A 144,179-nucleotide genomic window follows, 5' to 3' on the forward strand; every position below is an offset into this window, starting at 1 on the left:
AACACTCTAATATCGGCAGGGAAAATGATGAGCTGACCTGTTGGTTCTTTCCCATCTCTTATTTCTAGAATTCCATGAGAATTCATATAAATAACACACAAGAGAAGAAAACAAGAACAACATAACATGTGAACTACATGGGATATTTCTGTTTCAGCAGAATTTAATACAATAGGCTAAATCCTGAAGACCTTAGTCCCATTTTACTCAGTGCTTACCAGCAAAAACTCCCACTGGCTTCAGGTGGTTACATATTTTCTTATTTCTCCTAATGTGAAGGTTATATGTGCCTCTTCATATCGTGATTCTCCAGCAGGCTCAGGTGCTTCAATGTTTGGCCTGCCACAAAAGCTACCTTGCTGCCCTTTGCTGCATCTTGTGCTTGAATTTAGTGCACTTTCTCAGATCATGTCTAGCACAATATCATTCTTAAGTCAAACACAAGAGGCAGCAGAGGGAAGTTATGCCAATTCTGTTCTACCTCCTTCCACATCATAGAATCATGGATATGTAGAACGGGAGGGGACCTTGATAGCTCATCTAGTCCAGTCCCCAGCACTGAGGCAGAATTGAGTATTTAGCCTCCAATGATGGAGATTCCACAACCTTCCTAGCCAATTTGTTCCAGTGCTGAAATACCCTGACAGTTAGGAAGATTTTCCTAATGTCTAACCTTAATTTCCATGGCAGCAATTTAAACCCATGGCTTCTTGTCTAGTCCTCCATGTTCTTCTTATCCAATTTATCACATACTCACCCCCTGTTCTTACTCTTCTGTGGAGTTGCCCTCTTCACCTAACCTAGGTGTGGATCAAAGTTTTGTTGGGACATCTTAGGGCTTTCAGCCACAGATCAGTGGGTCTGTGGTTAACCTGTCAATGATTACAGGAGTTTCAAAGGGTCTTCAAGTCCTGGCCCCCTGTTGGAAATTTCCCTGTTGCCTCTGAACTTGGTGACATTCCATCTGAACACATATACTCAAGGCATAATTTGGCCAGCTATCATATGTCTACATAAAACTGGCCTGTGATCTATTGCGATGTCTGATCCTGCAGTCCTTTCACGTACAAAACTCCCATTTTTATTTGCTGGAAGAACTGCATGACCAGACCAAAAATTAATTACTATACAAAATGCAGACACTTTACACAGAGGTTTTACAAAAGCAAGACAGCAGCAGCAGACTAAGTTACTGAGCTCATCTTGAGTTATACAGTCATGGAGCTCAATTCAACAGGAATATACAACCATACATTTTTTAAAACATAAATCACAGCAAAGGAAATAGGAGAGGCACAGCACTGATACACATACAATTTCAGACCAGAAGAAATTGCTGTTATTATACCTTTGATTAAAAATAATTTAAGGATTATATTTGTTTTTCTCATTGCACAGGGACACCACATGTCATGGCTGTTAAAACTGTACCCATGTGACTATTTTATATATACAGAAATGGTGCACTGATATTTTAATAAAAACATTTACAGTACACAATGAATATTTACATGGGATGTTCCATGCACTCAGGCAATGCCTGCAACACAGTGTACTCCAAAGTGATTTTATTTGAAAGGTAACATATTTTAGGGCTGGATTTCTTTTGGACTCCTGTCCAAGCTGATCTACGATGGAAACAACCAAAAATAAAAAGAAATCTATTCCAACCAATAAATCAAATCAGCAGCTGGAAAGAGGAAAGCGGATACTGGGGTTTCTTAAAAAATCTTGCAGTATAGGTTTTTAAAGCACTATTACATTCAAGTAACAATGGTTGTTGGTGGAAAACATGGCTCAAGGCACCAGTTTCATTTCTCTAGATACCAATAGGAGAAAAATTAATCATTCACATATTTGTATTCAGCCTGTCATGAAAAGGGGTATACTATAAATATATTTCAAATACCAAGACAAATCAGATGTATTCTGACAAACAGTCCTGTAAAGAGAACAGGAGGACTTGTGGCATCTTAGAGACTAACAAATTTATTTCAACATAAGCTTTCGTGGGCTACAGCTCAGTTCTTCAGATGCATAGTCCTGTAAAGGTAGGTAATATGTCCCGTTTGTTATATGTTACACAGTACTGGACTAGTAACTCATAGTACGTGCTTAGCTATTACTTTTAAATGTGAATACCTAGAACCTGTATGGTAGGTACTGTATTTGCAGGCTGGTACAGCTGTTTTTGTTTTGTTTTGTTTTGTTTTTGTTTTAAAGTATATAAATATAAATCCCCCTGTCTCTGTCTTAGGACCAAATCATGTAGTCCTCACTCACATGAAACTATCAAACTCTATCATAACTTTATTCTGAAGGCCAAGGGCCAGATTTACCATTTAGGTGTCTAAAAATACAGATAGGTGTCTAGTGGGACGAGTTAGGTGCCTAACTCCTATTGAAAATTTTGAAGTCCCATTGAGACTCAGCTGGAGCTAGGCATCTAACTTGCTTAGGCACACTTGAAAATCCAAATTGGTGCTATCTGAACCTTTTGGGGCCTAAATACCTCTGTAAATCTGGCCCTAAATTTCAGGATTTACCATAAAAGTTAAGGGAATTCTGCCTGAATGAGGAATTTAGGATTTCATACTTAAATGGGCCAGAGAGTAAATCAGTACAGCTCCATTGATTTAAGTGTAGTTTTTAGATACTCCCCTCTAAAAAATAATATCTAAGCATATTCTGTAAGCTAAGAGATATAGGGTGTAAAATACAAAGGACTGTGGATGTATTACCTACCTTTACAGGACTATAGGTAAGAATATATCTAATTTGTCTTAACTTCAAGTCAATGGACCTATGATTAGGGCCCTACCAAATTCATGGTCCACTTTGATCAATTTCACAATCATAGGATTTTAAAAATTTTAAATGTTATGATTTCAGCTATTTAAATCTGAAATTTCACAGTGTTGTAATTGTAGGGGTCCTGACCCAAAAAGGAGTTGTGGGGGGATTGCGGTTCTACTACGCTTATTTCTGCACTGCTGGTGGTGGTGGTGGCACTACTTTCAGAGCTGGATGGCCAGAGAGTGGCAGCTGCTGGCCAGGAGTCCAGCTTGGAAGGCAGACCCAGAGCTAGCAGCAGCGCAGAAGTAGGAATGGCATGAAATAGTATGGTATTGCCACCCTTACTTCTGTGCTGCTGCCTGCAGAGCTGGGCCGTCAGTCAGCAGCTGCCATCTTCAGCCACCCAGCTATGAAGGCAACAGTGCAGAATAAGGGTGGCATGGGATGGTATTGCTATCTTTACTTCTGCGCTGCAGCTGGTGGGGCGCTGCTTTTAGAGCTGGGTGCCCGGCCAACTGTCACCGCCCTCTGGCTGCCCAGATCTGAAAGCAGTGCAGAAGTAAGGGTGGTAATACCGCAACCCCCTAAAATAACCTTGCAACCCCCCTGCAATCTCCTTTTGGGTCAGGACCCCCAGTTTGAGGAATACTGGTCTCACCTTGTCAAATCTGTATGGCAGAGGGTAAAAGCACACAAAAGACCAGATTTCACGGGGGAGACAAGATTTCACGGTCTGTGATGTGTTTTTCATGCTCTGAATTTGGTAGGGCCCTACCTATGATGTTTTAAATGAGCTGAGTATCTGGCCCCAAAAATTCTTAAACCTGGTCTAACTGCTTAGGTCTTAACCATTACACTTAAAAGAAAATACTCTAATTCCAATATTTGTTTTCTGGGGCTCATATGATTCTAAGTTTAATGTAGAAATCCTTGTAGTAACATCCAGTTCCCAGGAAAGTGGCTTGGAAGGATTTTTTCCCCTTAGTCAGAGAAGAACTTAGAAGTAAACCCAGCTAAGCTATGGTACTAATGTGGTCTAACTTGTCTAAAACGGAAAAAGAAAAGAGTCACTCCATGGTCTCTTCTGCCTGCCTGTTGCAGAAGCAACAAACTCAAACCAAAACTTGATTACCGAGCTAAGTGAAGGGAGAGGAATGCAGTCCTGATTAAAAATAAAAAAGAAACCCCTGGTCTGAAAAGCCCTTACACTATATTTGGGGAGGGAGGGGTAAAAAAAAAGTTTCCCTCATTTAATGTAATGAGTTTTTATTATTGATTTCCATGAAAACAAGATCAGGCTCAAAATGTCTACTGCATTGTAAGTAGCATAAATGGTACCAGGCAAGTGTGTGACAATGGAGACATCTTAATATAACAGTCCTACACTCCATGCCTCCTTTCTATCCAGGACACGTACCCACTTGTATACTGGATGCCTTGACAAACTGCCAATAAAAATCAGCAGGCCATCAGCAATCAAAAGGGATGGAAAATGTGAGCACTTCTAGTGATTCAGATGATGATGATAACAATTATACAAAGTGACTTCTAAAAATGTTAAAGAAAAGCCAAGAAAAAAGTGCAGAAAGATGGTGTAAGTGTAACCCACACACCTTCTGGCTGTGGCGTTCTGTCGCATCTAGTGGCACTGAGACCACTTACAGAGAGAGAGAGAGAGACTAATGAGGCTGTTCTACAGCCTTAGCTAACAGCCAGTTGCCTTTTAGCCAGAGTGAAAGTAACTTAAAAGACTTACTGGTATGCTGGAGTCCTGAGCAGGGGGGCCTGGGCTCAACTGGGAGAGGCGTGGTCTCAACTGGAAGAGGCAGGCCCTTTAAATCAAGATTTAAAGGCCCAAGGGCTTCAGCTGTGGCTGGGAGCCCAAGGTCCTTTAAATCACCCCCAGAGCTAACAGCTGCAGAGGCGGATGGGAGCCCTGGGGCTCAGGGGTGATTTAAAGGGCCCAGGGCTCCCCACAGCAGCTGGAGCCCCGGGCCCTTTAAATCACCATCAGAACCCTGCCATTGCTACCCCAGGGATCCCAGCTGCCTCTGCCTCCCCTATTCTTCAAATAGCCGCTGGAGCCCCGCTGCTTTACCAGGGCTCTGGGGGCTATTTAAAGGGCACAGGGCTCCCCTGCTTCTACTGCTCTGGTCCTTTAAATAGTCGCCAGAGCCCTGGGGTATTGGCGGGGCTCCAGCGGCTATTTAAAGAACCGGGGAAGCAGAGGCAACTGGAGCCCCCCGCTACCTCAGGGGTCTGGGGGCTATTTAAAGTGCCCAAGACTCCCACTGCTTCTACCGCTCTGGCCCTGTAAATAGCCGCCGGAGCCCTGGAGTAATGGCAGCAGGGCTCTGGCAGCTATTTAAAAGGCCAAGGTGGTAGAAGCAGTGGGAGCCCTGGACTTTTTAAATAGCCCCCAGAGCCCTGCTGCTGCTACCCCATGGCTCTGGCAGTGGGGCTTTCATGGCAATTTAAAAGGCCTGGGGCTCTAGTCCCTGCTGGGAGACCGAGGCCCTTTAAATTGCCCCCTAGGGAATCCAGGTCACCCCAGTATGGCACACCGGCTCTTGCCAGTACGCCCGGTTTACTTTCACCTCTGGGTAAGGGGATGGGGCTGCAAGTTCGAGTGGCTGTGCGGAATCCTTACACAGCAGCATGGTAAGGGGGCCAGCCAGGGCTGAGAGGAGGGGTTGGATAAGGGGTAGAAAGTGGTGGCGGGGGGCGGAGGTTATGGAGGGGTGGTCAGGGGACCAGGAACAGAGGGCTTGGATAGGCGTGGGAGTCCTGGGGGGTCTGTCGGGGTGGTGGTGGATGGGGTTGGGGCAGTTGGGACAGGGAGTGGGGCAAGTTGGGTGGTGTTCTGGGGGGCAGTTAGGATGGGAGGTCTTGGGAGAGGGTGGTCAGGGGACAAGGTGTGGGGGGTTGATAGGTTGCGGGTTCTGAGGGGGGCAGTCAGGGCAGGATGTGGGTTGCGGTTGGACAGATGGGTGGCGGGAGGGAGACATGGGGCTTGTACTCACCACATGGTTCCCTACCGGGTCTTTGGTGGCACTTCAGCAGTGGTCCTTCATTCGCTCTGGGTGAAGGACCTGCCACCGAAAACCCAGAGCGAGTGAAGACCCCCCCTGCCGTCGAACCACCGAGGACCCGGTAAGGAACCAGTTCTTAGGATTTTGGAAGCTCATCACTGGTGTCTCTGATACAAGAGACTGCCCAGTGTGCACCAGCAGTGAGGCTCCTCTGGCACGAACAGCTGAAATCACTGAGATCTGTGTTAAGTGGTGAGACTTGAAGACAACCTGGCAGATCAGTGATTGGCTGGCAGGGTGGCTGGCAAGGTGGCCAGTGGAGAGGACCAGAGTGGAGCCCGGCAGAGAGCTGCAGCGATCAGCCAGCAGGACGGCTGGCAGACAGGCATGGTGGTTGGCCGGCAGAAAACTGGTGAAGAGGAGCGGAGTGTCGATTAGCCATCAGAGCAGCTGGCAGAGAGAAACAGCGAGTGAGTGCCTGGGCTGTGGAGCGAGTAAGATTTCATCTTATGCCCCTCCACCCAGGGTGAAAGGTGAACTCTGCAGATGCACCTCTGAACTCTGGGTCTGCCCTGACCAAGGACAACAACTGTGAGTGGGGTGCAGAGAAGGGACAGGAACATTAAAGGGACTTTTGGCTACTGGACTTAAGAACCTGAGGGAAAAGGACGAGCCCAACTTACTTGGAGGTAGGTCTTTTGCTTATGGTTTATGTTTATGAACCCTGTTTGTGGTGTCTTCCAAATGTAATGCCTGGTTACTTCCCTCCTTTTTATTAAACATTTCTTTGCTACACTCAGGGTATGTCTACACTATGGGATAATTCCGATTTTACATAAACTGGTTTTATAAAACAGATTGTGTAAAGTGGAGTGCACATGGCCACACTAAGCACATTAATTCGGCAGTGTGTGTCCATGGTCCGAGGCTAGCGTCGATTTCCGGAGAGTTGCACTGTGGGTAGCTATTCCGTAGCTATCCCATAGTTCCCGCAGTCTCCCCCGTCCCTTAGAATTCTGGGTTGAGAGCCCAGTGGCTGATGGGGCAAAAATCATTGTCGCGGGTGGTTCTGGGTAAATGTCGTCAGTCATTCCTTCCTCTGGGAAAGCAACGGCAGGCAATCATTTCGAGCCCTTTTTCCCTGGATTGCCCTGGCAGATGCCATAGCACGGCAACCATGGAGCCCGTTCAGCTTTTTTTTTTACAGTCACCGTATGTGTACTGGATGCCGTGGACAGAGGCAATACTCCAGCGCTACACAGCAGCATTCATTTGCTTTTGCATGATAGCAGAGATGGTTACCAGTCGTTCTGTACTATCTGCTGCCAGTGTAATTTGGCAATGAGATGACGGTTATCTGTCCTTCTGTGCTGTCTGCTGCTATCATGGGTGCCCCTGGCTGAGATCGACCGGGGGCGCAAAAGCAAAACTGGGAATGATTCCCCGAGTCAATCCCTCCTTTATGGTTTCTAAAAATAGTCAGTGCTGCCTAGAATATGGGGGAAGTGTACTAGAGAACCAGTGTATTAGAGAGCACAGCCACTCCATGTCAGATCCCAGAGAAATGATGAGCTACATGCCATTCACGGGGGGTGCCCCTGCAACAGCCCCACCCGTTGCTTCCCTCCTCCCCCAACCTTCCTGGGCTACCGTGGCAGTGGCAGTGTGCCCCCCATTTGTGTCATGAAGTTATACAGAATGCAGGAATAACAAACAGTGACTTGTTAGTGAGATAAAATGAGGGGGAGGCAGCCTCCCGGTGCTATGACAGTCCAGGCAGGACATTAAGCGGTGCTGGGGAGAGGAGCCCAGCATGCCGCTGCTATGATAGTCCAGGCAGTACAGAATCTTTTCTTTACACAGGAAAGGGAGGGGGCTGATGGAGTTCAGCCCCCAGTTGCTTTGATGAGGACAGTTACCAGCCGTTCTGTCCCATCTACTGGGAATGACCAGGAATCATTCCTATTTTTACCCACGCACCCCTGAGGCCAGCCAGGGATATTCAGCAGTTATCAAGCATGGGCTGATGGTGACGACGGATAGCAGTCATATTGCACCGTTTGCCACCGGGGAGGAGAGAAGAGCGGATACTGCTCTTCACTGCTGCACCATCGCGTCTACCAGCAGCATTCAGTAGACATAGGGTGACATTGAAAAAAGTCAAGAAACGATTTCTTTCCCTTTTCTTTCATGTGGTCGGGGGAGGGAGTAAATTGATGAGCTATACCCTGAACCACGCTGGACAATGTGTTTGAACCTACAGGCATTGGGAGCTCAGCCAAGAATGCAAATACTTTTGGAGACTTTAGGGACTGTGGGATAGCTGGAGTCCTCAGTACCCCCTCCTTCCCTCCATGAGCGTCCCTTTGAGTCTCTGGCTTCCCGTTACGCTTGTCACGCAGCACTGTGTAGCCTGTAGATTTTTTTTTCAAACGCTTTGGCATTTCGTCTTCTGTAACGGAGCACTGATAGAACAGATTTGTTTCCCCATACAGCGATCAGATCCAGTATCTCCCATACGGTCCATGCTGGAGCTCTTTTTGGATTTGGGACCGCATTGCCATCCGTGCTGATCAGAGCTCCACGCTGGGCAAACAGGAAATGAAAATCAAAATTTCGCGGGGCTTTTCCTGTTTACCTGGCCACTGCATCTGAGTTGAGATTGCTGTCCAGAGCGGTCACAGTGGTGCACTGTGGGATACTGCCCGGAGGCCAATACCGTCAATTTTCGGCCACACTAACCCTAATCCGATATGGTAATACCGATTTTAGCGCTACTCCTCTTGTCGGGGAGGAGTACAGAAACCGATTTAAAGAGCCCTTTATATCGATATAAAGGGCCTCGTAGTGTGGACGGGTACAGTGTTAAATCGGTTTAACGCTGCTAAAATCGGTTTAAACGCATAGTGTAGACCAGGCCTCAGACTCTGTGTTTGTGAGAGGGGCAGTATTGCCTCTTAGGGGCACCAAGGGGATGGTGTGTAATTGTCCCAGGTCACTGGGTGGGGGTCTGCAGCTGGTTTTTTGTTGTATCGTTGAAAAGGAACCCCTAGATTCTTAACCTGGGCCTTGTTGCTGCCAACTGTAACTGGCAGAAGGCTTACAATGGCAACAGACAAGAATAGGTTATCCTGCCTCTGATAGAAAGGAATTGGTAGTTCCAACACCACACAAATAATATGTACTCCTTAATTTCCTTTTAATCAAACCATGATGAAAAGCCCATCTAACAATTCATTAACCTAATCAATTATCAATATTATTCCAGCAAAGGATATTGCTCTTTGTTTTAGTGTACATATTCTAAACACCACATAATCATCTGATGGCATTTAATAAGTCCACTTATAGCTGACATTTCTTTTTCCAGATGCAAATCTGTATATTTAGTTTCATAAACAAACATAACTGACAATTAATCAAGAACATCCAAACATCCGTATCCACAGTCTGGTTCCTTTGATGAATGATTCTTTCAGACGTGGCAGTGAGATACAATTACTCTGGAAAAACAGCATGCTAATCAAAGAAGCCAAGACATTGCTAACCTAATTGCACTGGAAATTCTGAACTTGTGAAAGACATAGAAATACTGGTATCTGTTGAAAGAATTCCTTTTAATATCTAATCTGCCATGACAAGAGAATTTTCTAGTGCTTTTCAGCTCCTGTTCATGGGAAATTCCTCTTACAGCATTGGTACTCCAGCAGGGACCATTGAAACAGAGCCAGATCATGCCCTCCTATGTAAAAACATTCAGCAGGATAGGTCAAAAACTCAGCAACTTTCCATTCACAGGGCCAAATTCAGAAGTTATATATAAGCCAGACACAATTGCCTTCAGTTAGGTCTAAACTAAACTGGTGTAATTTATGATATGATGTGCTTGAAGAAAGTATAAGAATCTGTAAGCCGGAGACTCTTCACACCATGCTGGGCAGTGGATTCTCGCCATTGTGCTGTCAATATATTTAATCTTAACTAGAAAAAAACTTTCAAAACATAGCTATGATGAAATGAATATAGCTACTACTCAACTATGTGACTAATGATGCAATAAGGCAGCAGTTTTAAGTCCTACTGTTGGGAGAAACCTTCTTTCCTTTGGTGTTTTCCATTTGGACTCCCACGAGAAGTCATATGCAATATCTAAATAAAAGTTTTGCTTTTTTCAGCCAGTATTTATTAATATCTCACTTTTTTTCATTTGCTAAAAGATCAGGACTTACCACAGGTACCACAATAGAGACAATCATCCTTTTCCATGGTGACATTAAAAACATTTACTCTCATCATTCTCTGAATTCGTAGAGCTTTTCACAGGAGCATTAATTTAAAGTGCTGTTTCCAGAATTCTTCAGGAGAGTTTAGAGGCTTAAATTAATGATGTTTAGATTAATTAAAGAGAATGGTCTGTGAATTTTCCCAACTGAATTAAGATCCAGGATTATTATTTTTTTAAAACATTTCCAGCAACAGCAAACTTGAAAAATATTCAGACTTAAACCTAGACTGCTGCAGAACAGGTTATATTAAGCCTGCAATTAAAAATAACAGAGGCAGCCGTTGGTTTTTCTGCCAATTGCGTAGCTCCCAGCTCTTGTAAATCACCAATACTCAGCTGAAGTCACTGGAGCTATGGTGATTTATAGTAGTTTAGGTTCTGACCCAGCATGTTTAGCAGTTAGAGGAGAAAATGTGAACGTTAGGACACCTTGGTTCTGTTCCCAGCACTGTCATCAACTCACTGTGTGTCTGTATCGGTCTTAGCACTAAAGAATGGAGTAAATGCAGCAGTGCTGATCTACTGACAGTTTGTAAGCGATTTGAGGCAGGAACTGTCTTTTTGTTCTGTGGTTGTACAGCAACTAGGACAGTGAGTCCCTGGTCCAGGATGGGGGCTCCTAGGTGCTACAGTAATACAAATAATAACAGTTTTGCTGCCCTAAGAGATATGTGAGGCCATTTGGAGACATGGGGCCAAGCCAGCTCCCATTGATGTCAGTTGGATGGGTTACTGCAGGCTGTTTCTATAATCAATATTTCATCTACTTTGAAGTATTTTCCTGAAGCTGGCCTGGAAACGTTTGTCTCAGAACTGTTCAGGAGAACAATGCAAACCTAATTTCTAGCTCTGATTGGACAGGATGTCCTATGGGGGAAATGGACAAAGACTCATAAAGCCAGATAATCCACTGAGCTGTAGTCACCATGTGTCATACTGCCAGCTTGATCTGACCCTAAGGCTAGTGTAACTCGCTCAGGGAGGATCACCCTAGTCAGTGTAAGGGCAATCCTCTGTTAACATATATGTTAATACCATTGGTGTGGAGGGGTTGGTGTCCTGTGGCTAGTTAATTGTCCCAGAGGATCATTGTGCTTTATTCTGAAAATGCCATTCTCTGATTCCTTTGGGATAACCATGTTGGACGGATTGACTGTTAGGCACAAGGTGCTTTTTCTACACATAATTAGTGGATAGCAAATGTGACACTGATTTTTTTAAAGAGGATCCAGAGCTGATCCTGGCAATCACAGGCCTGTAAGCTTAACTTCAGTCCCAAGCAAACTGGCTGAAACTATAGTAAAGAACAGAATTCTCAGACATGATACACTGGAGAGGAGTCTATGGCTTTTGTAAAGGTAAATCATGCTCACCAATCTACTAGAATTCTTTGAGGGAGTCAACAAACATATAGACAAGGGTGATCTAGTACAGTAACTCTTCACTTAACATTGTAGTTATGTTCCTGAAAAATGCAACTTTAAGTGAAACAATGTTAAACGCATCCAATTTTCCCGTAAGATTTAATGTAAATGTGGGGGGTTAGGTTCCAAGGAAATTTTGGAGAGGGCAGACAAAAGGCATTATATACTGTACTGTACTGTAGTGTGGTTGGGAAGTGCCCCTGGCTTACCTCACATAGACACAGCCTGCTGCAGGCAGGGATGCGAGGAAGCACCTTCACAGCAGCAACAGCAGCAGCTTCCCCGGAGAACAGGTGCTGACTTTGCTGGGGGATGCTCCAGGCCCCCTTCTTCCCATCACTGCTCCACTCCAGGCCTACTTCTTCCCAGCCCGACTCCACTGCCTCTCCGGAGCACACTGCATCCCCGCTCCTCCCCACTTCCTCCCAGCACTGCCCTGCTGCCAAACAGCAGTTTGGCAACAAGGAACAGCTGTTTGGCAGCGCTTAGGACTCTCTGGGAGGGAGTGGGAGGAGGAGAAGAGGAACTTGTGCAATGCTCCTTTGTAAAGTCACTGCTCTTCCACAGAATCTTACAAGCAGTGGACAGAGCAGGCAGCCAAATGATGTTATAAGGAGCATTGCATAACTTTAAATGAGCATGTTCCCTAATTGAGCAGCGACGTTAACTTTAAAACAATGTTAAGAGGGAGGACATTAAGTGAGGAGTTACTGTACAGAAGCTCCCCGACTTACGCAAGCATTCTGTTCTGGAACGCCTTGCGTAAGTCAAATTTTGGGTAAGTCGGGAACGTTATCTCTGACAATTATGCAAAAAAAAATTAAAAAAAAAAAAAAAAGCTTATAGAACTTTTTCCGTAAGTCCGGATTTCCAGAAGTCGGGTTTGCATAACCCGGGAAGCGTCTATATATGTAGTGTATTTGCACTTTCAGAAAGTCTTTTACAAGGTCTCTCACCCAAGGCTTTTAAGCAAAGTAAGGAGCCATGGGATGCAAAGGAAGATCCTCTCATGGATCAGCAACTAGTTAAAAGATAGGAAAGAAAGGGTAGGAATAAATGGTCAGTTTTCACAGTAGATAGAGGTAAATAGCAGAGTCCTCCAAGGACCAGTGGTGTTCAACATATTCATAAATGATCTAGAAAAAGGGATAAACAGTGAGGTGGCAAAGTTTGCAGATGATATAAAATCACTCAAGATAGTTAAGATCAAAGCAGACTGCAAAGAGCTACAAAGGGATCGCACAAAATTTGTGACTGAGCAACAAAATGGCATCTGAAATTCAGTGTTGATAAATGTAAATAAATGCACAGTGAAAACCATAATTTCAACTTTACATACAAAATGATGGGGTTTAATTTAGTTGTTACCACTTAAAGAGATCTTGAGTAATTATGGGTAGTTCTCTGAAAACATCTGCTCAATGTGCAGTGGCATTCAAAAAAGCTAGCAGAATGTTAGGAGTTATTAGGAAAGAGTTAGATAATAAGACACTATCTAAATCCATGGTACATCCACACCTTGAATACTGCATGCAATTATGGTCACTTAATCTCAAAAAAGATATAGTAGACTTGGAAAAAGTACAGAGAAAGGCCACAAAAATGATTAGGGTTGTGGAACAGTTTTCATGTGAGGAGAGATTAAAAAGACGGGAACTGTTCAGCTTGGAAAAGGAGACAACTGAGGGGGCATATGAGAGAGGTCTTGTAGCAGGGTGGACCTGCTCCCGCCCTGAAGGGCTTAAAACAGCCCTGGGGAAAGGTTGTGGCTGGGAGCTACTAAGCTGGGCTGATTGGGAAGTGGCTGCAGCTGGGTCACACCCCAATCAGGCCACAGCTGGCCTGTATAAAGAGGCTGGGAGCCAGGAGCTCGGAGGTCTCTCTCTAGCTATAGAGGGAGATGGGCCTGGCTGCAGGGAGCTGGATACAGGGCTGACTTTAGGTCAATTCAGCTGATTCCCAGGAATTGGACCCCCCACCTAAGAGGGCCCCGTGCCTTAGGCACCTTTTTAATTTTTTTTACTTACCTGCGGTCTGCTCTGGGGTCTTCCATGACCCCACTCCCCTGACCAAAGTGTTGGTGGGAGCATGGCTGCCCCACAGCCCCGCTCTCCCAGCTGGAGCTCTGGCTGGAGCGCAGCAAGCCCTACCCTGCAGCCCCGCTCTCCCAGCTGGAACTCCAGGCCCTTTAAATAGCCCCCAGAGCCCTGGAGTAGTGGGGGTTCTGGGGGGCTATTTAAAGGGCCAGGGCTCCAGCTGCCTCTGCTACCCTGATCCTTTAAATAGCTGCCGGTGCCCTGCTGCCCCTATGCATTCCCCAGGGCTCCCGTGGCTATTTAAAAGGTCTGGGGTGGGGTAGAAGCAGGGGAGCCCCGGGCCCTTTAAATAACCCCAGAGCCCTGGGATAGCAGGGGGCTTGGGGGCTATTTAAAGGGCCAGGGCTCCAGCTGCCTCTGCTGCACCCCCTGCCCTGCCCGCACCAGCCCCGCCCCTCCTGCCTGCAGCCAGCTGTGCACCCCCTGCCCACAGCCAGCCCCTGCCAACCCCCCTGCAGCCCTGCCCAAAGCCAGCCACCCCCACACACACCCCTGCCCACACCCAGCCCCGCACCCCCTGCCCTGTCTCCAGCCAACCCCTGCTGCACTCTCCTGCCTGAAGCCAGCCAGTCCCGCAGTCCTCTGTCTCCAGCCCTGCCAACCCCTGCTGCACCCCTCTGTGTCCCTGCCTGAAGCCAGCCCACCCCACACACCCCTGTCTCCAGCCAGCCCCGCACCCATTGCCCTGCCTGCAGCCAGAGCCTACCTCCAGTCAGCCCCTGCCCTGCCTCCAACCAGCCCCATGTCCACTGCTGCCCTGCAGTTCCCAGGGCAGTAACCCTGCACACCTGATTCAATGAGAGGGGGCAGGGAGCAGCTGGGACCCACATATGTGCACACCCCCAGGGAGTGGCGGGGACCCACACGAGTGAAACGGCGGTCATTAATAACCAATCAACACATATATGATGCAATGTACATAATATATAATTGTATTATTTATATAGTTATGGAAAGTAAATAATATATGGAAGAAATGAAAGGCCTTTTTTTTTTAAGTCATCCCTGCCAGGGCCCTGCTGAAAATGTTCGAATTGGGCCCCGCACTTCCTAAAGCTGGCCCTGGCTGGACATAAGGTACCTGAGTGAAGCAGGGCTGGGAAAAGGCAGAGGAGCTGGGGAGCTCTAGCCCAGAAAGCCCCCGGCTGTGGCCTAGCATTGAGCTAAAAGGTACTGGGGGGTGCAGAGGGCAGCCCAGGGGTAGGCCAAGGCAGCAGGTCCAAACCCCACCTTGCCAGTGATGAGTAGGCTGATACTGCAGTCTGCCCCAGAGTGTGGGGCTAGACAATGACTGGCAGTAGCCATATACTGAGGCAAGGTGGGGATAGAGGGTGAATGTTCCCTGGGGAGGAGAGAGGGGGTTCCCAGGGGGCAGCACCTCATGTAAAAGGGCACTGGGTCCAGGGAGGGACATGGGGGCCAGAGGACAGGTGGATCACCAGCCTGCAGAGGGCGCTCCAGAGCTGAATTGAGCTAATTCCCAGAAGTCACCAGCAGGAGGTGCTGCAGGGGTGAGTCTGCCCATCTACAGGTCTATAAAATCATGAATGTTGTGGAGAAAGTGAATAAGGAAGTGTTATTTATCCCTTCACATAACACACAAACCAGTGGTCACCTGATGAAATTAATAGGCAGCAGGTTTAAAGCAAACATAATGAAATACTTCTTCACAAGATGCACAGGGGGAACTCGATGCTAGGGGATATTGTGAAGGTCAAAAATATAATTGGGATCAAAAAAAGACTTAAATAAGTTCCTGGAGGATAGGTCTATCAATGGCTGTTAGCCAAGACAGTCAAGGATGTGACCCCATGCTCTGGGAATCCCTAAAGCTCTGACTGCTAAAAGCTGGGAGTGGACAACAGGGAGTGGATCACTCAATAAATTGCCCTGTTCCTTTGACTCCCTCTGAAGCATGTGGAACCAGCCACTGTTGAAAGATAGGATGTTGGGCTAGATGGATCATTGGTCTGACCCAGTGTGGGTATTCTTATATTCTTATTTAAATTGTCCTTGACCATGCTGGATCTCGACACAGCAGTACTTGATAAATTAGCAGCTGTCCATTCTATAGATTATCTCAAAGAAGGAATCTATGAGGGACAAATCGACCTTCCTCAGCTGCTGGAAAGCACCACACATGGTTTATTGCTCTCTGAAGGGTGAGCGGTATGTGTGCCGGTGTAATTTTTTTTATGTTGTTACTCCAGTGTGTGGTCACTCAAGTTTGGACCAGCTAAATGAGCCTGGTGAGTTAGCTGCTACCATCTCATGTCCTGTAAAGTTAACCCAATGGAGAATACCTGCTAAGAGGGTAACCTATAATATGAATGGTCAATCCTGTGTGGTTACTAATAGAACAACCCATACATATGGGGACTGTGTATGTAACGTCATCGTTTAAAACTTTCGTTTTACGTGACAAAAAGCCATAGTTTGATTGGACAAACAATAAGTACTCTCATTCCAGTGTTTAGAGAGACATCTGTGATTAACAGCAAGCCAGGTTCTCAAGATACTTCTGAAGCTTTTGGTCCAAAGTTTGATGTGCACATTCCCCTTCTAACATTATTGTTATTAATAAAGGCAATCAAGCTTTATTACTATTTAATTGCTACCAGCTAAGATCAGACCACTAATCCGTTTTAGGATGGAAGGTAACAGATCATACGCAGGAACCACAGGTCACACAGTGCAATGTTGTATCAATCATAGCACACATCATAACACACATAATGAGTCTGCATAAGGAATACAGTAGGTATCACAGTGATAAGTGCCTTAGAATCACCAATAGATAGAATATTATTGTATTTATTTCTGTAGGACCTAGGAGTCTTAGTCAGGGACCAGGACCCCCATGTGCTAGGTATTATACAAACACAGAACAAAAAGAATTACCTAGTCAATCTCTTCCACCTGTTGCTGTCCCCTTAGTATCCAGAGGTAGTAGGCTGTTTCCTAGCCCCAGTCCCATAAATCTTTAGGCCAAAATTTTCAAAGCTGGCTGTTTAAAATTAGCCTCCTAAAATCATCTGATTTGCAGAAGAACAGAGCACCCCCAAATTTCATTAAAGTTAATGCAAGCTGCAGATGCTCTGAACCTTTGAAAACCGGGCCACTCATGTTCAGATACCTAGATATATTGATTTAGGAGCCTATGCTTAGGCATCCAGACCTGAAACTTTTGGCCTATCAGATTTAGTCTCTAATATTTAACCTCTTAATAAGTGAAATTATATTTGCAATTTACAGCACGGCAAGCAGAGTAATGAGTTATGTAGTTATGGCAGTAAAATTCCTGTCTTTCCCAAGCTAAATAGCAGTATCAAGACACCACTTCTTCCTTGCTTTCTCCAGCAACAGGAGTTTGAAATGCAGGTATATAAATGGAAGCATTTCTATTCATTTCCAATGGCCTCTGCTTCTGACAAAGTGGAACGCTAGCGTCTTTCATTCCTAAAGAATTAAACTGAAAATATGAATGGCCTTGCTGCTATTAAAATTAGTCTTGTTCATTTATTTCAATGGCAGTAACTGCCATCCCTTTTCTCTTTGATTTTCATATAATCAAATCAACTTGACAGAAAGAGAGAGAGTGAAACATTGGACCTGTAAGCGCATTATTGGATTGACAGAGACCCTCATTTAATCAAGATTCCAGATGCTTTGAAACAATTAAACAAATTTCCTAAATGAAACAAATTACAAACACATAGACACCCCACACCGAGAAAAGTTGCTGTGCCACAGAAATATGTATATGAAAAGGATTCTCCCCTGATTATTTTTGTTTTGTTTTCTACTTGTCTGTTACTATATAATACTTGTTTTTTTATTACATATGCTATAACCAGATAGAGAACGATGCAGAAACAAATTTGGAGTTTGAATGGACTGCTGAGTTTGGCTGCTGACAATCCCTCAATGTTGAGCTGCAGTATTCTCAGGGATGAACTATAAATGGAAATACCTTGTAATATAAATTTCAATGGCCTAGCAATTTTCTGGAAAGCAGCTGGGATCTTGATTGAAATAGTTTTAATAGGCAGATTCTGTCAATCCTACAAGCCCAGTTTTTTCCCCAGCTCACTCTCAAGTAGATTTGGTAATAAGAAAATCAAAGTGAAAGGGGTTTATTTATATAAAATGCAGCTGCTGCAAGATAGCCCAAGGCACAAATGTTCCATCTAACTTTATTTCTGTGATTTTGCATCTCTAATTTAATAAGTGATATTTTAACATAGATGCCCAACTTCCCCCCCCACACACTAGTCGTTATAATTCACTGAAACTATTACATCTTTTTGCTGGTACTTCTGAGAGCCTTAACGACATTGTCAGAAGTCTGAGAAAGGAGCGTGCAAAACAGAGCCAGTGCATTTCTTCCATAACATTTTAGCTCCAGCAGCAGTCAAATAGTATTTAAGAAAAAAACAGAAGAACCTACAGCTCTTCCTCACTGATCTATAGAATACAAATTAGTATGTAAAAACTCAGTGCAGCAGGGCTCCCTGGGAAGTTGTTATAATGAAAGTGAAGCCCAGTGATCCCTGCTCCTGATGTTGGCGATACTTCTAACCTTCATTCTGTGCAGTCATTCTTTGGGAGGGAGGAGAAAGCCTGAGGGATCCTCTCCTGGGTAGGGGAGTTGGGCAAGAGATCAGGAGAGACAAAGCAGCCACTGGGACTAAGTGGCAGAGGCAGCAGGCTCCAATGGTAAGCCTGGATAAATGGCCAGATCTAGACTTCCAGGTAGGGAGCCCTGAGAAGTGTTCAGTTAAGGAAAAAAGCAGGGGAAACAGAGCAGATAAATGGTGTGAAAGGTTAAATTAGAGGGGGTGGGGTACCTTGGTTTGAATGTATAACTTTCATTTGGGTTTGTTAAGGGGAATCTAGGAGAGGGACCTGGGAGAGGGGTGAACCTAGAGAGATTGTGGGAGAGAAGGCCTGAGACAAAGCACAGTAGGAAGAAGCCCAGGGAGCCAGTACCAAGGAGTTAGATGGACCAGACTCTGGCTCCCGGTGATTGGGTCCCTCATCTAGAACATGATGTAGTGGGAGGGCTTGTTCCCCAATAGCTAACAGAGAAGGTGGCATGAAGCCCTTCTGCTATAAGGGGATAAAGACAATAGAAAGCCCTTGGAGAAGTGTGAGAATGATGGGGCTTGGAATTGGTGCTAAAGACTTTTTGTGGGGACTTTTGGACTTTGTTACCCGAAAAGGGGTGGACTAAATCATGATCTGGTTGGGTCATGGGAAGGAGCAGACCACCGGAGGAACAGAGCAGCTGTCAGAAGGCGATGCCAGATGAAGAGAGAACTGCTATGCCACTCCCAGCCACAAGGAGGCATTCTATCCAATGAATTCATCACACAAATTTGCAAGATTTTCAAGTATCAAAACAAATCAAGTTTGAAGACTGTCAGTTCAGTAGTTTGAAGTTATGAGCAGGTGAAGGAAGCAAATGTATCCTGGATTATGAGTAAACTTTAACTCTGAATGAAAAAGTTTCAAGTTGCAAAATTCAAAATGTTTTGTATTAAATTTTAAAACTATAGAATGTACTTTTTTCCAGCTTGACATTTTTGTAGATCTTACTGAGTCTTAAACAAATCAAGCCAAGTAGGAAGAAAATCCAGGATCTTGATATTGACTATCCCATCTGAGAAAGCATTTGCCAAATCTAGATGTCTTCTCTCTTTAAAATTGCTGAACTAATTTCTTTCAAATCTAGCCTGAAGTTTAAGCAATAAGATCTTTAAAAAGAAGAAGAAAAAGAAAGGATAACTGGTTATAATTTAAAAAATTATCAATGCTTGTGAACAAATGTTCAGCGGATTAAAGGCCTGCTGCATCTGCAGAAATATATATACTACTATGTAATTATATTTTTTGCATGCAGTTACTGCAGTTTGCATTTACTGATGGATATCCTACATCTATGTCTGAATTCTCTGCAATATGCCACTGATTAACAGTCTTTGGAAAACAGATATTAATGAACATCACCAACAGTCCTGCTGGCCTTCTCTTCTGAGGGAACTGTAAAATGACTAAGGGCTGTTCATTTATTTGATTGTTATGTCTGTATTTGCTGTGTTTGTTGTTATTTCAAAATAAGTAGGACATCTCATACAATCTTCACAATAAAAGCATGATAATAAAAAGGAGGGAAGCTGCAAAGACAAGCCCTAAAGAAAGTAGCAGCTCTCCATTGTGAAGCAGCATCAAGCTTTATGGTGTCACCTGTTTCTGCCCAAATCCAGCCAAAACAATCTCCTACCCTGTCTGTGGAAAGGCATATGGAACACAATGGTGCCTCAAGTATCGGGGTAGCCATGTTAGTCTGTATCCACAAAAACCACCAGGAGTCCAGTGGCACCTTAAAGACGAACAGATTTATTTGGGCATAAACTTTTGTGTGTAAAAATGAAATGAAGAAGTGGGGGTGTTTTACCCACGAAAGCTTATGCCCAAATAAATCTGTTAGTCTTTAAGTTGCCACTGGACTCCTTGTTGTTTTAATGGTGTCTCAGTCAGAGAAGAAAAGAGAGCATTGTTTCTCTGTTGCACGCACTTGGGTCTACTGTTGAGGGAGGTTAGTTGCAACTAGACTACTTTCTTTCCATGCAAAATTTCTGAGTTAGCCTCCCCAACCTTTTACCAAAAAAATCTGGCTGATGCTGGCTAACAAGTATAGTTGCTAACAAACAACTAATCAAGTACTTGTGCACCAGCTATGTTGCTATATGGCTGTGAGTGCCATTGCAGATCTATTTGCCGTATAGGCGGTATACCAGTTGTTTCAGGATTGGTGAGAGGGAGATAAGGAATCCATCTTGCTACTAACAAGGTTTTTCCTTCCATTGTTCTTCTATTATGTCTTCTGTATGAAAAGCAGAAGAGAGAAACAAACAGGCTATTTCTGCAAATCTCTAGCTGCCCCTCCCTAGTTCTAGGCTCCTACTGGATACATTAAAAATTGCAACACAAACATAGAAAAAAGGGCTGCCCAGAAATATAGCCTACCATTTCCTTAACAGCCTTACCAACACAGAGGTGTGGGGAAAGAAGGCTTTACAGCATTTTCAGAAGGTTAACAAATGTGTGCTCTGGCAAACCAAGCTGAAGATTGAGTGCCACAGCCAAGGACCCCTCATAGATCTCCCTGCCAGCAGCCCCCTCTTGTTGATAATGAGAGGGTGCTCCAGCTGTAGCACCTCTACTGATTTCCTCTGTGGAAGTATGTCACAGGGAGAGATGCTCTCTCTCAGGTAGCCAGATCCCCAAGCCTTTTAGGGCTCTACAGATTAAAACCAACACCTTGAATTCCACCTGAAAGTTTCTTAAAAGCCAGCACAGATGTGCAGCTCCATTCACTAAATGGGCTGCAGCATTGCAACAAATATGGCTAGAGCTTCTGACACTGGTGAGTAGGGTTAACTACTAATAGTTCATGACTATTCTAAAAGCTATGTTGTCAAGAAAATGGACCTCCTGAATTTATAGCTCTTGGTTGCTCTTAACAGCCCACTCTTATGATTGGCAGATGGTGAATTAGTATTCCAGGCATGATATTTGATTTTCATTTATTCCCAAACTGGTAATATGATTAATTAATGACAAATAGACTTATTGATTTGTTTCTCCTTCCAGACCAATTAGATAAAGTTTAGAATGCCATGGGATACTAAATCATGACACCCAAACTGATGTTGAATAACAAAGGCTAAACTTTGTCCATTAAAGTTTCCAGGTGTTACTGCAAAATGGCAAAATCCTGTTACAGTCTAGCATACTATTAATAGTAATGATCATCTTCCAACTATCTGTTTTGCAGTGGAGATCCACATTAGTGGATCTGACTAGGTTGCAGATCTGCTTTGATATGAATAATTAGAGAAGGGGGAGGCCTCATTTCTTGGGAGACAGGGAGGTAAGTGGATCAGCAGGTTGGAAACAGAATATCTGTGCTAACTAAGATAGATAAATGGTCAGTAAGTAAGACAGAATGTCTGTACTAGCTACAATACACCCAGAGAACCATTTACATTGGACATGTAAGATGAGGTAAAGAGTAAGTTGTGCATGGCTAGAGGATGTTGTACAGGGATTGGTTCCTACCAAGTAACCAAGCCAGTCCCAAAACATGTCATGCAATGTATAGTAATGCTATGTGTCTGTGTAAATGTATATAAATGTATACAGTTTCTCTGTAACTTTGGATTTGTGATGTATCCTGCATCCACCCCCTAGGCTGGAGTCTGATCAACTCAGTGTAGCTTTGCTGTATGCCACATTGAGATACCTGAGACACAAAATCTGAACTCAAACTGAGTACTTGAGAACCAGAGTAAAAGGAGGTCTCCAAGGAAATCCCAACAGGGGTTCCCACTTCTTTCTCCTGCTCCATATGATCAGTACTCCATCATACTTGCCCTAGATATGCGACAAGAAGTTAAAGTTTGTGGTTTCATTTCAGTGCTCTGTACATAGTTTCCTGAGTCTTCCATTATCCCCCTGCCTAAATTTGCACAGAAGACCATATCCTAATTGGGACTAAGTATATAAAGCCCTTTTTTTGTTTGTGCAGAAGAACTGGTGTCACAATAGATCATTGTAAAAGTCACTCCACTAGGGATTATAGTGAACACGGTTTTACAAAAAACAGCACATAGAAAAACAAAACTGAAGATCACATAACTCCACTACCTGGGCTCTCCATGGAGTCATGTTTATAACAGCCATGGTGGGATCTGCAAAGCTCTCTCTTAGCTACCATCTAATCCTGTAAGCTCCTAAAGTTGCTTACCAACTAAGTTTTTACAGTGAAACTTCCCTGGGCACCAAAGTTTCTACCTCAGAGCTTGAGATGCTGAATTTTAAATTGTCCAAATAAACCATTACTCCTGTACCAGTGACAGAGTATGCCAAATAATAGCCTGAAGCAACTGTGCTTGGCTGTTAAAGCCTTGAGTTAATTGGTTTATAATAAAAGCAACAATTCAAACTTAACTGTAATAAACATGATTGTGCCTATACAACACTGATAAAAGAGGATGTGTTGTTGCATTACAGTTCTCCTGTGGTAATCTGGACCAAACTGTCAGCTGGCTTCCTTTAAAGCACCTGTAATATTTGTGCATGCATCCACTTGTGTGTGCAAAACCCTGCATTTGCGCACACAGATCTCGTGGAAATTGCCCTACATCCACTTGCATGTAAAAATACAAAGCTGTATATACATAGGGCCACCACAAGGTCTCTGTATTAAGTCCTATCTTGAGGGCTTAAGTGGGACATAAGTGTGGCTTTGCTGTCCCTCTGGCCCTGTGCTGGTTCTCTGCACAGGGGTGGATTTCACCCTTACAGAGGACATGTACATCTTTGCAGACACAACAGTGACACTTGGCTGTGAAAATTTGTCTCTGTGCATGTCCGACATGCATAATCTAACCCCTTGCCTCAGTGATGATTGATATCAACTCCTCACTGGCTGTTCCTGCACTGGACTCAGTATATAGTTCTATTTGTATTAATGTATTTCTTCCTGCCCTAATTTTTTCCTTGCAGATTTTTTTTTCATTACATTCTTCCTAGGATCATGACCTTCTGGAGATTTTTGGTGAGTTCATCATCCTAATATTCTCAAACTCTCAAATCTCTCCTAATCGTGAATATGACCTGTGTCTTTTCATAGTGCCTTGGTTTTAATTAGCATGAATTAATGATAACACTTACCAAAATGGAAAATTTCAATGCAATTGACTTTGTAATTTCATCTACCTGCTTTTCTTGACCTCTCAATTAGAGATGCCTTGGCTTTCAGGCAAATAACATTATTTCAGAAAAGTCTCATTAATATAACAATTCTGTATTTTGTTTTTCTTCTAACACTATATTGTCCAAATGTATGATCTATTGTTACTGTGCTCATGTTGAGTTACTGTAGGCACATATAGTGCATCATCACTGGACCATTATTTTGCCAGATCAAGGCTGCTAGCTTGCCATCTGAGAGCAGTCTGTAAGCGGATAACACTTTTGAAGTAGACAAAGGGATTTATGCTGAACCTCATTTTAATTATCACACATAACTTTAGGGATCTTTTCAAAATGGTCCTTCATTAAGTAATTTTAATACATTGTCTCATCAGATGAAAGATTTAAAGTTGAATATGTCCAGAGGCAGAAAAAAATTTATTACTATTGTTTAAGTATTTGTATAAAACCCCAGTTGTACTACTTGATTTGTATTCATTTTATTAATCAGATCTAGTTTTAATGCATTCCTTTCTTGTTTTCTCTTCTTCCCCCCAACCTCCAAATCTCTCCTCGGCTGCTTCTCTGGGACCATTTTAAAATTTAACTTAGCTATCTTAGGCCCAGAGCCTCAAAGGTGTTTAGGTGCCTAACTTCCATTGATTTCAATGGATCTTTGAGGCTCTGGGCTCAAATATCGTTAATGTGAGAATCATGATAGTACTGTAGTCCCTTTGGCCCAAGCAGTTAGCCAGTATTCCAGGCGGGAGTAGGCTCAGGGCTGGGACAGGGGGTTGAGGTGCAGGAGGGGGTGCAGCCTCTGGCTGGAAGTGCGGGCTCTGGGGTAGGGTCAGGGATTTGGGGTGTGGGAGGGGCCTCAGAGCTGGGGTAGGGAGGGTTGGTGTAGGAGAAGATGCAGAATGCAGGCTCTAGGAGGGAGTTAGGGTGCAGGAGAGGGTTCTGCCTTGGGACAGGGGGTTAGGATGCAGGGGAAGGTTCAGGGTGTGGGCCCCGGCCGGTTGGTGCTTATCTCAGGCGGCTCCTGGTTGGTGGCAAAGCAGAGCTAAGGCAGGCTCCGTGTCTGTCCTGGCTCCGCGCTGCTCCCAGAAGCAGCTGGTATGTCCAGCCCCTAGGCGGATGTATGGCTAGGCAGCTCTGTGTGATGCCTGCATCTGCAGGCACCATCCCCATAGCTCCCATTGGCTGCAGTGGCCTGCCAATTGGAACTGCGGAGTGGAGGCTGGGGGCAGGACATGGAGCTTCCTTGATGACCCTTGTGCCTAGCGGCTGCAAGGACATGCTGGCTGCTTCTGGGGAGCTGCATAGAGGGCTAATAAGCAGAATCTACTGTATTTCTCTGGTCTTAAACTTTCTTCTTTTCTTTTAGTTCATGATCAGTTCTCATGAATCACAATGAATGTAGCAAAAGCATCGGTATTCCAGCTTCAGAAATCAGGCTTACATACTATTATTTATTATTTACAGTGTCTTAATGTGTTCAATGACCAATACAATTCTGCAATGTTTACACTTATATACTATTATACTATTCAGAAATAATGAGTCATTTAGGTGTCCCACTGTATTGGTGTTCATTGTAGCTGTTTTTTCTGCATCATTTCACAAGTCAGAGCTGTTTTTCCCCTCCTCTAATCCTGTAGATAGGCTTTTAGAAATAGCATTCACTAACCGTATAAATACAAGGACAGAGCTTAATTGTTACGTTGTAATGTGCTCTATTTGGGGCTGCCATTTACTTGTAGATTGCAGCCACAGCAAAACACAAGATCCTCTATTCAAATGCCTTCTCCAAGAGGGTGTCAGTAATGTCATCAAGAGATGCTGAACTGTTGAGCACGCTCAGCTGTCATTGACTGTAATGAAGACACCCAGCATCTCACAGCAGGCACTCAACATCTCATAGTATTGGGCCCTTAATTCTTCTTCAGCAGGAGGTTTAAGTGAGATTTAAGTGTTGTAGATGATTTGTGCTGGCCTTCTGCAAGGGTGGATTTTGTTCAAAATTAGTCTTACTGGGGCAGAGCCTCAGTTGGTGTTAATTATCGTTGCTCCATTAGGATTTACATCATCTGAGGATCAGCCCCCACTAACATCAATAGGATTAATATCACTCACTTGAGTAAAGCTGGTCAGAAAATGGACAATATTACAAGGCAATTTTTATTGCTCCTTTATGGAAAAACTTGAATTGGATGAATCTTTTCTGACCATCTCCACGTGAGAGGAAGCATTTTGAAAGTTGGTGCGCAATGGCTTGGTCCTGAGAAGTCCGGAGCACTTGTAGCTCCCAGGGAAATGAATGTTCAGATACCATAATTATGGTTGTAAGTTAAGAGCCTAGTTAGAGAGCAGCTCGCAGGAGCAGACACACAAGTAATTTTATTTGGGAAAATGGCTACAATGCAGGCACCACAACTACTCGTCATTAGAAGCGTTAGAAGGAGTTTTAGCATTCCAGTATTACAACATTCTGTGGTTCTTACTCTAATGGCTTGGCATGTTATTCTGTTATTCTTGTAGGCCAGGGCCCTAGGAAATGGAGCAGCACCTAGGGATATTGGCTGGGATCCATGAAACGACTTAGGAGTTACAATGCTGAACATCATAGCACTTAACTTTTAGGGACCTACACAATCACAGGTACAACACTGTGATCCACAAAGCCTGGTTAGGCTCCATATACAGTGAATGGGAAGAGATGGATGCCTTAGAATAGGAGCCATAAAAACCATCATGCTAGCCATGAAGCCACTAAGCTAGCTAATGAGAGATGCTGATGACTGAGGTACATGCTAAGCCCACATTCATGGAGATAGATGCTTAAGTCCAGGCTGCAAGGAGCTGTCTATGTCTGCTTGCGATCCATGAATGGGAACCTGCTATTTGGAGAACTGGCAAAGCTGCTTCCTGCAGGAACGACTTAGGTGCCTGACTTGCTCTACACAAAATGACTGGAGGACAAGGAGGTGGTTGTGCCATAATCCACATTATTAGACGCATGGTGAGACCTCTTGCCTGGGATGTGAGACACCAAGGTTCAATTCCACTCTCTCTGCCAGAGTGGGAGAAGGGATATATTAAAAGGCTAAAAGTTATGTGGGCAGCATCAGCTTCTCCTTTGGACAGATGTTGACTGGGGCCTTATCATGTAGGCCTACCAGCTTGGCCCTACAAATGACTTAGGCAGTTGAATGCCTATCTTCTCCCAGTTGGTGAATCAATCTGGGGCTTAGGCAGGAAACAGGAGTCAGGACATCTAGAGTGAGGCAGCACTGCCTGTGCCCCAGGGCCTAAAATTTTTTTTACAATGGAACATTAGGTGCTGAGTGAGTTTAGGTACCTACAGGGTTAGGCAGCAGCCAAGTGGCAATTTAATGGATTGCAGTGGCACCATGCTTCATGATTTAGGCACCTAATGCTGGAGTGTAGGATCAAACCCTTTTTTGCCCATCTTAGGCAAAATCTCTGTGGTGCTCCTCCTGGAATACCATGGCTTTGCACTGCTACCTGTACAGGATTGTGGCATAAGAGCTCCAATCTTGGCCTTAAGCAGAAGAGATATTACTACCAAGTTCTTGAGAACATGTTTCTAGAGGTGAGCCAGTTAGAAGTTTCAGTTCATTAATGCATCAGCTAGAATACGATTTTTATGCCATTGTTTGAAGTGAAAGGATTAAGCTTCTGTTATAAATGAACAAAAATTAATGAATAAAGAGAAGGTCATTTGGCTTCTCAGCACAGGAAAAAGCTGTATTATTTGCTGACTTTCGCACCCATAGCTATGAATATTTGGGAGGCTAATAGAATAGATTGTATTAGATAGTTCCTTAATTTACCCTGTGAAATAATTTTAGTTAATATTTATAAAATGTTAAGGACCAATCCAGCAAACCCATATTCATATGAAAAATCCTTACTTACATGTAGCCTTGTTGATGTGAACTATTTACATGAGCAAAGCTTACTCATCAGAGTAAGGGTTTGCAGGATTGGACCCTTGAATATTTATAAACAGCAATCACAATTATTTTATGAGGCAAGTTAAAGAACCATCTGATACTATCTATTATTTTATCCTCTCTAATTTTCATAGTTATGTGTGCAGAAGTCAACATGTATTAAGCTTCTTCCTGTGCTGAGAGAAGCCAAATGACCTTCTCCTGATCCATTAAACTTATATTCTTTTTAATAGAGGATTAATCCTTTCACCTCTAACAATGGCATACAATTAACATACTAGCTGATGCGCTAATGAACTAAATCTTCCAAGAGGCTCAACTCAGGGATCATGTTCTTAAAAATTAAGTATTTTCTTCTGCCTAAAAGAACAGCATATTCCATCTACTCCATACAGAGCCAAAGGAGGGATCATGACATGGGCCATATTTAACTACTAAAAATCCATATGATATTTTTAGCACTGCAGCAGCTAGCTCTGGTGCTTACACTTAGTAATATCCCCAAATTACTTTTTTCTCTAGAGGTGCTGAATGCTCATCAACTTCAATTCAAGTTAAAATGCTCAGCTCCTATCATGAGCAGTCCTGGAGTGCAACCCTGAGAAACCTACACTCATGTAGAGATGGTCAGAATATTTTCACTGAATTGAAATTTCCACAATAGAAGCAGAAATAATTAATTTAGTTTTGACTATTTCTACTCATGTGAAAAGACCTTACTCATGCACATAAAATCAATTCAAGTGACTGGATTAATTGCATGAATTAATTGTATGAGTGCTAATCTGGTGAGTCAAATTTTGCAGGATCTGGTGTGTCACCACTTAATTTTTATTTATTTTTTACAAAATCATAAAAGTTGATTAGATCGCAGCATACTGGCAGAATTGCCCTTTCAAAGGGACACTGCCACATTGGTAAATTATATTTTTACCATTCAAAGAAACTATTTCTTTTCAACCAGCAAAGAGCATAGATGATTTGTTTCTTCACAGTGAAGGGCTTCCACTTAAAATATTCAACAGTAAGTAGGCTTGGAAGGATTAGCTTTTTATTGGTAAATGTCAAACATCAGTTTCATTATAAACACAGGAACCAACTGACAAATATTTTATTGATGATCAAAATTTACAGATAGGCAGAGTAAGAAAAATGCTACTTGAGAACTTATTAGAGTTTGATTTAAGGCTAAAATTTGACCTAGGATGTTGACAGTTTGTGTTTTAATGGTTATGAAGCTTTAAAATTTTTGAATCTCAATGTCTATCATTAAATGATGTCTGACCCCCCCCCATTTTTCACAACTGTGAAAATTTAAATTGATAAAAATAAAAATTAAACCCCATAATTTTGTGCTACTGTGAACATTAAAATTGATAAAAATTGATTAAAAACTAAATATGAACATTGATATTATGTCAAAATTATTTTAAAAAATACACATTGAATTCTGCCAAGCCTATCACTAAGCCACACTAAAATAGAGTTTTGAAATGTTTGATAGCGGTTTTCAACATTTTTCTTCCTGAGAAAACACACACACACACAAACTCCACAGCCCACCTGTGCCACAACAACTATTTTTCTGCAAATAAAAGGCAGGGCCAGCGTTAAGAGGGTAGCAAGCAGGGCAATTGCCCAAGGCCCCCTTTAGTGTGGGGCCCCTGGCAATTGCCCTGCTTGCTAAGTTGCGCAGGCTTTGACTTCAGCCCTGGGTGGTGGGGCTTGGAACCCCAGGCTTCAGTCCCATGCGGTGGGGCTTCAGCTTTCTGCCTTGGGCCACAGCAATTCTAATGCTGGCCCTGCGTGGTGGACCGCCTGAAACCTGCTCAGGGCCCCCAGTGAGCTCCAAGCCACTGGTTGAGAACCACTGGTCTATGATATGAATACCAGGGACATGAGCATGAACAGGCATTCCAACTGAATACATACATACATAATGGGTGTGGTGCACATTTGTCCAGTGCCCATATCCTGGAGACTGAAAACATAAACACAAGCTGGATTTTGCTGCAAGTGTCCCAGTATGCTAGCTTCTGGTTTGTTGTTCTCAATTTTGATTAATATTTCTATACTTGCAAGATTGTCTTAAAACTGATTCAAAATCAGTGAGTGTCAGTCCAAATGAATGCAACTTGGCAGGTCTGAAAATCATTTAACATTTAGTCACCTAAACCTTTTTTTTTCAATCAAATGATGACCACTTTTGGTCACTACCTGCCTAGAACAAGGACTGAAGAGGTGAATTGAAGGTTGAAAGGATCTATAGCCCTTTGTGAATAGGCATTCCCCAAAGCATTTTAGTTTTAATTATAGCAAAGCACATCAGCTAGGCAAAATCTAACAGAGTTCTAAATGAGAATGCATATTCATGTATTTTTATACTGGGCAAGTTTTTTGGGATAAATGAAGGCAAGGAGTATGAAGACCTAAGAATTTATTTCTTATTTCTCATGCAAGCTGACAAAAGTTATATCAATGCCCCTCTTATTTATCATTTAGTTTTAGTGTACATAAGAGAGGACACATGGCCAGTTTGGACTTCATTAGGACTCTTCACAAGAGTCAAGTATGTATCCCACAGTTTTTGACAGAAAGAATTTACAGTCTAGAGACTTGATCCTGCAAACCATTGCTCAGATAACTCAGAAGGACTACTCACATGATAACTTGTGTAAAGATTGGCAGTAGTGACGTCTAAATTATACAATAACCAGATGAAGGAAGAGAGAAGATCCAGTTCATATGGTCTAACATCTGCGATACCTTGTCCTCTAGTCAGCAGGAACATAGGAATTTGGCATAGCAGCGGTCTATCTACTCCAGCATCTTCTGTCACAACAGTGGCCTAGGTATATTTAATACAATTATTATATAATTAGACTAGAGGAAATCAACTGTATGTATCCAAACCAATAAATTTTTCCATTTACTTTATTTCACATTTTGTGAAGAGCACACTTAAAAACAAACAAAAAAAGCATCTTCCTCAGCCCTTTCTAGGCAGATGCAATAAACTAGCGTCAGACAACAAAATTTCCAACCAGGCTGTGCAAAACATGGCAAATATGAGGTTTATATTGCACGGTACAGAGTAATAATTTGAAGAAGTCAGGGAGAAATAAAGTGTTTATTGGGGACAGTGAACACAAGAGAAAAAATGTCCAGTGTTTTGGTAAGCCACGCCATGTGATGGGCCATGGATGGTGCACTTCAAAGGGAAAAAAATGCCCTTCAAAGTATTTTCAGGAGCTAGGGCTGCAAATCATCCCAGGCGGGAATGGACTCAGGAAGCGGGACGAACAGCAGGGCTCGGGTTCACCTGCACCGCTTTTACACCGGTGCCGTGAGGTTAGCGGGGAAACCCTTCCCCTCCCCCGGGGGAACCGGAGGAGGTGATTCCCGGAGCAGGCTGCGGTGGAGGCTGGCACGGTCCTAGGGAGCCGCAGGGGGCGCTCCTGGCACCCCGATCACCTCCGGAGCCTGGACCAGCAAACCCCACCCCCAAAGCCAGCCGGGCGCTGGCATGTGGCAGGCGGGGGGCAAGCAGTGCGTGCCGCCCGCAGCCTCTGAGGAAGGCTCCTCTCCATCGCCGCCGCCGGGTCCGGGCTCTGCAGCAGCGCTCGCTTCCTCCCTCGCTTGCAGGCGGCGGCAGCTCCCCGCCCTCCAAGATGCCAGCGCGGCTGCTGCTGCCCGCATTGCCACGCTCGTCGGCCGGCTGAGGGGGCCGCGCCCCGGGGGCAGTCCGTGCGCGGCCCTTGCATCCCGGCTCCCCGCCGCCCCGATGGAGCCGCGGCTGGGCAGGCACCGGACGCGCCAGGCGAGGTAAGGCGCCGCTGCCGCCGCCGCCTGTTGCATTGCCCCGCGTGGCTGCCCGCTTGCTCCCGAGCGTCCTTTGCCCTGTCCCGGGCACGCAGCGCGCGCTGGGGGGCGCTCGCAATGCAACTCCGGGAACTTTTGCAGGCAGGCTCGGCTCGCTGCGCCCGCTGGCCCCGGGGCGCCGCTTCTCCCCCTCTGCTGCTTTCCGTTTATTTCTTAATTGGAGGTGGCGGAGCCCTGCCCCAACTCCGGGGGGCGGGCGAGCTCTTGGGGAAGGCTGGATGCTCAGGGCTGGGCGGGGTAGGGGGACGATGCAAGGAAATGGAGCTGGCCTCGCCAAGGGCTAGCAGGGCTTGATCGGTCCCCACCAGTAGCAGCCAGGCGAGCCCGGCGGAGGCTGCACCCTCTGTGCCTGGGCTGCTCCCGTGTGAGCCGGGGAGGATGCGGGGGGCTGCGTCGGGGGAAGGGGGCAATAGCAGGGAGTAGGGCTCTGTGACCTGCAGGCTTGGGCGGGGGGGGGGCGCGAAGAGCAACTCCGGGAGTTGGGCTGGAGGGGAGAAGAGCGAAGCCCGGGGCTGTGGGAGTGGGTGGGCTGCTGCCCCCTCCCCCCAGCTCTAGCAGCGGCCAGGGGGGAAGGGAAGGGGGCAGGAGAGCGTGTCCTGGGAGGGGTGATGAGGGCACATCCCCCCACCTGGAGTGAAAGGCTCAGGGGAGAGGAGCAGGTGGAGTCAGACACCCACTGGCCGACTAGTGCAGCTTGCAGCTCTGCGGGCCACCTAACTAGCCATCCGCGCGTTTCCAGCGGGAACCCCGGCCAGCCCTGCTGCTTCCCAGAGCTAGCTGGAGCTGCGGGTAGAATCTCCCCGGAAGGGCCCGAAGGCGGTAGGTGGGCTGAAAGGGTGGGGTGGGGCTGAATAAAGGAGCAGAGGCTGCAGGAACTAGGGGTACCCCGCATCACCGGCCCTGGAGCAAGAAGAGATTATCCGCCCCCCCCCCCGAACATTTTCAAGGCGTGTCTTGTTACATTTTTTGCAAGCTGGTGGCACGCACGGGTTGCAGAGTGTCAAGCTGATCAGCATTCAAGTGGCGATGAGTGAGCAAAGTGAAGTGAGAGGGGCGCGTGCAACTGGCAGTGGAAGCTGAGGATGGTGCATGGGGAGAGAGAGAGAGATGAGAAGAAGCTGTTTGTGTTGCCTTGGGATTTTTCCACGTTGAAACCTACCAGGACCAGTTGCTACGAAGCATGAAGCAGGCGGTGATGGTTGTGATGATGAGGAAAGGCTGTTTCTAAATGATCGGGCTGCAGTTCTCTCAGAATACAAGCAACAAATGGCAGCGGGCTGTGGCCGGGCTGCAGCAGCAGCAGCAGCTGCAACTCCCAGGTGAGCTGCAAAGGCTCCAGGCTGCAAGCTGCAGCTTTCCATGGGTGCGCCTCGCATTCTGCTCCTGATTCACCCCCAGCCCCGTACCCCCTAAGGCACTTGAGCTGGGAGCCCTTTTCCTAACATATGGGGTTAGTCTGTGTCTAGTAGTGAGTGACCAAGGGATTTGTGGGTGCTGCTGCTTTTGCTCTTTGCATATTGCACTGTACCCCCTTGTACAGGAAAGCCAAGGAAGAGAGTGGAGTTAGTGCTAATGTGTACCCTATCTCTGTGATGCAGTAAAATAATAGGGCAGGGCAGTACCCTGAGCAGGACACTGTCATGACCTTAAAGCTTATTGTTTAGATAGAAAATTCATGGTTATTTGTATTAAGCAGGTATAGAGATGGTCAGTATGTGGAAAATTGTGGGAGTATGTTTAAAATTTGATAACATCATTCTGTATGTTGTTGCTTTAATTACAGTGTCCATATCCAAAAACTGTTTCTTTAAAATTTGGAACTCAATACTAAGTCAAATGCAATGGTATTTTTCTTTCCTTTTTTTTTTGGCATCTTGCCATAAAAAATAAAACATTTTTAGAATTATTTCTTTAAAATACCCAGGCAGTTTGGACTCCAAGTTAACAGTCAGTATTTGCCAAATAGTCCCTTTTGCTAGACAGAAGATATGGCGTGATTACAAAATAAAAATAACCGTGTACAAAAATACATCAATTTACCAAATATTTGCACAACTGAATTGAAATTGGTCAAATAGCATATGAGGCTGGTATCCAGGAATTAAGCATACAGCAATTCATAGATCTGTAAAAATGACAACTGGGTTATTGCTTTTAAAAAGATGTTGTTTTTTAAAGTAATAGTCTTGGAAAAGTGCTCCAAATACTTGCACCAGAAGAGAAAACAATACCTTTGAGTATAAAACTTTGGATGGGACAAATCTCATCTCAGTACCGAAAAATTATTGGCTACAATAATTCCTTGGTGCTAAACCATTTAATGATTTATAAATTCAGATTGCAAGATGCCTGTTACGCCTTGTTGGGAGTGGTTCTTTGATACAGAGTACAAGAGTGTTCACATAGCTTATATTTTGCTATCTTAAATAATGTCACCCAAGAAAGAAACATGCAAAATGAGTTTATAGTTTGATTTGGAGACAGAGGCTAGAGCATAAACTATGGTATAAACTAACTCACAAAAACCTTCATTCTCAAAGTGACTTGGTTTCTTAATTTTCTTTTGTAGGATCTAATTTAGAAGTAATCTTATTCAGAGTCTCAGTAATATTGAAGGAATTATTAGAACAACTCTGTAACCCTTATTCACACAGGTAGTCCTGGGTATCAGTGGGATTACTCACATGAGTAAGGGTTACTCACTTGACTAAGGATTGGACCTATTGTCAACTAGTTATGATGTGGTGTTAAATAGGGACCTGATTTTGTTGAAACTATTGAGAAGTCTCTCATTTGACTTTAAGTAGAAGCAGAAGTGAGGCTGAGTCCTTACCTTCTCTTCTTTGTCCATATATTGCTGATGGAGAATTGAGACCCAGTCCTGCTCCCAGTGTAGTCAGATGCAAAACTTTCATTGACTTTAATGTGAGCAGGATGTGATCCTTAGGGTGCTAATTTCCATTGATTTTTAGTGGCATTGAGGCTTGCAGGAGGTGTTCAGTGCCTGATAAGATTGAGCTTTTGTTTACTAGCAGAAATATCCTATCTGTAGCTTTCTTGACAGTGAGAAATATTTACTCTTAAGCCACATGATTTGCCTCAAGTGGGAGACTAATGGAAAAACAAGACATTTCATTAGCAAGAAATAAGAATGTATTCATAGGGAGGGCCCAGTCCTAAACCACAGAAGTCAGTGGGAGCTTTGTCATTGATATTAATGGGAGCAAGATCAAGGCTTGTATGTACTTACTTTGGTTTTGTTATACATATATTGCCTTGGTTGTGTAATGTAAAAATGAAAAAAGGACATAGCTCTAGACTTTGAGCTATTCCAACTGTACTGTTCTGCTTCCACTGAAGTCATAATAGATTGCCAGTGACTTCAGGGCAATCAGGAGCAAGTTCAAATAGCTTATCAATTCAAGAAACAACCTCAAAACTGTAGAATTGAAATCTAGACATTAAAGATGACTGTGGTATCAACATTGGTGTTTGAACCAAGAGAAATGTAATATAAAATGGTCTTACTGGATTTAATAATGAAGGCACCAAATTCTGCTTGTGTTACTTACGTAGTGGGTCCCATTAACTTAAGGGGGTCACTTGTGTAAACAAAGCATGCATGATATAGCTCACTATAGGTAAATTTGGGAAGATTCTAAACCTAACTGAGAATGAAAGGAAGATGCAAAATGTTTGTAAACATTAGTTATCACTAACTGCCTAATGTAGTGAGAGGAACAACTGTTGGTGGTACCTTTTTAGAATCAGTTAAAGGTATGTACATGATTTTAAATATGATTTATCTATTTATTATGGGCTGATCTGTAGCCAATTGAAGTCAGCTTAATTGACTTCAGTGGACTTCAGATCAGTTCCCATTTGAGAGAAACTTCATTTGTGTTCCACTGTTTATATACATGTATACTTTATACATTTCGTTTTTCCCAGTATAATCAGTTAGTAAATGTAAAGCAAATGTCTTGCTGTGCAATTCATATTTGTCTGTAGCTATAAAATTCCTAAAACAAATGTCAAAAGGAAGAAAGAAATCTGATTTTTAAAATGATAGTATGATTCTCAAACACCATGATTAAACATTTTGCTTTGAACCAAGAATGAATTAGCAGAGTTCATGGAGTTTGTAGTCACTTATTCTGGCCTTCTTGAACAGTTTTACCAAACAAGCTCTGATATTTTAAAAAAAAGTTACTTGTGGAACATACAGCTTTGGTAGGACATTTGTGCTCTTGTGTGAACCAAAAGTCAGCATGTCCACAGATACTACATGCAAGAAATTAAGAAACCTGCTAACTAATTTAATAAACTTTTTTTTTAAAATTATGGCTAACTTTGTAAATACATACATGAATGTTTGTATGGTAGTATTTAAACATAATACATCATAGGTAGAACACTATTGAATTTGGAGGTCTTTTTTTCTGGTGATTCTGTGTCTCTGTTTTGTTGGCTTTAGTCCAGTTCATTTGATAAAGTAAATTATTTCTTCTTCTTTCTCCATTTTTGTGGCCACTTTGTGAAGGTTGTTCTGGATGTTCAGCACATATATGAACTCATCCAAAACAAAACATATGTTCAATCAGATGCAGTATCACTTTTCCCTTAACGCTTTTTCATCTCTTCATTTACACAAGTAGTAATTGCCAAACCCAGCATAGGGGAGGCTCTCCTTTTTTAACAATGATTAAGACACATGGTGTTGATTCATTAGGATTTGTGAATGTAATAGTTGTCTATAAGTATAGTTGGTGATTTGCATTGTAGACTTCTGTACAGTATCGATTGACTTGGACCACAAGCATATTTTATGTAGGGACTTCGGTTGAACTTGAAAGGTATTATGCACAGCATTTGCTGCTAGTTCACATACATTATTCCAGTCTCTACCAGCTTTTTTCTTGTGCTCTCTTTTGAGTATTTACATCACATAGAGATTATAGCTTGGTTTATTTTCACACTGATTTTAAAAGTGGACATGGGAAAAATCTTTCACCATAAGAGTGGGCACAACTCCAAAGTTCTGTATTCTGTTGCCAAGGGAAAGACTGTAGCCAAAGTAAAATGCCTGTTCTGTCTCTGTATAGTATCCTCTTGTTAGGATGAAAGAAGGAAAGATAAGAGAGACTGGGAGAGGAATGGGGAAGGGATGTGGCAATAGAAGACGAAGAAAAGGGGAAAGTGAGAGATCACAGGAGTTGTCTAGTTTGGGAAAAGAGGTTATGAACTTATTACGCTATTATCTAATCCTTAGAGAAGAACGATGGTCCAGTACAAGGGTACAAGCCGTGAGTTCTGGCTTCAGTTTCCTGCCCCACCACAGACTTCTTTTGTGACCTTGGGCCTTGGGCAAGTTAGTTCATCTTTGTATGCCTCAGATCACTGTCTGTAATAGTACTTCTCTACCTCATGGTAGTGTTGTGAGGCTAAAATACGTTAAAGATTGCAATGTGCTTGAGTGCTATTGTAATGGGGGCCATATAAGTTCCAGAGATATAGATATAGCATGTCCTTTTCCTTAGTATAGGTTTGTGTTAACAGTTTTTACCTCAGTTATCTGGCCAGGTCCACTTTAGGCTCCCATTTCAACTAGCTAACACATGTGGCCAGGGCAAGTTGTATTTTAAACATGAATTTTTAAAAAATGTGTTAACTAACATTAAACAAACAAAATACACCATTTATTTTAGTGTAGACAAGGCCTTAGGGGAAACATAGAGTCCACCTCAGCCAGCTAAATTGATGTGAAAGGTATAGATGCAAGGGATAAGGTCGTGGCTGGGTCAGGGAGAAGTGGAGCAGGAAGGAGATAGAGAAAACAGAGGAAAGTGAGAGACATCATGAAAATGGGATGCTACTTGGTCTGAAAACAGCCAATAAAACAAAAAGTATTAATTAAGGAAAGATAAACGAAGAACCAGAATGAAAGAGACCCAACAGCAAGAGGCCAGAGAATATAAAAAAGTTGAAAAAGAAAAAAGTAGTAGAAAGAAAGTGTGTGGAAAAAGATGGGTGGAGATAAAAAAAGAAAAGTAAGAAAAGATGCATAGAAGTTTTAATCTGGAGAATGTTGCCTTATTTACTCACATTGCAGTACTTCCATAGTAACAGATGGCCCACATTTCAGTCATGTTGTGGAAGGCTGACAGACTGTTCTGCTGTCAGGGGTCGAGTCACATTTCTGCTTATAGTTACTGTTGGTCACATAAGTCAGTTAGTGGGATATGTATTTTTTAAAGTGACATGCCCTAGTAGCCGGCCATCTTAAAGAAATATTTTTGTGGATATTGTTAAAACTATCTTCATCAGCACTTACAATGAATATAATGTAAAACAGTTCACAATATTATGTCAAGGTTGCAGTGAAGTTGCATTCAAGTAGTTCCATTGTCTTCTGTGGAAATACTTTAATCAAAAAGGATTTGGTTCAATTTGGGTAAATTTTTGAAAGTGACTGAAAATGGTTTTGTGTGTAAACATAGTGGGAGTTGAGAGCACTCAGTGCTTCACAGCTGTGCTTGTGGGATTGAGCCATTAATGTGTTTTTATTGGGGGCTAATGGGACACATGAAAGAGTCTTAATTTTTTAAACTGGAGAGTACATATATGCAGATTGCTTGGGCATATTGCAGTCTTTCCCCCTCAAAATTATTTTAATTAAGTTTTATGCATAAATTGAAAAGAATTACTTAAAGCCCAAGTATGACATTTAGCAAAGAGTAAAGATATTTGACATTTGAATGAATTCATATGGTTGAGCTTGATAGGGGACATTATGTTAAAAAGAAACAGAATCATCATTGCTTTTATGAATTATCCTATACTTGGATTCTTCAGGAAGGTTACAGACTAGTTATTGTATATTGGAAAGAGAACTCTAACATAAGATTTTTTTAATCATTTAGGTTACTATGAAACTAAAAATCATATATTAGTATATATTACATTAGATGAATAAAAGATAAAATTGAAATGCAGTTTACTGGTCACTGTTTTTTTTTATTATTTCCTTTTTTATTTCTCTGTTGGGACACTGAAAATCAGGACAGTCAGTTTCACTTTTGTTTATAATCAGTTTCAGATTCTTAATACTGTAATATTTGGGTATCAAATACTCCAAAGTGGTGTACATTTAAAAACTAAATTTTAATGGAATTTTTAAAAACAAATTGTGAAAACGTTTCTGTTGGCCCATTAATTTTAATAGGATTACTCATAGTAGTAAAATTAAGCATGTGCATAAATGTCTGCAGAATTGGAGACCTAGCGTCTGCTCTACACCTTACTTCCTGTGTGAATTCACTTAACTCTTGTGCACCTCAGTTTCCCCATTTAAAATGAGAATATTGGTAACACCTTTCTTTTACAAGCATCTCAGGATATATAGCTGAAGATCGTTGTTGATATTATTGTTATTATTATTACTGTTCATTAATAAACACCTCTTTTGTGATAGGAGCTATATATTCTTTCTGATATAGAATGCATGCTAGATATTAATTTAAAATGCAAAAATGATAGTCATGTGAAAGAACCAAGACAACTTTTAGCAGCCTACTAATTTCAGTTTGTCTGTTTTTGTACTTTCCAGTTTGGAGCCTTTGGTTGCTCGTTTGTTACAATAATAGTAATCTGTGGAATGACAGAGAGACTTTTCAGTCTGTCAGTGGTTCAGCATTTCATTTCCATGTACCCATTTTCCGGGATACTCCACAGTTTCCCTGTCTTTGCCATCACACTATCAAGAGGTAACACACATTTGATGTAATCATTGATGCTGGGTTTGCTTGATTTAAAAAACAAAAACAAAGCCTTAGTCAATATTAGTAACTTGGGTTGACTACTGTGATAGAAATCTCTCTTTACCATGAATGGTAGGTGGTTACTTGGAGAAGAAATTTGATGGCTATGATCAGGTGGGCTTTAGTAGTGGTATTGTTGTATCAACTTTGCTATTCTCAGATACAAACCTTATTATTATATTGTAGTTCTCTCTTTATGAGCCCAGTCATACAAATATCATTCAACAAAGAGCTTGCTACTGTAAGTAGCTCCATTAAAGTCGGAGAGATTGGCCCCCGTATTTCCATTTTATTTAGTATTCTTTAGATTTGGTTTGTTTTTTTTTAGTATGGCAAACACTTCAGTAAATGTGTCTAAACTGGTTTTGAAAATAATTGGCTTGATTTGAATAAGTCAGGAGAAAATACAATAATTTAGTAAAGACCTATAAAAAGGTGTTTTGGAAGAAAGAATTTTCCTGGAATAAGGAAATTAATAGTGAGCATATCCAGTATTACATTCATATTTTTAAAAATGAAGTGTAAAATAAATGTACTTACTTGGCTTTTTTTCCCCTTTTAGATGCCAGATTGGCAACACACTTTAAAAGAAAACCTGAAACCTTTCTTTATTTTTCAATCTTCACTTTGTGAAAATTGGAGAATACTGTATAATATGCTCCTTATTGTACTATAAAGATATGGGAAATAGTGTGGTGACTAAAAAACATTGTCACCTTAGATTGAAAGATCGATACCCTGACTGTACACAAGTAGCATAGGTGTTGCATTGCTGTGCTGGAGATTCCAGTGGCTAAGGATGTCAGGATGTGGATCCTAGTTCTGGAATGTGTGCCCAAGATTCCAGTGTGTTCATGGTGGTGGCGGCAGTGTGCCTTGATGTTGGTACTGTGACGTAGTTGGATATGTGTGTATCAGCTTACGAAACTCCGTTTGGTTTTAGAGTGCTGTTTTGTTTCAGGAGCTCCGCTATGTATTGTAACCTTCATGTTGGAGTGTGACCCTTATGTTGTATTGCAGCCTCCCTTGTGGGTTAGTGCATTCATTTTGTAGTGGGGTATTGGTAGCCTTTTCCCTGGGTATGTGTTAGAAGCTGTGACAGAGCAATCTAGGGCCATCAGCTGTGATTGTCTGTTAACTGGCAGCCCATACACAAGAACAGTGAACTGTGTACAGAAACCTGGCTGTGGGAAAGGGGCAGGTGTTCTTCAGCCTGGTTATGCAGCCTAAAGGATCAAAGACTATGTTTAAAGGAAAAACAAGGAGGAGTCCTTGTGGCATCTTAAAAACTAACACATTTATTTGGGCATAAGCTTTCATGGGCTATAATTCACTTCATCAGATGCATGGAGTGAAAAATACAGTAGGCAGGTATAAATATACAGCACATGAAAAGAGGGGGTCAAATGAGGGGGTCAGTGCTAATGAGGCCAATTCCATCAGGGTGGATGTGGCCCATTCCCAACAGTTGAAAAGAAGGAGTGAATATCAACAGAGAGAAATTACTTTTTGTAAGGGGAATGCTCTCTGTGAAAGGGAGCCAGATCACCACCCCATGCAAAAAGGCCAAGCTAAGGAGAGAGAAGGCAGAATGGCTGCCTAGCCGATGGGTGCTGGCCACACCCACAACTCAAAGGAGGGTGAGATCTGACGTGTGGGGAGTGTGTTGTCTTCCCAAAGATCTATAACTCTCTTGTGCTATTTAAAAGAAAAGTGCCTGTGGTTAAGAAATTCCTTTAAGCTTTCCTTGCCTTCCATGCTGTCCCTGAAGGGGTTAATCAAGAAACTCATAATGCAACAAGATAGAACTCTAACAGAACATATATAAGCAACTGGGGGCTCAGGAGGGTTAAGGAGCTGAGAAGTTCTGCATGCCAAAGAAGGGGCATAGACACAGGTCTGCACTTGGGACTGTGCCTGAGAGACCCAGAGTGAGGAAGAGTGATGCTCTCACCATACCACATAGGGAATCCAGCAGTTCGGTCCAATCAACTGAGTGGCATCCTTCCAGAGAGGGGAACTGAGCTAGGTTGTGAGAAACACGTTGATTAGTTTTCAGCCCAACATGCCGGCAACATTTCATAATTAAAATTAAGTTTATTACACAATTAAGATATCATTTGAATTTTCAGCCTCAGTGTTGTCATTGTGGGTTAAAGTTATTTCCAATGACCATAGTTGCTATGAATATGAAGTTTGAAAGTTTTGATGCAAGATTGCTGAAGGCTTTGGAGAAGTCCCTGGAAGCATGGTAAGAAAAAAAATATTGATCTTTTCCCCACATAGCTATACAGCTTTTGAACTTCCTCTCCTCTTCCATCTGAAGCTCTGTTAGGTGCCTTTGGCGGGTCGGAAGGCGTTGCTGAAATGTCCACCAGTACCTCATGGAAACTCTGCCCGTTTTCCGACACAGGAATGAAAGTGCAAGCAAGAGAACTTGAAAAGGGGCTTCCTCCGTGTGGCTCGACAGGATGTGTTGGCAGGCTGTTCAAAATTGCTGTAATGTGCCGGGTGGTTGGTAAAGTTTTCCCACAGTGCATGCAGGTCAAAGGGCTAGAGCAGCCATGTTTTGGGAGGGAGCTAGGAAGTCTTGAATATGGTGGTTTGACTCGGGTCTTAGTGCTGCAGTGTGGCATCCAGAGCCCCAGGTTCTAGCCTGGGTTAAAAAATTCTCAGTGTAGAGTTAAGAATCAGCATCGAGGCTCGAGCCCTGGGTTCTAGAATGCAGATCGGCTGACCTGAGAGGTAGCGCAAGCATCAGTAGTAATATAGCCATGGTAGCACTGACCGCAGCAAGACCTAGCCATGCTGAGTACCTACCTACTGGTTTCAGGGGGTTTGTACTTGGCATCAAGGGTGAAGAATTGGAGCTGTATTTGTGCAGCTTATGAATTCTGATTGATATTGTGAAATTGTAATATGAAAATCTGCAGTGTCATGAGTACAAAGAACAGGAGTACTTGTGGCACCTTAGAGACTAACACATTTATTTGAGCATAAGCTTTCCTGGGCTACAGCCCACTTCATTGGATGCATAGAATGGAACATATAGTAAGAAGATATTTGTACATACAGAGAACGTGAAAAGGTGGAAGTACCCATACCAACTGTAAGAGGATAATTATTTAAGAGAAGCTATTATGAGCAGGGGAGAAAAACTTTTGAAGTGATAATCAAGATGGCCCATTTTGGACAGTTGACACGAAGGTGTGAGGATACTTTAACGTGGGGAAATAGATTCAATTAGTGTAATGACCGAGCCATTCCCAGTCTCTGTTCAAACCTGAGTTAATGGTATATAGTTTGCATATTAATTCAAGTTCAGCAGCTTCTCCTTGGAGTCTGTTTTTGAAGCTTTTCTGTTGCAAAATTGCCACCTTCAGGTCTGTTACTGAGTGATTAGAGAGGTTGAAGTGTTCTCCTACTGGTTTTTTGAATGTTATGATTCCTGATGTCAGATTTGTATCCATTTATTTTTTTGTGTAGAGATTGTCCGGTCTGGCCAATGTACATGGCAGAGGGGCATTGCTGGCACATGATGGCATATATCACATTGCTAGATGTGTAGATGAACGAGCCCCTGATGTCGTGGCTGATGTGATTAGGTCCAGTGATGGTGTCACTTGAATAGATATGTGGACGAAGTTGGCATCGGGCTTTGTTGCAAGGATACGTTCCTGGGTTAGTGTTTTGTTGTATGGTGTGTGGTTGCTGGTGAGTATTGGCTTCAGGTTAGAGGGCTGTCTGTAAGCAAGGACAGGTCTGTCTCCCAAGATCTGTGAGAGTGAGGGATCATCTTTCAGGACAGATTGTAAATCTTTGATGATGCGCTGGAGAGGTTTTAGTGGGGGGGTGAAGGTGACGGCTAGTGGCGTTCTGTTATTTTGTTTGTTGGGCCTGTCTTGTAGGAGGTGAGTTCTGGGTACTCGTCTGGCTCTGTCAATCTGTTTTTTCACTTCAGCAGGTGGGTATTGTAGTTTTAAGAATGCTTGATAGAAATCTTGTAGGTGCTGTCTCTTATCTGAGGGATTGGAGCAAATGCGGTTGTATCTTAGAGCTTAGCTGTAGACCATGGATCGTGTGGTGTGTCCTGGATGGAAGCTGGAGGCATGTAGGTAAGTATAATGGTCAGTAGGTTTCCGGTATTGGGTGGTGGTTATGTGACCATCGCTTATTAGCACAGTAGTGTCTAGGAAATGGACCACTTGTGTGGACTGGTCCAGGCTGAGGTTGATGGTGGGATGGAAATTGTTGAAATCATGATGGAATTCCTCAAGGGCTTCTTTTCCATGGGTCCAGATGATGAAGATGTCGTCAATGTAGCGTGAGTAAAGTAGGGGCGTTAGGGAACAAGAGCTAAGGAAACGTTGTTCTAAGTCAGCCATAAAAATGTTGGCATACTGTGGGGCCATGTGGGTACCCATAGCAGTGCCACTGACTTGAAGGTGTATATTGTCCCCAAATGTGAAATAGTTGTGGGTGAGGACAAAATCACAAAGTTCAGCCACCAGGTTTGCTGTGACATTATCGGGGATGCTGTTCATGATGGCTTGTAGTCCATCTTTGTGTGGAATGTTGGTGTAGAGGGCTTCTACATCCATAGTGGCCAGGATGGTGTTTTGTGGAAGATCACTGATGGATTGTAGTTTCCTGAGGAAGTCAGTGGTGTCTCGAAGATAGCTGGGAGTGCTGGTAGCATAGGGCCTGAGAAGAGAGTCCACATAGTCAGACAATCCTGCTGTTAGGGTGCCAATGCCTGAGATGATGAGGTGTCCAGGATTTCCAGGTTTATGGATCTTAGGTAGCAAATAGAATACCCCTGGTCGGGGTTCTAGGCATGTATCTGTACAGATCTCTTCCTGTGCTTTTTCAGGGAGTTTCTGGAGCAGATGGTGTGGTTTCATTTGGTAATCCTCGGTGAGATCAGAGGATAATGGCCAGTAGAATGTGGAGTTAGAGAGCTGCCTAGCAGCCTCTTGTTCATATTCCAGCTTATTCATGATGACAACAGCACCTCCTTTGTCAGCCTTTTCGATTATGACGTCAGAGTTGTTCTGGAGGGTGTTGATGGCGTTGTCTTCAGCACGGCTGAGGTTATGGGGCAAGTGATGCTGCTTTTCATGAGTGTGTGATGGTCTTTGCTTGTGGGAAGTTTTGCCTAATAGGCAGGACTTAAGCCCTTTGATGTGTAGGGGAGCCTGGGCCCCCACACTCCACTGGGCTCCTGCTCACTGCCCTGTGAGGGTGACACACGGGCCTGACGCCCATTTGAGAGGGCTCCCAACCCAGGGAATTTGAGTGGGTGGTACTGTGATCTAGCACCCGGGATCGCAACACCACTCAAATTTGGCTGTGGATGAGTGGTGAGCAGGCTCGATTTCCAAGACACCCTCCCCTGTCCCATTGAGGCCTCTTTGGTCTCCATCAGTGTTCCCTCTAATTTTTTACCTCCATGTGTGGAATGAATTTTATTATTTGGACCAATATAGAGTTGATGTGTGACGCATCACCTCCATATTGGTGCACATAACAAAATCCATGTGGTGAATGTAGGGCTGAGGCGTTCGGGTTTGGGTTCTGGGGAGGGGCTGGGGATGAGGGGTTCAGGGTGTGGGGGCGGGACAGAGGGTTGGAGTGCAGGAGAGTGCAGGCTCTGGTTGGGGGTGGGGCCAAGGATGAAGGGTTTGAGGTGCAGGCTGACCCTGGGCTGCGGTGGGGAGTGAGAACTCCCCCCTAGCCCTCTCTCGCCACAGCAGCTCAGGGAGATGCCTCTCCCCAGCCGCAGCAGCTTTGGTGGAACTGGGCTGGCCTGAAGGAGGGACTTCTCTCCCCGGCAGCTCCGCTGGGCCTGGGCTGGGCCTAGGCTGTTGTGGCAGGTCCATGCTAGTGTCAGTTGGGAGAGGCGCCTCTCCCGACCATGGCAAGTCCGTACTGGGGAAGAGGCATCTCTCCCGCTGCAGCCCTGAGCGCCTGCTTGGGGCTTAATACGCAGCTGCACAACCACACAGCTTAGAGGGACTTAGGTCTCCATGATGGTTTGTTTGTTTTTTTTTTTTTAAAGAGTGGAGGGATTCAGTTTCAGATTTTCCCCCAGGACCCGCAAACCTCTGTGCACACTAGTAACGTCCCAAGTGGCCAGGGTGGATTTGATTTAAATCAAATTGATTTAAATCACTAGTCAGGAAGACTTGATATAATCATAGATTTCTATATAAAAGTGCATTCTTTTTGGTTGTTATAACCTTAATACATATTCTTCACAACTCATGGATAGATGTAGGTTTTATTTTTAGAAGGTACACGCTATACGTTTTTAAGTGATTTATTTTGAAAAAAATTTCAGATTAGTTTTACAGATATATCAGAAAATGAATGATTGTTTGGTTATTTTATTTACCAAAGGTAATTGAGGCAGATAGTTCACCTCCCAATGACTTCATAAATATCTCCAATTCAACAGGTTAATCATTAATATTTGTCTTGCCATGCTGTATTAGGTGGAGAACATCACCAGACAGACATTAAATTGTTTTATTTAACTAAAACAACAACGTTACGTATTCTGGATTTTTTTTCTTCTACAGAAAACATAATATTTTAACAAAATTAAGCATATGAATTTTTGAATTTAGTTAAATATTCAAGTTTTTTAAAATCAGATTTGTTTTTTAAAATCGTTTTTAACTAAAATAGTTAAATGAAATATTTTTTAAAAAACAGCAAAAATTAAATCGACTGTCAGCCAGGTCAACATGAGAAACTTAAAATATTGGTTTCTGCAGCTAACTCAGTAGTCTTCACCTTCATTTTCCTGTTTGTTCATAGTCTGGAAAAGAAAAACAAGCTTTCCTGCTTCTTCAGGTCCCAAACTATTTCTCAGTTTGGAATGAATTAGTCCAAAGGAAGAAAATATTCTTTCTACACTGGCAGAAGAAGTTACTCTCACTTTTAACAGCAGGATCACTTCAACAGTCTCTGAATCCAAGTGCTTAAGTGACTTACACCAGTTCACCGGTGTTACTTTCTTTAAAACATCACCAGCAAACATATATGTCTTAAATGGTTCACCCTTAGCTCTGAAATTTATTATAGTTGGCATTATGGAGGGATAATGCTGGATGTCCATGTCATAGCCAACTCCTCTTCTTCAGCAGTTAAGGTTTGACCCTGGGACCGAGTTTGGAGAATATTTGCAAGAAAATGAGCTGGAGATAGTGCTTGTCCCATTTGGTTTTTTAATGCTTGTAATTTAACTCTGTTGTTGCATATTTCTCTTTTTAAGCTCTCACTCAGTTCCTTTCAAATTTCAACATCATCAGCAATAAAAGAGCTATTTCACTGCATTTTGTTCAAGGCTACAGAATTAGGCTTCAGAGTACTCAGCATGTGTTCAACATTTCTCTTAAGGCCAATGTTGAGAACTTTGGCTATGACAGTACCATCCATTTTTTCACAGTTTTGTTCACAAACTGTCATCAGATTAGGCCAGTTCTTGATATAGTGCTCAAAACAGTCCACTACTGAGTTCCATAGCACATCTTGTGGGGGAGTCAGCTTGGTCCGCCCCGCCCGCCCGCCCCCCAACACACACAGTTTTTTCGGAGTAGCTGCTGCACAGTGGTTGCTATGGAAGTATTTTGCAAGTTCTAAAACATTAGCCTTTATTTATGGAACACTGAAATCTTTGGGTAGGAGGTGCATCAATTTAGCAGTTCAACCATGTGTTATTAGCTTGGGATTCTCTTCTCTCTCTTTTAAATAATTTCTTCACATCTTGGACACATTTGCAGCATTGTCTGTGACCAAGCTGCGTACTAGACATTTGATTTTGTTATAGCTTTTACTGCTACTTCTTGTCAGTATTCTGCTGTGTGTGCATCTCCTGAGGTATCAATTGTTTCTGTAAGGAAGACATTCTCTTCTTCTGTTACACAAGCACATACAGCAGGATCATTGTGGACATTGCTCCACTGATCAAGACTCAGGTTAACAATTTTACCCTCTAGAGCTTTTGCACACTGCTCAACTTCTTTCATACACTTTATCCAGCAATTTGCCTGCGACATCTGCTCTGTTGGGTGGACTGTATCCTGGTCTTAATGACTGAATGAACTATGTTAATGAAGTATGGGAGAGTGTGTTGCATAAACACACCAAGCAATTTTTTCATCAATTACCTCTTTTTGTAATCTGCTGGTTCTTGTCACAAACTTATCTATGGTTATTTCTGGATGATGGAGATTTTTTTTCTCTTTTTGCTACAGGTGATATACTGTGGCGATGTGACTGAAACACTATCATTGGCAGATAACTCTGAAACTATAAAAAATTCTGGTGATCTTAAAGGTGGATAATCTTGGGATTCCTGTATGTTGAGGATGGATCCTCCTAAACAAAATAAGTCAATGCAGTTATTTAATTATTATTACCATACTGCTCATTTAGTATTACTCATTGCGTTCACTGACACTCAGTACTACTTTAAAGGTGAAATTGTAAAAGGAAGATCTGCCTCTTTCACCTATTTATTTTTTATCACAACTGCATCTAAAATGATAGTACCATAGAGTCACAACTATATTTTTTGCTCATACATGAGAATTCAAGAATAGTCCAGAGTCAAGGCAGTCCTTAAGAAAGATGTGTGAAATAAAAAAGTTTACAAGCCTGAAGATCCTGCATGTTCTTTTCATCATCTTCAATGCAGCTTCCTCCTGAGAAGGAACACTTCTAATGATGTTGTTTCATTCGGGAAACCAGGCCTTGCATTTCTTTGTTGCACTGTTTGCATTTTGCACGCATGCCTGTCTTACCCACCAATAGAGGAACTTCATTAAAATATTCCAAACTGGGTCTCTTTTACAGCCTGCTGCCATGAGAGGTTTTCCCTTCTAGTGAGAGAATGATACGGTAGATCTCAAATCAATTAAGGCTACACTCAGAAAGACCTCAAGACTTCTGGAATATGCTGCTTAAAGTTTCACTTTTGTTACTAATATATGTCCCTCTCTTCTTACATTGATCTCCAGACTTCTTCTTGTCCAGATCTGTTCTGCTCCCAACATTTGCACTTTTAGAGAGAGGTAAGGAGTTGACTCTGTGTACACAAATTTGCAGAGGGACAATAGTGTTGAGATCTGTTATTTCTCACCTCTATTTATTTATGTATTTATTTATTTATTTGCTGTTAATAAGTTTGCTGTTAATAGGCATGTTATCTCTGGAGACACAAATCCACAGTTTGAGAACTGCAAAACTAAACATCTCTGGTATCTTCTAGACTTAGCACTGAGTCCCATTGAGTAGATAAAAAGATTAACCTAAATAATCTATACAGAAGCCCCTGGAACCCCATAAGATTGGGTCCCTAATCCATGAACGATTGGAACTCGTTTACAAAACTTTTCTTAAACATTACATGAATATATTGTCTCATACTGTAGAATTAGAATTTATAATCCGTATTCCATAATGAGATATCTTTGAGCTATAATGTATCTTAATTAAAACTATCGTTTAGATAATTTTTTCCTCAAAAAGCATCTTATCAAAAAAATCCGATTTAAATACAAAAAATCCATTTGTTTTATTAAAAAAAATTATTTGTCCACCCTGCATGTGACCATTCAATGTCCACAGTGAAGCAAAGTCCCAGAGTGCAGTTGGGCTTACTATGCTTTTAAGTAGCCACATTCTGGGGCTGTGAGTGAACAATAGCAATGTCCACATGAGACATAGCTCTGCGGCAGATTGGTATGCTGTAGATTCACACCCTGGCTTTCTGCACAATAACTTAAAAGCCCTGTATTAAATGGTGGTGTAGCTGTGTAGGTTCCAGCATATTAAAGAGACAAGGTGGGTGAGGTAATATCTATTATTGAACTAACTTGGTGAGAGGGACAAGCTTTCAAGTTTACACAGAGCTCTTCCTCAGATCTAGGAAACACAGAGTGTCACAGCTAAACAATGCTATGCTAAATAATCTCTTCCATCTTGTATTTAACTGTGACACTCTGAGTACAGTTCCCAGACCTGAAGAAGTCTCTGGAAGCTTAAAAGCTTGTCTCTCTCCAACAGAAGTTGGTCCCCTTGTCTCTATCCAAGGATTTCTCTGCACTGCGCACCTTTTAACGACACAGCTGTACCACTAAAGCCATGCCACTAAAAAGTGTAGCCGCTGTTTGTTGGCGGGAGAAAAAACTTCCACCTCCAATGAGCAGCAGAAGCTTTGTCCGCAGAAGAGTGCTTCTGCGGACAAAGCGCTGTTCACACCATTGCTTTTTGTCAGCAAAACTTTTGTCATTCAGGGGAGTGGTTTTTTTTCCACACCCCTGAACGACAAAAGATTTGTCATTCAGTTTCCAGTGTAGACAAAGCCTTAATCTAAACCCTGTATTAAGTATTTAAGGCCCAATCCTTTGAGACACTTAGCACCCTCAGCTCCTATTGAGTTCAACAGAAATTGGGAAATACTCATCACCTCCCACAGTGAGGCTCATGAACAACTATAAACTATTATTTGTTTGAATATCTTGTATCTTTGCAGGTTGTTGCTTTTTTCTCAGTGAGTTATATATTCATAAGTTTGAACAGATTAAAAATATGTTCAAAGAACCCAGCTCTGAGCCAAATTTGGATTCCTTCTCAGTTTTCATCCATTGTGATCCTACTGAGACAACAGCGCTTATGATGAAAAGCGATTAAGTGGAGCAAAGGCTGTAATGAGTTGCAGCATACATTACTCAAGTATCCAGGATAAGTAATAGTTATCTGTCTTTATTTTTGGAAAATGTGCAAAATTTGTTCCTTGTGTATTTTTTTTCAGGTTGAATCAACTGAGAGTATGTGACTTTTTACAAGCACTTAATTGGGACTGTGAAGTGGGCAAATGAAATGTAGAAATTAGAAATGAATTATTTATTTTTCCAATTTGTTGTTGTAAATGCTGGAGAAAGGATATGAAAAGCTCTACTGACTAGGAACTTTACTATGCTGTGATTATGGTTCCAATTATGAGTTATGTAAACGCTGGACTTCAGCTTTGTGCCATCCAGTTGTAAAAACAAACAAACAAAAAACTGCTCAGAGAGGTAGGTAGCTAGTAGCAAGTGCAAAGTTTTCATAAGCATATGGTCAGATCTAGAAGTATGGGAACTCTTACACACATTTACTCTGACCTTCAGTCCCAGAGATGAAAAAACTGCTTTAAACTATTCTACTCTGAAGTCTGTATGTAGAAGAATAAAAGAAGACATCTAATGCCTTAGTACAAAGAGAGTTCCTAAATTTTTAATTATTTTCCCCATATTCAAGGGATTTGCTAGTAAGAATAGAAACATCTACAGAATCAATTTTTATTTATATTAATATCTTATGGTCAGCATGTAGTCTGAAATAATTACAGTGATTATACTCTTTTCTTCAAGCACTCAGAACTTGCATTCATTCCAGGATTTTTACTATACAATCCTGAAAAGATAATCCCTCAATGTATTATGCTTCATTTTTTTGAATTTATCCAACAGTGTCTTTTGTGAGCTTCATTAGCAATTATTTTAGTATAATAAGTTACCAGTTTGACAAAAGATGACACACATGTTGAAGAATAATAAATTTAAACTTAATTTACTAGATAGTATTTTGTTACAATTATATATATAAAATGATATTTTGTTGTAAAGTTTGACCTCAAAAGTTAAACATTATTTCCCTGACTCTTTCTTTATATAGAAAAGCAACTTCTAACTCAAAGTTTTTGATAGAGGCTAATGGATTCAGCATACACCTCTGCCCCGATATAACGCGACCCGATATAACATGAATTCGGATATAACGTGGTAAAGCAGCACTCCAGGAGGGCAGGGCTGCGCACTCCATTGGATAAAAGCAAATTCAATATAACGCCATTTCAGCTATAATGCGGTAAGATTTTTTTTAGCTCCCTAGGACAGCGTTATATCAGGGTAGAGGTGTATTTATTTTGTATTTAAATGTTTTAAGAGATTTTAATAAATTTAAGCCTTGACATATGTTATGTTTAAATTCAGATTTCATTTTAAGCAGATTTATTTTTAAAAAGAAAAATGTTTATTATTGAAATTAAGAAAATCAAAAAAATCCTATTTTAAAATTTGTTTTTTCAAATAAATCACTATTTTTTTTTTATATGTATGTGACAGAGTCAGGCCAGATGGCTACAGGAGAGTGTTAGAAGGCAGATATATTAGTCCCAGATTAAGTAGATCCCTTTTCCCCAGGTAAGGTAATGGAGCAGTTCCAGAACAAACAGGAACTTGCTAGAACCAGCTAAGGCAGGCAGGGTAATTAGGACACCTGGAGCCAATTAAGAAGAAACTGCTAGAATCAATTAGGACAGGCTGGCTAATCAGGGCACCTGAATTAAGAAGTACCTCATTTCAGTTTGTAGTGTGCATGCGAGGAGCTGGGAGCAAGAGGCACTAGGAGCTGAGAGTGAGAAGGCATATTACTGGAAGACTGAGGAGTGCAAGCATATTTCAGACACCAGGAGAAAGGTCCTATGGTGAGGATAAAGAAGATGTTGGGAGGAGGCCATGGGGAAGTAGCCCAGGGAGTTGTAGCTGTCGCGTAGCTGTACCAGGAGGCATTCTAGACAGCTGCAGTCCACAGGGCCTTGGGCTGGAACCTGGAGTAGAGGGCAGGCTTGGGTTGCCCCCCAAACCTCCCAACTTCTGATCAGACACAGGAAGAATTGACCTGGACTGTGGCTTCTACCAGAGGGGAAGGTCTCTAGGCTGTTTCCTGACCCACATGGTTAATCTCTGAGGTGAGCAAATTCTCCAATAAGCGCAGGACCCACCAAGGTAGGGGAGGAACTTTGTCACAATATATATAATGTAATATCACACACGCACGCACGCACGCATGCAAAAATATAGATATAGACAGATATATCTATTCTGGGCCTGGCTATGAAGGAGTTCATCACTCAGCCTCATTTAAGCTCCCAGGTAACACTTTGAACCTATCCCATCCTTTGGGTCACATGGCTTTATTGACCTATGTGACACCTTTCACAAAACTTCATCTTGGAAGTCTATAGGCTTGGTTATGGACAGTTTACTTACCAAGCAAGCACAATGTGGACAAACTGATCTCACTTCACCTCATAGTTCTGTCAACTTTCTCTTGGTGAGAGAAAAAGGAGACTGTGGTGGGGGGAGGGCATTCATTCCTCACCCCGCACAAAAAGATTGATTAGAGCAGGGGTAGGCAACCTATGGCATGCGTGGAAAATTGAACAAAATGGAGGGTTGGTGATCCTGATTGCTCCTAGGTGACCCAGGCAGTTCTGGTTCTTGAGCAGTCCTCATGTTTGTGCATCAATATTCACCTCTTACAGACATATTGACTCAGATCAGACATTTCAGTCCAGCATTCTTCCATTTAACAGTTTGGTATTTGAATGTGACCTGGAAGAGTCATGCTCAGAGCTACTACAATCCATCATTAGCAATAGTAGGAAAGATTCTACGAGGAAATGCAAAATGGAAAGGATTTTCTACCTTGTGCCAGCATCTTTGAATAAACTCAAGAGGAGTGCCATTGATCCCTACTGTTGGGACTACCTCCTCTTTCTAAAAACATCGGGACTATCAACTCCTTGTGTGTGCACTTGCCAGCTGTTAGCGCCTTTCCGCCTGTGTTGGAGGGCCACTTGATCTTTGCCCGTCGTATTGCAGTATGGATTCTGAAGGGATTTGTCAGTACCTTTCGTTTGATACTAAAAGCTACCCCAATTTGCGACTTAAAGCTAGTGTTGTCGGTATTAATGAAGGGTCAGTTTGAACTGTTAACCTAATGTTCCTTTGCCCAAGGTTACCTTTCTTGATGCTATCCTCTCAGCCAGAAGAGTAGGAGAGCTGGAGGCCCTTATTGCTGATCTGCCTGATAGTGTCTTCCATAAGGACAAAGTTCCCCTGAGCTTATACCCCAAATTCATCTCCAAAGTAATTTTAGAATTTAATCTGAACCAGGTCATCCCCTTCCCTGTCTTCTATTCAAAGCTGCACGCCATCAAAAAAGCACAAGAAATTACTCTCTGGATGTCCATCAAGCCTTGGCATTCTACCTGCAGAGAACAAAACCTTTTAGGGAATCTCCTAAATTGTCTCCTTTGCAGAACAAATAAGAGGGAAAGTGATCTCCTCACAGAGACTTTCCAGATGGATTTTGGGCTGCATCCTGCTTTCTTATGAGTTAATGGTGACCCCCCCCCCCCCATAAGGTGTGAGGGCCCACTTGACCAGAAACTAGGCTGCATCAGTAGCTTTGCTTCAAGTTGTACCTCTTCTGGTGATATGTAGAGCAGCAGTATGGGGCTCTGTTCCCACTTTTTCAAAATATTATGTCCTGGTACAAGCTTCTACAGCAGACACGTTCTTTGGCAGTTCTGCAGTAGGTGATACAGTAGGGTTCCTTGCACCATCCTCCTCAATGAATACTGCTTTGTCACCTCAAATGGAGTACACATAGGGGTCATTACTCAAAGAAGAAAGAGAGGTTATCTATCTTTAAGATGTGTGGTCCCTGTCTATATTCCGCTACCCACCCTCCTTCCCCTCTGCTGCAAAGCATATCCTCGGGCTGTTTGTGGTAGAAAGGCAACTGAGGAAGGGGGTGGTTCACATTGTCTCTTATGCACTCGGGTTTGAGCCCAAGAAGGAGAAGCGCACAGGTGCAGACCAAAATACATTGATAGAAAAAAAAATGATTTCAGGCTCATGGAGTGCACGTGCACCACTCGAGTGAAATGTAGATAGGAATCACACACCTTGACAAACTCCATTTACTGTATAGGTAAATAACCTTTCTTTTGTGAAGATTAAGTAGTTAGCACTTGTAAAGTGCTACATAAATCCTAAAATTACCCTGAAATGTACTGAACCATTCAATGGTTGAAGCACTAGTAGACTTCTATTTATTTGGACAGCTGTCCCATAGAAAACTTTGTAAAGCACTTGCAACAATGCTTGGATCCCAACAAAAGAAATAGGAATCCACTTCTCTAGCAGGAGACCAGGTGAAATGTAAAGATCATACATATACACATTTTACATGAAGTATGCCATTTAAGTTTTCTCCATCTACCTAAGCAGTTTGGGTGTGCTCAGCAATATTTGCGTATCTCAATTTGAGGTGTATCATAAAGAACCATCTCAGTGCTCTGCCTCAAAATTCTTAAGCCAGCCATGTGCGTAGGGGAATGATCATTGGTGTAGATTGGATCGATGGCAGAAATGAGAGGATGGGGGAGATTCACTAGACACTCTCAGAAAAGAAAGGGAAGAAACTGAGACAAAAGTGGGACAAATTGAAAGGAAGGAAGATTGAAATGCCAAGTAAAAGGGGGAAATAACTGGCCGTAAGAAGGATTTGATGGATGAAGAGAGATCCTTAAAATCCAAAAGGAATCGACGAGAGAAGGACAAGAAGAATATTAAGTTCTTCTTCGAGTGATTGCTCATATCCATTCCAGGTAGGTGTACGCGCCGCGTGTGCACGTCTGCCGGAAACTTTTTACCCTAGCAACTCCAGTGGGCTGGCAGGTCGCCCCCTAGAGTGGCGCCAGTATGGCACCAGATATATACCCCTGCCGGCCCGCCCGCTCCTCATTTCCTTCTTACCGCTGTGTCGGTTGCTGGAACTGTGGAGTGCTGCTTGCTGACCTCCACGTCCCTAGCTCTCCTGTACTTGTTCGTCGTTTTTAGTTGTAAATAGTTCATAGTTAAGTAGTAGATAGTTAGAATCTTGTATATAGTTGTCTAACATCGCTTGCGGGTGGGCTGTTGCCCTCCCCGGCACCCGGCACCGGGCCCATGCCTGGCTCGCCAGGCTTCAAGCAGTGCTCGGCATGCAAGAAGCCGATGCCTACGAGCGATCCCCACGACGCGTGCCTTAAGTGCCTGGGGGAATCGCACATCAGCGAGAAGTGCCGCATTTGCAAGGCTTTTAAGCCTCGCACAAAGAAGGAGAGAGACCAAAGACTCCGCGCTCTCCTTATGGAAGCGGCTCTGTCTCCGGCACTGGTGTCGCAGTCAGCCAGTTCTACTCCGGCACCGGACCGCGCCGGCACCGGCAAGACTCCCCGGCACCGACCATCTCCGGCACCGGGAGCAGACTCGCGTCCCTCGGCGTCTGCAACACCATCCAGGCAGGCCCGAGTGGAGCGCCCGGCACCTACCCTGGCCGCGGCACCGCCTGCAGGGCTGCTGTAGACTCCAGGCCCGGAAGGTCCGTCGAGTCCAGCCCCTCCTAGCTCCCCCTTAAGATCAGGGGTCGAGCTACGGGTACCGTCTACGCCGGAGACCTTTGCCTCGGCTCGGGACTTGATCGCAATGACGGAGTCATCGCAGCCTCAGCCGACACCCCCGGGACGGGTAATCTCCAGAGGTAAACCGATGCTTCGAGCGCTGTCTCCCGAGTCCCGGCACCGATCACCCCGGAGGCGTGAACGCTCGCGCTCGGGGTGCCGCTCAGAGTCCTGGCACTGTTCTCCCAGGCGGTACCGGTCGTACTCGCGGCACCGATCGCCATCTGCACGGTCCCGGTCGGGCTCGTCTCACTGCTGGCACCGAGACTCCAGGAGCCATTCACCTCGGCGTTCGGCTCCTCGGTCGACCTCCCGGCACCGAACCGGTGGTAGGTCCCGATCCTAGTCGACCTCCCGGCTCCGCGCCGGTGGCAGGTCCCGGTCTCCGCTGCCGTCCCGGCACCGCGCTCATCGAAGGTCACGGTCCTGCTCCCGGCACCGACATCGCTCCCGATCCGGATCCCGGCACCGGTCATCACGCCGTTCCCGATCCCGGCACCGATGTGGGTTGCGGCACCGAGCCTCGGCACCGAGGCGAGCGTCGGTCTCGGCGCACAGAGTCGCATACCAATCAGGCTCAGCGCCTCCGTGGCCTTCTAGGGAGCCATCGGTCTCTTCCCAGACTGACAGCGCCTATGCCATGGGCCAGGACAGACACTCGGCCCTGTTCCAGGACCCTCCACCACAAGAGCGAGGGCCTCAACAGTGGGGGTTTTGGACCCCATGGGCGTATTCCCAAGCCTAGGGTCTGCAACACATTACACCCGCCCTACGGGGAAACGCAGACCACCGGAGGCGACGGTATCTAGACCCCCTCACTCCCTGGAAGCAGACGGCAGGTCCAGTCACCGGGACCCAGAACTCCCTCCAGAGACCGAGGTGCAGCCCCACACGGAACCCCCCGTGGACACTTTGTTGCCGGGGGTTTCCTCATCCTTTTCTCCGGATGAGGCAGTGGCGGGTACCTCGTCCTCCAGTCCTCCCCCGCTGGATCTTAGGGCACACCAAGACCTCCTCCGCCGGGTGGCACAAAACCTGGACTTGCAAGCGGAGGAGGTGTCTGAAATTGAGGACCCGGTGATGAGCATCCTTTCCGCCGATGCGCCCACCAGCGTGGCCCTGCCCTTTATAAAGACAATCCAGGCCAACGCCACTAACATCTGGCAGTCACCGGCCTCCATCCCTCCGACCGCTCGAGGGGTGGAACGAAAGTACATGGCCCCCTCGAAGGGCTATGAATACCTATACGTTCACCCGACACCCTGCTCGTTGGTGGTCCAGTCGGTGAACGACAGGGAGCGCCACGGGCAAGAGGCCCCCGCGCCCAAGTCGAAGGAGGTGAGACGAATGGACCTCCTGGGCCGCAAGGTCTATTTGGCGGGGGCGCTACAGCTCCGGGTCTCAAACCAGCAGGCCCTCCTCAGCCGCTACTCCTTCAACTCGTGGGTAGCGGCGGGGAAGTTCGCGGAGCTCTTGCCTCAGGACGCCCGCCAGGAGTTTTCCACCATCCTGGACGAGGGCAAGAAAGTAGCAAGAACATCGCTGCAGGCCTCTCTTGATGCTGCCGACTCGGCCGCTCGGACCCTGGCCTTGGGGCTCACGATGCACCGAATTTCTTGGCTGCAGGTCTCTGGCCTTCCACCAGAGCTCCAACATACAATCCAGGACCTCCCCTTTGAAGGCCAGGGCCTGTTTTCTGATAAAACAGACCCTAGACTAAAAGACCTCAAGGACAACAGGGTCATAATACGGTCGCTGGGAATGCATACGCGTGCGACACAGCGCAGGCCATTCCGGCAGCAGAACCAGGAGCAGCAGCGGTGGCCGTACCCTCAGTTCCGCCCGCGGCAGGACCTCTCTAGGCGCCGCGGCAGGACCTCTCTAGGCGCCGCGGCAGGAACAACCGCCGCAGGCAGTCCAGTGGCCAAACGGGGCAGAACCAAGGCTCCGCCAAGGCCCCTCCAGGGCCTAAGCCTTCATTTTGAAGGTGCGCCCGAGGGCGCAGTACCAGTTTCCCCTCCAGATCCCTCCCCGCAGTTTTCCAACTGCCTTCCTTTTTTCCTCCCGGCGTGGACCCGAATAACGTCGGACCGTTGGGTCTTGCGTACGGTGCAGGCCGGTTATCGCCTGCAGTTTTCTTCGCCCCCCCCACCCACCCACCATCCCCGTCCCTCTTCAGGGACCCCTCTCACGAGCAATTCCTCCGTCAGGAGGTGCACGCGCTCCTTGTCAAGGGAGCCATAGAGGCGGTTCCGGAAAACGAGAAGGGCAAGGGGTTTTATTCCCGTTACTTTCTAATCCCCAAATCCAAGGGCGGCCTCAGGCCCATCCTCGACCTGCGGGAACTCAACAAGTATATCATGAAGTTGAAGTTCTGCATGGTATCCCTTGGAACCATCATCCCATCCCTGGATCCCGGAGACTGGTACGCCGCCCTCGACATGCATGACGCTTACTTTCACATCTCCATTGCCCCCCAACACAGGCGTTTCCTCCGCTTTGTGGTCGACCGCCAACATTATCAATTTGCGGTCCTTCCGTTTGGCCTCTCTACGGCCCCAAGGGTGTTTACAAAATGCATGGCAGTCGTCTTCGCACACCTTCGACGTTGCCGCATTCACGTCTTCCCCTACCTGGACGACTGGCTGATCCGAGGCACATCGGAGCTGCAGGTCCGCGACCATGTCGACAGGATCAGCACCCTCTTTGCTGCCTTGGGCCTCGTCATCAATGTGACAAGTCTACTCTGCTCCCCACGCAGCAGATAGAGTTCATCGGGGCCATTCTGGACTCTACCCTGGCCAGGGCCTTGCTACCCTTGCCCAGGTTCCAGTTGCTGTCGGCCATCATTCTGCGCTTGCAGGCGGCCCCGCTGACCTCTCTACGAACATGTCTGGCCCTTCTAGGCCACATGGCAGCCTGTACGTTCGTAACGGCATATGCCCGACTCCGCATGAGGCGTCTTCAATCATGGCTCATTATGCAGTATCAGCCGGCCAGACATTCGTTGGACGCAGTCGTCACCGTTCCTCAGAGGGTGCTGGACTCCCTTCGCTGGTGGCTGGACCAGTCCGTAGTCTGTGCGGGGCTCCCGTTCCATCCACCCCAACCCTCGGCATCCCTGACCACGGACGCCTCAGATCTGGGCTGGGGGGCACACTGCGGCACCCAGAGAACTCAGGGCTTGTGGACACCTCAAGAGATCAACCTCCATATCAACATACGAGAGTTGAGAGCGGTCCACCATGCTTGTCAAGCGTTTGTCCAGCTCCTTCAAGGTCGTTGTGTCGCGGTGTTCACCGACAACACGACAACCATGTTTTACATCAACAAGCAGGGCGGCACCAGGTCCTCTCCCCTGTGTCTCGAGGCAATGCGCCTCTGGGAGTTTTGCATAGCCCATTCGGTTCACCTTTCCGCCTCCTATCTCCCGGGAGTGCGGAACACTCTAGCGGATCGGCTGAGCAGATCCTTCCGTTCGCACGAGTGGTCCCTCCGTCCGGACGTCGCCCTCTCACTCTTCCAGAGGTGGGGTCGTCCCCGGATGGACCTCTTCGCGTCCAGGCAGAACAGGAAGTGTCGAGCATTCTGCTCCTTCCAGGGTCGGGAACCAGGGTCTCTAGCAGATGCATTCCTGATCCCATGGACAGCCCACCTGTGTTACGCATTCCCTCCAGTTCCACTGATACACAGGGTTCTCCTCAAGGTGCACAGAGACAGAGCCCGGGTGATTCTCATAGCTCCAGCATGGGCCAGACAGCATTGGTACCCCATGTTGCTGGACCTCTCAGTAGCCAACCCAGTTACCCTGCCCCTACATTGGGACCTGATCACCCAGGACCACGGCAGGCTCTGTCACCCGGACCTTCCGTCTCTGCACCTTACGGCATGGCTCCTGCGTGGTTGACAGGCTCCGAGTTGCGCTGTTCTACCCCGGTTCGGGAGGTTCTCATGGGCAGTAGAAAGCCTTCCACCAGGGCGACTTACTCAGCTAAGTGGAAGCGTTTCTCCTGCTGGTGTTCAGAGAAAGCTCTTCGCCCTATGGAGACTCCCGTCACCACTATTTTAGACTACATCTGGTCCCTCAAGACCCAGGGTCTGGCGTTGTCATCCCTCTGGGTCCACCTAGCGGCCATCTCCACGTTTCATCCTGGAATGGACGGATGTTCTGTCTTCTCCCACCCTATGGTGGCGAGATTCCTGAAGGGACTGGAGCGGCTCTATCCACAAATCCGCCCTCCGGCCCCTTCATGGGACCTCAACCTGGTCCTAACTCGGCTCATGGGCCCTCCATTCGAGCCATTAGCTACTTGCTCCCTGCTCTACCTCTCGTGGAAGACCGCCTTCCTAGTGGCCATTACCTCAGCTAGACGAGTGTCAGAGCTGAGGACCCTCACAGTGGACCCACCGTATACCATCTTCCATAAAGACAAGGTACAGCTGAGGCCTCACCCTGCCTTTCTTCCCAAGGTGGTCTCAGTTTTCCATGTTAACCAAGAGATTTTCCTCCCAGTCTTTTTCCCAAAGCCCCATTCGTCCCGCAGGGAGCAACAGCTCCACTCACTAGATGTCCGTCGGGCGCTAGCATTTTATGTGGACAGGACCAAACCCTTCCGCAAGTCCCCCCAGTTATTTGTGGCGGTAGCAGACCGGGTCAAGGGGCTGCCGATTTCCTCCCAGAGGTTATCTTCCTGGGTTACCTCCTGCATCAGGACCTGCTACGACCTGGCCCACGTTCCGACGGGCCGTGTGACTGCTCACTCCACCAGAGCACAGGCATCATCGCTGGCTTTCGTTGCCCGCATGCGAATCCAAGAGATTTGTAGGGCGGCGACCTGGTCATCGGTCCACACATTCGCTTCCCATTACGCCCTGGTTCAGCAGTCCAGAGATGATGCGGCCTTTGGCTCTGCAGTACTCCAGGCCGCGACCTCTCACTCCGACCCCACCGCCTAGGTAAGGCTTGGGAATCACCTACCTGGAATGGATATGAGCAATCACTCGAAGAAGAAAAGACGGTTACTCACCTTTGTAACTGTTGTTCTTCGAGATGTGTTGCTCATATCCATTCCACACCCGCCCTCCTCCCCACTGTCGGAGTAGCCGGCAAGAAGGAACTGAGGAGCGGGCGGGCCGGCAGGGGTATATATCTGGTGCCATACTGGCGCCACTCTAGGGGGCGACCTGCCGGCCCACTGGAGTTGCTAGGGTAAAAAGTTTCCGGCAGACGTGTACGCGCGGCGCGTACACCTACCTGGAATGGATATGAGCAACACATCTCGAAGAACAACAGTTACAAAGGTGAGTAACCGTCTTTTTTAAGGAGGAGATTATATATTTAATTGCATCCAACAAGAAACTCAGAAACAAATCCTTTTTCCTAAAATTTAGGAATCCCTTATTTGAAAGAGCTTATAGGTAAGTGGGTGGGATATCTTTCTCTAAAATGACATAAACTATACCCTGGCAGCTGAAAAGCTTTTTACCATGTGATCCTGAAAATTTTAAATCGTATATAGAAAAGGAACTATTAGAATAAAAGAAAATAAAATTTAAGTTCTTAATGACAGGAATATTATTATTAAATTAATACATTTGTGTCTACTTGAATTTGTCAGTTTGTCATTAACAAACTTTGTTCCAGGGGAAGTGTGACATCTTGTTCCAAATGAAGTGAATTTTCAAAAGGCTGAAGAAGCAGGCAAAATATAAAGCAAAAAAGAGATGTTGTCAAAGAAGAGAGTTTGCAGAGGAAGTAATTGACAGTACCCTCTAGACTGTAAAAATTACCTGCAGACTGCCCTAGATTTCAAGCTCTTTTGATAACACTGTGCATTTGTAGGTGGCTAAATCTGTTTTCCATTTTCTGTCTGTCAAGGGAATAAATTTATTGAGAGTTGTAAAACTAATCATATCATTTTACATAGCACTGATTTCCAGGAGAACAGGAACATAAACTTGCATTGTTGTATCATTGTGTGCTTGGTGGTAGATCAGTCATTAACTCACAAGAAAGTATACAAGAGGGTATTATTGATTTACAGATAGTAATTCTGATATGTTCTACTTTTGCACTTTGATATCTTTTTTTGTTTTTGTTTTTGGTTACATAATACAGATACTGTGAAAAGAGAATTTACAGCTAATATCAGGGTGTACTGATTTAAATCGCCAATTTGAATCACAATATGAATCAGGAAGAAGGTCACCTTGATTTAAATTACCTATTTTAATCCTGTTTTCCATTTGTACTTTTTAGTTTATTTTCCTAAAGAAAGGTTGAGTCTCATTGGTTGCTAACCCTTAAAACATGTTGATTTGCAACTAAATACAGCCTTTTTACTAAAATTGAAACTTTTTTGCTTACCAAGAAGATACACTGTATATATGCACATTTATTTAAGCTTAACATACTTATTCAGATTCTTAATTTTTACATTTTTATTAAGTTAGAAAATGGTGATTTTCAAATTTCTTGTTTACTAGATGACTAATTTTTTACTCAGAATTTGTGTCAAGCTGCATTTGGATGTAAATTGGAATCCAATTAAAATGCACAAAAATAGCACTTTCAGATTGTTTATAAATTAAATAAAACTATCTTAAATGTGCTGGTTACATAAGGAGAAAACCCTGAGTCTATCAAAACATGCATTTAAAACTAAATTATTTTTTTAAACAAAGGAGGTACTTTCTGTAGTTAATTAATTGAACTGGTTGTATCTGGTCATCACGTCCATCAAGATTTATGAACTAGTAGAGCTCATTCTCTTAGCCTTGTTTTTATTAATAGATTGGAAGAGGAAAACTAACTTTCCTGCTTCTTAACTTTGAATGAACTTGTCATTAAATTGATCTAATTGAATAAACTGAAATGAAGAAATATTCTCTTGGCACCCACCGAAGAGGCTACTGCTGTCAAAAGCAGGTTTAGCACTTTTCACAAATTCTGGCTGTGCATGCTTTGTCTGTGACTTCTCCAGTTGTGTGGTTTGACTTTCCTTAAAACTTTAGCAGCAAAAATGTACTGGTAGAATATTTTTTTAAAAATTAATTTAAATGAGCTGGATAGATTACAGTAAGTTGAGACCTAGATGTGGGTTGTCATAATTTGAAATTTGATTTTAAATAAATTTGTTATAAAAGAAAAATGTATTTAAAGAAAAAAATCCAAATTTTATTTTTTAAAAATCATTATTTTTTTTATCCACTCTGGCGAATATGCTTTGTGATCCTAGATATCTATTCTATTCTATTGTAGAATTGGAAATGTCCTTACAAGGCAATTTATTCAAGTATGTAAGTGGTCACAAGGGCTGGACAATTAGTAATTGTTGCTAAGTGTTGTGAAAACTTATGAAATCTGTACTAACAATATTACAATCTGGTCTGGAAGCAGCTGTATTAAATGAAGTAGACATCAGAAATCTGGAGGCAGTAGAGATGAGAGTTCTTTGAAAGATGGCAGGTATAAAGTGAAATTAATTCAAGACCAATGAAGTTAGGAGAGTAGAAAATGAAATCAGGGAACAGGGTTGGCTATAATCAAAAAGAGGACTATGATGAAGACATTCCCGAAGACAGACAGATATGATGGCATGCCAGAGAAGATAATGCAAAGATAACCAACATCAGTCCGAGAAATAGGCCAGGCATTGTTCACAAGAACATGACCAGGCCGGGCTTAATGGAGGAGCAAGCCATGGACAGGAATGAATGGTAACCTTGTATTGTTCCCTGTGTCTTTAAAGATCCTTTGGTATAAAAAGAAGAAAGACGCTTACTGTTGCAGGTTCTTCACTTCTGATCTAGTGAACTGTAGGTATTCCGAAATGCCAAATTAAAGCCTGCCATGTGCTCTGTACTGAAGATGGTTAGTAGTAGTTTGGTAGAATTTAACTGTGTGTGGCAGGGATGATATAAGTCTCTGTATGATAAATGTGCTGTGATCATAAGTTAGCAGAAAACCAGGGCATGGATCCAGTGTTCCACAATTCTCTGGTGGTGCTCTCAGAGTATCATAAAAGGGTGTGAACAAGGAGAAACGTGCTATATACTGGTGTGAAGAATGTGGGAGATATCTGTATTAATTTTCGGAAGGGTCTCTATCTCTGGGGTTTGGTTGTTGTGTTGTTGGCTGACAAGTAACAAAAATCTAAACCAGTCTTAACTTTGGTCTTCAGAACATCCAGTCTAAAAAGGGATTCCACTTTGAGAAAATTACAGGTGTGGACCTGTCACTTGGAAATGGTGCCCATTCGGGGGGAGAGTGATTGGGTTGAAGGTACAGCTAACTTTGGAATTGTAACAAACTGGTAAAGTCAAATGAGTTATTTCTTCATGGGAAAAGTAAGAGGTCAGAGGAAAGGTGTGGCATTTGTGTGTAAAGTAAAGGATTTTGGGATGGGTGGTGTGGTTGGGAGAGATAGCTCAGTGGTTTGAGCATTGGCCTGTTAAGCACTGGGTTGTAAGTTCAACCCTTGAGGGGGCCACTTAGGGAACTAGGGAAAAAAAATCTGTCTGGGGATTGGTTCTGCTTTGAGCAGGGGGTTGGACTAGATGCTCTCCTAAGGCTTTTTCCAACCCTGATATTCTATGGTTTGTTAGATGTTGAAAGGACAGACGAATTTGTTGTGGCAGTGAGGAGTCTGAGTGCATTTGGTTATGTAAGGTTTATATATTTAGGGAATGTATTGATGGTGTTCTGTTGATTTATTTAGTAATCATGCTTGTGGGATTTACATTTTAAGCAGCTTTAACTCCTAAGCAAATTAATAAAGATTCATGCTTTAGGGGAGGAGAGGTAAATTCTAAATAGCTGTGAAACCAGCATGCACTGTCTCTTCTGAAATTGTCCATTCTACTCCTCCATGTGTCATTGAAATATTGAGCTGAATTATCTAAATCTACCAACAGTGACCAAAATAAGAACCTGTTGGTCTAAGTTTTGCATGGTGTGGCAAGGCACCTTCTTGGTTTCATCAGCCTCTGCTGCTTTTAGCCTTGGTGAGACAGACTTGGGTAAAACAGTCCCTCTTGGTTGCACAGGGTTAGTCTGTTCCTTCTCTCCACTAGTGCTTTGGCCTTGTTTTTTTCCCTTATGGGAGGGAATGCATCCTCCCCTCCTGGTGAGACTCGCCGTCTCACTGCTCCAAACCTATTGGCAGCATGACTCCTCCTCTCTCTCTCCCCCTCCTCTCCCAACAGGGGAAGGTTTAAAAAGGTCTCAGGCAGCCCTTAGTTGGAAGAGCTGATCCTAATTGACCTCAGGTAACTCCCTTTCAGCTGATCCTAATTGATTCTCTTGTAACCGTAACCCCTTCTCAGCTGAACCTGATTGACCTATAGTTACCCCTCCTCAGTTGATAGGGAGGAGGACCTTTTAACCTTCTGGGACTGTTTCCCCCCCCCCCACATCCCCAGCAGCTGTCTGTCCTGAGATTATCACAACAGTTACATTGATAAATCTGGAGTAATAAACTGAAATAATGGAAGTACTCAATATTTAGACCACTGAAATTAAAGCAGAATTTGAGCCTTTTTCTGTCAGTGTGGTTAGTCAGAAATATTCTGGTGTCATTAGTTATCATAATAGATTCTGTTACTACTTTCAATCAAAGAACAATAATTTTTTCTTAACTCCAGAATTGGAGAGGATATTTGAGTTATTTTCCTTCTTTAGTTTTTCTCTTTTGTGGAAAAATTTTACAGATGTTAATAGGGATGAAATTTATTGAATTCCATAAAAATTACACCTCTACTCTGATATAACACGGTCCTTGGGAGCCAAAAAATCTCACCGCCTTATAGGTGAGACCGCGTTATATCAGATTTGGTCCAGTGCAGCGTACTGGCAAGAGCCCCGGGTCCTTTAAATCACCACTGGAGCTCTGGCAGTGGGGCTCGGGTGGTGATTTAAAGGGCCCAGGGCTCCCCGCTGCTTTACCATGTTATATCCAAATTCGTGTTATATCGGGTCGCGTTCTATCAGAGTAGAGGTGTACTTACTAAACTGAATACAGAATGATGCATTCTTTCTGTAGAATTTGTAAACCAGCCTATAGTAGGTAATAGAGAATTATATTGCTGCTATAGAATTCTATTGGCTCGTTTAAGAAAGATTATCCTTTTTATTCCTTAGGGCTTTTCTGTAAGTGCCTCTCCCCTGACCTCCGCACACTGGAGTCCCTTTAAACTGCTTAATTCTAGGCTAGATAGGTATATTTGAGTTACCTTCCTAGATGCTTTCTCAGAGGTGTAATTTTATGAACTGCGTTTTCATTCATTACTATGCTAACCTCCATCTGAATTTACAGTGTGGCCTATTATTCAACTTGCAGACTGATGACTCATCCTTTTTTGCTTCACTGGATTGCTGTAGGTAATTCTGTCTGTACCTTACCAAAGCTTTAATATGTAGCTAATAAGAAATGTTTACAGCATTCAATGTAGTTCTTGTAATCCCACAAAGAGGTTTGTCTTGCTTTAAAAATTGTGTTATTGAAACAAAATAAACTATATAGACTTTTGATCCACTTTAATCTCTTCTACTGTACATACTCTGGAATTCAGTGTATGGGAAGGAGCTTAAGGGGCAGATGTGCCCCTTCGCTTGCTGTATGCATGGGGAAGGGTGACAGTGTATGTGGAATTGGAGTGGGGAACTCAGAAGATAGCCCTAGTTGCAGTGCAGTCCAAAGCATGCTACCCCATAACTTGTGCAAGTCACTCTGAAGGAAGACCTCTTGGTTCAGTTTCCATCCACAGTTTGGGAGGGGTAGAAACCAAGGAGCTGCTTCTCATTGTTACATGTCCAACAGGAGTTAATGCCCATTTTCTATACATTTTCTGCCCTCATTAGAAGTAAAAGGTAAACTGACAAGGTGTGGGTGGAGAGCTTCCCTGCCCGGCTGTTCATGGAGGTGTAATACCGGCAGGAAGGGTAAGGTTAAGAAGCACCAGAGAGGGCTTTGCTCCCTGCATCATTTTCCTGGGATTTTGCTTGCTTTTCCTGTGGCTTCTGGGACTCTGCAGAATTTTCAGGCAGCATCCCCTCCTGGGCAGAATCCCTCCATCCTCAAGTGAAAAGCCATTTGCTGCAACCACTGAGCATATCTGCAGGTGCTGTGGTCACACTCCTTCACAAACCACGGACATCCATTTCTGGAGCTGTGGTACCCTCTCCCTTCAGCATACAGGAGATTACAGGTGGCTTGCATTGCCACAGCCCTCCCCTGAGGAAACCTTTCTTCATCTTGTGTCCAGTCTTGGGTATAGAAGCTGGAGGAAATCAAGGTCTGAATCTACTGTAGATTTTAAAAAGGAATATTTTATAATCCTGTAACCAAAATAAAAATGATATAAATATGTGACTTGGAAAAATGTTTTATTTTTGCTACCAACATGTTTCTCTCTGTGTTACTTACTAGTCAGGCTTTTAGTTAGGTTTTGTAACCATGAAGTTATAGGATTGTTGTGTAGCTATGATATTCTACTGAAAAAGTTTTGTTGACCTATGGTGCCTGTCATAAAAGCAGAGTGTGGACTAATCCTGTTTATCAGCTTGTGCATACTGTATGTGGGAGTGTAAAGAAAGAAATTGTCACTATTGAATTTCAGGAGGAATCTGTATAGGAAAAATGTTCAGAATATTTGGAAAGGAAAAAAATGGAGAGTGCACAAATTGAACATGAGGCATAACATTCAAGTTTCTGTACAAGTGACTGAGAAGCATCCAAGTATTCTTTGGAAAACTGAAATATTAAAATGTGTACATACAGAATAATAGTGTCATACCATGCTGCAAGTTGGTAGGGCTAACTATTAAAAAACCTCCAGCATGTTTAATCTTATTATATAATACCACTGAAATTTGATTGTACTAGTTGCATACAATGGATGAATATTCTGATGAAAGACACAAATATGTTGTCTGATTCTACTCAGTCTCTTGCAGTTGAGATATATTTTAAAATATTAGTTAAAAACAACATAAATAAGAAAGCAAAATGCAGTCCTGTTGTCTGAATGAAAGTTTCTAATGGAGTGACCCTTCTGCATTAAAGTCTGCTTTAATGTTAAATAAAGATCTTTAGAAAGACAAAGTGGAGAAAAATGTCTTCAAAGACAGCAAACTGGCTAACAAATAGAGTAGGCCTTGTACTTGTCATTCTAAAGGGAAGTGATTTTTCACTTCATTACTTTTCTTTACCAAAAATTGAATCTCATTTACTTTATAAAGTCATGCATGGATAAACCATGTTAAGTAATGTTTTTGCAAATTGCTAGCTAAACTCTTGAATTTTTTATGCATGGACTTATGGGCTAAAAAATGCTCCTGTAGAAGTATTTTAGCTAGAACTTAATTGAAGGGTCAAAATAATTCATATTACTTGTTCCATCTTTAAATTAATTATATTTCCTTTGCTTTCCCTCTCATTTTTTATTTAATAGTATAAACATTTTTTCTTTTTCTGTAATATTGTTAGTAACCAGGTTTTTTTATTGTTTTAAGTGAAATAAAGAAATGTTTATATGACAGAAAAAGTAAGCATATGGGTTAAGTGAAACAAACTAAGAGAAATAGAATAGGGTCAATTAAAGAAACAAATACATTACATCCAGAAAAACAGATTGTGGACAGACTCAATTCATTTAGCTTGGTTAAGAAGACTGACCAGAAATTAATTATTATAATGTCAATTTCTAAATGGTAGTGATAAGTAGTATTTCACAGCCCTGGAAGGGAAGATGCTGTGAAAATTGGAAGAATTTTATTATGTATTTTTCTTGAAGGATGACTTTAACTTACTAAATACGTATAGTGACTATTGAAGAGCAAACATACAAATGAAACATGAAAAAACATGTCTGCTCTTGTGCATGGGGGGAGCTCCTTATGGAGCATCTATATTGTCTTCTTCAAATCTCTCCTCTCCTTACGACTCACCTCTGCTGTGTTGCTTCCAAAGCACACAACAGTGGCTGGGTAATGGATGAGATGAGACTGCTGCTTATTACATCAAACATAGTTGGCTTAATTGTTACCTTGTCATACACCCTTCCCCATTTTGTTTTTTTCTCCACCTGTTGTTTCACATCAGATGCTGAGATTGTAAACTGTTTGTTTGAGGCAGGAACTTTTGGTGAGATATTTAAAGATAGTTAGGTCCTTAAAGAGTCAGATAAGCACCTACTGGGATTTTTTAAAGTCCTAGGTACCTAACTCTCATTGATTGCCATGGGAGTTAGGTGCCTATGCACTCCTGAAAATTGCAGTAGGTACCTAACTGCATCATTAGGTGCCTAGAATCTGTCCTTATATGTTTGTACAACATACAGCACAGTGGGGCCTGATTGGGGCCTCAGTGCTACTGCAGTGCAAATAATAACCTTAATAATAATACCCCCCAGACCAAACCCGTATCAGGCTTATCTCAGCCAAAGGTGGCTGAGGAACAATGAGCCCTAAATATCTTGGTAAACGTTTTCAAACTTGGTGTCTAAAGTATGGCACCTAAATCTAACTACATGACCTTATTTCTAGGGGTGCTTAGCATCCATGGCTCTTTAACTTTAGGAACCCAGCATTGTTTTCAGGCTCTTGTTTTGTTGTCTAATAATGTAAAAACCATTAAACAATTCTGTATCATCAGAAATTTCTGTTTCCTTTCTAGACAAAATGTAAAGTTTAAAGATATCTGTTTTGCGATTAGCTGTAAAATTGGGAAGATTTTGATGTATTTCTTCTGGGCAGGAATTTCAGGTTGAATTGCATTGGTTTGTACACAGAGATAATCCTCCATGCATGTAACTGTGCAGAAGGGGATGGTCAGCCACTTCCATACACCGTCCCCACCCTAATCCAAATAATCTGAACCTGTAGAGTGCAAGAAGAATGGAGTAGCGGGTAATTTGCATTGTCTCCTTAGCAGCCTGTGGCTGAATTAACCTTCCTGCATAGACCATTCCATGTTGGGGATTCCAGAAGCTGCCATGTGCAGCAAGAGTTCTAACATGGCTCCATCTGAGCTGTGCTGGAAGATAGGGAGAGAAAACAATTGTGAACCCTTGAACTATACAATGCATAACGCCTCCGACAAATCCCAGAGCTCTGGATGGCTCTCAGGGACTAGCAGGTTTGGGATGGGCAGAACCCTTGCTTCTTCATAAGGAGACAAAACCTGACAGAAGAATTTAAAGGAAACTCCATGAGTTTTTATCCATCTTGGTCTCCTCTTTTTTTTCTCTTCTGTGATGGGTTTTCTGTAGGAGGGCATGAATGTTCTGTTTTCTACAGCAATGTTATCGGGGCGGCTCTAGCTTTTTTGCCACACCAAGCATGGCAGTCAGGCAGCCTTCAGTGGCGTGCCTGCGGGAGGTCCCCCCCGGTCCCATGGCTTCAGTGTACCTGCCACCAAATCCGCTGAACAGGCGGACCTCCCACAGGCATGCCACCGAAGGCTGCCTGACTGCTACCCTCGCAGGGACCGGCAGGGCACCCCCTGCGGCTTGCCGCCCCAGGCACGCACTTGGAGCACTGGTGCCTGGAGCTGCCGCTGAGTGTTATAAACAAGCAGGAGTAAAACAGCAAACTTGAAAATGGAAATGAATATTTGGACTCTTGTTATTTTTAAGGTTTTGTTTAATTTAAGTCTTTAAAAATAATACACTTCAAGGAAAAGGTCAAGGTTGGGACTTTCAAAAGTTCTCCGTAATGGCCTAACTCAGCTCCCACTGAAATCAATGGCAGTTTTAGAACTGACTTCAGTCAGAGCAGACTTAGGCGAATGCTACTCTTCGTGGACCCCGACTCTCTTTTATTTGGACACAACAAGTACAAATGAAAGCTGTAATCTTTTAGGCACATCTAAGTAACCATTTTGTTGCAGAATGATTTTCAAACATGTATGGCCTAACATTTTCCAAACAAGATGCCTTAAATTAGGCACCTAAATCCATATTTATTAGGCACCAAAATAAGAGTTTGGTGCTCAGCACTTTTGAAAACCAGACCACTTATTTAGCTGCTTAAATATGGATTTGTTTGCTCAACCTGTTTTTGAAAAATGTGGCCATAATTACATATTAGTGATTCTTATCCAAATAGTAATTGTAATTTTTAAAATAATGTAGGTCTTTAAATAGTTTCTTGATGCTTTTTGATACCTGTTTATGAGGGGTTGTTTGTTATTGCTTGGCCAAATCCACAAGTCCTTACTTAATTTTTAGGTAAAACTTTCATTGACATACTTGAATAAAGAGTTCCAGGCTTTGTCCCAAGTGTTTAAGTTTATATTTTAAAACCCATTTCATTAGTGTATTTTGAGTAGTGTTATGAGTGGTGAAGTCTTAATATTCTTTAGTAATGTAATAGTTTTTCAGAGAGCAGTTTTGTGGTAACTGGTCTTTCTTATATTTAGTCTTAATCACATTTGGCCAGTTATCTCTCTGGGACAATATGCTGAAGTTTGCAGACAAGTTGCCAGAGGATGTCAGACAGGAATTCCAGGTCGTGTTAGATGAGAACAAGTTGGGGGCTCTAGATCTCTGCAGTCATCTATAGATGGTGTAAAATTAGCATCCAGAGCCATGACATCTGCAGTATCTAGATGCAGATGTTCACACCTTTCAGTCAGAGGTCCAGGAGATGGTCCAGGATTTCCCTTTCAGAGGTCCTACCCTCTTCTCTCAGAAAATGGATGAGATGTTCTACAATCTCAACAATTTGAAAGCCATGTTGAAATTGTTGGGAATTTACACACCTTTTCCCTAAAAGAAGGCAATTCTGCCTTCAGTCTCTACAGAGATACCTGTTTTTCTCAACTAATCATACTGACCAATCTAGGAAATGAGAGAAAAACCACAGAAGAAGGTTCTTCAAAACAGTTGAGAAATCCCAAGCAGTCACCCTGGCCTCCATCATCCCCTCCTTAGATCCTGGTGACTGGTATGCTGTATGCAACTTAAAGGATGCAAATATCTGTGTGGCTATCCATCAAAGCCCTTGGAGATTCCTAAGATTTCTGTCAATAACACCCATTATCAGTCTGCTGTCCTATCCTGAGGCTTGTCTGCTGCCCTGTTAGTATTTACAAAATGCTTCAAGACATTCGTGTTCGATTAAGGCTAGTTTCATTTCCATTTAGAAATACCAACTTTTTTTCTTTAGATGACTGTTACACCTACCAGTTCGCAACTGTTGTCAAATTCCTTCTGTTTTAGCCTACCAAACATTTTAAGGACCACTCCTCACAAAGCTGCTAAATTATAATCAGGGTAGATATTTTGCTGAATAAGAATTGAAGAACAAAATTGTAGTGAGTATCAATCCCATAGATATTCAAATACGTGTTAGTAGGATAATGTGTAGTAAGTTACAACTATATACAGTGAAGGACAGACTATTATTTTAATAATAGTCAGTAGCCACTAGGTTTAACTACCATTTCAGTATGTTTCTATAGGAAGAAACTGAAGACTCTTTTTCAACACTCCAAGCGTGTTAACACATTATGATTATGAGGATTATGGGATTACAACTTTATCTGGCACATGGTGTTACACACAGGTTGTCTCCATTGCTAGTATATTCCACAGCAAAAGAATGGATGTTGCCTGTGGCTACTGTTTCCCGCTTACCTCCTATTTTATCATTTACAGTCTGGAAAAAAAGCAGCCTGAGAACAGGCCATAACTCCTACACCATAAAACCGACTTGCTTTGGACAAATGTAATCAAATGCAAAATGCACTTCAGAGGCCGGGCGGGGGGGCCCGCTCCAGGTCTTACGCGGCACCAAAGGACCCCTTGCCACTGAAATGCCGCCGAAGCCCCGGAGCGGACACTCTCCCCCCCCCCCAGCTGCCAAAATGCCCCCAAGGACCCAGAGCGGACCCCCCTCCTGCCTCCAGGTGAGTTTAAAAAAAATTATAAGACTCCTAAGGTGCGGGGCCCAATTCTGGGGAGTCAGGGGAATGGGCTTAAAGCCGGCCCTGCCTGTGGCACACAACAGTGTAGTCTTCCAAGAACTTAAATGCTTTAGTCTAAACCAGGGGTTCCCAAACTTGGTTCGTGGCTTGTTCAGTGTAAGCCCCTGGCAGGCCACAAGATACTTTGTTTACCTGTGTATCAGCAGTTCGCTGGTCCTGGCCAATGGGAACTGCAGGGAGTGGTGACCTGGCCTGCGCCGCTTCATGCAGCTCCCATTGGCCGGGAGCGGTGAACTGCAGCCACTGGGAGCTGCCAACGCCTATACCTGCAGACACTCAGGTAAACAAAGCATCTCGCAGCCCACCAGGGGCTTACCCTGAAAAAGCTGCTAACCAAGTTTAGGAACCCCTGGTCTAAACCAATGCTGATTAATACAGGGGTGTGGCAGGGCGCTGCTAGGAAAGCCCCTAATCTACTTCTGCCATCCAGCCCTCAATCAGGGGAAATGGACTGGAGCTGGATAAATAGCCAGTGATTGCCTGGGAACTGCCCACAGCTGCCGGCCTCATTAGCAGGAGCTAAAAGGCTGGGAGGCAGTGGAGAGGGTAAAGACCAGGAGGGGAAGGTCAGGCTGGGCTCAGGGAGGAAGGAGCCTACTAGTCTGTTGCTGGTCAGGCCATGCCGTGTAAATAGCTGTAAATAGTGGGAAACTGATGATGGGAAATGGACACAAAATAAAGATCACGGGAGTTGCACTAGCTGGGAGCATCCCTGAGTCTTTAAGGAGTGGGGCCAAGGGGCCAAATCCAACAGGGTGCAGCGTGCAACCTATTACAAGGGGGAACTGGGTAAAATTAAATGTTCTGTATTATACAGGCTATCAGACTAGACAATCTAATGGTCCCCCCGGCCTTAAAATCTAGTAATCTGTGAAGCACTGCCAGCACGAAGTGATATTAAAGCCATCTTGTCTGGTGACTGGTAGATTCTCACTTCATTATGAGAGCCTCAGGTGAAACAGAGCAACAGCACTATTGCAGCTCTATCCTTCATTTTGGCCACCTGTGCAGAAAGCAGGGCTGGGGAAAGGGGAACATGGTCTGTGCTCCAGTGATCTTCAGCTGCAGCAATCACTTCTTGGTGCCATTGGTAGCTGCAGTTTTACAGCAACCTTCAGAGCTAGAAGTGAGTGTGGGGGTCAGACTGTGCATCCTCTCATTTCTAACCCTGCAAGGCTATCAGGTATTCAACTTTAAAGCCGTGACATATTTAGATAAAGAAAAAACTGCTACTGGCCCAGGGTTGAATCTTGCTGGCCCTCGCACTCTGAGATAATTTCAGAGGAAAAAGAATCATTTCTTTGGCATGCTGATTTTAAAGAAGTAGCAGCTATTTGAAGCTGCTCAGGAGATTGGAATGGTAGGGTAAATCCATGGGAGATGGTGTGAACAGAGGTATATAACAAATTGTACAGATGTGTGATACCTTTTCTTATCACAAGCATGTGCAAATTATGGTGTGTGTGTGTGTGTGTGTGTGTGAGAGAGAGAAGATGGATGCTTTTTGTTCTCTTAATTGCTCATTCCATGACAGTGGAAGTAACTTCAGAACAGTTAACAGAGAAACATCGGCAATACCAATCTGCTCAAGTTTACTTGGCACAGTATCTTCTAAGGTTTTCATTTAACACATTGTGTTGTGTTTTTTTATTTTGGAAGGTCATTAGAATGTCATCTTAAAATTGCTGAATTGCTTATTGATCTCATAATCTGTGCTCATGGTTACTTTTTTAAATCCACATGATTTTATATTGCTTTCAAGAATTTTAAAGGCAAAAATAATTTTTTTAAAAATGGAAATTTGAGGGCTCTGATTATCCAGAAACCAAGCCTTTAAGTAAATTTTAGGGGTATCATTTGGAAATTTTCTAATTCTCCAGTTTAATTTCTTGCTATTATTTACTGGTTGATTCTAGTCTGATAGCCTTTTGGTTCTTTGAGACCCTCATCATACAGCTAACATAGCCTTCAATGTAGGGCTATGTTGCTGCCTGCTATTGTCTTGTTCTGAGGGTATGTCTACACTACGGTATAATTCCGATTTTACATAAACCGGTTTTGTAAAACAGATTATATGAAGTTGAGTGCACGTGGCCACACTAAGCACATTATTTCGGTGGTGTGCATCCATGTACCGAGGCTAGCGTCGATTTCTGGAGCGTTGCACTGTGGGTAGCTATCCTGTAGCCAGGGCTGGCTTTAGGCCGATGCAGCCAATTCCCTGCAATCGGGCCCCACGCCTAAGAGAGCTCCGCGCCGTAAGCGCCTTTAAAATTTTTTTTTACTTACCCCGGCTGCAGTCTGCTCCGGGGTCTTCCATGGCCCCGCTCCCCTGACCAAAGCGCCGGCTGGAGCGTGGCTGCCCCACAGCCCGGCTCTCCCAGCTGGAGCCCACGCCTTAGCACGGCAAGCCCCGCAGCACCGCAGTCCCTGCTGGAGCCCTGGCTGAAGCGGGGCAAGCCCCGCCACCCTGGCTGGAGCCCCAGCCAGAGCGGGGCAAGCCGACGCGCAACCCTGCTCTCCCGGCTGGAGCCCCGGACGGAGCAGGGCAAGCCGCCCCGCAACCCCACTGGAGCCCCGGCTGGAGTGGGGCAAGCCGCCCTGCAGCCCCGCTCTCCCGGCTGGAGCCCTGGTCGGAGCGGGGCAAACCGCCCCGCAGCTCCGCTCTCCCAGCTGGAGCTCTGGGCCCTTTAAATAGCCCCCAAAGCCCTGGGATAGTGGGGGGCTCTGGGGGTTATTTAAAGGGCTGGGGCTCCAGCTGCCTCTGCCACCCCGTCCTTTAAATAGCTACCAGAGCCCCCCCCCCCCGACCCCATATATTCTCCAAGGCTCCCACAGCTATTAAAAGGTCCAGGGGAAGGGTAGAAGTAGGGGAGCCCCAGGCCCTTTAAATAATCCCCAGAGCCCTGGGATAGCAGGAGCCTTGGGGGCTATTTAAAGGGCGGGGGCTCCAGCTGCCTCTGCTGCACCCCCTGCCCTGCCTGCACCAGCCCTGTCCCCCCTGCCTGCAGCCAGCTCTGCACCCCATGCCCACAGCCAGCCCCTGCCAAACCCCCTGCCCTGTCTCCAGCCAACTCCTGCCACACACCTCTGTGGCCCTGCTCAAAGCCAGCCAGCCCCACACACAGCCCTACCCGCACCAGCCCTGCACACCCTGCCCACACACAGCCCCACACCCCCTGCCTTGTCTCCAGCCAACCCCTGCCACACACCTCTGTGGCCCTGCTCAAAGCCAGCCAGCCAGCCCCACACACAGCCCTGCCTGCACCAGCCCTGCACACCCTGCCTGCCCTGCCTGCACCCACTGCCCTGTCTCCAGCCAATCCCTGCTGCACTCCCCTGCCTGAAGCCAGCCAGTTCCGCACTCCTCTGTCTCCAGCCCTCTCAACCCCTGCTGCACCCCTCTGCGGCCCTGCCTGAAGCCAGCCCACCCCACACCCCCCTGTCTCTAGCCAGCCCTGCACCCCTTGCCCTTCCTGCAGCCAGACCCTACCTCCAGTCAGCCCCATGTCCACTGCTGCCCTGCAGTTCCCAGGGCAGTAACCCTGCACACCTGCTTCAATGAGAGGGGCAGGGAGCAGCTGAGACCCACACATACACACCCGCAGGGAGTGGCAGGGACCCACACATGTGAAATGGCGGTCATTAATAAGCAATCAACAGCATATATGATGCAATGTACATAATATATAATTGTATTATTTATATAGTTATGGAAAGTAAATAATACATGGAAGAAATAAAAGGCTTTTTCTTTTTTAAACTTTTTTTTTTTTTTAGTCATCCCTGCCAGGACCCCGCCGAAAATGTTCGAATTGGGCCCCGCACTTCCTAAAGCCGGCCCTGCCTGTAGCTATCCCATAGTTCCCACAGTCTCTCCCGCCCATTGGAATTCTGGATTGAGATCCCAATGCAAAAACAGTGTCGCGGGTGATTCTGGGTAAATGTCATCACTCAATCCTTCCTCCGTGACAGCAATGGCAGACAATCATTTTGTGCCCTTTTGCCATGGATTGCCCTGGCAGACGCCATAGCATGGCAAACGTGGAGCCCATTTAGCCTTTTGTCACTGTCACCGTATGTGTACTGGATGCCGCTGACAGACGCGGTACTGCAGTGCTACACAGCAGCATTCATTTGCCTTTGCAAGGTTGCAGAGACGGTTACCAGCTATAGCACCATCTGCAATTGGAAATTGGCAATGATGTTTATCAATCCATTTTGCACCATTTGCAATTGGAAATTGACGATGACGGTTATCAGTCCTTTTGTACCGTCTGCTCCTGTGATGGGTGCTCCTGGATGACCTCGCTGAGGTTGGCCGGGGGCTCATGGACAAAAATGGGAATGACTCCCCAGGTCTCTCGCTTCTTTATGCTTTGTCTAAAAAATAGAGTCAGTCCTGCCTAGAATATGAGGCAAGTGTACTAGAGAACCAGAGAGCACAGCCGCTCCGGGTCAGAGCCCCAGAGATCCCGCAGAAATGATGATGCCATTCTAGGGGGTGCCCCTGCAACAACCCCACCCGTTGTTTCCCTCCTTCCCCAATCCTCCAGGGCTACCGTGGCAGTGTCCCCCCCATTTGTGTGATGAAGTAATAACGCAGGAATAAGAAACACTGACTTTTTAATGAGATAAAATGAGGGGGAGGCAGCCTCCTGCTGCTGTGATAGTCCGGTCAGTACAGATTCTTCATTAGACTTGAAAGGGGTGGGGGCTGATGGAGCTCAGCCCCCAGTTGCTATGATGAGGATGGTTTTAATCCTTTTGCCCTGTCGGCCGGGAATGACCAGGAGTCATTCCCATTGTTGCCCAGGCGCCCCCAGCCAACCTCACCGAGGCCAGCCAGGAGCACTCATGGGATGATGATGGTTTTCCACCATTTTGTACCATCTGCCATTGGGAAAGGAAGGGAAGGGGATGCTGCTGTTTAGCGCCGCAGCACCGCGTCTACCAGCAACATGCAGTAGACATACGGTGACATTGAAAAAAGGCGAGAAACTTTTTTTTCCCCCTTTTCTTTCACGGGGGGGGGGGGTGGTAAATTGACAAGATATACCCTGAACCACCTGGGACAATGTTTTTGACCCTTCAGGCATTGAGAGCTCAGCCAAGAATGCAAATGCTTTTCGGAGACTGTGGGATAGCTGGAGTCCTCAGTCCTCCCTCCTTCCCTCCCTCCGTGAGCGTCCATTTGATTCTTTGGCTTTCCGTTACGCTTGTCACGCAGCACTGTGTGGAGTCCCTGCTGTGGCCTCTCTCTGGAGATTTTTTTCAAATGCTTTGGCATTTTGTCTTCTGTAACGGAGCTCAGATAGAACAGATTTGTCTCCCCATAAAGCAATCAGATCCAGTATCTCCCATACAGTCCATGCTGATCAGCGCTCCACGCTGGGTAAACCGGAAATGAAATTCAAAAGTTCGTGTGGCTTTTCCTGTCTACTTGGCCAGTGCATCCGAGTTCAGATGGCTTTCCAGAGTGGTCACAATGGTGCAGGGATACCGCCCGGAGGCCAATACCGTCGAATTGCGGCCACACTAACCCTAATCTGACATGGCAATACTGATTTCAGCGCTACTCCCCTCGTCTGGGAGGAGTACAGAAATCGGTTTTAAGAGCCCTTTAAATTGATATAAAGGGCTTCGTTGTGTGGATGGGTGCAGCATTAAATCAGTTTAACGCTGCTAAATTTGGTGTAAACACGTAGTGTAGACCAGGCCTGAAGTGCTGCCCCCTTTTATACTTGTAGAATTGGCAACGGCTTCTCTTTCTTTCATATTTCTTCAGATTGGCAGAAGATCATACACAGGGACTGCCAAGGGAATTTATTCATTTTTTAATATTTGGTTTATGGCCTGATCTTCTTCCTGGGTGTAATCCCCGTGTTTGTTTAGTTACAGTTTCTGCTCTCCTGGTTTCTTTACTTCTAGATTCCTTATTTCAAAGATTATCATTATATACCTTGAGTTTGTTCATTCTTTTCTTATGCTTTAGCCTTCTTTTAATTAACATAATGATCTGACTATGATATAGGATCAGATCAGAAGGGGGGGAAGTACAAAGATGGCTTTAAGCCACCTTTTTGGCCCTTCCTCTTCATCCAAAACTGTGAGGGGACTGGTCCTGAGGTGCAATTAGCCTAGAGGCTATGTCAGCTCTGCACATGGGAGCGAGCCACCCAGCCCGAGGAGACAGACTTGCGTTAGCGTGCTCAAAATAGCAATGTGGATGTGCTGTGGCGGAGACTAGCCACCCCAGTTCAGACTCATGGGATTAGGTGAACTTGAGAGTCTGAGCTGCAGTGTCTGTACTGCTATCACTAAGTGGACTCTTTCTACTGGTGCTGGGAGACTCACTCCCAGAGCAGTGTAGACATACCCTGTTGTACTAATGTAGATGGAATATATGGGCTAAAGGTGTTAACATAACCCAGTCACTGTCCAACATTAAATAATATTAAACAAGGTCTGTGGTTGGTATACAGAGACCTCGACCTGATTAGCGCCATGGCAAACACACCATTAAAAATCCTTTTAACCTTTTATTAAAGACACAGAAAAGAAGGAAAAAAGAGTTAAAGGATTTGAAAAGTAAAGTATTAAGTAAGTCTTTCATTTTAACAACATTTCTCGTTCCCTTTCCCTTTAGTTGTACACAGTTTTTAAAAGGAAAAGCTCTCTTGTTTGACAGTGTCTTTGATGGTATCAAAAATGATAATAGCTTTTCATCCCACTGCCACTTGAGACCATTACTCCTTGTTCTGTCATCTGCTACCACTGAGAACAGTCTAGATCCAGCCTCCTTGGAACCTCCTTGCAGGTACAGCTCTACCTCAATATAACATTGTCCTTGGGAGCCAAAAAATCTTCCCACTTTATAGGTGAAACTGCGTTACATTGAACTTGCTTTGATCTGCCGGAGCGTGCAGCCCCGTCTCCTGGAACACTGCTTTACTGCATTATATCCAAATTCGTGTTATATTGGTTCGTGTTATATCTGGGTAGAGATGTAGTTGAAAGCAGCTATTAAATCCCCCCTCATTCTTCTCTTCTGCAGACTAAACAAACCCAGTTCCCTCAGCCTCTCCTCATAAGTCATGTGCTGCAACCCTCTAGTCATTTTTGTTGCCCTCCGCTGGACTCTTTCCAATTTTTCCACACCCTTCTTGTAATGTGGGGCCCAAAACTGGACACAGTACTCCCCACCAATGCAGAATAGAGGGGAATGATCACGTCCCTCAATCTGCTGGCAATGCCCCTACTTATACAGCTCAAAATGCCATTAGCCTTCTTGGCAACATGAGCACACTGTTGACTCATATCCAGCTTCTCATCCACTGTAACCCCTAGGTCCTTTTCTGCAGAACTGCTGCCTAGCCATTTGGTCCCTAGTCTGTAGCAGTGCATGGGATTCTTCCGTCCTAAGTGCAGGAATCTGCACTTGTCCTTGTTGAACCTCATCATATTTCTTTTGGCCCAATCCTCTAATTCAGTGGTTCTCAAACTGGAGTTTGTGAACCCCTGGGGGTTCATGAAATATTACAGGGTGCTCTTGGGGGGAAAAAATCCCTAATGGCGGACAGAGCTGTCCCTAGGGACCCCAGGCAGCACGGGGCCAGCGGCCCGGAGCCCCTGGACTTCCAAGAGCTAAGCATATCAAAGCAAGCAGATCTATCACACCGAGGAGATTTAAGCTTTGACTCCTTATAAGAAATGAAAACGGAGGTGGATATTTTTTGCTGTTTTTAAAATTAAATAGGCAGCTAGTATTGTTTTTAAAATTATGATGAAGAACACATTTAAGCTTTGTTGTAACGTGCGTTGTTTGCCTGGACTACTCAAGACCTGAATGCTTGTGTAGGAGAAACTCTTTGAGTTGATTTCTTAAATACCTTCATGCTGTTTCACATCTGATACTTCTTGATGAAACATAGGAGCGTTGCCTTGTAACAGGGTTATTCAAAGTGATACAAGGTACGAAAGTGAAATCTTGGAAGAATGTTGCTGTTTTCATAATGTAATAAAAATACGGTAATGATTAATAATAAAATGTAATAAGCATATCATAAAAACAAATTTTATTTTTCCAAGATCACTGCTTTTATAATTTATACTCAGGTAAAGGAGAAAATCCCTGGAAATACTCATTTTTAGGAGGGAGTTTGTGAGACTTGACATTTTAGTGAAAGGGGTTCACAGGTTGTTAAAGTTTCGGAACACTGCTCTAATTTGTCTGGGTCCCTCTGTATCCTGTCTCTACCCTCCAGCGTATCTACCACTCCTTCCAGTTTAGTGTTATCTGCAAACTTGCTGAGAGTGCAGTCCACGCCATCCTCCAGATCATTAATGAAGCTATTGAACAAAACCGGCCCCAGGACCGACCCTTGGGGCACTCCGCTTGATATCGGCTGCCAACTAGACATTGACCCGTTGATCACTACGTGTTGAGCCCAACAATTTGTAGCCTCCATTTGTTCTTCCTTTTGTTCTTATGTATTTTCTCCATAAAAACTGTTATCTTTAAGGCCCCAAAAAGGGAGTGATGGGTGGAGTAGCTCGTCCCCTCATTATTTTGATTTTCAGTTAGGGCTAATATCTATCTGACATACTAATTTTGGCTCATTAACTTCTCGCTTCACTTTTTAACAAGCATAATTAACAAGCAATTATTTAATAGGATCAACTAATTCAGTTATTCTGCCTCCCTTTTGTTCTTTTTCCCATCAATATTTGTAGTTATAGGTTATTATAACATCTTATGAACTTTTACATTCTTTTTACAGCTGAGTTCACAGTTGGGGTAAATTTGTAGGCCCAATTGTCACAACAACCCTTATTTGCTTTCAGTTGCACTGACTGGTATCAGTCGCCGTCATGGTGGCCAGGGATTGGGCTGATGTTACAGCTCCTGACCATGCTTCCTTTTCCCTCAGTCACGCTTTCTACAGTGGGGTCTATTACACTGGGCCTATGCCAATTCCCCCATGTTTGGAAATCGAAGTAGACTGTTCGATCTGCTTTCTGGAAGCTTTGTTATGCAATAGTCAGTTTTATATAGTCACTACTGTGTTCCTTGCTGAATATTCCCTTCAGGTTGGCGGGCTGATGGCTGCCTTACTGACTTTATCAGCACAGCTTCCCCAGGCTAATTATAATGATGCTTTTTCTGATTTTCTTCTCCTGTCAGTGAAGTAACTGATACGTGCTGTTCATTGCTTTTTTCAAATAGTCCCACTTTATAAATATTGTGCTAACTAGGCTTGTCATAACCTTAGTCCCAGATTTGGACCTTAGCGTCCAAAATATGGGGGTTAGCATGAAACCCTCCAAGCTTAGTTACCAGCTTGGACCTGGTACCTGCTGCCACCACCCAAAAAATTAGAGTGTTTTGGGGCACTCTGGTCCCTCTGAAAAACCTTCCCTGGGGACCCCAAGACCCAAATCCCTTGAGTCTCACAACAAAGGGAAATAATCCTTTTTCCCTTCCCCCCTCCAGATGCTCCTGGAGAGATACACAGACATAAGCTCTGTGAAACTACACAGAGTGACTCCCCCTCTCTGTTTCCAGTCCTGGAAGCAAAAAGTACTTTCCTATTCCCCCAGAGGGAATGCAAAGTCAGGCTAGCAATCCAACACACAGATCTCCCCTTGACTTCTTCCTCCCACCAATTCCCTGGTGAGTACAGACTCAATTTCCCTGAAGTAAAGAAAAACTCCAACAGGTCTTAAAAGAAAGCTTTATATAAAAAGAAAGAAAAATACATACAAATGTTCTCTCTGTATTAGATGATACAACACAGGGTCAATTGCTTAAAAGAATATTGAATAAACAGCCTTATTCAAAAAGAATACAAATCAAAGCACTCCAGCACTTATATTCATGCAAATACCAAAGAAAAGAAACCATATAACTTACTATCTGATCTCTTTGTCCTTACACTTAAAAACAGAAGATTAGAAAGTAGAACTACTTCTCCAAAGCTCAGAGAAAGCAGGCAGCCAGAAAAACAAAGACTCAGACACACAATTCCCTCCACCCAAAGTTGAAAAAATCCGGTTTCCTGATTGGTCCTCTGGTCAGGTGCTTCAGGTGAAAGAGACATTAACCCTTAGCTATCTGTTTATGACAAGGCTAGCAAGTGCTTAAACATAGACTGTACCTCATTATTCTTCCTGTCTCATTTTACTCGTATATGTTTTACCTTGTTTGCCTTCCTTCAAGAGAAGAGACCATGGCATGCATAGGTGAAATTTATCAATAACAGCTTTAAATGCATTCTTAAAAGATGGTCATGCCGAGTCCCCTAGTTTAACCAGACATGGAACTGTACAAGTCTTTACTGTAGCCTGTTCACTGTCTAATAAGATTCTGTAGCATTTGGAAGGGGCTTAGGTAGGCCTGAACATGACAGGATGAAGAAGGGAATGAGTGCCTTTCAAAATGAGATAATGCTCTCTAGACAAACTAGTTCTCATTTCTCTTCAGAGGGAAATATACTTACATAGTCATCAGTTTGGGACAATGCCTTTCTCACCACATATTCTGGAAAAAGTTAGATATTTATATGAACAAGAACAGCATCTGCAGTCACTAGCTAGGATGAAATTGCAAGGACTTTCCATAATTATGCATACACAGATCACCATCTGAAGTCAAGAAGACATTTTTCATGGTATGGTTTTGCAGACTTAAGTGCATTATGGGAGAACTTACGCATTTCCTGAAGCATCCACCATTGACCAGTATAAGAACTAGGTATTGATTAAGTGAACCGTTTGTTTCTTTCAGTTTGGTGTTTGTTCCTGTATCATGTAGGAGAAGTAGCTAAGCAAATATGTGAAATTGACCTTTTATGTCTAAAATGTATATTGGATCCTTCTGAAACCTGCTTCAGTGGCTAGCTATCACAGATACTTCCAGCTCAGAACCAGTCTTGAGAGTGGAACTGGCATTTGGGTTCATCTACCCTAGAAAAAAATTGTTTCAGGAGTTTGTCATTTTTCTAGGGTAGATGGACCTAAAGAATGCTGCTGAAAAGGGTTTAATTGCTGGGACAAAATCTTTTTCCACATTGTTACACAAAATGTGATTGAGACTGTGATGTTGCATTCCATATGTTTTATGGAAATATGTTTAATAAGGATGAATACGATGTAACTGGAATATGCTTCATGCAAAAGGTCTCTTGTAAGGTATTACAAATCTTATAATCTACTGAGTGTGTTCATCCTATGTATGAATGTGTCATTCTTATTTCTAGTTTTAAATACATGAAGTATTACTCTCAGGTACTATTGTAATTATGCAAAGTGTGGGCCATTATTGGTGGCTTAGGATTTTAATAGTTCTCATTAACGAGAATAATTAGTTGTAAATGACTCTGTTTACTTGTAAGCCTTCCTGTGTCCCTGTGAGTCAGGCCGGAAAGAATAGAGGCTTGTGGTCTCACAGGACATGTGACCATGTCACCTGGTACTCGAATCCATCTTAAATCTGGTGCTTTTCCTTTTAAAAGGAAGGGTGGGGACCTAGAGAGACAAAAGATTCCCGCCTTGTGCCAAAGCTATAAAAGGGGGTGGAACAAAACAAAGTGGAGGTGCAGTCATGAGAAAACCCCTAGTTACCACTTAAGCTGGAACTAACAAGAACTGTACCAAGGGAAAGGCTTGTGCCCAGACTAAGAAGGAATCTAGTCTGTGAAAGAAAGTTATTGGAACATCTCTGAGGGTGAGCTTTACCTGTATTCAGTTTCTTAAATGTATTAGGCTGAGACTTCAGTGTTTTTTGTTTTATTTAGCTTGGTAAGTTACTTTGTTCTGTCTGTTATTACTTGAAACCACTTAAATCCTACTTTTTATACTTAATAAAATCACTTTTGTTTATTAGTAAACCCAGAGTAAGTGATTAATTCCTGGGGGAGCAGACAGCTGTGTGTATCTCTCTATCAGTGTTATAGAAGGTGGACAATTTATGAGGTTGCCCTGTAGAATCATTATACAGAGTAAAACAGATTTATTTGGGGTTTGGATCCCAGTGGAAACTCGGTGTCTGGGCATAGGTGCTGACTTCTGCTACCGCTAGTGGGTGCTTGACCCCCCCCCTTTGTCCCCGGCCCTGCCCTGACTCCACCCCTTCCATGAGGCCCCACCCCTGCCATGCCCCGATTCCTACCCCTTCCTCAAAGTCTCCACCCCTCCCTGCCCCTAGTCTGACTCCTTTCCCATATCCCCGACCCCGCCTCTTCCCCTCCTCCTCCCGTGAGTGTGCCATGTTCCTGCTTCTCCCCCTCCCTCTTGGAGCCCCCAAACAGCTGTTTGGTGGTGGCAGGAAGAACTGGGAGGTAGGTGGAGGAGCAGGGATGCAGTGTGCTCAGATGTGGGGGGGGAGCGGAGGCAGCGAAGGACGTGGTCGAGGAGGGAGGGCAGCTTGGCTGCCTGTGGATACAGAACACCCACTAATTTTTCCCCCATGGGTGCTCCAGCCCCAGAGCACCCACAGAGTCAGGGCATATGTGTTTGGGTGCTGGAGGTAGGTGACTTTCTGAGTGGTTTTCAGTTAAAGCCTGTAGCTTTGAGGGCGTGGACCAGACCTGGGTCTCTGTTGTTGAGCCAGACACGCTAGTCTGCTGCAAGGCGGGGTTCTGGAGTCCCAGGCTGGCAGTGGAAAACGGGCTCAGAGAGAATCTCAGCACGTCAGGTGACAGCCTCAAGGGGGTCTCTGTGACCGAACCTGTCACAGAGACCTCATAGTCTCGACTTCTGTAGTGGTACTGAAAATGTTTGTCTCATCTACACTACAGTAATGAAACTGTCCTCTGAAGCAGTTGAGATGGGAACAGAAAACTCACTTATAATCACTGTTAATAATGGGCCATTTCTCCAGCACCTGAAAGAACCCTACTGATGTGACTGAACACAGTGAAAACCTGTTTTTAGAGTCTGTTTCATGAGTAATTGCTGAAGTGTCTGAAAATTTATCCTGGTAATTAGAGTTACACTTGTAAAACCTAGTTAGTGAGAGTTCAATTTGTATTAAAAGTTTACCTTGCTTAATATTTCTGCTCTTATGTCAAATTGCATATGAAATCTTGCTTATGTTTATTTATCTATTGAATATATTGCTTGTGGAAGATATGAGAGAGATGATTAGCCTATTATGGTCCACCTAAACCAGGGGTGGCCAACCTGTGGCTCTGGAGCCACATGCGATTCTTCTGAAGTTATTTTGCGTCTCCTTGTATAGGCACCGACTCCGGGCCTGGAGTTACAGCTTTCCAGTGTGACGGGAGGTGCTCACTACTCAACCCCTGGCTGTGCCACGGGCCCTACCCCCACTCCACTTGTTCCTGCCCCCTCCCCTGAGCCTTCGCTCCTCTTCCCCCCCCCCATGCCTCTTGCACCCCATGAAACAGCTGATTGGGAGGGAGAGGGAGGTGCTGATTGGTGGGTGGGAGGCGCTGGGAGCATGGTGGGAGATCTGGTGTTGGGGCTGCTCATGTATTACTGTGGCTCTTTGGCAACGTACATTGGTAAATTCGGGCACCTTCGTAGGCTCAGGTTGGTCACCCCTGATCTAAACCATAAGAAAGGGATACAGGAGAGAATCCGGAAAAGGTAGATATCACTGAATAGCTTACAAAGTAAAGGATGGTGGCAGCAAAACAATCAATTAAGCTCTTTTTGATCTTTGCCAGGATTCAAAGATCCCTAACAGCAAACCTGGGCAGCTGTTTTGGTTGGTTGGTGGGTTTTTTGTTCGTTTGTTTTTTATTGTGCTTCTCCCATTAAAACCAATTCTCATTCTGACCTATGTATTTTCTACTTCCAAGATTAGAAGCAACATACAAAGCCTGGAAGAAAGAGGTAATTGCTTTTTTCCCCATACTGAGCTCTTCTTGTATTTGCTTCACACAATTTTTTGTCAGGTCAGAGTTATAAAATTAATTTTTGACTTCAAGAGGAAAAAGAAGAGAAGTCAAATACGTTTTTAACATGAACCCAACCTATAAGTCTAAAAGTGCTGATTCACTTGCCCACACAGTATAATTAAGTAAGTTGTTAATCTGTTCAGGAGCAATACATTCAGTGATCTTGCTATCAGAAAGTAATGTATAGCTTAAAATGTTCATGCAGGCTCTCCTTAACTATTTTATTACTACGTAATTGTTAAGAAATAGTATTCATACTCAATGATCTATTAACTGTTTCTTATAACAGATACATCTATAACCAAAAATGTTTAGTGGACAGGTATGTTGTGTTAAAAAGATATTTGTAATGGAAGTCTTGAAGAGCTGAGAACGTCCATTCACATTTCAAGTCCTGTATTAAGAGAATATTACGGTGTGGGTATATTAGGCATATCATTAGATAATGAATCTGTTATGTAATTAAGTTCAGGCTCACACTGATTAATCATGACATTTCTATTATTCATTGAATCAGTGATCTCTCCGGAACTTTATCTCTCCTACCTCATTTGCTGTTGGCGTTTATTCATGATTTTTCTAACTGCCTAAGGGCTTAGTTCTGTAAGCTGCTGAAAATACTCCACTGTCATAGACTTTCATTTGGAAGCTTAGGGCACTTAGCACCTTCTAAGCATCTTTTGACATCTCTCTCAAGATTGCACTATGTAGTAGTGCTACTGATCACCTGCTTCCAAGGCAGACATGCACTTGTGCCATCAGCTAGGTAGGGTGGGGATTGACCACAACTGTCATCTCTCTCCTTTGCTGTTGATGCTCATCTAGAAACAGCCCGTGATGTCAGACTCCATTGCCCACTTGCTAAATTTTCAAAGAAGTACCTTTGTGCTTTCTCCCATGCTGCCCCATATCTTTGGGAGGTGCTCCCTGCAAACATCTGCAAAATGATCTCATTATCCACCTTCAGATCCTTCCTTAAATCTCTCCTTTGCCTAAATGCCTACAAAATCTTGACAACGGTGAGGCTGCTGGTGTACTGAGATCACTGGCTATTATGTTGATTACTTGTATCCCCCTCTCCATCTATATCTATCTGTTGTCTCTTGTGTTATATTTAGATTGTAAGCTCCTGAGGGCAGGGACCGCCACTTTGTTCTGTTAGTACAGTGCATAGCACAATGGGAACCTGGTACATGACTAGGGCTTCTAGACACTACGATAATACAAATAAATAATAATATGATGATTAGTGAACCCACCAGTGAAACCTGCACCCAAAGCTAAGGTTGCCAGTACCCTCCATGCAGAGACTGAAGGCCAGATTCTAATTTCTTGCACTGTGTTCTTGCTTCAGAAATGTACCCTGAATGTGTTACCCAGGCACTTTAAGAATTGTACAGCTCAGATAGTAAACCTTTTTTTTTTCTTTTAAGTGAATGTATAGCTTGTGAAAGCAGCCAGATTGATATATATGGAGACTACAGTCTGCTGGGCATAGAACTGGTAAAGCACAAACACATAGTGATGCAGACTTTTCTCTACTCTCTTGCCAGTTATCCTCAACTCCATTTTGAGGGCATCATCCCTAACCATAGGGGAAATGCAGTCTCTGTACCCACTCAGTCTTCTGCCTCTTCTAAGACTTTCAAAACATAATGATGGGTTTTGTGATATGCACCTCTGTCTGCAAGGAACTGAACTAAAATCATTAACTTATTTCATGTACACTAACCTCTGAACAGTCAGTTGGTAATGACATTTGCACACTACTAGCCTGAACTAGATTCCGACCTGTACTTGGAGGCTCAATATCTCCTCACCAATATTTTTAAACATCTGTGGATGGCTTCTAGCTATTCCCAAGCAGAGTGGGGAGAAAGTTCATGGAAATGTTCCCTCTCTGTGTGCACAGGCTCAGAGGGCAGCTAGAATCCAGATGTTTGTGCCCTCAAACCTGGAGTATAGGAGAGTTACAGAGTTACACAAAGCACCACACACACTGGAGGGATTGTGGTTGGACAGGGACATGGCTAGGGCCTTGGCGCTGTGTATCAGCTTGGGGTCTGAGTCTGGTGAAGGATGGAGTGTAAGCTTCACCCTTTGTCAGTAGAGTCCCTCCGCAGACATTCTGCCTGTGCTAGCTCTTCATAAGCACAATGTCTGTGGTCACTACAACTGTTGCAATAAAATCTGTACTGCTCCCGCCAATGCACCTGAGGGCCTAAAAGCCACAATCGTTTAAGAAGGATAAATTCCCCTTCCCTTTTGTCCTATTTTCCTTGCTCTTTTTGATTAAAGTAAATATCTCACTTTGTGGGGGGACAGTGAACTCTGTTTGCTCTTCCCTACTGAATTCAGGTTCTGAGTTTTAGCTACATGTGGTGGTTCTCTCACCAGTACTACTCACAAGATAGAATTTGTAAAGATGTGATAGTATATATAGTTTATAAGAATATTAATGACAGAAAAGAAAAGTGAAGCCACAAAATCTGTCTTTGGATATGGATAATATGAGTATACGGTGTGTTTGCTATAAAATACTCACATCATGAGGCTGGAACTGTGTTCAATAAAACTTTTCTCCATTGAGCTAACTTTAAAAAAAAAATATGGCAATTTTAGAACAATGGTAAATATCCATTTTTGTCAGTGGGGAAAATAGGCCAGATTCATTAATGAACATATCTTTTCTATCTACCAATATATCTAATTTTCTGCCTTTTTTTTGGAAACTCATAATGTATCTTTTAAAATGGGAAGAGCATTTCAGTTATCACTTGGAAATCCGGTAAAAAAATAAGCTTATTAACTATGCTACCTTCTTAATGGATTCTCTCAGACCTTTTTTTGTTGCTTTATTTTAAGTTCTAGTCTTCTCTGAAAAATGACTGTAAAAATCGCATTGTGGGATTCTTTGTTTTTGTGCAGCATTAATTTACACATAAAAGGATAGTTTTTCTAAATGTCAGCTGCAGACTCGGACTGGACTAAAAAGTCAAGCTGGGTCCTTTAGGTTTTATTGAAGGCTAATAGGCTGCACAGCTGTAACTGAAGGTCTATTTAGAAGACAGTAGAGTTGTCCAAGCAAAACTGAAGGCATAATTTGGTCTTCAACATCTCTATTACTGGTGGTGGTAATGTGTGAGGAGGAAAGAACCTGGCTTGACATTTGGAGCACAAGGCTGTTCTTTCAGGGCTATCAGTTATAGGAGGAAACCCACTCTCTCTCTTTTTTTTTTTTTTAAAAACTAGAGAAATTGGATATGGAATCAGTGAGCCATGATAAACATGGAACTTCATGTAGAACTTTTTAGAGTACCATGTCTAAAATTAGCAACAGCAAAGCATCTGGTTGTTTTTCAAGTTTTTTTAAAGTGTGTCTAGAATCAAATGGTTTAATTTTTTAAACCACTAAATCAGTGATTAAACCAATTCTTTCTAAATCAGGTGAGTTAGTAGGGCATTGTGAATTTCATGAAGATTTTATGGAAACAAACGTATTGTCAGTAATTGAGCATATAAGCTTCAGCAATAAGAAACTCCACTCATATCTGAGTAACAATCTAACAATCTCCACATCAGTAAGAACAAATAAAAGCGGTGGGCCAGATCCTTTGAAGTCAGTGGTGCTACACCAGTTTACATCAGCTTAGGATCCACCTCTTCAGTAAAAACAGGTTGGGGGGAGGAGAGTATTCTAGTCATTCCTGAAAAGGAAAAAAAAAAAACAGAACTGATGGAGAGAAGTCCCATGATCCTCATGTAAGTATGATCCATATAAATTCTATGTCTATCACATGTATAGTATCAAGTATCCTTTGCATGTGGCATGACTTAAGTACAATACATCTTAGACTTAGTGCTTTGTGTTTTAACGTTTTCATCTCTAATAACCTTGTGGGTATCTTTCTAGTATTGGGTGAAAGGGCCCTGAATAAGTTCATAATCTGAATTGTCTTACCTTGGATATCACTATGTTTATGCTTTTCACCTATGTGCAACATCTGCTGAAAGGTTTCTGAGATTGAAGTGGATGCTGCCATCTTCCATTTCCTTGGAGAGAATATTGGGGGCAGGATAAGAAGATACGCTAGCTTTTCCTGTGACCTCATTCAACTTGTTCCTTTAGGTGGAAAATATTTTGGTTTATTTGGAACAAAAAGAGCCTTAATTTTCATAATTACGACTGCTCTTAAGGCCAAATTCTGCACTCACTGAGGTCAGTGGCGAGTAATTTGCATTTCATGGATAAAACAAAGGCAAAATCAGACCCAGGGGGCTAGGTTTGTCCCAGAACACCAGCACAGCACCTGGCGCAGTTCCCTGCTGGTAGAGGACCCATCAGAAGATGTGAAAGTGGTCAAAAGATCCCTTATATCATGGCAGACAGTGAAACGGGTTAGCCAGGAAAGGTGTGGGGTTAGGGAGTGCACTTTGTTTGGCACCTCCCAACTGTGACTTTCACCTTCAGAGCTCCTCTGGAGCTCCAGTAGAAGATAAAGCTGCTTCTTCAGGCCAGCCCACCGGAAGCCTACTTTTTTTTTACTCCTCTCTTTCAATTAATTTTAATTAACCTTGCCCCAGCAATTTAGGTGCTCATCACCTAAGGAACTAGCAAGTTTGAGACAAGACCAAAATGAGTGTTTCAGTACACTCCTGATTCTAGGCTGCCTCTAATGTACGCTGTGAATTTTCATTTGTGATTGTTCTAGTTTATCAGTTGTTAGATTTAACTACTTATTACTTTGTAGAGGATCTCAACTAGGGTGACCAGATGTCCCGATTTTATAGGGACAATCCTGATTTTTGGGTCTTTTTCTTATATAGGCTCCTATTACCTGCCCACCCCGTCCCAGTTTTTCACACATGCTGTCTGGTCACCCTAATCTCAACAGATTTGAGATGATCATTGGTAATTTTTGAAATCACAGCTATGTTACCAGTTCACATTGTAGTTTTGGCCTGTACAACCTATCCCCTGGCAACAAGTTCCACAAGTTGACACTGCATTGTGTGAAGAAGTGCTTTCTTTTGTTTGTTTTAAACCTGCTGCCTATTAATTTCATAGTGACCTCTAGTTCTTCTGTTATATGCAGAGATCACTTTCTTATTCACTTTCACTTTTGCCATACCATTCATTACTTTATAGATCTCTTTCATATTCCCTCCCGGTTGTCTGTTTTCTAAACTGAACAGTCTCAGTCTTTTTAATCTCTCCTCAGATGAAAGCTGTTCCATACCCCTAACCATTTTCATTGCCCTTCTTTGTCTTTTTTCCAATTCTAATGTTCTTTTCTGAGATGGGGAGACCAGAACAGCATGCAGTGTTCAAGGTGTGAGCATACCATAGATGTATATGGAGGTATTATGATGTTTTCTGTTTTATTATCTATCTTTTTCCTGGTTTTTAACATTCTGTCAGCTTTTTTGACTGCCACGGCGCATTTAGCAAATGTTTTCAGAGAACTATCCACAATGACTCCAAGATCTCTTTCTTGAGTGGTAATAGCTAATTTAGACCTCCATCAATTTGTATATATGGTTGGGATTATTTTTTTCAATGTGCATTGCTTTGCACTTAATATCCTGTGTAGCTTGCAAGACGTTGTGGATACAGGCAGTAAAAGCAATTGGAGGCTCACCTGGGCTTTGCAGAAAGGGTGCAGGTGGGTTCAGAGGCAGAAGATCCATCCTCGTCACCAAAATGTTGTATCAACCAGGCAAGGTACGAACAAACTTCAACAGGACTTTATTTTTAAAGTGAAAACCTCTTTACCAAGCTGCTGCTGCACCCTCTTAACTCTCACTCTGCCTCCTCAACTCCTCCCCCCCTCCTTCCTGTTTCTGGTCCTTTCAGACTCCCAACAGCCAGTGCTCCCAGTTCTAGTAATCACAAGCAACTTCTCAACACCACACTCTGGTCTGGGAATCGCTCTCAGATCCTGTGCAGTGAAGACTGATGTATATAATCCATTTAGCTTTTCTGCAATGGCCTGGTCTTCTTTGAGTGCTCTTTTAGCACCTCAAAATGACTAGTGCCCCAACGATCATTTGTCAGGCTTCTTGCTTCTGATGTATTTTAACAATTTTTTGCTGTTAGTTTTTGTGTTCGGAGCTAGTTGTTCTTTAAATGATTTATTGGTCTGCCATATTATACTTTTCTTATTATACTTGAGTTTATATTCCCTTCTATTTTTCTTACTAGGATTTGAATTCCAACCTTTAAAGGATGCCTTTTTCCCCTAATTGCCCCTTTTACTCTTATGTTTAGCCATGGTTGCATTTTTTGATCCTTGTACTGTTTTTCTTTTTTATTGCAGGTATTCATTTAGTTTAAGCCTTTATTATGGTGTTTTAAAATGGTCTGCCTTCAATTTGCAGGCATTTCACCCTTGTAACTGTTCCTTTTAATTTCTATTTAACTACTTTCCTTGTTTTTGTTTAGTTCCCCTTTTGAAATTAAATGCTGCTTTGACATTTTTCCCCCAACAAGGATGATAAATTTAATTACCTTATGGTTGCTCTTCCGGAGTGGTTCCACTATATTCGCCTCTTGGACTACATTTTGTGTGCTTCACTTAGGACTAAATAAAGAATTGTTTCTCCCCTTGGGTGCCAGGACTAGCTGCTCCAGGAAGCAGTCATTAATGGTGGCTAGAAATGTTATCTATGCATCCCTTCCTGAGATGACATGTTCCCAGCTAATATGAGGATAGCTGATATCCCCCATTATTATGTTTTCTGCCTTTGTAGCCTCTATAATGTCCCTGAGCACTTAACAGTCAGTCACCATCCTGGTCAGGTGGTCAGAAGTATATTCCTACAGCTCTACTCTTATTGTTTAAGCATAGAAATTCTGTGGTATAGTTTGATTCATATAAGATTTTTACTTTATTTGACTCTATGCTTTTGTTCACATTTTTTCACAGTGCCACTCCCCCAGCAATGTGACCTGCTCTGTCATTCATATATATTTTGTACCCTGGTATTACTGGTCCCATTGATTATCCTCATACCACCAAGTTTCTGTGATGGACCTATTATGTCAATGTCCTCATTTAATGCCAGGCTGTTTAGTTCACCCATCTTAGTATTTAGACTTGTAGCATTTGTATAGAAGAGAATGGAGAGAAAAAGGTACAGCTGAGTACTGTCATCCCTAGCTAGTCATTAAATCTTAAAAAATACCATTCACTGAGATTGTTGATTGTTGCTTTTATTAGCTGATAATGAATAAAACAAATATGTGGAAAATTCTTTGTATGAATAAAGTAATAAGAATTAATAAGTTTAGGACATTTCTAAGGCATTCATGTCCTTTACATCAGTCAGCTACTTGGATTAAATGCTTTCTCTTTATTATTATTTGTTTATTTGTATTTCTGTAGCACCAATAGGCTCCAATCAGAGATCATCACTCCATAATGCTAGACGCTGTGCAGAATACTTAAAAAGTCAGGACGTGTACAAAGTAGGTTACAAAAGAACATAACTGGTGGATGAAATGGGCTAATGAGGGGTTAAGCGGTGAGGGAAGAGGTGTGGAGGATGTAAAGTTAAAAACAAGCATATCTTAGCACAGAGGTGGGCAAACTACGGGTCCTCCTTGGACCTTGAGCTCCCGGCGGAGGAGGCTAGCCCCCTCTCCCTCCTCTGCTGTCCCTGCTCCCCTGCAGCCACGCCGCCATGCGGGCAAAGTGCGGGGCTGCGTGTCTGATTCCTGCCGGGTGGTGTGGCAGCCAGACATGCTGCTCTGAGCAGCATGATAAAGGGGCTGGGAACAGGGGGCTTGATAAGTGGCAGGGGGTTCTGGGGATGGGGAGCAGGGGGTGTTAGATGGGGCAGAGGTTTGGGGGGCAGTCAGGGGATGGGGAACGGGGGTGCGAGAGTTGGATAGGCGTGGGAGTCCTGGGGGGCCTGTCAGGGGGCAGGGGTGTGGATAGGGGTGGGCAGTCAGGGGACAGGGAGCAGGGAGGGTTGGATAGAGAGTGGGATCCAACGGGGAGGATAAGGGCGGGGGGGTCTCAGGAGGGGGCAGTTAGGGGACAAGGAGAAGGGGGGTTGGGTGGGTTGGAGGTTCTGAGGGGAGCGGTAAGGGGGCGGGAAGTGGGAGGGGTTGGAAAGGAGGTGGGGGCCAGGCTGTTTGGGGAAGCACAGCCTTCCCTACCCGGCCCTCCATATAGTTTTGCAACCCCAGTATGGCCCTCGGGCCAAAAAGTTTGCCCACCCCTGTCTTAGCACATTGAGTAGTAGTCATAACGAGCCTCCTGTATAACCTTTGTCAGCAATGTCAAGAGTACATTGAGCTTAGAATAACAATCACATTATTTCTCAAGTTGCAATTTGTACGGTTGTGACCACTCTGGCCAGAGTCACTATAGAGTAAAGTTCAGGGGGCAGAAAGGTAGAAACATTTGCTGCTATTCTGCACCGTGATGCTTTTCAGTGTTCTTAGAGTTCAGCATGGCATTTGTGAACCTGTTTGCTTGGGTGGACTCCAGCTCTCTTAGAAATGTGTCACTCACCTCTTCCTTTCCTGTACACTACTCTCAGGATCTTAGAAATGGAGACACAGCAGGAATCCTTTTGGAGAGCTATGTAAGTGGCCTTGCTCACAGACTATTCCCATTATAATTAATATTCTGCATTCGTTAAACAGTAGTCAGGTAACATCATCTTAGAAATTTGGTGCCATGCATTTGTTGTCTGACAAATTATTTTTCATTGGATTGATAACTATCAAATGCTTCACAGTTCATAAAGTTAATTCTTGCACTTTCATAAATGATATTAACTCATGTTATGGAAAAGACTGATTTAGCTGTACATCCAGGTATATACTGGCAATCAATTTCTGCTTTGTTTTCCCACCAGGATATATTGAATACTCATTTCAATGTAGGCTAATAAATGCATTGTCCTCCTCACCAGGGCCTGAGGCTCAGGCAATGACAATACTTAATGTTGCTGTGAAATCAGCAACTGAGATGCCTGCAGGCCACTTGAAACAGCTTGAGGGGGGAGTTTTATTGCTGTTGGGCATTCTTGTAGTAAGGATTCCAGGTTTACTTGTTAGTAAAAAGTTGCAGTGTATGAGCAGTAGGTTGTTTATGGTACACGGTACGCCTCACAGGAAGGAGTGAAGAAACAGTCATTTTAATAATTAAGAAATACGTGGCAGGAAGGGACAAGTTCATGGTGAAACTGTGTGTGTTAGTGTCCACTGCTTATAGGGTTCTCTTTCTTTGGCATCCTCCTGTTTCTGTGAGGGGTGAGGTGCTTTGTGAAGAGTGGGGTGTATTCTCAGAATCAGCACGTTCCCCATTTTTGGAGAATGTTTTTGCACTGTTGAATTTAATTTGAGCCCAAATACTGCTGTGATGGAAATTATCTGTATAGGTTTTAATTCTACAAATGGTGAGACAAAAAAATGAAGGAACATAAATCTCTCCTACCTGTTATGTGGTGGGGAAATGGGTCTGCCCTGACTTCTGGGTGGGCAGGGAAGGTCAAGGTAGCCGGTTTTCCCTTAGTAATGTGCGGGCCTGTGTCAACTCTTCATGCTCCAAGCTGGAGCTGGGCAAGCAGGCTCTGGTGGGGAGAGGAGGGCTGCAGTTACTCAGTGCAGTAGTAGCTTGTGCACCTCCTCATGTGCCACTGGAATAGCTGGCAGAGACCATGGGGTTGTTAACTAACCTCAGGGCCAGCTCCAGGCACCAGCCGAGCAAGCTCGTGCTTGGGGCAGCAGATTCTGTGGGGCGGCATTCTGCCCAATCCTAGGGTGGGCACGGCTGCCTTTTATTTATTTATTTATTTTGGTTTGCTGAGCTGGCCACCCTGTAGGGAGTGGCGGCACAGAGGAGGGGAGCACCTTGCTGGGAGCGGGCTGTGCACTCCGTCTGCCCCAGCCAGAGCCAGGTCTGCAGCAAGCCCTGGCCGCTCCACTTTTCTTTCTCCTCCTCGCTCCCTCCCCTTCCCCTCCACTAGCCAGGGCACGTCTGCAGTGCAGGGAGTCACCCTGCACCCTGGCTCCGGCTGCCCTGCTTTTTCCCCCCCGCCCCCTTGCTTTGCTGCTCCGGCTGCTCCACAGTTTTTTTGTTTTTGTTTTTGTTTTTGTTTTTTTTGCACTTGGGGCAGCAAAAATGCCAGAGCTGGCCCTGACTAATCTAGTGGAGAAGAGATCCTCTTGCAGCAGCTCTCACCACCACAGGTATGGCGGCAGACCCACACTATGGAGCTGCCAACGTTAGCACTTCCCTGTTCTATCTTAGGGTATGGCTACACTTGAAACTTCAAAGCGCTGCCGTGGCCCAGCTCTCCCAGCACTGCACGTACTTCACATCCTGATGGGGTTTAGCTTGCAGCGCTGGGAGCCATGCTCCCAGCGCTGCGGCACTGTTTACACTGACACTTTACAGTACTGTATCTTGCAGCGCTCGGGGGTGTTTTTTTCACACCCCTGAGCGAGAAAGTTGCAGCGCTGTAAAGCGCCAGTGTAGCCAAGGCCTTAGCCTCAGAAACCGCTCAACATTGTAATCAGCACTAAGCTCTTCTGGGCAGGCTAATGAAACACATTTTTTTTGCAGCCCGTAAGTGTTTTCTGCCCTCCATGATAACAGCATTGTGCACAGGACTGACCTAAGGTTTTTAGGGAGGTTTAGCAAGATGATTCTCAAGGATACACCCCAAACATAATAGACTTATTTTACATAAAGTGTTTGTGTTTGTCTGGTCATTTAGGTTCTGCCAAGCCTCTCTTTGAAGACTGAGAGCCCAGCTACTGCTTTCTTCAGCCTTAGTGTTTTTTTAGGGGGAGGGGTTTTTTTTTTCCCCTTCATTTTACATTTTCATGGCTAGCATAGCAAGAAAAAGGGATAGAATTCTTTTTTTCTTTTAATGAAAACTGAGATTCCTGTTCATGGAGCCCAAATGCCAGCTCTGTTAACAAGCGGCTTGTGCAAGCCCTTTCCCAGCTCACCAGTGCAAAAGTGAATGTGTTTAATTGTCTTGCAGATATATTCTGCAGGAGGCTACTGTGGAATTCTTCAGAAGTTCCAGTATTCTACTGAAGCAGCAATGGAATGCTCCATATGTAATATACCTGATACACAAAGCAATACCGGAAGGCGTGTTTTGTCCTGATGTAACTGCAGCAGAAAAGTGGTTAACTAAAACTCCATATGTGTTGGGTTAAAAATATTCAGTAATCTAGAGAGTCAATGCTGTGGTGAGCTGCCGGAAAGTGTGATTAGTTTATGGATTCTGCAGGATGCATAACTGCAGGCAGAAGAGATTGCAATATAGATATCCTCTGTTCTCCATGGAATCTCACAAATCCCTCCCTATAGAGATTTCAGTTTTCATTGGACTCCCCTGCATGTTAAATATGATGTATATGTAAATATAACTCAGAAGGCTTGAAAATGTCTGAGCTGCTAAAAGACTAGAAAGTGTGTGAATAAAAACAAATGGGTTGGAATGGTTAGCAATTCATGATTTAGCATAATGCGGCGGGGAGGAAATAATGAAGTGGTCTGTGACTCCTTATAGGTCAACATATCATAGTCCGCATTTGTGTTTCTGTTAAAGTAATATGCTTCTGCATATTTCCATCTTTTCCCCTCTGAAGATGGCTTAAGAGAGATTAATCATTTTCTTATCTTCCGTTGGGATATAGTATACCTCGAGTGAGTTTTTGTTTATTGCACAGACATGGTCTCTTTTGTATTTGCTTTATTGCTGTTTTCTGTATGTTACTTATATACAATAAATCTTTTTAGGCAGAAAATGGAAGATGAAATTTATTTCTTTAGAACTCTCCAGAAATATCTAGCAACATTTCGTGAACTGGAAGACTCAAAACATTCAGAAGCAAAAAAGGAATCGAGGGGGGAAATACACACAGGAAATATGGATTTCCGGGGGGAGGGATAGCTCAGGGGTTTGAGCATTGGCCTACTAAACCCAGGGTTGTGAGTTCAATCCCTGAGGGGGCCATTAAGGGAACTGGGTTAAAAATCTGGGGATTGGTCCTGCTTGGAGCAGGGGGTTGGACTAGATGACCTCCTGAGGTCCCTTCCAACCCTAATAGTCTATGATTCTATGATTTGTACTGTGCCTTCCAGCAATATTTGTTTCCGTTGTTTTATAATGAGTGTATTCATTCAGAAAAATGTTTCCTCAAGGAAATTCTCTAATTTGGACTTACAATAGGAAGTATTTCATTTTGAGGTCATTAACTACAAAAATATTGGCCGTATTTGTCACTGTTGCTGGTGTTGAACTGTAAATCCAGTTAATGTGCCTTCTATTGTACTTTAATTACATTTTACGGCTGTTATTTTAGTAAGTCTGTGATAAAAACAAACTACTGTTTCTTGTAATAATTGTCTGATATTGAACCCAAACCTCTGCAGTTCAGAACTGTTGTGGTCTATCATTTTAAAAATGTGCTGCAATTTTAGTGTTAAACTGAGATTAATGCTAATAGAAGTTAGATGAGTAAATCCCCTGCGCGCTGATAGGATAATAGGCCATTGTGCAATACTTTTCAGTTAGATTACGTTTATTTCCTTTGAAATGAACTAATTTGTTTTGTATTGTACGATCTAAGGAACCTTTTTCTTCTCTCCTTAGGTGTATTTTTAAGACGAATACTGACGATGAGGAAGTCCACTTATTAGTCCACTTTTGCTAATTCTGCTGAAGAAAATGAAGCTACGCTTTGGCTGTACAGAATCTTTTACCACCACTGTTGGGTAAATGAGAAGTGGTCGTGTGATTATGCTGACATCCCAGCATGCATTTGGTAGACCTGTGGTTAACTCGTTCCCTCTCCATGTGTCTGTTCTTACAAAGTTTTGTCCTCATGATACTGTGCTTTCATTCTGCCAGTATGTGCCCAAAAGGCTGCCTTTGTTCTCATTCTGGAGGTTTAAATGTCAGTTGTAGCAATGCAAATCTCAAGGAAATACCCAGAGATCTTCCTCCTGAAACAGTCTTACTTTATTTGGACTCCAATCAGATAACATCCATCCCAAATGAAATTTTTAAGGACTTGCATCAACTGAGAGTCCTCAATTTATCCAAAAATGGTATTGAATTTATAGATGAACATGCCTTTAAAGGAGTGGCAGAAACCTTGCAGACTTTGGACTTGTCTGACAACCGGATTCAAAGTGTGCACAAAAATGCTTTCAATAACTTAAAAGCCAGAGCCAGAATTGCAAACAATCCTTGGCACTGTGACTGTACTCTACAGCAGGTCCTGAGGAGCATGGCATCCAACCATGAAACTGCCAACAACGTCATCTGTAAGACTTCTGTGTTAGATGAACATGCTGGGAGACCATTCCTCAATGCTGCCAATGATGCAGATCTTTGTAACCTTCCTAAAAAGACTACTGATTATGCCATGCTAGTCACCATGTTTGGCTGGTTCACCATGGTGATATCCTATGTAGTTTATTATGTGCGGCAAAATCAAGAGGATGCAAGAAGGCACCTTGAGTACTTGAAATCCCTGCCAAGCAGGCAGAAGAAACCAGAAGAAGCTGATGACATTAGCACTGTGGTATAGTATCCTGAATACAACTGACTTTGAGATGGAAATTAGATTTGGATGGCACTAAAACCAGAGGTTTACAATGAATGTTATAAGTAAACATTTAAGACTTTTTTTTTTCAGTTTAACTGAATTATGCCATTGTTGATCTTTCTAACAAAGGTTTTTGTTTGGGTGGTATACGTTAATTGTTTCTCTGGTGGTATTCTAAAGCAAGTAAACTAGTATGTAAACATTAGTTAGACCCATTTAATAACAAAATTTATTTTTTTAATTTAAAACCGAATAAAAGCTTAACTTTGAACCATGTTAAACAGAGTAATTTATTGATCAGAAATCTGTCTAGTGACTAAACCTGTTTGGTTTGTGAATATTAATGAGATTAAAAATAGTAGTAATCCCATGGGTCATAACACTCATAAAGTCCCGGGAACTCCAGTTCACAGCCAGGGGCTGCTCCTGATTTACTTGGACGAAATCAAATGAAGAGCTGATGAATAGTAGCCCTTTTGTTGTTTGCCTTTCAAAAGGAAAGGGGAGTGGAGGTTGGGAGAGCAGGTAGGCAGTAAGTTCCCGTGGGCTTAAGAAACAGAAGATATGGTGGAGCTCTGAATAGCACTTCAACTGAGCTAAGGAGCAGCAGCCATGAGGAAGCCTGTACTTCAGGATGCCACAGCCAATTGGACAGATATGTAAGTACCAATGAGATATGGAAAAAATAGTGTCAAACCAAACCTTAAGGATTGATAAAATGAATTTAAATGTAAGCAGGAATACAGTCTGAAAAACCATGCGCTTATAAACCTGTAACCACTGCAGTCTATATTTTCATACTCCTTATTGAGTATGTGTACTGTTTCCACAGGTATTCTAGTTGCTTTGCCAAGTGAAAAAGACAAGATGTGGTCCTTGTCTTGAAAAGCCTGAAGATAAAAGGCTCAGTTATGGTTTTGTCATGACCCCTGAGCAAGGAGTAGCAGGAACAGACCAGGAGCCAGATTGTTACTTTGAGAAGCCCACTGTTCCCTTTGATAAGCTACCTGCATTTCATGAAGGTGCAAAGGGTTGAGCAGCCTCTGAGGGCTGCTCATCTCTTTTCTGTGCATTCGGGCAGATCGGGATAGGATATAGACAAAGACTTTGCTCTGCTCCACTCCACACTCCAGCCAGCAAATCTAAACCAGTGTGTCTGGGGAAGTAATCTAAACCTTACACCCACTTACTAACTTGCACAGGTCTGCAGACTTTCTCACTAATAGTTGGAAAAAAATAGTTCATTTACCAGCTACAACCACCCAAAATACAGTATGCAGTTTGTACACAATTGTGATAATATGCAGGACATGTCATATTTTAATTAGGGCTGTCAATTAATTGCAGTTAACTCACGCGATTAACTCAAAATTAATTGTGATTAATCACTGTTAAACAATAGAATACCAATTTAAATTTAGTAAATATTTTGGAGGTTTTTCTACATTTTCAAATATATCTAGTTCAATTACAACACAGAATACAAAGTGCACGATGGTCACTTACATCATTTTTTATTACAAATATTTGCCTGTAAAAAATAAATAATATTTTGCAGTTTTCCTCATACAAGTACTATATTGCAGTCTCTTTATCATGAAAGTGCTACTTACAAATGTAGTTTTTGTTGTTGCATAACTGCACTCGAAAACTAAAGTTTTACATTGTTTTGAGCCTACAAGTCCACCCAGTCCTACTTCTTGTTCAGCCAAGTGATAAGAGAAACAAGTTTGTTTACATTTATGGGAGATAATGCCCACATCTTCATTACAGTGTCACCTGTACATGAGAACAGGTGTGTTTGCATGGCACTGTTGTAGCTGGTGTTGCACAATATTTACATACCAGATGCGCTAAAGATTCAGATGCCTCTTCATGCTTTGGCCACCATTCCAGAGGACATGCTTCCATGCTGATGATGCTCATTTAAAAAAAAAAAAAAGTGTTCATTAAATTTGTGACTGAACTCTGTGGGGGAGAATTGTATGTCTCCTGCTCTGTTTTACCTGCATTCTGCCATATATTTTATGTTACAGCAGTCTCGGATAATGACCCAGCACATATTGTTCATTTTAAAAACACTTTCACTTCAAATATGACAAAAAGCAAATAAGATACCAATGTGAAATTTCTACAGATAGCTAAAGCACTCAACCCAAGATTTAAGAATCTGAAGTACCTTCCAAAATCTGAGAGGAATGAGGTGTGGAGCATGCTTTCAGAAGTCTTAAAAGAACAATACACTGATGTGGGAAAATACAGAACCCAAACCACCAAAAAAAGAAAGCATCTGGTAGCATCTGACTCATGATGATGAAAACGAACATGTATCGGTCTGCACTGCTTTGGATCATTATCGAGCAGAAATTTTCATCAGCATGGACACACATCCTCTGGAATGGTGGTTGAAGCATGAAGGGACACATGAATCTTTAGCCCATCTGACATGCTGCAAAGCCAGCTACAGCAGTGCCATGCAAATGCTTGTTCTCACTTTCAGGTGACATTGTAAACAAGAAGCAGGCAGCATTATCTCCTGCAAATGTAAACAAACTTGTTTGATTGGATGAACAAGACGTAGGATTGATTGGACTTGTAGGCTCTAAAGTTTTACATTGTTTTATTTTTGAATGCAGGTTTTTTTGTACATAATTCTACTTTTGTAAATTCAGCTTTCACAATAAAGAGATTGCACTACAGTATTTAGGTGAATTGAAAAATACGAATTTGTTTTTTACAGTGCAAATATTTAATAAATATAAATTGTACACTTGGCATTCTGTGTTGTAATTGAAATCAATATATTTGAAAATGTAGAAAATCTAGTACAATGAATAAAAATTGATTTTAAAAAATTCAGATTTTTAATGTAATTGGATGTTTTAAATTAAATATTTCTTTTAAAAAGTAAACCCATTTAAAATTATATTATATGTCCTAAACTTACTATTATATATTAATATATATAAATTAAATTAAAACATTCAAGCAGTACATGTATGCTGCCAGTTTTAAGGATAGTCAAACCGTTGAGCTGGTAGTAGTCACTGGATAAGCAACTGAAGCTTGAGTTTGTTTAAGTGCTGGACCAGTAATAGATTCTTCTGCATACAGAGAGAATATTATCTTCATTTTAGTTTATTGAACCAGATCAGTTCAATGACAAATTCATTCAAAGTTGAGAAACACATTTGGATTTGAAAAAGCAGGAAACCTTCTTTTACTCTTCCAATCTATGAATAAAACAAAGTCTGAGAAGATGAGATCTACTAGTTCTAAAACCTTGAAGGACATGGTGACCAAAAACAATCAGTTCATTTCACTAACTACAGATAATGCTTTCGTTTAATAAATCAGTTAATTTTAGATATAAATAATTGTTTGGATAGACTTATTTTTTCTTAGGTATTTAAGGTAGTTTTTATTTAACTAACAACAATTTTAAAATAACTTTTTGTGCATTTTAATTGAATTTCAATTTTCATCCAAATGCAACTTGATACAAATCATGAGTAAAAAAATTACTCAGATAGTAAATAAGAAATGCATAATTCTTCATTCAGTAATATATGATAAAAATGTAAAAAATTCAAATCTGAATAAATGTACGTTAAGGCATATAATTACTAAAATATATATATAGTGTATCCTTGTTAGCAACAAAAAAGTACCGTAGTTGATATAAAGACTATCTTTAGTTGAAGATCCACCTGTTTTAACGGTTGGTCATTCAACCAACCAAAGAGAATCAACATTTCTTTAGGAAAATAACTAAAAACTATAAATGCAAAAGAAGATTAAAATCAGTTATTTACATCAAGGATTTAAAACCAGTTATTTACATCAAGAATTCCTGCTTGCTCATTTAAATTACTTTGATCTAAATCAATCCATCCTGATAGCAATGGCAAAAATTTTCAGACTTGAGTATGTAAAGTTTGGTTCCTAAATCTATATTTAGGAACTTAACGAAAAATGACTTGTTTTTTTGCAATGCAAATGTTACTGAATAAAAATTTTGGCCACGGTGTTTAAAGGACATGCAATATAAGTGATTGTGTGGATAGCGCGTGTCCTACATATTGGACTGATGGGTTTTTTTAGGTGGTTTTATTAATAAATGTGTATGAAAAATAAGAAAATCAGATAGACTGTCTTTAACATAAATTAAACATTTTAAGGGACCATAATCTTTAAAAACAGGATGTTTTTCTCTTTTCAGATTGAACAAATGCACCAGAATGCATTTCTGATGTCATAATAAAACAATATTTGTCTAGGAATCCGTATAGATTCAGTTTTACTGAGCATGGAATATTCTGTGGCCTTAGTGATTAAGTGTTTACAAACAGGTGCTTTGGAAAAGCAAGGGTTAAAGGACAAAAAAGAATTAAAAAAAAAAACTAAAATAGTAATAATCTCTTAGAATTATGAGGACATCAGTTAGTTCTGTTAAAGCACATGTATAGTTGTGATGGGTTGGGTCACAGAAACCCCTTTGGGACTGCCACATGATGTGCTGAGACTACCTCTGAGCCTGTTTTCCCTGCCAGCTTGGGACTTCAGTACCTTGCCTTGTTTGAGCCAGACACACTTGCCTGCTGCAAACACAGATCCAGGTCTGAACCATGTCCCCCACAAGCTACAGGCTTAACTGAAAACAGCCTAAGAAGTGCTCCTGTCTCTAGCACTCAGATACCCAGCTCCCAATGGGGTCCAAACCCCAAATAAATCTTTTTTACCCTGTATAAAGCATATACAGGGTAAACTCATAAATTGTTCACCCTCTATAACACTGATGGAGTCATATGAACAGCTGTTTGCGCCCCTCCCCAGGTATTAATACTTACTCTGGGTTAATTTAATAAGTAAAAAGTGATTTTTATTAAATACAAAAAGTAGGATTTCAGGGGTTCCATGTAATAACAAACAGAACAAAATGAATTACCCAGCAAAATAAAATAAAACACACAAGTCTAAGCCTAATACACTAAGAAACTAAATGCAGGTAAATCTCACCCTCAGAGATGTTCCAATAAGCTTCTTTGACAGACTAGACTTCCTCCTAGTGTGGGTCCAGCAATCACTCACACCCCTGTAGTGACTGTCCTTTGTTCCAGTTTCTTTCAGGCATCTCCTTGGGGTAGAGAGGCTATCTTTTGTGCCAGCTGAAGACAAAATGGAGGGATTTCGCAGGGCTTTATATAGTCGCTCTCTTGTGGGTGGAAATCCTTTGTGTTTTCCTTTGCAGCATCACAGCTACAAGATGGAGTTTTGGAGTCACAGGGGCAAGTCACGTGTCCATGCATGACTCCATTCTTTACAGGCTGATGCCCTGGCTCACATGTTAGCCCATTCCCAGGAAAGCTCAGATGTGGATTGACGTCTATCAAAGTCCATTGTCAGCTTAAGCATTTCTTGATTGGGCACTTACTGAGAATAGTCTTTTCTCAAGAAGCTGACCAAATGATTCACTTAAAATGCATTCCAAATGAAGAAAAGATCTTCTAGTTCTTTTTAATGTATTCAGAAAGTGGGTAAGAATGGCTTTTTGTGTGATCTTTATGGGCCAGTCGCTGTGTATCTGCTACTCCCATGGACTCTGCAAGTCACAGTATTTGGTCTAATAAATTTTAGGTACTCTTTATTGGAACAGTTTTGGAAAGTTTTTTTAAAGAATTTTTATATTCAGTGCAGTTGTAGCCATGTTGGTCCCAGGATATTAGAGAGACAAGGTGGGTTAGGTAACATCTTTTATTGGACCAATTGCTATTGGTGAGAGAAGCTTTCAAGCTACACAGAGCTCTTCTCCAGGTCTGGGAAAGAAACTCCAACTGTCACAGCTAAATGGGCTGAACAGAGACACTGGATTTGTGGCTTATTACAACAGTATATAACCCACTAACCCCCTCTTTTTGTCCTGTGACTACAGAGGTGTTGACAGGCCTCTCTGCCGTGAATGGTCTCTTACAATATGTGCTGAGTACTTTATGCAAAACAATCTTTGCATTTTGCTGTGATGCTGAGAGTTTCCCAGACCTGAATAAGAGCCCTGTATGGCTTGGAAGCTTGTCTCTCTCACCAGCAGAAGTGGTCCAATAAAAGATATTACCTCACCCACCTTGTCTTGCTAGAGAATTATTAGGTATTCTAAATTTTGCTCTTTGGCCAAAAGATTAAACTGCTGTCTGTTGAGCTAAAGAAATTGATTCTTCAATGGATTTTCAAGCAGAAAGGCTTTTAGGGAGTGAGATGGTGTTAATGTGCACGAATCCTGTTGCATTTAGATGTTACTGGTTTCTTTCTTCAGAAAACATTTTGCAAAGACTCCAGACTACTCAAAGGTTCCACTCTCACCCCCAACACTGCTACCAACTCTTAGTGTAGACTTTAGAAACAGCCTCCAACGAGAGGGGTCAAATTTAAATCAAGAATCTGAAGAGAACAGATAAAATTATATAATGTAGCAGCAACATACAAAAATACATTGAAATAGGACATGTCTTTCATAAGACTCACCATCTGTAGTCCTTTTGTATATGCTGGACCAAATTCAGCCCTGGTGTAATTCTGTTGACTTCTGTAGAGTTACTCTAGGAACCAGTTTTTGACATATTTCTATTACTGTGTTGCCAAGCAGCATATTGGATCCTAAAACATATATTATTTCTTTTTGGAGAGGAAAAAGGAACGGACTGCAGACACAGAACTGATACATTGTTCAGCTCTACTTTTAATTATAAATATATACTATACAATGTAGACAGACTATGACTAGATACGATTTTAACAGCAGAAAGTCTCCTTGGCAATTGTCAGAGTCCCTCATTTCTTGCACATTGGAATCATACTTTTTTTATCTCTCTCTCCCTCCCTCAAATAAATTAATAAACAAATCTTTTTATTCTTCAGTTTTTTTCCAGTGTGTACAGCTCAAGCTCTGTGCTATAGATCCTGGAGCTACAATGATTTTTATACCAGCTGAGGATCTGGCTCATTTTTTGTAAAACCCCACCCAAACCTCTGTAAATGAAGTTAAACTGTTTTGAGAAGAGATTTTTGTACAGATAATCTCATATTCATACACCCTCAATTGATTCTGTATTTAATTTAGTCTTGTTACAAGTAAATGGGTGATTTCTTTTAACTGCCAGCACAGCACAATCTCTGCTTAAAATCTAAAAATAAAGCAGGATTTTTTCTGCCTCTGAGACCACTGCACTAACACAGTTTATTGCAATTACAATTTAGCTGGCAAGGAAAAGTATCCAGGTCACTCTTCAGTAGCCACATAGGCCAGGTGCTGCAAGTCTTGCTAAAAATTTGAGTCACAACTGTTACTTTACTGAAAAGAAACACAAAACGCCTCATGTAACTCGAATTTTGCATAAGTCGGAAACGTATACCCAACAATTACACCAAAAAACCCTCCTATTTCTAGCTTATGGAACTTTTTCTGTACTGTAAACATGGCTCGATGCAAATACTCCCTTAATGGTTGGCTCCAGCTGAGTTCCATGGTGGCCGTGAGGTCACAAGCAGAGGGGCCGCTGTCACTCCACAGTTGGCTAAAACAACCTGCAAGTGGTGGGTGGAGAGAGTTACGAGGTGGTATGTGCTGACTGAGTTCCTCCCTGGCTGAGGGGACCATAGAGCATATATTACTTAAGTGGATGGAATTCTGATAACTTGATTTGCCCCTCATCTTTACTGTGCAGCTTGCAGCTGGATGTGACAATATTAATGTTAGAGAGACACTCATTCTGAATGCTAGGATGTCTGGTTACTGATTTCCTGCCCCTCAGATGAGAGCCTGTCAAGGGGCAGGTTAATTGACCAATGCTGTGGTTGTAAAGGCACTGGTACTGCTGAAAGGAGGCATGGTGATACAGCTTAGATTCTTGCCAGTGTGAGAGGCTTTGTGGTTGTTTTAAATTTAATTCCACCCCAGCCCGCTCCTTCTCCCTAACGTTTTTGACAGTGAAAAGAATTCACTTCCCAGACCACACTGTTAGTGAGAAGAGATGTCTCCTAGTAGAAACAGAAGTGAAACAGTTGTGCCTCATTCTCTCCCCTTGAAGCAGCAGCAGATCTTTTGGTGGACAAGGAGACTCCAAAAAGGTGGAATGAGCATGAGGCCCAGGGCCAGCAGCATGGCATCTTGTGGTTAGAGTGGGTTCTCAATGATTCACAGTGCTAACTACAGGGAAAAACACTATCAGTTACCACTGATACGATGGCTGCATTCTTTTCATCACTTCACTATGACAAGGTTACTTATGTACCTCCTCATGGATACATGGGATGTTGCAGCTTTATTTTTATCACTCATGTTGGCCATGTTTATGGTCCATTCAAAGAGTGAGGGAGTCTATATGTATTTACAAAGTTCTGGTTTTTCACAAGGAAATGTCTTTTGCTTAAATGCATGTTTTTAGTGAAAATGGGAATTGTTGAGTTTTAAACAATGATGATTTAGAAAGAGTATGAGTACTTCTGTCAGTTGTCATGGAAAAATGTGCATGTGTCCTTAGTTTTGTTTGTACTTCAGTCAATGAGCTTGACAGTCAAATCAAGTCAATGAGTATAGGATATATTCTGTATATACAGCACTATGTATATACTGTACCGAAGGTGTTTCTGTGTGCATGTCTGAATAGGCAAACATGCATACATACATACTTATTTCATTCATTCATCTACACTTAATACTTACCTCTGGTTACTGTATATATCTACAGGACATAAACCACTCTAGATAGTCCATGGAACTTCTCTCTTCTCCAGTCAACCTTGGAACCACTTTGCTTTGTAAACATGATGCATGCAGCTGTTCTACCTAGTACATTTCCATCTATATCCTTTCAGACTGCCCTCCTATGGTCTGGACATATTGCTTGAGCCATGAAAAATAACAGGTTCACGAGCATGGCTTATGCTATCCCTGAGTTCAGCCCTCTAGTCATCTTGCTGAATTATTGGAGAGCTTCCCAAATACTACTACTGCTCTGAAAAGAGGCACACAACTTACTAGAAGGAAAAATTGCTAGGTGAAATGTACGGACCCTTTTTAAACTTAATTTAAAAAATAATTAGAATATGGACCTACTTATGAAAACTCAAGGATGTGAAAATGTATTTATGAATAGTAGCTGTGGACTAATTTTCTTTTCTTTGCATTTGTCAGTGGGTATTTTTTTTTTGACATGAGTTCTTTACTCAGTGATATAATCTACTGTAAGATGTTATGCATTTTCTTTCCTTTCTCCTCTTGGGGGAGTAAAAATAGTTTGGATGTTGGTTTTTCTTGCGATGGTTCTGAATTACCGAGGTATACAGCACAATTTAAAAGGACAAAACCCAACAAGCTCTAGAATGCTAGAGGTGAGAGTCTAGGTCCTTCCCACTGCAAATAAATTTAAGAAATGATCAAGTAGTTGAAGATTTTGAGTCTTAGTGTGGAAGATGTATTTGAGGTCTCAAATACATATTGTGAACATTCTCTTAACTGAATCAGTAAACTTGAATTTTTATTGAAGCTATCTTTAGTCCCCAGCATCTCATAGTGACGGAATTAAGTCAACGTTGAGAAAAAACAAAAAAATCAGAGTTGTAAGTAGTCTGTCTAAATATCTCCACCCCTCTGAGTTGCTCAGCTTGTTAGTCTTGCTCTTGTGATGTCATCATGTGAGGCGTTCTCAAGTAATCATAGGCCTTGTCTTCATTGGGAGAAATGGTAGGTTTTTGTTGTTTAACGTTAACACAAACGTTAAAATCCTACTGTACACAGGGCAATTGTAGTTTTAACACATGTGAGCTGGTCAAGGTGAACCTGAGGCTCTCCCATAGGTTTTACCTCAACCAGATAACATGTTAAACTACAGCTGTTTTGTCTATACAAGGATTTCAACACATGTTGAAAGTGCACCTTTTTCCCTTAGAGGCCACAGCATTCTCCAAAGTGGACAACAGGATGTAAACTTGTAATAGGGAAAAAACAACCAGCAGGGAAAAATTTTAGGAGGAAAAAAACTCCAGACGTTTCAGGCATTCTACCTATGTAACCCTTCTGCCAGGTAGAGCCAGCAGCAACTAGGGCTGGGTTCAATATCTAGGGTTTCCTTTCCATCGATACAATACGAAACCATCTTGATCCCCCACCCAGTAACCTGGGAAAATGACACACTACCCCCTGGGTGCCTCTGAGAGGCAATACTTCCCTACTCACAAGCACAGAGTCTGAGTGTAGAAAAGAAACTTTTAATAAAAGGAGGCAAGTAACTGGGCGTTAAGATGGGAAAACACTGCAAACGGGATTCATAAATGTAAACCATGAGCAAAAACCGCACCCCCCAGTAAGTTGGGCAGTAGGCTTTTCCCCTCAAGTTCACCAACCCAAAAGTCCCTTTCATGTGCCTGACTGTTCTCTGCACCCCACTCACAGTTGCTGTCCTTGGGCAGTGCAGACCCAGAGTTCAGATGTGCATCTGCAGAGATCACCTCCCACCCGAGGTGGAGGAGGGAGAGGTAAAGCACCTTACTCCCTCCACTGCTCAAGCACTTACTCACCACCCCTCTCTGCGAGGTTCTGCTCTGGCTCTTCCTACTGGGCACACCTCTCCACCAGCTGCCCTGCTGACTGCATGCTGTGCCTCACCAGGTACTCATTTGCCAGTTGACTGTCGGTCACCTTCTGGTGCCACCTGCCTCTATGCTGTAACCTCTGCACATCTGTCTCTTAGTAATTTTCAGCTCTTTGCACGCTGGGTAGACACAGCCTCCTCTCAAGTGATTTCAGCTCTCAGTGATTTTTAAGCTCTTAGAAGGCAGGGCAGAAACACAGTCCTACTACAACATGGTTTCAGCTCTGATTGAGCACTTAAAATAACAAAGAGGCTTCTAATGAAACCTATTTAAACAGTGGGGAGGAATAGGTTTAACTAGTCCAGGAAGAACCCTTGGGGAAGGTTTGCAGCCTCCTAGTTAGAACACCTACCTCCCCCCCGGCCTTATTTTCTGGCATTCGAGCCCCTGGCTTAATGAGGTTCTTTCAACTGAGTAGGACCCCCTTATTCAGGACAGGTTAAGCACAGTCCTGCTTTCCTGTATTCCTACAATAATTACAACATTGGTAACCATATTTCACTACCCCTGCATTCAGTACTAAGGTAATTTGTAACCCAACACCAGCCAAAGTTGATTACTTTGACACTGCTCTATCTGCTGAATATTTATGTAAATCCAGTTTGCTCCTGACCTGCTTAAACATACCCTAAGTCTCTCCCCCCTGCCCAGCTAGCTGTCAGGGAAGCATTTGTTCAGATCCTGCTTACACATACATCATATTGCTGGTCACCTTTTGAGGCTGAGGTTTTATCCTATACACCACATTTATTGACTTATGGGTGCCTTATTTCTCATCTTAAAGTTGCTTTCATTTTTTTCTAAGGGTTCTGTCATAAACATACAGCTAAGGGTAGCATAAAATCCCTCTTTACCCTGTAAAGGATTAATTCTTCTTTTACCTGTAAACTTGACCAAAAGGATCAATAAGGGGAGAAGATGCTTTCAAATCTGAAGAGGAAGGGTTTTTTTGTCTGTGTCTCCCGGAGTCGTCAAGGAAACAGGGCAGGGAAAATACATCTCCCTAAGCCATATCTGAACTAAGCATCTAGTCTTGCAAAGAAATGTGTTAGATTACCTTTTGTTTTAGCTTGTGAATTTTCCCTGTGCTAAGAAGGAGATTTTTCCCTGTTTTTTTGTAACTGTAAAGTTTTGCCTAGAGCGGAAATCCTCTGTGTTTTTGAAACTTTTGTTAATCTGTAAAGTACTTACCATCCTGATTTTACAGAGGTGATTCTTTTACCTTTTCTTTAATTAAAATTCTTCTTTTAAGAACCCGATTAATTTTTTCATTGTTCTTGAGATCCAAGGGTTTGGGTCTGTGTTCACCTGCACCAATTGGTGAGGATATAATTCTCAAGCCTTCCCCAGGAAAAGGGGTGCAGGATTTGGGGAAATATTTTGGGGAAATAGAACTCCAAGTGGTCCTTTCCCTGATTCTTTCTCTAAATCACTTGGTGGTGGCAGCATACTGTTCAAGGCAAGGTGAAATTTGTGCCTTGGGAAAATTTTTAACCTAAGCTGGTAAAAATAAGCTTAGGGGGGTCTTTCATGTGGGTCCCCACATCTGTGCCCCAGAGTTCAGAGTAGGGAAGGAAACTTGACAGGCTTTTATAAATGTAGTTCTACACGGCATTTACTTGTACCAGTAGAAGAGAATCCATTTATTCTGGATTTAGCCAAAGTGACTCAAACTGATAGATGAAATTTAACTATGAAGCCAACGAATGAGCTCTCTTTTGCTGGTGATATTTCTATTCTGTATACTGTTAAGTAATTAGATATATTGAAGAAGGAAATTATGTTTTTTGAATTATGAACATGCTAAAGTTTTAGACGCTTACAAGAAGATTGTGGGGATTGGCCATGCTGCTTCTGGATTGGGGGGCAGGCAGGTGAGAGGAGGCATCTTTGCACTGCCCTGACCTTAGAGGTGCTGATCAGGTTAGTGCATGAAAGAAACAGACTGTCTTTTTATAGCTGCCTCTAGGCTTCATGGGCCAGTCTGACCTCAGGTATTGGGTGGAGATTGCAGGTCCCTGGCTATGCTCTCTACAGCCAGGAGTGCACGGGATGGCATGGAGCCAGCTATGACACCTAGGGTTTTCCCTGTGACTAAGAATCTAGTTGAGCCAATGTTAAGGCTGTTTTGCATCATCAGACTGGCACCGAGCAATCGTGGGGAACCAGAATCTGGCTCTCAGCCAGTCTAAATGAACACATCAGTTAAGGTTCTTTGTCAGCTATACCTGAAGTATTTTAGGAGTTGTTTCCCACCCCTCCAGCCCCACTAATTCCAGCCGCACTATAACCTTAATCTGTTTTTGGTGTTTAGTATTGCTGGATGACTTAAGTTGTATAACCTTTTAATTTAACTTTCTTAGCTGTCCACATATTTAATCTTCGACCAGCTGTCTCTCATTTGTTAAAATCCCTTTTCTTGTGTTGCTGTTGATGGACTTTATTGGGAAATGTGTAAATGGATGAAGCTATATTTGATGCCTTCTCTTTTTGAGTTTTTACATGGCTCTTATATCAGATGATACATTAAATTATATAAATAAATTGAAGCATACACACTGAAACTTTCTTAAGCAGAATGCTTACTGAATTAAAACAGCTGGGTGAAATTGACTGTATTTTAATTTAACGTTCTGCATATGAAAGAAAACTTTACCTACTTAACCCGTCAGTTTAAAAGTTCATAATTTAACAACTGTTCTTAGAAAGGACAAACCTGAAACTCCAGCAGACAGCAGCTCATTTTTAGGCATCATTTGTGAAACTGTATAATCAATTTCAGATTCTTGAAAAAAAGTCTCAATTCAGCTTTAATCACAGTGCTGTTGCCAGATGTACCAGGTACACTGATCATAATGTACTTTGTTACAAAAAGTATCTGGGGGTGAAATTCTGGCGCCTCTGCAGTCAATGGGAGTTTTGTCATTGATTCAGTGGGGTCAGGATTTCACCCACAGCATGTGCTCTTTAAAATAAGTTGTATCAAAATGTATTCAGAGAGCTTCTGGTGACATGCTGGAATTAAGACGTTAATACTGGATTCATGCTTAGAAAACTCTGTGCCTGCTAGAAAAAGGCTGTTTGAGACATGCTCTCTTGGAAACTAGACTAGGAGTTGGCGATTACTTCTCAATGTTCTAATAGATAACCATGATAGCACTTCATTTGTGTACAGTTTAAACGGTGCATAAATAATAAGGGACAAATTCTGCTCTTTCGGTAGGTAGTACTCACTGGCATTACAGTTATATGTAGGCAGTTCTTATAAAGAGCTTTCTTCAGAAGGCTCAAGCATGTTTAGTCAGCAGCTCTCACACAGTCACTTTTCAGTAGAATTGTGGCAGCCAGCAGGAGACTAGGAAAAACAGCCATTATTGTTTTAAATACTTGTAGTCTCCAGTATTTTTCACAGTCACTGCTGCTGAGCAGCAGGGGATTGGTTTTGGTTTTGTTTGTTTGTTTTTTGTGAACATACTGCTGGAGTGAGCTAAATCAGCACAGTTTGCCTTTGAAGGAATGTGCTCTGGTATTTTCAAGCTTTCCTCTGAAAAAGACGAAGTTGCACGGAGACAACCCTTCATCATAACCTCTGCATTTTAGTTAAAATTAATTAGCAAAGATGAGGTAAAATTAAATACGCAGAAGGATTGAACTGCAAACCTGAAGCTAGCTGGTACCCAGATACTAATCCCTCAGCTAAACTACATTCATTGCATTAATAAATCACATGTGCACATGAACATTGACCACATCATTTTGCCTTCGAAGAGTGAGTCCTTCAATACCTGATGATTGGTATGAGAGAAAGCTTGCAATGATTTAAAAAATGCTTTATATTTGTAAAATCCTCAGGGTAAATCCTGAATCAATACTGAACTGCTGCTCTTTCTTATACCATTAGATTTGTTGTGACACAACAACATTGGAATGATTGCAGGCATGAACAGCAGTCAGTTTTTAGCTGGTAAAAGTGTAAGGGTTATGACTATTCAGATGCTTTTTATATAAAATTTGAGTACAACAGTAGGTGCCTGACACACATGCTCTTTCTGCTGTAGGTGTTGGATTGAAACCCAAAGAAGAGGACTCAGAATGCAGCACAAACAGAAGTCTGTGAAAGGACATACGCAACCTAGCCCAAGGATTTGGAGAAGCATTTCCTACTAGCAAATCTGATGGAGCTGCTCCTAGCAAACATTTGACAGTGGTTCCTAACTTCTTTTTTTTTTTTTTTTTTTTTTGAACTGTACTGGTTTACCAGACTAAGCCCTCAGCTATTCTATCCTCTCATTCAATTGTGTGTGCTCTAACAATGCAACTTGTCTTACGATCCTGAGCTTGGGAACCAAGCAGCCTCAAACGTGGATTAGTATGTGTCCAAATGAAGAGGAGGTGGGTGGCAGTAACATAGTGGGATCCAGGGGAGAGGTGTGTTAGGGAGGGAAAGCTGGGTATACTAAGTACAAAAGCCTGAAACTCTTGTGATGGTTTAAGCGGTTCTAGATATTCCAATCTAAATCTGTTTTTCATGCTTTCTAATTAATGTTGTAGTGCTGAAATGTGTTCTGTAGGTGGAAGTGGTGGCACAGAAATGAAACCATTACTAACATTCCTGGAACACACAGGTACTCAGTTGCTAAGTCAAGTTTTTCATGTCATGCCTCTGCTTCAGCCTGCCAAGCTATTCCACCCACACTGTGTAATAGCTTCAGCTACCAAAAGGGAAGCAGATTTGCCATGGTTGCCTGTTCTACACAGGAGTAATCTGTCTCTAAAACCAAACCCATTGTTCTTATCTTGGGGGCTAAATCATCCTGCTTTAGATCACTGGAAGATTTGTTTCCTTCATGGCAACGGGGTCCTTCTAAACCACTCAAATTTAAATCTGCCAAATTTTGTGCAGCTCCAGATACAACATTTCCCATCAATGGGAAATAGTCACTTATTTTTCAGTCACCATGTCTCCCAAGCAGTTGGACAGGGTGAGGGCTAGCAGAAGTTTGTAACTCATACCTCACTAGAGGGCAACAGACAGCTGGGCAGAAGGAGGGGCAGCTTGTGAGAGCCAGGGTTGACTGGAGAAGTCAGTCAGAATCAAGATATATTGGAGGGAATCTAGGCAGGCCCTAGGGAAGGTAAGCTGGAAGCTTTATGGGTTGAGAGAGAGGAGAAGGGGCAGAAGAGTCTGAGGACATAACCAGTGTCATTGGATGGGCTGAGCAAGGCCAGGAGTAATCTCTGCCTCCCCACCCATCCCCTTTTGTAGCAGTCCTCCTTCAGTCCTATTTCACCCTCCCTCCACCCCCAATCTACTCCTCACCCATGATAAAGAGTGACTTTTGCAGCATGCTGTTGGATCCAGAAGGAGCACTGAGACTAGAGGAGACCCTGCACTAGTATATCCTAGAAAGGCTTTGCTGGTGCAGTTATATCAGCAACATCCCCTCCTAGACACAGTGTATATGGGCAAAAGGAGTTCTTTTGCTGGTATAGTTAAAACTGTATGACATCAGCTGTGCTGCCAAAAGAACTTTCTTGCTAGGATAAGCTGTGCCGAGGGGGAGGATTGAGAGAACAGGGTTTCCAGCATCACTGTGTCATTTAGGGGCATGTTTTTCACATGCCAAACTTGACATAGCTATGCTGGCAAAACTTTGTCTTGTCATGTCATGGCCACAGTCTGCCCGCAAGAGTTCAGATGTCCAGCAATCCAGTACAGTGGCCGGGAGGAGTGATTACAAGGAAGTCCCTGCAGCATGTGTGAGGTTACAGCACAGCTGTGGGAATGCAGGAGGAGAACATCATACCCAATCCAGAACATGTGACATCTCAGAATAACGAAAAGCAATTTTACCTACCACAAGCCCTAGAGCACCTGACAGTTTACTTAACTCGGTTCCTAGACTGCCCCAATGTCTTGCACTTGAAGTTAGAGAGCCTTGTTTTCTCCATTAGGCACCTTAGCAGAGCTGCTCAGCTGCCAGGGAGCCTTTCAACATGGCTAACAAGACTGACCCGCAAGCTCACTGGTCTGTATGTACCTCAGAGTGTTTTCAGCCTGTGAGCCCCGCTCCCCATGTACATGGGGGATTTGTGCCTTTCGTTGAGCAGATCAGCTCCAACCCCTCCCCGCTAGCACTGAGACAATGCTGGTTTCTCTGAACAACTTTGCCTAGGTGGTGATTAGGCCAGGGCTCCATTGACCAGCATGGCAACTGTGAGGTTTCTTCAAGCCTGAAGGCTGACACTCCAGCAAATGACACTCCAGCTGCTGCTGCTCTTTCCCACCCAACTGTTAGGCTGGTTCTCTGAGGAGCAGAGTGATGAATCCAAGGCTTCTGTAATACAGTAAATGCCTCAGCAGCTCTCCTGCCTCAGACTTGGCAGGGAAGGTAAAGTTCTTGCTTAGTGCTTAAACAAAGCAGGAGTTACTCCAAAGGCCCCAGCTAATCAGCTGCCTCACATCACTACTTCTGCAGCAGTCTCTTCCCTCACTGACCTTAGGAGAAGTGATATTTTTCTGCATTGTTTTAAAATCTCTGGCTCAGAAGAATAATGTTCGCGCTTCAGTGTTCCAGCAGCAGAGTGTTAAACTGTCTGTCTGTGTTTTTAGAAACACAGGGTAGATGTGTAGGGAAGGGGGTGTGAGCTGTGCTAGTGAAGACATCATTTCCTGCTTCTCCCTTTGCTTTCTCTCCTCTTAAATGTTCAGCTGCAATGAGACCAAGCTGCTCATTTGGCACTGTCCTCTTGGATATGTTCCATAAAGGGCTGGATTGTCAAGTAGTGTAGATCACTGCAGCTCCAATAGAACTATACCAATTTACAGCAGCTGAGGATCTGACCCAGGTTTGATTTTAGTTTGATTGCATGTCCTAAAGGTGGTAGGGTTAGTGTACTGCATCTAGATAGAGGGCTCTAGCACCCTCTGACTGAGTTCTACAAGCAAAAAATGACCAGAGCTATTGGGAGCAACATTTAGCCCAGGTGATTAGTAATTATTTGTATTTCAGCAATGCCTAGAAGCCTCTACCAGGGAAAAAGTAATTGTTGCTAAGCTGAATTCCTGTGGCAATCTCTCACTACATAAATTTTAAGAAAGTAAACAAATCATAGAAAATTAAAATGGAAAGGTTGGTACTTGTCCCAGTCCAGTTCACTTCCCCTAAGTCTCAGCCTGGGGTTACTGTCACCCATGTTTGCCAGTCCTATGACATTTTAGTGCTTCTTCTCATTCCTTTAATATTCTTGCCTTGGCCAAGGAGGAAGGGTGTGGCTACAACTTCACATTGTTCAGAAGAGGCATCAGGTAAACTATAATATTTCTGGGGAATTTGGAAAATTCACACCTAGGGCCTTAAGATCTGACCCTTGGGTAAGGGTAAGTACACAACTCTGATTAGTCAGTGAGAGTTGTGGGAGATCAACACATATCAGCATTAGGCTCGCTGTAATTTTTAGTGAATCCATGTTTTCTCACAGAGATCAAGTGCTTCGGTCATCTCATGCATAGTCTCTGGGTGCTTGTCTTCACTAGACTCTTGTACCTAGAAGGATTGCAACTGCTTTGGAGGACAGGGTCAAAATTCAAAGTGATCTGGACAAATTGGAGAAATGGTCTGAGGTAAACTGGATGAAGTTCAATAAAGACAAATGCAAAGTGCTCCATTTAGGAAAGAACAATCAGTTTCACACATACAGAATGGGAAGAGACTGCCTAGGAAGGAGTATGGCAGAAAGCGATCTAGGGGTCATAGTGGACCACAAGCTAAATATGAGTCAACAGTGTGATACTGTTGCAAAAAAAGCAAACGTGATTCTGGGATGCATTAACAGGTGTGTTGTAAACAAGACACGAAAAGTCATTCTTCTGCTCTACTCTGCGCTGGTTAGGCCTCAACTGGAGTATTGTGTCCAGTTCTGGACACCGCATTTCAAGAAAGATGTGGAGAAATTGGAGAGGGTCCAGAGAAGAGCAACAAGAATGATTAAAGGTCTTGGGAACATGACCTATGAAGGAAGGCTGAAAGAATTGGGTTTATTTAGTTTGGAAAAGAGAAGACTGAGAGGGGACACGATAGAAGTTTTCAGGTATCTAAAAGGGTGTCATCAGGAGGAGGGAGAAAACTTGTTCACCTTAGCCTCTAATGATAGAACAAGAAGCAATGGGCTTAAACTGCAGCAAGGGAGATTTAGGTTGGACATTAGGAAAAAGTTCCTAATTGTCAGGGTAATTGAACACTGGAATAAATTGCCTAGGGAGGTTGTGGAATCTCCATCTCTGGAGATACTTAAGAGTAGGTTAGATAAATGTCCATCAGGGATGGTGTAGACAGTATTTGGTCCTGCCATGAGGGCAGGAGACTGGACTAGATGACCTCTCAGGTCCCTTCCAGTCCTAGAGTCTATGAATCTATGAATTAACTGCCAGCTAACTTGAGGTAGCTAACGTGTGTCTTTACCCTGGGGAAAAGACCAACCTTCGTACCGGGATCAAGTTTGTGAGGAATGTCCATACTAGCTTTTATAAATGTGTTAGCTACCTCAAGTTAGCTGGCAATCAGTTTATGCTAGATACAACAGTCTATTGAAGACATACCCTCACTGGCAGTCGTTGCAATTCTTAGGGTGTCAGGACACTTGTCTTAGCAAGATTTCATCATAGACTCTTTCATAAGCTCTCTCGGGCTTTGTCTTCTCTGTCAAAAAAAGGTGCATTTTTAACTGGTTTAACCACAGGTAACTAACACACCATTAGCAATCCTGCTGCAATGTCGTAGTGGAGACAAGGACATGTCGTTTTTACTGTGAGGTAGCTAGGCAAGGTCAATACTGCCCATGCTTAACCTTGCCTAGTCTTCTGACAGTAAAAGTACAAGCCCAGATCCTCAGAATTATCCTCAGAGCTGACTCCCAGTGACTTCATCCCTTTTTTGCAATGATGACCTAGCCTGTGTCAGACAGAGTGGCTAGCCATGCTTGAGATGCTTATTGTCAAGGAGATAAATGTCTGTCTCAAGTTGTTGTTACAGGAGACCCTGAAAATATAATGGAGGACAGAACAGAAATAATTATAAAACAGCCTCTTCCAGGAACCTGCCACCCTTGAACTTAAATCTCATGGATGTGAAGTCTTGTTGCTAGCGTATATGACATCAACAACAAATGTGAAATTCCTGGTAAAATGAGAGACACAGCACATTCAAAAAGAGGTGCTTACCTTTTAAGTAAATATACTTTGATAAAGGTCCGCTGCAAAGGAAAATAAGCTAGGTTTATGCCTGTTCTCGCCCCTCCCCTCCTTTTTTTTCTTTTTGATCTATAAAGGATGCCTGGAAAAGTGTTTGAAAAAAGTTTTGTTTTGTGTTTTCCTTTTGTTTTTTCACACTAGAAATTCAGATCCCATCTAGGTTGCAGGATCCTCATGGTAGGAGAAGTAGTGCAATAATGTAAGCCAAGTAAATGAATGATCAGCAATTAAGGGGAAAAGGGATTTTTAGTCAGACTTTTATACTTTGGGGTTTGTTTTTTAGCATCTATTTTCCTTCAATGACTAATCGACATATTTGATAAAGGAGCCCTATTGTTAAAGATTCAACACCCTTTCTTCTTCAATTAAAAGCTCAAAATAAACATCCCAGAGCCCTCTCAGTAGTTCTTCAGCAAAACCAGGGAAGACTAAACTTTCTCTGGTAGTTCTAAATGTAAATAACCATCAGGAATTTCTTTTTAAAAAATATCACTCACATTATATGTCATAAAGAGGGGAAAGGACACAATTCCCACTTTTGAAGCAATTCTTTGCAGGTCAGCTTTAAGGGAAGGAATGTTTTGTATAGAAGTTTTTTCTCTTGAACATATGTTTGCTTGAAGTCCCAAGCATTTCAAGCTGATCTGAATTGCAGCTGTAAGTCTCTGTATTAGAACCAGATTTTAAGTTTGATTGAGGTATTTTAAATCTGGTCCTAATACAGAGACTTATATATGGATTACTCAAATCAACTTGAAACTGTTGGGAATTAAAAACCTGGGTTAAAGAACTTCAGATTGTCTAAATTAAGTCTTTAAGATAATTTGAAAATGGATACATAATGCAGGCAGATGTGCAGTAATCAAAAGATTTAAATTAAAAAGAAACATTTTGGTTTTCGCACTGCGTCATGTTTTAGGTACTTCCAAATTATTTTAGAAACAATGAAGAATATCTGAAGACTTCTAGCCTGAGGTTTGAGATTCCTTATCATACATTGACAAGGGGCTACTTTTTTTCCCTTGTAATATAACATTTGCAGTGGGAAGTGAAGCCATTTAAAATGTGGTATACTTTTTTTATGGCTACCTCCATTTTAAAAATATTAAGTCTATAAGGAGAGTGGGGCTTGCCCAGGAAGCCTTCTCCACCTTTTGCAATATGCTGCCGAAGCTTGATCACAAACACAGTCTCTACCTTTAGGAGCACATGGGGGTTGCTCCTTACCTGCACTGATGGGAGCTCATATCACACTAAAGCAGGCAGGGAGATAGCAAAGCCCCAGCTCTGTTCCCCCTCTTCATCCGTTCAGTGCAACAGGAGTAGTAGAGTCCATCAGTGTAAGGGGATGGTGGGGTAGGAGGTGCAGCCTTTGCAATCTCTGCACACCAGGCAGCAAGGCTCTGTGTAGTTTGTTCTGTCTTGCCAAGTGTTAGCTTCCACACAGTGAACCCCAGTTGGGTTCTATAACTACTATTCATATTGTACTTCTATTATGGAGATCAAATTTTTTTCCCTCTGTCAGTCTGCTTTCAATCCCTGGAAGATAGGGAATCTGAAGCTCTTGGCCTAAGTGTAATGCAGATCAGTGCTGGGGAGCTGTCAAGAATTCCTATCAGAAGCTAAGCTTGTAGCATGCTTTGCGTGCAATCAAAAACAACTACTGCACATCACCAGATATTTTATATGCTCTTCAGAGCACTGTCTCCATCTGTGTTTGGAAAACATTTCATGCGCTTTGGGTGCTACTGCATTCTAAACAAAACATGTGTTAATGGTGCCAGTTGGTTGCCACATCTGGGAGCAACTGAACCAGTGCCTTCTGCAATGCTTTCTCTTCACAGAAAGCCGCAGGTGTGGGCATTAGTGGATTACTGGGCTGTGAGACACAAGACTGAAAGCAATAGCCTGAAAAAAAGACTGCCTGGATAATACACATTGAAGCATCACATACTGCTGTTAAAGCATAGTGCCCCAGACCCCACTGACTTCCGTGAGGGCTGTGGGACCCAAAAGCTCTGAAAATTTGGCCACTTCTTTAACTGCTTAAATACAGCTTTTGGTGTCTTATGTGGGGTAGTCAGATTTGAAAATGAGGGTCTCATTGTCTGCAGTCATACTCTAAAGCAAGGTACATTAGATGTCTTGAGAGAGACAAGGGGGGTGAAGCAATATCTTGTATTTGACCAACTTCTGCTGGTGAGAGAGAAACTTCTGAGTTTCCATAGAGCTCTTCAGGTCTCTACAACACTGCATATCTTAAATGCCTGACAGACAAATCAAGTAGTATCACACTAGCGTTGTGTAACATTTTAAAAAAGATTTCAGTTGTGCCCTTTGAATCCAGCAGGAAGTTTCAGATATATTTGCAAACTTTGTACATGCCTGACAAGCCTGCAAATAGATATGTGGAATGACCTGGTGCCACCTCACACAGAAACAAACTTATAAGGGTTGTTTGCTGCCTCTGAAGTGGAGCAGATGAGGTGCTACCCATATCATCTCCTCTTCTCCATTCCATGCAGTCAACTGAGGTGGAGGTAAAATAGGGGTGGAGGGAAATCAAGGAGTGAGGTTAGAAAGCACATTCAACAGCAGGTCACAGGTAGAGATGTATTGGTTCTGACTGTATTCATCTGTAGCACTAAAGTACTCATTTCAGTGGAATGGCCAACCCTCTGGCCTGTATGTAATCACCGGAATGCTGCCAGTGCTGGGAATGTATGTTGTGGGTGTGCTAGGCCATTCCAATAGTGGTAATTAGAGCATCATTGCCTAGTTTGGGTTCAGTATTCTACATGGAAAAGGGTACAGTCAGTGTACATGGGATGAATGCTATTCTGTAGAGGGTCTAAAGATATCTTACCATAGAAAGCTGGAAGCTCATTCTGTTTTTTTTATTAATGCGTTTGGGATTTTATTTTTCCTCTTGGGTTTTTTTAAGTACATTAACACCTCCTCTCCTCTTTTATTGTACTGCTATGCATAAGAGCATCTTAAACAAATGCAAGGCATTAGACTCATAGACTTTAAGGCCAGAAGAGTCTATTATGATCATCTAGTCAAGTTGTTCTCAAACTTTTGTACTAGTGACCCCTTTCACACAGCTAGCCTCTGGGTGTGACTCCCCTTATACATTAAAAAACACTTTTATATATTTAACACTATTATAAATGCTGGAGGTGACGCAGGGTTTGGGGTGGAGCCTGACAGCTCACGACCCTCCATTCCCCAACATAATAACCTCATGACTCCTTGAGGGGTCATGACCCCCAGTTTGAGAACCTCTGATCTAGTCTGACCTCCTGCACACCACAAACCAGAGAACCTCACCCACCCACGCCTGTGATAGACACCTAACCTCTGGCTAATTACTGAAGTACTCAAATCATGATTTAAGAACTTCAAGTTACAGAAAAGCCACCATTTACGTGAATTTAAACTTGCAAATTTCCTGTACTCCATGCTGCAGAAAATGACTAAAAACCCCAGGGTCTTTGCCAGTCTGATCTGGGGGAAAATGCCTTCCCAACCCCAAATATGGCAACTAGTTAGATCCTGAGTATGTGGGCAAGACCCACTAGCCAGAATTAAATATTTCCAACTCAGGGGCATTATTTATAATGCTTTCAGTACAAGAGAATACCCTAGCCATCAATCAAATCTCCTGTTTTCAGAAACTACCCCAAAACATATGGAGTACAATTCTACTCCAGGTTTATTAATCCTCCTTTGTTAGGCAACCTATTTGTGTCAGTCTCTTGTCAACACTTAAAACAGAGTTACTGTCAGTATGAAGGAACCAGCCTGGTGATTATTAAATGATACTATTGTGATTCAAGAGATGCAGATTCTAATAGAACTGAGTGGAAAACCAAAAAAAAGTGTTTTGCAACCATTTTAGTAACTTTTTTTGTTTTGTTATTTATCAAAATATTGACAAATTTTCAGCCCCGCTCTAGATTTTATTCTTGGCTCCACCACAGACTTCCTCTAATCGCATATCACTTCTCTAAGCCTCAGACTCCCCATCTGTAAAATTAGAATAATAATTACACAGGCCACCAGGTTGCCGTGAGATATAATTCATTAACGTTTCCAAAGCACTGTGAGATCCTCAGATTATTATTATGTGTAGTAGGCTAGCATCAGAGGCCGTAGTCAGGACCCAGGCTCTGTTTACTAACCTGTAAGACGTTTACATTAGTTTTATTGGATTTTTAGTCTATACAGTTCCAAAACAGGCAGGATGTACCAAAGGGGTGGTTTTTAGCTGGTTTATAAATTAATTGAATACCCTTTAAAGTGATGTAACACTTTCTGACTCTGCTAGTCTTTCAGAAATAATACACTCACATGGCTTTCAGTTATCCTCAGGAAGGTGATTGGTATTCAATTTTGTGAATATACATGTTTCCAAAGCCATTAATAAGTTTAAATTAAACAATGTGTATTGTCTGTGCTGCAGAAATCATTCCTTAGCCAAGTAGAACTATTCCACAATACAAATAAAGATCTTCCTATTTATTACTATTGTGCTGTACTAAAATATAAAGCTTTGCAAAGATTAGGCTTATAGGAGACTGCTCACCTGTGAATGTGAGCAATAGATGCTGAGACACACCAATAGATCTGAAGCAAGCTCCTCTACAGGGTTTTAGATTTAGTGACAGTGGGAGGAAAACACTTTCAACTGCAGTTATTTTAGTACCACTTGACAAGTGGAAAGATCCTGCTTTAAGGGAGAGTTTTGAGGCCAGAGTCTCAGCAGACTTTAATTAGTGTAATTCTTTTGAAGTCAATGGAGCTATGCTGATTTATAGTTGCTGAGGCTCAGACCCTTAGTCTTTGACAATAAGGTAAATGATAACACTGAAACTGGCTCTGTGATATGTACATAACAGCTATTGCATGAAAGTGGGTTGTGCAGAAAAGCTCCAGGACTGTGATTACTCCCTTCAATAGACATTAATATTTAAACTGACTTGCACACAGCATCCAAAGCTTTTATATGATAAGTTTCAAATGAAAACACAGTTTTTCCTTTAGACTGCTTAGTGAAATGTCAGCTCTTAAAGCATAAGCTTGAACAATGACGTTGGCCTAGGAAAACCAGGAAGTGCTCTTTCCCTCATTCGCCTTTTCTTCCTAATCTTGGAACACAAGTGGAGTCCGTCTTCAAACTGCTCACCGGAGTAAATGCTCTACCAAAAGAAAAAAATAGATCACCTCATTTTCTATGTTTAAAAAGATACTGTTGAATTAATCACTTCATTGAAAATTGCCCAGCCTCAGCTCAGTAAAAAGGAAAGAAGAGGGGCTTGAAAACAGGAAAAATTGAGACTAGCATTTCACTTTAAAGCACTGAAGCTAAAATTTAGACTCAGATGGTTTTAGAGTTGAAGTATGATTTTTAACTCTGACATTTTGGTTCATTTTTCTACACAACATGTAGAATGGTCACTGTTCAAAATTTGCCAGTTGCCATCAAAAACTAAATAACATCCCTTCAGTAGTACTGCAAACACTGAGGTAACTATATTTACAGCAAAACGGGCCAAGTTTGAAGGGTGACCACTGTAACCTGATTAGATATCTCTCAGGCTGAGCTTAGTTGACTTCAGTATTTGTACTGATTTAGCTACTGGCATTCCCAAAATACACCCATGAAGCAAAATATAAAGGTGGCCCCTTTCTTTTTTTAGAATTGTCTGTAACTGTGACACAGACACTGAATACGTGAGTTAATTAAGAAACTGTTGAAGAATCTAGTTGTCCAGGTATAGTCTGCATTTATTTCCTTTATCATCAGTTTATCACAACTGTGTCCACAGAGTGTAGTCCATAACATTAGGCGTTTTGGTGAATGTTTTCTGACAAATGTTATTTTTGTTCCCACTTACCATACCTTTTCAGGGTCATATATGCAGCCAGGGTAAATTACTTAATAACACTGACGTCCTTGGATTTGCACCAGCTGAAGATCTGGCCCTTAGTGTACTTTTCTGAATGTTTTGCTTTTGTTCTCTTCTATTTATAGATCAATTACTGAGTTTCCATCACATTACACAACCAAAGAGAACACCTGTCCTTTTATTTATATCCTAATCTCTTCTGAGTTCCTGTCTCTGCTGTTTTCTGGATGCTTCTCACAGTAACTGCTTTCTGTTTCATGCCATTAATTCTGACTGCATCTCATTCCAACGTTACCTGATTTAACCTAAAATCTCTGTTTATGACCCTTGATCCCTTTGGGATAACTGATGGAGCACTGATCACCAAAGGAAATATGCCGTTCGATGGGTTGATCAGTGCCCAGAGCAAAACCCCAAACACAGAGCAAACAAGATAGCTTGTTCAAAATGTAAGTATCACTAATGGCAAGTTGTCTTCTCATTTTAAATACGGTGCAAGCAAGAGCTAGCTTAGCCAAATAAGCCAAATATTTACTGTAGGTTGGATTGTGCCTGGCCCCTACACACATGCCCAGTGATTGGGAAGTACATAAAGAGCCTCTCCTCCCAAATCCTAGCTCATGTGTTCCATGAAAAGACAGGCAGAATTTACTCCATTAAGGGGCTGCACCACTCTGTTCCCCTACTCCCTATTTCCCCAGGGAAATGTGCCAAAGGCGGTGAGAAGCAGTCAGGGATATGGCTTGTTCTCCGGTCCCAATCACCTGCCAGCAGAACTGGCCTGCCATGTGAGAGGCATGCAGTGGGGCATGAAATAGTGGGCATCTGACCTTCAAAGAGACTCAGTTTTGAGAATCCGGCCCACAGTATCAGATTTGAACATCTAGAACTCACACTCTCCGGTGTGCAGTGTTTGATTAATACCGAAATGGTATTCTGGGGCAATGTCTTTATTGTTTATCATCTGACCTCTTCTCTGTTTATTGTTTGTCTCACATGTTGTAGGAGGTGACTATACTTGTGCAATGTAATGTTTTCTTCTTAGAGAACTGTTTGTTTGTATTTTTATCCTTTAAAAATAAACAAATGATGAAGCACCTGTGTCAGTGCAAAACTAGACTTGTTATCATGGAGGGTGACTAGTTTTACATATATTGCCGAAGGAATTCACATCTGAGTTATCAGGGAGCTAAGTGGTGAACAGATTCTTCTTGAAATAGGATATCACCGTGACTACTACCCGTGCACTGGCTGCACTACATTTAATGCTATTAAGAAGTCGAGTAGGATTCTGCAAAGCGCTGGTTCATCTTTATTTTGTCTTAGCCAGAAAAAAGGCCCCAGCGTACGCTAAAAGCCTGGCTCTGCTTGACTGCCCCACTCATTTCTGCATGTTACAACCCACGATGGAGCTTGAGCTACTACAAACCTAAATCTAATTTGTCTGGATCCCCAAACAGAGTTGGCGCTTTGATACCTTGGTGGCGGGCATGGCTTAAAAGCCTGAATAAAATAGATTATTATTCTGTGACCCAAAATCCTGTTCCCATTCACAGCTGTGGGCCTCATTGGATCATGCTTTAAAATAGGAGAACTTGAAGTACTGTACCAATATTGACATATCTAGGAATAGTATATCATTTCTGATTGCTCTATAGTGTTACACAGTAGACATTTATATTAAAGAAATCCTTTAGCAATACTTTTAACTGCTAGGATTTCTCTGAACTGCAAGTCCACTACTTGCGTATGCATGTTGCAATATAAGTCTTTCAACAAGACATTTCCCCCAGTTCCATTTAAAATGAACCAGCCCAGTTTAAATCATCAATTGCTCTGCATCTGTGATGGGAAATAGCCCTTACATGCTCATAGGTTCATAGCTACAAGAACATGTTCACACAGTCATGTCTCGCCCAAAATAAACAGCTTAATCCCAAAGGTAGGGTGAGAATCTGAACTATGAATCACAGCCTGTTTCTCAGAATTCATTCCTAGAGGATCTGGTCAGAGGCCCTGACTCACTGAAGCCAATGGAAAGATTCTCATTAACTTCACTGGGCTTTGGATTAGGGAGTAGAGAGAGGACATGACAACATTCCATAATCGAACTGCTAATGATACTGCTTTATTACACTTTTCATCACAGTTTTTCACACAGTTTCCACAGTATTCTTGTGGGCAAGTTAAAGTAGTATGGATTGGATGAATGGACTATAAGGTGGCTAGAAAGCTGGCTAGATTATCAGGCTCAGTGGGTAGTGATCAACAGCTCAATGTCTAGTTGGCAGCCGGTATCAAGTGGAGTGCCCCAGAGATCTGTCCTGGGGCTGGTTTTGTTCAACATCTTCATTAATCTGGATGATGGGATGGATTGAATCCTCAGCAAGTTTGCGGGTGACACTAAGCTAGGGGGAGAGGTAGATATGATGGAGGGTAGGGATAGGGTCCAGAGTGACCTAGACAAATTAGAGGATTAGGCCAAAGGAAATCAGATGAGGTTCAACAAAGACAAGAGCAGGGTCCTGCACTTAAGATCGAATAATCCCATGCACTGCTACAGGCTTGGGACTGACTGGCTAAGCGGCGGTTCTGCAGAAAAGGACCTGGGAATTACAGTAGATGAGAAGCTGGATATGAGTCAGTAGTGTGCCCTTGTTGCCAAGAAGGCTAATGGCATATTGGGCTGCATTAGTAGAAGCATTGCCAGCAGGAATTGCCAGCGACGGAAGTGATTATTTCCCTCTATTTGGCACTGGTGAGACCACATATGGAATATTGTGTCCAATTTGGCCCCAAGTAGAGAAAGGATGTGGACAAATTGGAGAGAGTCCAGCGGAGGGCAATGAAAATTATTAGGGGGCTGAGGCACGTGACTTACAAGGAGAGGCTGAGGGAACTGGGTTTATTTAGTCTGCAGAAGAGAAGAGTGAGGGGGATTTGATAGCAGCCTTCAACTACCGGAAGTGGGGTTCCAAAGAGGATGGAGCTTGGCTGTTTTCAGTGGTGGCAGATAACAGAACAAGGAGCAATGGTCTCAAGTTGTAGTGGGGAAGGTCTAGGTGATGCACTGGAATGGGTTACCTACGGAGGTGGTGGAATCTCCATCCTTAGACGTTTTTAAGGCCCGGCTGACAAAGCCCTGGCTGGGATGATTTAATTGGGGTTGGTCCTGCTTTGAGCAAGGGGTTGGACTAGATGGTCTCCTGAGGTCCCTTCCAACCCAGATATTCTATCATGCTGTGATAATCATAATACAGGAATAAAAGATCATTTTGAACTTCTGAGAGAAAGCTTGTCATTGTCATTTTCCAGCCCACCTGGGCTACCTGAAGGCCATTCTGTTTGCCAGAAGCTGGGAATGAGCAACAGGGAATGGATCACTTGATGATTACCTGTTCTGTTAATTCCCTCTGAGACACCTGACATTGTCAGAAGACAGGATACTGGGCTAGATGGACCTTTGGTCTAATTCAGTATGGCCATTCTTGTGTTCTTATGTCTCCCAGGAACTGCACTAGCAATACCACCATGTTAGCTACTCACTTACTGCATTTCTTTTCCCTCACGCTCACCACTGCTTCTTATCCTGGCTGACTGGTTTACTGTAAGATGAATGGAAAAAGAAATCTTTTTTTCTAGTCAGCAAATCTGAATAATTGCTTTCTATCACTGCGCTTCATAGCTGAAAGGGGCAAGTTTAATTAAACAAGAAAGCGCTGGAGTTCAACAGTACTTCAGTCACGCAAATAGTTTAATAACATGCTGTCCTTTCATGGCAACACAGTTGCCTTTTCAGCAATATTTTCTGCTAATATTTCCAGACTTTTTTCGCAAAATCACAGTAGTAGCAATCTGCCAAAAGTTAAAAAACAATTTGCAATTAGCAGAGGAAGACTTGGAGTTTGCACACAGGAAAAAAAATATTGTTGCACAAATAATTTACTGAGGGCTCAATTCTGCTGGTGGTGAACTACGCTTGGTGCGGTTGAGCACCCTCAAGTTCCATTGAACACAACCATCCACTCACATTAACTCAGTGAGCCTTGAGGGTACCAAGCAGCACCTTGCAGAATTGTGCCCCAAAAGGAGCATGTTCATTAAGAAAACTAGTCCAGCATATTTCATCATCTTTATTTCAATTATTTTAATGTATTTTTTGTTCTGGACATGTGCTACCAGAATTCATATTAATGTCTATTGCCCCTCTAGTATAGGAACTGTACCAGAGCCCAAGATTTCATAGATTTTAAGCATGATGGGGTCAGTATGATAATGTAGTCTGTCTTCCTGCAGAGCCAGGGGCGGCTCCAGGCCCCAGCACGCCAAGCGTGTGCTTGGGGCAGCATACTGCGGGGGGTGCTCTGCTGGTCGCCAGGATGGCGGTAGGTAGCTTCGGTGGACCTCCTGCAGACGTGCCTGCGGAGAGGCCACTGGTCCTGCGGCTTCGGTGGAGCATCTGCAGGCGTGCCTGCGGGAGGTCCACCTTAACCGTGGGACCAGCGGACCCTCTGCAGGCACGTCTGCGGGAGGTCCACTGGAGCCGCGGGACCAGCGACTGGCAAAGCGACCCCCGCGGCGTGCCGCCATGCTTGAGGTGGCGAAATGGCTACAGCCGCCTCTGTGCAGAGCACAGGCCATAGAAACTCACTCAGTAATTTCTGCATCAAGCCGATAATTTGTGCTTGAGCTTGTCTTTGAATCAAGAGTGTATGTCTTTCTTAAAAACTTCAAGTGATGGTGAATCTATGTCCTTAGGTAAGTCATTCCAATGGTTAATTACCCTCACTGTTAAAAACGTGCACCTTATTTCTAATTTGAATTTCTGTAGCTTCTACAGGATTTCATTACTTCTTTTCTGATAGATTAAAGAGCCCTCTACTGTCAGAAATCTTTACCCTATGTAGGCACTTGTAGACGAGTCACCTCTTGAGCTAGCCCAACGTACCTAAACAACTCTTATAATCCGTTACAAGAAAATCATAACAGTTTTAGAGATCACCTCCAAAATATCTGACTAAAGTGAATGTGGCAATGGCTTCATTAATATCCAATGAGACCCGGCTAACCTACAGACAAAGAGGCAGTTCCTCAGCTGTAAATTGTCATAGTTCCATTGAAGCCCTCTGCCACTAGATACTTTCCTGAGAACAATGCCTTACACAATACATGAACGGTAATCATTCTAATAATATCACATTGGGTCTCAGTGACTCACTCTGCTAAAATGGTGCCAGTAAAAGTCATTGTTTTCCAATGGAAACATCTTTGGTTCAGAGGGAAAATAGAGTTACTATCTTGAGCATTCCTATTTTAGTCAGAGAATCTTAAACTGGGTTTCCCTGTAGACGTCTCAATTGTCCAAAATACCTTTTAACAAAGCCACACAATATAATAAAATGACCTGAAATCTTGAAGATGGAACCTGAAACCATTACAAGCCTCAGCTAGCAATGGCTGAACCACAGTCTTTTGGAAAATCACCCAAAATTTCAAATGCTTCTTTAGAGAATTTTGGGTTGGAAGTTAAACTGGGTATCTGAGAAGTACTGGCTTTTTTACAAGTTTCCTGACTTCAAATGAATCAAAATTATCCAAAGTTTGGGTGTTTTTTTAAACTATCTTTTCTTCATTCCAGCTTTGTTTGTTTGTTGCCAAATCTAACAGACACCAAACCCCATTAAGAAAATGAAAACTTACCCAACATTTTCTAACTTCAGGAAAGTTTAACTTTGGTAGATTTGTGCCATTTCTAATTTCATCTATTCATAACCTACCAAAATCTGCACATGCAAAAAGAAAACAAAAACTTACTAAGTTCGTGACCAATATTTTAAATGAATAAAGAAAGCATTAGTATGTGCTTTACTAATTTCACAGCACATTTGTGCAACAGTGCACTTAAAAAAAAAAATCTGATGGCGAAACAACAGTGCTTGAAATAAGTCTGCACTTAAATATCCTATGTGTATGAGCTAATGTACCTGAAATATATTTAGATATATCTTTGTACTAATGAAGAGCAATGGTGCCCTGAAAAACTGCTAGATATGCATGTTCGTGTGAGTTTTACACGTGAATAACGATAGTGAAATTCATCTTCATGAAATGACAAAATAGGAGGCTGATGACTTCAGGCAGTTCTTCCTGCTTATGCCAAATGGTTTACATATCTGGCAAACTGTTTCTGTGGCACCCTGCCAAGCAACAGCAGCATCTTAATGTGCTTTTCCAGGTAACACCTAATTCAGAGGAAAAATTCTGTGAATGAAATTCACACTGGCATTAGGTGTACATGCAAGGCCGTCTGTACTAAAGCATCCCAATAGGGCTGCCCAAGGAATGCACAGATAAAGGAAGCTGGGTGCCACTCTATGCTGGCTCTGGGACTCGGCTGGCATGGTGGGGTGATTTAGTGAGGGGCTTGATGCAGAAGCACAGAGTGTGGAATTATATGGTTACAGAGGCCAAACCAACACATGTAGTAGGTATGGAGAGGGAACAACCACTATTCTGTCCCATAGACTGGTAAAGTGGCTACATTGCAGGCCCATGCTGTGTCTGTGGGTAGGTGGTGAATTCCCCAAAAGCCTCTGCAGCAATCCACACACAAAGCCCAGTTTCTTGGGATGGGTGAATTTGACCCTATGTGACCAAATCAATAGAACTGAATGTACAGATATTCTTCACATGGCTCCATCTGAACTATCGAAACAGATCTTCTAAAGTCTATTGCATTTTTGTTGATAAAAGCTTGAACCACCTTCTGCATTGTTAGTTTATTGTACTTCAGAGATTTTCTTGGTGTGCCATGTTTATTTTTCTAATATTTTATGGCTACCTGGTGACATGCTTAGAAAATGCAAGAGACAATTCACACAATGCAATTTCTAAGGAAAAGTGCAGAGCAGTGACAATGTGTTCCATGCAACAGTATTCAAATGTAGGTTTCGGGAGAATCATTTTCTAAAGAGCTCTGCTAAAAAGGTCAGGAATAGTCATGCACTCTACTTTTGCCCCCCTTTTAGAAGGGCAACAAGAGTATTAGCAACCATATAGTTATCTCCCACAGTTAAAAGCTACTTTCTTCTCCCACAGATGTAGGAAATACAGCAGAAGGTCAATGATGATCAGGACAACGTCCCCTCCAGAGTCTGACCACGACTCTGGAATAGACAAAAAAGAGCCCGTCCTACAGATATTCCATTCCAGGTTTTACACTAAACAATGTGCATAGTAAGACAGACTCTGGGAGCTCAATGTTCTGTGAATCCAGATAGTGCAGGCATGATCAATATACCCAATTATTTTTCACTAATAACATGGTGATGAGCATGGTATAAATGCCTATCCAGGTAGGTACGTAAGCAGATAGATTCCTGATCCAGCTCCCATTAAACTACATGAAAACAGTCCCAGAGACTTCAGCGAGAGCTGACTGAGGTCCTTAGTAAAAGGTACACAGGTGCCTTATTGCTGAGACTCAGTGGCTTGATTTAAGGCCTTCCCAGTCGTTTGGAACAAACCAGTGAGCTGACATTTTGATGCATTCAATGAAAAATGAGGGTTTCTGAGATGCATTTCTAACTCATAACCACAGCAAGCTAAATACCAGGCCCTTTTTTGTGGTTAAAAACATTGTGTTTTTTAAATTTCAAACAATTCAACAGCAGGGGAACATGAAAAAATATATTATCTTTCTCCTCAAAGTTTGAATTTGTTGATGAAAAATTGTGTTGAAACAAGGAAATTAACCAAAAAATTTCAACCAACTCTTCTCAGGATCCTGACTGAATCAGAAGCAATATAGCTGAACTCACAGAATTTTGGTGATATTTCCTCCTAAGTAACACAAAATGCACACCCATGAATTCCCTTAGTTACACTGGAACCAAATAACTGCATCTCTTCATCTGAGTACAATGCTCCATAGCAGCCAAACCACCAATTATTTCATCCTAAATATGGATTTTGCCTTTCTATACTTAAACTGAGCTCTAATTGAGATCAGTAGGAGCACCAGGTTACACCCAGAGGTTAGCACATCAGTTGAAAGCACCAGTTCAAAGCTCACCTTGGGCCTTCAGTGAACCACACACACATTATTTTTCACTAAAACTAAATTCTGCTTTGACTTTTGCCCTGCACAATCTCATTGACCTCAGTGGGATTTCACGGGGGAAGAGGCAGTGTAAGCACAGAATTTGTTTTAGTCCATGTCAGTACTAGGAGCACTTTGCCAGCATAGCTATACCAGTACTTTATACCAGCAAAGAACTCTCCATTGTGGTCACAGCTTATACCAGCAAATCTTCCCACCACTGCCAAACAAAACAAGCTGTACAATAAAAGTGTGGCTGCATCTACTCATGTGCTTCTGCCAGCACAATTTGTCAGTCAAGAATCATACCTCTTCACACCCCTAACCAACACAGCTACAGTGGCAGACATCTTTAATGTAGACAGCCCTAGTATTTAATGAAAGCGCTTCTAAACCAGTAGGAGGGACAGTGAGATACTTAAATAAGAGCCTGTCAGGTTGGTGGAAAGGATTGAGACAACAATAGGTGAATGAATCCATAGCTGAATTAAATACTTACATATCACCAAGGTCAGCTCATGTTCGGCCAAAGGTTCTTAAAGAACAGTCAGAGAGGACTAGAGCCATTGTCAGTCATTTTTAACAACTCATTAAAAACAGATGAGGTGCCGGGGACTGAAGGACAGCAAAGGTATTACTATCAGTTAAGTAGGTAATAAATGAGAACGGGGGTGGGAGTAAAAGTCACTGAGACTCACTTCGATACCTGGTAAAATATTAGAGCAGATAATAAAAGGGATTGATCTGTAAACATTTAGACCAGGGCTTCCTAACATGGGGATTTGCAAACAGGTAAAAAGGAGGAGGTGTGACCACCTTCCCTTTCTTAATGGCTAGATATTGGGGCAGTATGAGGGGAAGCATAATGAAAACAATAGGAGAGGGTCCCAAAACGTTGTTGTAACATACCATCCCATTACGGAAGGCATGGCGAACTGATGCTTTAGATAATAACTTGGTGGCCAATAGGCCACATATAGTCATAAAGGCTACATCATGCCAGATAAGTCCGCTACCCAAGGATGTAGAGTGTGGCACTTAGAAGCCAGGAAATGAGGTTGTACATGTGTGCTGAGTTGGAGGGAGCTGACAGAGAAGAAGGACACAGAAGCATGTAGCTGTAAACTTGGAATGTTCTTGGGGCAAATGCTGGAGAGAGAGCAGTAATCCTTAGAAGGCTCTAGGCAGAACAGACCAAAACTTAGACTGGAGCTTGCCCAGTGATGGATAATCTATTTATCTATCTAGTTTCTTACCTGGGGCTATCAATGTTGTGTCTGAACTCCAAATGCAAAGTTAGGCTGTATGCAGTACATAGATATACACATATATACCACCAGGGCAGCAATAAATGAGTCCTGGCCCAGGAACAATAAGATTCAGCTTGAACTTTTGTCTTTCTCTTGAAGGAAACTCAAACCTAGACAATGTAAGGGTTTCCTGGGCCCTCTACCTCCTGCCTGACAGATTTTCTTCAGGCTGGTATGTTTTAGCTCATTGGTTTACAGGGTCTTTTTGTTCTAATATGCAAGACTATCCATTAAAAAGAAAAACCAAAATATCATTATATTGGGCTAACTGCTCAGCTGGTGTATAGTTAATGGAGCTATGCATTTAGCCCATTGAATATTCAGGAAACAGATGTGAAGCCCATTTGCTACATGCTTGACTGTTCTGTTTTCTGTGTCCCAGGTAAGTCAAATAAAATTAGTTCTTCCACCTTATAACATGCCTAGTATGCTGAATAAGATCTATAACAATCTGTCACCAAACTGCTTGAAAAATGATCTTGATAAAGGAGCCTTCTTTAGCCTTTATTGGCCGTACCCCATGAGACTAATTTCAGGTTCCTTTTTAAAGAACAGATTTTCCAAATCGTGGGTATTTCTTTGTCTTTATGCCTACAGCTGGCAGAATGGGGTTTTTTGTTTTAGTCTCTACTGCTCTTGTGCTGAATTATTTTGGGCAGTATTTGATTTTAGCAGGTAACACCTACTAGACTCTAGCATGGGGGAATCCCAGCTTCAGGAATGTACTTAAGTCCCATTAAAGATAAGCATATGCTTATATGCTGTCCTGAACAGCAATGATGTACTAGGGCCTTGATTCAGGAAGTCAGACCAGATCAAGAGTATTTAAAGCTACACTTTACTAGCTGAGGAGCTAGCTTTAGGGCCCTGTTCTCCATTGCCTTGCACCTACACCTGTTCAAACTGGGTGTAAAATGATATCACTAGTGTGAGGAGAGAATTCTCAGCTGGTACCAATTTACAGCCAAGTTGTGCAGGAGTAAATGACAACACAAGGTCCAGGCAGTGACGAATCAGGCTTTAGGACTATTAGCGCTTGGACGCCTTTCTGCAAGATAATGGAAATCAACTTTCCCATGCTGGTAGACCAAGAGAGTGGGTGTTCCATTTGTCTGCATTTATTTTTAATTGTCATGAGTCTACAACTTCCTAGTCCGCTATCTTTAAGCCTCAACACAGCACAGAGCCATTTGTTTAATTTTAAATCATGTTTTAGCTATTGCTGTTTTAAGTCTTATAGTAGTAGATTTACACAGATCTGTTGGGTCAAAGGCTGAGCAGGTGTGAACACCAGCTGAGAACCTGGTCCAGGAGATCTTATTATTAACTGTTATTTCTATTTTCCTCCCTTTTGGGGCCTTTTGAATTGTTGATTTTCATTCATTGTGTGTGTATAATATATATTATTTGCATTTTATAAAGGCACTTTATTTATGGCAGTCATTCTATTGAGAATGAAAGAATACTGCTGCTTTTGATGTAATGCTGGATATCACACTACTTTCAATTACTGTGGTGCTGTATTGTTTACATGTTTCCTCCTTCTGCTGATTTCCACACCCAAAGCATCCATGGTACACAGCATGGAAATTATGTAGAAGGATGTCTTTAAGGCCTGGTCTACACTGGGGGGGTGGGAGACGGGTGTCAATGTAAGATATGCAACTTCATTTAGGGGAATACCATAGCTGAAGTGAACGTATCTTATTTTGACTTACCTCCTGTCCTCATGGTGCAGGATTGACGGCCGCAGCTCCCCTGTCGACTCTGCTACCGCTGTGCGCTTTGGTGGAGTTCTGAAGTCGACAGGAGCACATTTGGGGATTGATATATCGCATCTAGACGAGACTCGATATATCGATCCCCAATAAATCAATCGCTACCCGCCATCCTGGCGGGTAGTCTGGACATACCCTCAGAGTGGCCATACATGTGGTAGTAGCTCTGCTGTGGTATTAAAACCAATGTATTGTAATGAGAAAATAATAGCCTTGTAAGCTTGCTAAAAACTTCTGTCCATGGGGAAATGGAGCATAGAGTTGCCCAAATGATTAGGCTGGTGTTAGGGAAATAGTAAGGATGTCCATGTGCCTTTTACATATTTAACCTTCACCACTTGCTAGGGAAGAAGGCTGCAAAAACAATTTCAGATTCCCTCTAATGTCTATGAATAAGATAAGGCCTTCCACCTTCTGGGCAAGGCAGCACAAGCTCTGAAAAATCTTCTCTCCTCCAACTCCATTTTGGTTTTCCAGTTTCTTCCATCAACTCCCACAGTGTAAAAGATATACAATATTTTTATTGCATCCAGCCCTTTGCAGTATATTTGGCTGGCCAGGCTAAGGTGGCTTTGCTTCCTCTGTATGCTACTAAAATGAATGGGGAAGATTTTCCGAGGCAAAGAAGGTGAACTATTAAACTTTCAATGGTAGTTTGATGCCTAACCGCCCTTTGTGCCTTTGAAAATCTCCCCTTGACATCCTTCCCATTCATTCATTAATAACTAGGCTGCCCATAGAGAAGATCGTAATATGAACAAACACACCCATTTCTGGCACAGAAACAGGGTTGATTTTTTTGTCCCTTAACATCTGAAAAAATTGAACCTGATGCATCAAACCCCTCTCCTAATTAATCAGCTGGCTTGTTCATGCCTCCTAATCTAAAATGTGAGAGTTTTCTGGCAATCTGAAGTGCCTCAGGGATAAAATAATGGCATCGAGTTCCTTACTAGCAAATCGAGCTTTTGGAGCCTGCCAGCATTAATCAAACTTACCGGACTGTGGCTTAATCAAAGCAAAAGAAAAAGGCATATGCTGAAGTGTTTGAGTGGCCATGAGCGCAGGGTGCTATGACCTCTCCAAAGTCTCTTGATACATAATAAATGCACATAAAGAGAAATAGTGTATCTAAAAATAAAGCCCAGTTCCATGATGATCCCAACAGGAACGAAGCAGAACAGTTCACACCTCAACTTCTTCTACATTTTAATTCACTTTGAACACTACTGAGCAATTTTGCCCCATGATACTTGACTCCAGGAATCCTAAAATCTTAATGTATGATTCACAGTGGAAGTGGAGTTGAAGGCCAAAGCACTGGATCTGCATGTTTACAGGGGCCCGATTCTCCTCTCACTTGTACCAGTGTCACTCCATTAGCTTTGGTGTGGTTACTCGCAGTATACTGTGATGTGAGATCATGATCAGGGCCCAGCTAAGGACCATGGCAAGAGAAGGGGATAGTTGTATCTGATCTGGATCTAGGAGGGGAAGAGAAAAAATTGTGAAAAAACCCACCAGATGAAAACTCTTTTAAAGAGTCTGTCACAACTGGTTGCAAATAGCATTGTGACGGGGCATTATATGGTTGTAAGAAGGCAAATGGGGAGGGACTGACAGAGAGAACATAGGGGAAAAGCCAGATTGTGGGATTCACAAAACCTGAAGTTGAGCAGACCCTTAATTTGCAGGAGAATCTGAACAGTGAGACTTGTAGGGACAATGGGAGCCTGACTTCTCTGCAGGGGAAGGAAGAGAGTGAAGAGAACCTGCAATGAATTGAACACTCTGGCCCATCTAGCAAAGCGCTTAAATCACTGAGGCTGATCACATGCTTAGAGTTAGACTGGGTAAGTTTGCTGGATTGGGGCCAGAGACCTCAGCACTGCGAGGATCAAGCTCAGGGGAGAGGATTTGTGGGGGGAAAAAGACTGAGGCGAGATGAATTCCCAGAGAATAACCCTACTGGACTGGAGCATAAAGAAAGCAGAGGTTCCCCAAAAAGGGAAAGGAAGGGGACAAGAGAATGAACTCGTTAAAAGGGAAGAAACCACCCCGCACAGACCTGCTTCTTTAAAAGTAAAAGGGTAACGGGGGGTGGCCGAAAGGGTGTCACGGGGGGGCAGCAGGATGGTCTCCTTTCCCTGCTATGCACTGAGTGCTGCCAGAGATGGAATGCAAACCTTGGGACAAAGGTGAACAGCCGCTTGCAAGATGAATTCAGTGAACTGCTGGGAAAGAACAGCAAACTGCAGCAGGAGTCACTGAGAAACTGGAACGGGTCACAGGCATCACATAGAGAAGGTGCTGTTCTCACAAAGGTCCTCAGGGCATGTAAGGGTTTCTTCTCTGAGCAACAGCCAGGTGCATACTTAGACTTCTGCAGTCACTCAGCACCTGGCAGGATCATGAAAACCCTCAGTGGTCTAATCACTGTTGTGTAAGCCGGGAAGTCAACACAAGTCCATTGCCCCTGTCCTAGCCAAAGCCATTGTACAAGGTGAGGAAAATGCTGTAATATGGGAATATCACTGAGGGAGAATAACCTGGCAAAGCCCTGGCTGGGATGATTACATTGAGGTTGGTCCTGCTTTGAGCAGGGGATTGGACTAGATGACCTCCTGAACTCTCTTCCAACCCTAATCTTCTATGATTCTGAGGACTGGAGAGCAGAACCAACCCTGGGGAGGCAAGGACCAGAGGGGAACCTAGAGAGGTGGGAAGGGAAAAGGAGGAGGACAGAGAAACCTGCTGGGCATCCAAACAACTCTGTAAGGATCACCAGAGTGTGGCATAGAAACAAAGGGATCCTGAGGTATGAGGGGCCTTTCCCATGTCTGAGATACTAGTCTGGTCCTGTGCAGGGCCATCCAGGAAGCAAAGGACTCCTGACCTCTTCTCTGCTGCACAGGGAGCATGAACATTTCAAACATTATAAAAAAGTAAGGAAAGTCCCAGGCAAAAACATTGACAAATATTTTTGCCCTTAAGCTGTGGATGTGCTAACAGCCTCAACTCCAGCAAATGTTTTGTCTGGGAATATACCAAACTGTGGAGGCCACACATGTGATCTGCATTCATTATTCCCTTGTGTACAAAGGATAGTTTTGCTGCTCTGTCACCACCATAAATGAGGATAACTTTGTACAATTTTGATATATCTATTGTGAAATATCCATGCACTTTACAACTACAAGCTTCACTGTGTAACTTCTGTGTTCCCCAAGATAGAAACTGCACATTCCACTATCAGTTTGTCTCCGCTTAGAGGGGGAATGGTTGTGTGGCAGATGTGTCTGACGAAGTGAGAATTCACCCACGAAAGCTTATGCTCCAATATATCTGTTAGTCTATAAGGTGCCACAGGACTCTGTTGCTTTTTACAGATCCAGACTAACATGGCTACTCCTCTGATAGTATCACTGCTGGCCACCTCCCTATGTCTCTTTCCTGGTTCACTACACTGTCAAGAATAACACATGCTCCTGGACGCTCACCATCCCTCATCTAGCTTGTCTAGGCTCATAGAAGTTGGACATAGAAGAGTCTTGCACTGTGTCAGAGATCACTCAACCCAGCCGACCCCTCTCCCTGCCAAAATAAGATGTGGCACCTGAGAGAAAATTTATATGAACTGACATTGTATTTGGTCTTAGCCAGGAGATGAAAATAAAAGGTTGGGATAGGAAGGGTGGGAGGGGAAGAGGGGGAAACCAAAAACAAACCATTTCTTCTAATCTCCAAGATGCTTATGCATTAAATTTTCTGGATGTTCCCAAATTTTACTGAAAGCTCCTATGGATTTTCTACAAGAAAAACGTACTGTGGTCTCTTTTTGACATACTGAAACTCCAAGATACCTTCTGCTTTCTATTTCTCCCAATGTCACTATTTATATGGCAAGTCATTTGTTAGCCAATTTCAAGCTCTGTAGAGCACAACTGACCATTAGTGTTTGCAGATCAGCATGATCAAATATACATGTGTGATGCATTGATATCTATGAAAGAGTCACATGGTCATTTAAACATGTTCTCTGTATAGTTTCTCATTTATTGTGAACTGTGCAAATCTACAGGTTCCAGACCTCGCCTCAATTTTATCTTCTGTTAGTTGATCACTCCCTCCTCTCATCTACCAGACAATAATATAGCCTTCAATTTGAAGGGAAATAGTGTCATAGAAATAAGATGTTGTCTAGCTACTACAAGTGTCAGGCGTCTTGAGCTAGGCTGGGCTTCTTTAACCTTGCTGAAAGGTTCATCTCTGATAGCCAAGTGGATGAGAGTTTTGGGGGTGGTTAGGTGTTTTTTAACCAGCGCGGTCTCAGCAGGGTAGTGCTGCATGGCCATGGCATCTGGGAATAGTATTGATCTGGTGTATCTCCCAACAGCAGCCTTCTTTTGTGAGGTTACAAAGGAGCCTCGGGTGAGAGCTGAAATCTGCCTTCCCATGGCAGAATTTCCCCTTAGGCACAATGACCACTGCAGCTGGAGGGGATGTAATTTGTACCTCCCTGCCGCAATGGAGAGGACTCCAGCCCCGTGAGCATAGCTGTACAGGTTCAGTTCATGTACATGTCAATACTGTTATTGATTATAATTATGGTTGATGTAGCCCTCCTGCCCAATGCCAATGGCAGCAACAAGGGCCAAGTTTAATAATAAGTGTAGGGATCCTTTCTAATACGAATAAAACAATGACTCAAGACCCCACCCTGTCATACTCCTCCTTCCGGCTCTTGGAAACAGAGGAGATTGGAAACTCCCTGAGCATCTTGTCAGGTGGTTCATCCCCACTCAGCACCACTCCGGAGTCCTAGGGAACCACAGATACCCTTTAATTTAGGGGGGAAAGGAGAAACCCAGGTAAAAGGACCATGGTAACATGCTTACATACAAGAGTCAAAGGTAACCAGTATGTCAGGAGTATGGCCAACCCCATGCTTCCAAGTACTAATTGTCCAGTTTATTGAGGTCCAGGACTTCATCACAAAACAATCCCCATTCATCTAATACCCCTGTTAGACTCAGTGGCAGCCACAGCAGTGGTGGGGGGCAAGATGTGAGGCATCATGGGGGCTCTCCTCCACCTGTCTATTCCAGTCCAAAGAAGTCTGCACCACGAAGGTCTGCTCTAAGTTGTAGCTACCTGGCCCAGCTCCATTATATCAACTCTGCCAGTCTAGTCAGACGTTGCTGTGAAGTCAGCTCTATGCTGCTGTTAGTCCAGGCTTGCCTACTCCCACAAAACTGCATACACAGTATTCATTCAAAATCTCCAGCGAGGGAACCCAGAGCAAAACTGACCCCTGCACAAAGTTCTTGCTGTTGGAAAGAAAGCTCCCAGTTTCTAAAATACAGCTCTTGGATGCTGAACGTGAATCCTATTCCTGAACCAGAGTCCACCACTTACAAGCTCAGAGTGACCCAGGGCACAACTCCTATGCCCTTCCATGAGTACAGGCACAGCAACAGTCTTCTATCATTTCTACGATCAGGCCATAGACAAATTCCAACTAAAGCAACAAATCAGTGTGTGGAACTATGGGTGAGCAGCACTGCGACTCACACATGAGGCTGGCTCAAACTAGTTTTCCCCCTTTTCCCCTACAGAGGCAGCAGAGTTCCAGCCCTCTAGTTCTGGGTTTACATTTACCTTGCAGTAGGGATTACAAAGGACTCGCTACCAGGGCCAGCTCCAGGCACCAGTGAACCAAGCAGGTGCTTGGGGTGGCCAGTGACAAGGGGCAGCGCATCTGGGTCTTCGGCAGCAATCCAGTAGTGGGTCCCTCAGTCCTTCTTGTAGGGAAGGACCCGCCACTGAAGTGCCGCCAATTGCAGGGTTTTGTTGTTGTTTTTTTGCTTCGCTGCTTGGGGCAGCAAAAAAACTGGAGCCAGCCCTGCTCACTACATCTCAAATCCAGTCCTTGTTCTCAGTGTTCAGCAGGGTTATATTGAAGAAAACCAGAGCCCTACGCACATACCCACCATGTAGTGGTCGCATCTCTAAGCTGTGGCCATGACCCTGTCACTGTGGGCCTATCCTTCCTTGAGGCGGCAGTGGAAGGAATCCCAAACATCTGCTAGGATTGAAGGTGGGGGAGGGTCTCACCACTATCCATTGGGCAGGCTCCCTACTGGACCATCATTTCTTGTCAAATAGGCTGGATCCTTCCCAGAGGATGGAGGATTCCAATCCCATCCAACCAAGCAGAGGCGTTTCTGTTGGCCACTGACACCACCCACAGAGCTATAGTGGAGTGGAAGCAGTAAGGACCCACTCGCACAAAATCCCCTGCTGGGGTGGTGTTGCCAGGGCTCCAAGAACAGCAGGCATCAGAATTAATACTCCACTGAGAAGAAAGAAGCACTCCATCCCTCCCAGAGAAGCCACAGTTTCAGGCTGTCTGCAGACTAAGGTAGACATCACTGCACCAATTACACTCAGGTCAGGTGTCCAGGTTTCCTTTCAAACCATGAGAGCTAGAAATGTATTTTTTTTAATTAAAAAAGAAAGCTGAGATTCTGAAGTTAGAGCAGGACTCCAGAATTTAGGGCCCAAGGCATTTGTCTGTAGTGCCTCTGAGTTAGTCTACTGAGACCTCTACCTCCAGCTCCGGTTGCATCACGTGAGATGGGCAGCAAGGCTGTTGACAGATTTCTGTTAAATGAGTTCTTCCTATACGTTCTGCTGTTCCATGGCATTCTCTGGGCTGTGTGAAGCACAAGCCACCTGCTTGTCCCATTTGATGTCATTTCCACTTCAGTGTGCCACTGCTGTTCCATTGCCACAGCCTCTGAAACTCACACGGCACTGCCTTGCTATCTACTTAAGTAATCAGCATTCAGAAAGAATGGCAATATTTTGAACAGATGAGAACTGGGCTGTTCTTTGCAAATGCTGGCAGACCGTGCAGCAGGACCAGATGAATATCGAAAGATCTTATGTTCCTTCATGGAACAGAGCAGTCATAACAATGGCACAGTTCTTTGCCGCACCAGCTGTGGGGGATTTTTCTCATCTAGGCAAACTGGAAAATGCCCACTCTTTCCAACCCACAGTACTTTGTAGCAAGGAAAAAAAATCACACTACATTGTGTGCTGCTCTACTTTAGCTGTCTGATATGGCTTTCCCTGAGTTTCTGTATGGGAGGTGCTATGTGCCACCAAAGGGACAAGATCAAACAGCCTTGAATGCAGTAGATAGTGCCAGAAACAGTTAAGAAGC

The 144,179-nt window shown here is 42.9% G+C and overlaps 1 protein-coding gene across 9 annotated transcripts; it reads left to right on the top strand.

Moving 5' to 3' along the window:
• The first annotated feature begins 31,134 nt into the window (after nucleotides 1-31,134).
• LRRC3B (leucine rich repeat containing 3B) lies at nucleotides 31,135-100,202 on the top strand. 9 transcript variants are annotated; one of them, XM_050938533.1, is made up of 5 exons: nucleotides 31,885-32,579; nucleotides 49,627-51,002; nucleotides 51,501-51,621; nucleotides 86,252-86,285; nucleotides 98,987-100,202. In XM_050938533.1, exon 5 carries the CDS (start codon nucleotides 99,150-99,152, stop codon nucleotides 99,927-99,929), a length of 780 nt encoding a protein of 259 aa, XP_050794490.1. In that variant the 5' UTR covers nucleotides 31,885-32,579; nucleotides 49,627-51,002; nucleotides 51,501-51,621; nucleotides 86,252-86,285; nucleotides 98,987-99,149; the 3' UTR covers nucleotides 99,930-100,202. The 9 variants fall into 9 exon arrangements, with proteins under 9 accessions (XP_050794494.1, XP_050794489.1, XP_050794488.1 ...); XM_050938530.1 differs by lacking the exon at nucleotides 86,252-86,285; XM_050938534.1 differs by lacking the exons at nucleotides 31,885-32,579; nucleotides 86,252-86,285 and adding an exon at nucleotides 48,069-48,163.
• Nucleotides 100,203-144,179: the final 43,977 nt, after the last annotated feature.

Source organism: Gopherus flavomarginatus, chromosome 2, assembly GCF_025201925.1.
Source record: "Gopherus flavomarginatus isolate rGopFla2 chromosome 2, rGopFla2.mat.asm, whole genome shotgun sequence".
Classification (NCBI taxonomy): domain Eukaryota; kingdom Metazoa; phylum Chordata; order Testudines; family Testudinidae; genus Gopherus; species Gopherus flavomarginatus.

Excerpts from the sequence above, each read along its gene's own strand:
- LRRC3B (XM_050938537.1), top strand. The coding sequence starts at position 99,150 with ATGCATTTGGTAGACCTGTGGTTAACTCGTTCCCTCTCCATGTGTCTG.